This window comes from Gorilla gorilla, chromosome 1 (genome assembly GCF_029281585.2).
Source record: "Gorilla gorilla gorilla isolate KB3781 chromosome 1, NHGRI_mGorGor1-v2.1_pri, whole genome shotgun sequence".
Classification (NCBI taxonomy): Eukaryota; Metazoa; Chordata; class Mammalia; order Primates; family Hominidae; genus Gorilla; species Gorilla gorilla.
In genome coordinates this window covers 41,047,619-41,191,797 of record NC_073224.2, presented here as the reverse complement: position 1 = coordinate 41,191,797, position 144,179 = coordinate 41,047,619, and the positions used below count along the sequence as shown (strand labels likewise).

At 38.4% G+C, this 144,179-nt stretch overlaps 2 protein-coding genes and 1 long non-coding RNA gene across 5 annotated transcripts; 2 read left to right on the top strand and 1 right to left on the bottom strand.

Annotated features, from left to right (window-relative positions):
• Positions 1–27,089: 27,089 nt before the first annotated feature.
• On the bottom strand, positions 27,090–113,692 carry LOC115933756 (centrosomal protein of 170 kDa-like). Its single transcript, XM_063708604.1, is given in 17 exon segments — positions 27,090–27,483; positions 29,002–29,053; positions 30,058–30,151; positions 36,866–36,954; positions 41,069–41,239; positions 43,438–43,585; positions 57,474–57,708; positions 65,587–67,419; positions 70,927–71,053; positions 74,006–74,155; positions 87,112–87,405; positions 87,592–87,755; positions 92,350–92,826; positions 100,807–100,941; positions 102,265–102,427; positions 102,524–102,582; positions 113,620–113,692. Coding segments are annotated over 16 exon segments (4,449 nt in total). The 5' UTR covers positions 102,551–102,582; positions 113,620–113,692; the 3' UTR covers positions 27,090–27,193.
• LOC115933758 (uncharacterized) lies at positions 64,723–100,955 on the top strand. Of its 3 annotated transcripts, XR_008677320.2 has the most exons (8): positions 64,723–64,809; positions 64,917–64,984; positions 65,533–65,969; positions 69,589–69,712; positions 81,046–81,244; positions 88,353–88,538; positions 99,064–99,147; positions 100,840–100,917. It is a non-coding gene; the product is annotated as an uncharacterized lncRNA (long non-coding RNA). The 3 variants fall into 3 exon arrangements; XR_008677322.2 differs by lacking the exon at positions 99,064–99,147 and having other exon boundaries at positions 100,840–100,955; XR_010134700.1 differs by lacking the exons at positions 88,353–88,538; positions 99,064–99,147 and adding an exon at positions 86,615–86,696 and having other exon boundaries at positions 100,840–100,948.
• Positions 113,693–120,846: 7,154 nt separating the features above from the next.
• Positions 120,847–123,661, top strand: LOC115936007 (STE20/SPS1-related proline-alanine-rich protein kinase-like). The gene is given in 3 exon segments (XM_055379007.2): positions 120,847–121,432; positions 121,435–121,968; positions 121,971–123,661. Coding segments are annotated over 3 exon segments (1,557 nt in total). The 5' UTR covers positions 120,847–120,963; the 3' UTR covers positions 122,525–123,661.
• Positions 123,662–144,179: the final 20,518 nt, after the last annotated feature.

Below are 144,179 nucleotides of genomic sequence, written 5' to 3'. Positions count from 1 at the left end.
ACAACTTCCAAGGTCATAAAAAGCAAAGAAAGACTAAGGAACTGTCATAGGCCAGAGGGAACTGAAGAGACATGATGCCTACATGTAACGTGGCATCCTGGATTGGATCCTGGAACAAAAGAGGTTACAGGCCAGGCGCGGTGGCTCATGCCTGTAATCCCAGCAATTTGGGAGGCCGAGGCGTGCGGATCACGAGGTCAGGAGATTGAGACCATCCTGGCTAACATGGTGAAACCCCGTCTCTACTAAAAATACAAAAAAAAATTAGTCAGGTGTGGTGGCAGGCACCTGTAGTCCCACCTACTCAGGAGGCTGAGGCATGAGAATGGCATGAACCCGGGAGGCGGAGCTTGCAGTGACCCGAGATCGCGCCACTGCCCTCCAGCTTGGGCGACAGAGTGAGACTCTGTCTCAAAACAAACAAACAAACAAACAAAGAGGTTACAAATAGGAAAGCTGGTAAAATCTAAATAAAGTCTATAGTTCAGTTAATAACAATGGACCAATGTCGGTTTCTTAATTTTGACAGCTGTATCACCACGGTAATACAGGATGTTAATAACAGAGAAAACTGGATGAGGGAGTATATGGGAATTCTCTATACCATCTTCGCACCATTTCTATACATTGTAAGCTATTCTGAAATAATAAAAAGTTGACTTTGAAAAAATTGATCAGTAACAGGAGAGAGAAAAGAATACATGCCCTCATCCAGCTGTTGGGAAAGACAGAAACTTGCTTCATTCATTCATCTATCTGTGCATTTATTTAATAACTTCCATGTGCTAGGTACTGTTATGGCACTGTAAAAACAGCACTGAATAGGCCGGGCGTGGTGACTCACGCCTGTTACCCCGGCACTATGGGAGGCCGAGGAGGGCAGATTACCTGAGGTCAGGAGTTCGAGACCAGCCTGGCCGACATAGGGAAACCCCGTCTCTGCTAAATATACAAAAAATTAGCCAGGCAAGGTGGTGGGCACCTGTAATCCCAGCTACTCAGAAGGCTGACGCAGGAGAATTGCTTGAACCCAGGAGGTGGAGGTTGCAGTGAGCCGAGAGTGCGCCACTGCACTCCAGCCTGGGAGACAGCACTGAATAAAACACAATTTTTACTCTCTTGGAGTTCTAATTATTATTATATTCACCTTGCTGTTCTATTAAAGATTGCTAATGATCACCTAGGCACTGATACCTATAACTCCTGTCTTAAAATACTTCATCCTGCCCCGTTCTCTTCTTTAATTTCTGCCTTGGAAATATTTCTAATGCATAATATATAGAGCATAATACATGCTAGTCAATGTGCTAAGGTTTTATTGCATTAAATTATTATTATTATTATTTTTAGAAAATTTGCTCTGTCACCCAGATTGGAATGCAATGGTGCAATCATAGCTCACTGCAGCCTCGAACTCCTGGGCTCAAGTGATCATCTCACCTCAGCCTCCCAACTAACTGGGACTACACGTGTGCACCACCAAGCCCGGCTAATTTTTTCTTAATTTTATTTTGAGACAGGATCTCACTATGTTGCCCAGGCTAGTCTTGAACTCTTGGCCTCCTGAATCAAACATAATGAAACATTATTCAGCCTTAAAAAGAATGAGAATTTGATACCTCATAGGTGAACACTGAAGACACTATGCTAAGTGAAATAGGCCAGTCACAAAAGGACAAAGATTGGATGATTCCACTGTTGTGATGGACCAAGAGTAGTCACATTTACAGGGAGAGAAAGTAGAATAAAGGTTACTGGGGGACTAGGGAATTATTTTTTATTTTTCAGCATATCCATACTTTTTTTTTTTTTGAGACAGAGTCTTGCTCTGTTGCCCAGGCTGGGGTGCAGTGGTGCAATCTTAGCTCACTGCAACCTCTGCCTCCTAGGTTCAAGCAATTCTCCTACCTCAGCCTCCCAAGTAGCTGGGACTACAGGTGTGCGCTACCATGCCTAATTTTTGTATTTTTAGTAGAGATGGGGTTTCACCATATTGGCCAGGCTGGTCTTGACCTCCTGGCCTCAAATGATCTGCCAGCCTTGGCCTCCAAAAGTGCTGGGATTACAGGCATGAACCACCACACCCGGCCCATATCCACACTTTGGAATACTGCTCAGCAATAAAAAAAAAAAAAAAGGAATAAAATTTACTCAAAAGCATAGATGAGCTCAAAAACATTATTGCTAAGTGAAAGAAGTCACAATCAAAAGACTCAGACTATATAATTCCATTTGTATGAACTTCGAGAAAGGCAAAAGTATAGAGACAGAAGATCAGTGGTTGCCCTTGGCTGGGGCTTGCGAAAGATTGATTGCAAAGAATTATAATGAAACTTTATAAGGAGAAGGAGCTATTCTGTATTTTGATTGCAGTAGAAGTTACATGACTGCACACAAATATCAGAAGTTATCTAACTGGGCCAGGCAGTGGCCCATGCCTGTAATTGCAGTACTTTGGGAGGCCGAGGTGGGTGGGTAGCTTGAGGACAGGAGTTCAAGACCAACCTGGCCAATATGGCAAAACCCTGTCTCTACTAAAAATACAAAAAAAAAAAATTAGCTGGGTGTGGTGGCGCAGCATGTAATCCTGGCTACTTGGGAGGCTGAGGCGCAAGAACTGCTTGAACCCGGGAGGCAGAGGTTGCAGTGAGCTGTGATCGCACCACTGCACTCCAGCCTGGGCCACAGAGCAAGACTGTGTAAAAATAATTATTTTAGGGCATCGAACTGTATACCTGAAATTAGCAAATTTTATTGTATGTAAATTGTATCTCAATAAAGCTATTTTAAAATTATAAAACTTGGCTGGGCACGGTGGCTCACACCTGTAATCCCAGCACTTTGGGAGGAGAGGCAGGTCGATCACCTGAGGTCAGGAGTTTGAGACCAGTCTGGCCAACATGGTGAAATCCCTTCTGTACTAAAAAATACAAAAATTAGCTGGGCATGGTGGCGCTCACCTGTAATCCCAGCTACTTGGGAGGCTGAGGCAGGAGAATGGCTTGAACCTGGGAGGCGGAGGTTGCAGTGAGCCGAGATTGCGCCACTGCACTCCAGCCTGGGCAACAGAGCAAGACTCTGCCTCAAAAAAAAAAAAATTATAAAACTTAAAAAATAATGTTAATGATAACAGAAGTTTGAGAATCAGAGATAAATTGTGTAATGATTTTTAAAAAAGGGGCCTAATTTTTTTACGGTTCAGTTTCTAGAACAAGAGTTATTCACCTGTAAGTCATTTGATGAATAGAGAGATAATTTTTTAGCACTCTTTCCAATTACTAGCATGTGTTTTCTTTGTCCCAAATCATGTTTAACACATCATTTATACTAAAAATACTAATTAAAACAATTATGGCATACTTCTAATAATGTTAAAAATGAGTAATAATACTTATCCTAAAAGGGTAAATTTATAATACTACAGTTTCAAGTTTCAGAAAGCAGAGAGGGAAGGATATTTCAAGACTGGAATATTCCTGCCATTCCTTAAATCACATTCCTCAGGATCTATTCATTTAACAAATATTTATTAAAGACTTGCTACACTCCAAACTCTTTCTATATGCTTCTGATCCATCAATGAGCAGAAAACACAGATATGCATCAATTAGGTTAGTTCGCAAAATCTCAGCAGCTTCTAGCACAATAGTTCATTTCTGACCCATGAGACCTGACAATTACTGGTTAACTACAGCTCTGCGACAGATTGTCATCTTTCTAGGACCCAGCCTGATGGAGTAGCCATTATCTGCAACTCTGAATAAACACATTGTAGTTCAGTCACATTTTGGAATACTATTCAGCAATGAAAAGGAACAAGGTGTCATAAACTCAAAAATGGGTGAACTCAAAAATACTACTGCTAAGTGAAAGAAGTCAGATGCAAAAGGCATTATGGCAGGATAAAGAACATGGTAAGCCACATGCTGGCTCCTGTAACTTCTGCCTACAAGTAACAATGCTTTTGCTTCTATGTCAGCAATCAGACCCAGTCACGTAGCCATGTCCAAGGCCAATGGGATGGGGAAAGAATAATCCTCCTGAGAGGGTCAGAGTATGTATTTGAATAATAGCACAGTTTACCAGTTACCTGTATATAGTAACATAGAAGGAAATAAGGGTTGTAGAAAAAAAGAATCGGGCGTGCAGGATTGGAATGCAATGACACGGAGCAGGATGTGGTGTTAAACAGTTCTCAGTTCTTCAAACCCTGAGAAGACTTGAAGGAGGTGAGGGAGTTGGCTAAGCAAAATACGAGGAAAGAGCATTTGAAGAAGATGGAACATCTAGAGCAAAGACCTTGGAGTAAGCGTGCCTGAGATGCCGGAGGAGTGGTAAGGAAGCCGGGGTGGCTGGAGTAGATTAGAAGCACGTAGTAGCTACTCCTCCTACTGGAGGTCATCACAGCAATGGGGTGGGACAAAGAAAGAGGACTTTGTCATCATTGTAAGAACTTTAGTTTTTACACTGAATGAAATGAGCTAGTACAGGGTTCTGAGCAGAGACTTATTATCTAAGTCACCTGTTAAAAGATCACTCTGGGACAGGCGCAGTGGCTCACGCCTGTAAGTAATCCCAGCACTTCAGGAGGCCGAGGCAGGCAGATCACAAGGTCAAGAGATAGAGACCATCCTGGCCAACATGGTGAAAACCCGTCTGTACTAAAACTACAGAAATTAGCTGAGTGCGGTGGCGTGCACCTGTAGTCTCAGCTACTCAGGAGACTGAGGCAGGAGAATCGCTTGAACCTGGGGGGTGGAGGTTGCAGTGAGTAAAGTTTGTGCCACTGCACTCCAGCCTGGCGACAGGTGAGACTCCATCTCAAAAACAAAGCAAAACAAAGCAAAACAAAACAAAACAAAACAAAACAAAAACACCTTGGGCTGTGTGCGGTGGCTCACACCTGTAATCCCAACATTTTGGGAGGCCAAGGTGGGCAGATGCCTTGAGTCCAGGAGTTTGAGACCAGCCTAGCAACATGGCAAAACCCTGCCTCTACAAAAAATACAAAATAAATAGCTGGGCATGCTGGTGCCTGCCTGTGGTTCCAGCTACTCCAGAGGCTGAGGTGGGAGGATTGTTTGAGACCGGGGAGGTGGAAGTTGCAGTGAGTAGAGATGGTGCCACTGCACTCCAGCCTGGGTGACAGAGGGAGACCCTGTCTAAAAAAAAAAAGATAACTCTGGCTATTATATTGGGGGCAAAGGGAAGAAGCAGGGAGACCAATTAGGAGGCCATTGCAAGAATCCATGCAAATGTCAACGGTGATTCAGACCAGGGTGACAGCTGTGAGGGTGGTGAGACGTGGCCAAATTCTGGATATTTTTAAAGGTCAAGTTCATGGCATTTCATGACAAATCGAATGTGGGTGTGAGAGAAAAATAGAGACAACGATGACTGTAAGGATTTTGTTTGTTCATTTATTTGCTTACTTGGGTAACTGAAAAAACAAAGTTGGCTTAAGGACCTGAAGACGTTTTTCAAAGAAGACACCAAAATATCCCACAAGTACATGAAAAGATGCGGAACATCGTGAACCATCAAGGAAATGCAAATCAATACCACAATGAGACAGCACCTTATACATGTCATGATGGCTACTATAGAAGACAAGCCATGACAAGGGTTGGTAAGGATGTGGAGAAAAGTGAACACTTCTAAGCTGTTAGTGGAAACATAAACTAGTACCCCATTATGGAAAACAATGTGGAGCTTCCTCCAAAAATTGCAAATAGAACTACCATGAGATCCACCAATCCCACTTCTGATATATATCCACAGGAAACAACATCAGTATCTCAAAGAAATATCTGCACTCCCGTGTCCATGGCAGCACTATTCACAATAGCCAAGGTGTAGAATCAACCTGTCTGTCAACAGATGAATACAGAAAATGGAGTATATATACACAACAGAATAATATTCAGCCTTAAAAGAAGAAAATCCTATCATTTGACACAACATAAATGAACCCAGAGCACAGTATGTTCAGTGAAATAAAGAGTCAGAGAAAGAAATACTGGGTGACCTCACTCATTTGGAATCTAAAAAAGTCAAACTTAGAAGCAGAGATTAGAGGTGTGGTTGCCAGGGGCTGGGGAGTGAGAGAAATGGAGAGAGGTTGGTCAAATGGTACAAACTTTCAGATAGAAGATAAGTTCTGGAAATCTACTGTACAGCATGGTGTCTATGGTTACTGATTATTATATACTTGAGATTTGCTAAGAGAGAGCAGATCTTAAATGTTCTCACCACACACAGACACACAAAGAAGGTAATTGTACACCAAAAAGTGTCTGAGACAGGCCTTGATCAATTTAGAGGTTCATGTTGCCAAGGTTGAGGATGCACTGGGAAAAAGAAACACAAGTGACCATACAATCTGTGGCCCATGTGTTTTCCAAAGAGGGTTTTGAAGACTTCAATATTTAAAGGGGAAAGAGCAGCAGGAGGGGAAAAAGGAAAGAAAAGAGTGGGTAGGTAGCCAGATAAGTGGTTATATTCTTGTGAAACTTTCATTAGTGCTTACTGAATTCACATGTTACATGTGAGAGGAGGGTATAGAGGAACAGTCAATTACGCATTCTTGTCATGCTCAGTAAATCTGCATTTTACATAAGATAAAAATAGAGTAGAGAAAGAAGTCAAATATGCATTCGTTTTGGGGTGGGCAGAGGGACGATTTCTAGTCTTGTCTTTGCTCCACACCCGTGAAGATAAGCTGTTAGTTATCTTACATTGTCAGGGTGATCTGGTTTGGCTGTGTCCCCATCCTAATCTCATCTTGAATTCCCACATGTTGTGGGAGGGACCTGGTGGAAGGTGATTGAAACATGGGGGCAAGACTTTCCCATGCTAGTCTCTTGACAGTGAATAAGTCTCACGAGATCTGATGGTTTTAAAAAGAGGATTTCCCCTGCACAAATTTTCTCTTTGCCTGCTGCCATCCATGTAAGATGTGACTTGTTCCTCCTTGCCTTCACCATGATTGTGAGGCTTCCCCAGCCACGTGGAACTGTAAGTCCAATTAAACCACTTTCTTTTGTAAATTGCCAAGTCTCGGGTGTGTCTTTATCAGCAGCATGAAAATGAACTAATACACAGGGTGAGGGAAGCCACCTGGAGAGGTATGTGGCCTTCTATCCTGCAGCTATGAGTCTAGGAACAAAAGGAAAGCAGGTTTTGTTTTTTGTTGTCATTGTTGTTTTTTGCATGACTCAGCTCCCAAACTTAACTTTTCCCTTTGCCATAGGGGGTTTGAGGTCCTAGAGATTTTATTTTCCTTTCACATAACCACAGAAGGCAAGGGACATCTTAATTCACTTGATTATGGTAATCATTTCACAATATATAAACTTATCAAATCATCATATTGTACCCCTAAAATTTATATAATTGTATTTGTCAGTTATAGCTCAATAAAGCTGGGGGAGAATAGATTTATCAAGAACACATAAAAAAAAAAGAATGGCATTGCTGTAACTGAGGTGGGGAAGGCTGCAGGTAGACTGGGCTTGGTGTAAGATGGGAGATCAGGGGTTGAATTTAAAACATAGTAAGCCTGAAACATCTATGGGATACACAGGCAGATTCCCAGTGCACCCTGGATGAAGTCAGTCTCAACTTGGGTTCTCCCGTGTCACAGAATGTCCCCTGGAGCCAGAGTCAACAGATCCAGGTGGTAATGCCGGCCTTACCACCAAGAAGCTCTGACTGTGGGGAGGTCACTAGTACACTCCATCTCTCCTCATCTGTGTGGTGGGTCAGTAAAACATGCCAACAGAGTTATTCTGAGCATTCTGTGACATAAGTATATGGCAGCGCTTTGCCAGTTAAAACATAGGATAGAAAATGGCCTGGCTGCTGCTGCTGCAGTTCACGGTAATGGTCTCATCCTCTTGGTCAGCCGGCTGCTTTGGGATGAAACACAACAAAAAGTGGATCAGATTTTCCTAGAGTCTCATGATCCCAGGTATCCAGAAACACAATTTGGAAACACTGAAGTTATTTTTCTTCCTTTGATGTGCTAGTTTTTCATTCTAGCCTACTCTGCTCTGGGCAAATCCCTGTAGAATTCCTTGAGCAACTCCTTTTGCTGACTCAGATAAAATTGGACAGTATGTAATGTCCTGTGACCCTTGCCTGGAAGCGATCCCAGCTGGCTGCCAGGGGTGAGTCCGAGACCCTTAGGACCAGGCTGACCCTGAGGCCTGGAGACTGCCGAGCTCCCTGTTCAATGTCTGGAGAGCAGCGGGCGCAGCTGGTAGCCGGACCCTGCGTGGTTTGGAGCAGCGGGACACTCACTTTGAGACAGACAAACCTGGAAGTGAGCAACCACTTTCCACTTCACTATGTGGCGCATGATGGGTGTTCAGCAACAAATATCAGCCTCCTGTCTTCTCCTGGCCCCGCTCCTGGCTTAGGTGAGTGTTTCTGCCAACCGTCTCTGATTTTGGAGTCACGGGAATAGAGCACGGAGCAGCACGTGATTCCCTTCCAGATGTCAGTCTCAACACACCCCAAATGCCTTTTCATTTCTCTCACAAAACATTATGACTCTGTCATGTGTGGATTGCCTGGGTTTTTTTTTTTCAAGCAATTCAGCAGGATTACATAGAGCCTCTTGGTGAGGGGATGCCCATACATTTCCTATTGAAGCATAAAATAATTCTGCCCACTGTTTTATTTAAAAACCACCTAACTCAAGGCTCCAGGGATTTCCTTTCCTCCTGGTAGCCTGGGGTTTGGTGAACTCATCAGGCTCCCCGCACTTTGGGGTGTGTTCTTCCTCGGTTTCCCCAGATGTGCAGCCAACAGTTGTAACTAGACAGGTGCAGACATGGCCTGTATATTGATATTGACGTTTCTAGCAGGTTATCGCAGGTGTTTGTAAGACAGCCTTAGTTATAAGCTTCTCATTATGATCTTAGAGTCTAAGATAAAAAATATTTTCGTGTATTTTTTTGCTTTCTCCAAATCCAGTGAGGGTGAATCATGGCTACTTAGAGAATCCAAAGTTGAAAATCGAGATAAACAATGCAGTTTAGGCCAGGCATGGTGGCTCACGCCTGTAATCCCAGCGCTTTGGGAGGCCGAGGAGGGTGGATCACCTGAGGTCAGGAGTTTGAGACCAGCATGGGCAACATGGCGAGACCCAGTTTCTACCAAAACTATGAACAATTAGCTGGGTGTGGTGGTGCACGCCTGTAATCTCAGCTACTTGGGAGGCTGAGGTGAGAGAATCACCTAAGTGAGCCCAGGGAAGTCAAGACTGCAGTGAGCCATGTTCACACCACGGCACTCCTGTCTGGGTGATGGGAGTGAGACCCTGTCTCAAAAAAAAAAAAAAAAAAAATGCAGTTTAGGCAACATTTTGTCCCAATGAAGCCCTTGCATCATCATTATCCTTATAACACACACTTTTTTTTTTTTTTGAGACGGAGTCTTACTCTGTCACCTAGGCTGGAGTGCAGTGGCGAAATCTCAGCTCACTGCAAGCTCCGCCTCCTGGGTTCACGCCATTCTCCTGCCTCAGCCTCCCGAGTAGCTGGGACTACAGGCGCCAGCCACCACACCCAGCTAATTTTTTGTATTTTTAGTAGAGACGGGGTTTCACCATTCACAAGATGGTCTCAATCTCCTGACTTCGTGATCCGCCCGCATCGGCCTCCCAAAGTGCTGGGATTACAGGCGTGAGCTACCGCGCCTGGCCAACACACACTTATAACATAAAATGTAAAAGGGGAAAAATGCCTTCTTTTTGCTTATTTTATTAAGGATGTAATAACCCTAACGGCCTTTCATGAAGAGCATTTTCTCCAAATGCATTGCATTGGGACACTCCCGAGGGACTCTGGAATGGATTTACTGCTTTCTCTGAAAACCAGGACATGGCCTATTTCATACAATATTGTTTGATTCAAACACATAATAATAAAAAATAATAATTTTCAGTGCTAAAAGTCAGCAACCCTGATGTACGGTTTTGCCCCCTGAGTGACGGGAACAACACACGGATTTGTGTTCTCCTGTGTGACTGAAGAAGGGCAGAGCAGTAGGTTTTCATTTCACACAACCCAGGAGATTGCCATTTTCTCAGGATCACCTGATGGCACAAAACTTAGGCCCTGGCTCATACCCTTCGTCCATCTCTTACTCTAGCTATTGCTAGAGCAAGCAGCTTCGAGCAGATGAAACCTCCTAGCACCTCCCCTCTGCTGCAGCACATCTCTTGCATTTTGACACCACAGCATGGAACACCTGCAGCAATCGGCCCGGCACTCACACAAGCATCATCCCAACGCACAAGAGAATTCATGCCCCAAGAACACCCCTTGAAGAATCGGAGCTGGAAATTGATGAATAAAGGTTCCCTCCCTCTTTCAGGCGCACATGCCGTCCATTCTGAAGTCACTCCGTGGCTCATTAGGAGCCCCTGCGCAGTCATGCCCCAGCTGCCTCCAGGAGTGAACAAGCTGAGATTGCACTCCCATTTGCCTTCCTTCCTTCCCTGTGTCACTCTTCCCAATCCCTCTATCTTGTTTTCTGGGAACACTTTCCCAAATTAGAAAATTCTGGAGGCCAATTAAGGCAATAAGCCAGGGAAATATGTTATGTAACCGTGTGATGAACTCACAAGAGATACTTGGGGACTTGGAGAAGTCCATTCCCTGTATCTAGGCGAGACCACAGCTAAGTCATTGACCAAAGGAACTTTGTATTAAAACAAACAAACAAACAAACAAAAAACTTAGAAAAATGGAATTCCAAAATCACCATTAGTAATTCTATTAGGTATTCAGATATTCATTGACTATAAATGTTCCTGAATGCAAAGCAGGAAATACAGAGGTCTGAATGTGGGATGTAAGAACTCGTGTATGTAATTGCATGAGCCAAAGAATAAGCTTAATGGATCTGGGTTCTGTGATTTTGCTCTTTTCAGAAGTGCTAGCTCAGTTTCAGAAAAGAAGTTCAGTGTCATTTTTTTCTTTTTACATTTATCTCCATCAAGTTTATGACAAGTTGATCCAATGATTTACTCTCCTTGATCAGAAATACCAGAAATTCACTCTCAATTTCAGTCCTTTTACTGATTGGCCTTCTTTAAACATAATGAAGGGGAAAAGGAAATATATCTTAAAACAGTTTTTAAAAATGTGAAACAATTCAGGCATACAAAAAACACAGAAAATGATAAATTGTGTGGTATACCACCAAGATAAAACAGCTGTTAATATTTTATCTTATTTGCTTCAAACCCATCTTTTCAGTAAACATGCTATTTACTTAATAAACAAAATATTGCAGTCCAGCTACTGCCTCACCCAGTGTGCATCACCCTCTCTTTTCCTCCATCCCTGGACATAACTCTATGCAAAAATTAGTATGTATCGGCTGGGCACAGTGGCTCACATCTGTAATCCCAGCACTTTAGGAGGTCAAGGCAGGTGGATCACTTGAGGTCGGGAGATCGAGACCAGCATGGCCAACATGGTGAAACTCCATCTCTACTAAAACTAAAAAATTAGCTGGGCATGGTGGTGGGTGCGTCTAATCCCAGCTACTCGAGATGCTAAGGCAGGAGAATCGTTTGAACATGGGAGGCAGAGGTTGCAGTGAGCCGAGATTGTGCCACTGCACTCCAGCCTGGGCAACAGGGCAAGACTCCATCTCAAAAAAAAAAAAAAATTAGTGTATATCATCCCCACATCTGCTTTCATACTTCTTCTACATAAATATACATCCATAAACAACATATATTAGTCCTCTGCATTCTAGTTTTTGTTGCTGTTAAGAAGTCTAGTTGAAGTTCTTGGTAAATAACCTTTCAATCACCTGACTTAATATTGTAAACAGAGAAGCAGATTTTTATTAATGTCTCATCAAAAGGAAGTTTTTCACCAGGAATATGCTTGTGAATGCAACATAAACATTTATAAATGTACCATTCATCAGTTTTCTTTCCTGATGGGAATAGTGAAAGAAAATAGAATTCATCAGAACTCCTGTGCCTCTTTGGTACAAACTTATAGCAATACGATAAATAGCAAGTACACCTATGTGTGAAGTCTTACCATAAAAAACAAACTTGATCAACTGTGCCGGAGGAAAGACTGAGTATCTTTCTCTTCTCTCCATGGAAAATGATATTACAAAATTGTCATCACATGTTGGGGCCAGCAAAGAGAATATAGCCAGATGATACAGGAAATGACATTTCTCAAAAGAAGACATACAAATGGCCAATAGGTATATAAAAAAAAAAGTTCAACATCACTAATCAAAGAAATGCAAAGTAAAACCACAATAATATATCACCACATACCTGTTAGAATGGCTATTATCAAAAAGACGAAAGACAGCAAGTGTTGGAGAGGATGTGGAGATGATTTATATTTATAAGTTTGTATAGTTATTTATATTTCAACACTATTGCTGGAAATATAAATGACTACAGCCCTTATGCAAAACAGTATGGGGATACTTCGAAAAATTCAAAATAGAACTGCCATGCTACAATAATCCCACTACTGGGTATCTATCCAAAGGAAATGAAATCAGTACGTTGAAGAGATATCTGCACTCCCATGTTCATTGCAGCACTATTCACAATAGCCAAGATATGGAAGCATCCTAAGTGTCCAGCAGCAGATGAGTGGATAAAGACAATGTGGGATGTACGGCATATATACACAGTGGAATGCTATTCATCCTTAAAAAAAGGAAATTCCGTCATTTGTGACAATATGGATGAACCTGGAGGATATTATGCTAAGTCAGATAAGCCAAGCACAAAAAGACAAATACCGCATGATCTCATTTATGTGTTGTAACCAAACCCAGGTTCAGGTACTCACCAAAAGTCAAACATGAGATACAAGAGTTGGTGGGACAGGCCGGGTGTGGTGACTCATGCCTGTAATCCCAGCACTTTGGGAGGCTGAGGCAGGTGGATCACTTGAGGTCAGGAGTTCAAGACCAGCCTGACCAACATGATGAAACCCCGTCTCTACTAAAAATACAAAATTAGTCAGGCGTGGTTGCACGTGCCTGTAATCCCAGACGGTTGGGAGGCTGAGGCAGAAGAATTGCTTGAACCTGGGAGGTGGAGGTTGCAGCAAGCCAAGAGATCAGATCTTGCCATTGCACTCCAGCCTGGGCAACAACAAGAGCTAAACTCCATCTCGAAAAAAAAAAAGCGTTGGTGGGACAAAAGCCAGGTTTGTTCAGAGAGCCAGTAAACCAAGAGGATAATAGCATCCTAAAGTGCCACCTTAAGTCAGGATAAATTTCAGTCTCTTTTTCTGTTAAGAGCAGAAGGAAGAGGAGGGGCATGTGATCAATAGGTGACTGTTGACCACAGACATCTAGGACCCAGTAAGGGTCCTAGAAGGTGGGGAAAGTCTTAGCTTTTGGTCAGGTCACAATGCTCCTATAAATCTTTTTATTTTTTATTGTTAATAGGATCTTGGTCTGTCACTCAGGCTGGAATGCAGGGGCATGATCATGGCTCACTGCAGCCTCAAGTTCCTGGGCTCAAGCAATCCTCCTGCCTCAGTCCCAGTGGCCGGGACTATAGGTACACGCCACCATGTGTGGCTAATTTTTCCATTTTTTTGTAAATATGGGGTCTCACTATGTTGCCCAGACTGGTCTTGAACTCCTGGACTCAAGTGATCCTCCCACCCAAAGTGCTGGGAGTATAGGTGTGAGCCACTGTGCCCCACTCCTATAAATCTTTAACAAAATGTAGTTTACATACTTCTCCTTTAATCTCAGAGGGCTGTTTTTGTGTTTTATCTCGTGCTCTAAAATTATCCTAGCCTATATGCTGGAGTGGGTGAAGGCCCCTTAAACAATAATGGAGTTAGTTATGTTCTTTTGCTGTTTCACTGTTATACAATGTGAAATCTAAAAATGTCGATTGCATGGAAACAGAGAGTAGAGTGGTGGTTACCAGGGGCTGGGTGGCTGGGGAGATGTTGGTTAACGGATGCAAAATTTCAGTGAAATAGAAGAAATAAGTTCAAGAGGTCTATTGTAAAACATGGTGACTCTGGTTCATAACAATATATTGAGCTGGGTGTGGTGGCTCACACCTGTAATCCCAGCACTTTGGGAGGCTGATGCGGGCAGATCACCTGAGGTCAGGAGTTCGAGACCAACCTGTCCAACATGGCAAAACTGGGTCTCTACTGAAAAAAAAAAATGCGAAAATTATTCAGGCATGATGGCGCGTGTCTGTAATCCCAGTTACTTGGGAGGCCGAGGCAAGAGAATCGCTTGAACTTGGGAAGTGGAGGTTGTATTGAGCAGAGATCAGGCCATTACACTCCAGACTGGGTGACAGAGTAAGACTGCGTCTCAAAAAAAAAAGAAAAAAGCCAACATAATTGTATTCTTAAAAATTGCTAAGAGTAGATTTTAAATGTTTGAACTACAAAAACATGAAAAGTATGTGAGGTAAGGCATATGTTAATTAGCTCAATTTAATAACCATTCTACAATATACACATATTTCAAAACAACATGTTGCCAACAATATACAGAATTTTAATTTGTCAATTGAAAATAAATTTTTTTAAATCCAGGAAAAATTGTAGAGGTTTATTTTTCCTGGATTTGGTGATGTTGTGGCTTTTCTCCCCCCAGCTTCTTGAAACTTTTGGTTTGTTGTGACTTCTAGTCTCTTTCTAAATATTCACTTTACTGCCAAATTTTGTATTCATACTTTTGTATTCTTTCTCTTTTAAATGGCTTCCTAAATGGTATACATCATCAGGCCCTCAAAATGTGCTCCACCTGCTTTGAACCACAAAACCCCTGGGGATCCTAATCCAAACAGCTTCCACCCTCCCCAGCACTCTCTCGCTTGCTGTGCGGGCTTTCTGCAAATGCTCCAGGCACACAAAGGAAGGAAGCCAAATGCTCCAAGCTGCTCGGTGTCTGACTCCTGGAGCCGCAGCTCCCATGACTTTGTAAAGGGCATGCACCCTGCAGGGCATGTGCCCCAAGCACCAGGGGTTCCTCCTACTCTCTTGGCTTTTGAAAATGAGGCAGCAGGAAGTGATGGAGAGTGCTGTGGTCATCAAATGTGGATGAAGTTAAAATTTGTTAACCAAATGCAAACACTTCGGGGAGTGAAAGTGGGGCACTATTCATTTTTTTTTTTTAAGTCAGGCTCTCACTCTTGCCTCAGCTGGAATGTAATGATGTGATCAGGGCTCATTGCAGACTGGACCTCCCAGCTCAGGTGATTCTCCCACTTCAGCCTCCTAAGTAGCTGGGACTACAAGTGTGTAACAACATACCCAGCTAATTTTTTTGTATTTTTTGTAGACACGGGTTTTCACCATGTTGCCCAGGCTAGTCTCAAACTCCTAGACTCAAGTGATCTGGATGCCTAGACCCCCCCCCCGCCCCCCCGCAAAATGTTGGTGTTAGTGGTGTGAGCCACCTTGCCTGGCCTTCATTTGCAAGATTGTCCCAAAGGAAGTGACCTTGGCTGAAACCCTGGCTCTGCTTCCTCTGGCCATGGGGCGAGAAGTAAATAACCAAATCTGCCTGGGCTTGTTTCCTCACCCCAAAAAATGGCAGTAAGAGCTGCCTCACAAGCCAGGTACGGTGGTGCACATCTGTAATCCCAGCAATTTGGGAGGCCAAGGCATGAGGATTGCTTGAGCTCCAGAGTTTGAGACCAGCCTGGGCAACATAGTGAGACCCCACCTCTACAAAAATCAAATTAGATGGGCATGGTGTTTCATGCCTGTAGTCCCAGCTACTTGGAAGCTGAGGTGAGAGGATTATTTGAGCCCAGGAAGGTGGAGGCTACAGTGAGCTATGATCACCCCACTGCACTCCAGCCTGGGTGGCAGAGCCAGATCCTGTCTCTGAAGAAAAAGAAAAAAAGAAAAAAGAAAAAGAACTACATCAGTATTTTGTTAAAGGTTAAGGTTAGATTACCTAGATATAGGCTCTCTTTCTCTCCACATATATCTGTATATCTATCCACACACACATATATATTTAGAGCTATGTATATATACACAGAGAGAGGTATAGCTATAGATAGATCTATATAAATATATATAAACAGCTATCTCTCTTTACATATGGATATATATATTTATGTATCAATCCACAATACATAAACTTAGATATGCACAAAATATCACATTTTCTCTAAACCAGCTTAATTTTTATTTCAAACTCCCCTTCACAGCAGACTGGGAAGATGCTTGAATTCAATCTTTTTGAGGTATCCCACTGCCCCCTCCAAGATATGCTACAAACTCCCACACGGCGTCAAGCTCTGCACAGGAGTTACCTTGGAGAGCCTGTTGTCCCAGGAGCCTGACCCGTGAGTCCTAGGGGTCCCTGCTGCTTCCATGTGGACACCAAGTCAAGGGGCCTCTTTCCCAGGCTGCCCACAGCCCCAGCTGCCCAGGCACACTCTGCTGCAGCTTTTCCTCGGGACGTTGTCTCCCCAGTGGCTCTGCGGTGACCTCTCTGGGGACCTAGGATCCTCATTTTTTAGTGTGGAAGTAATCCTTTCTTCACATCCAGCTAAGACATTCTAACAAAGCATGAGAATCTGCTTCCTTTTCATTTCTCTTAAAAAAATCATATACATTCTAGGCTGGGCACGGTGGCTCATGCCTGTAATCCCAGCACTTTGGGAGGCTAAGGCAGGCAGATCACGAGGTCAGGAGATCGAGACCATGCTGGCCAACATGGTGAAACTCCGTGTCTACTAAAATACAAAAAATTAGCCAGGTGTGGTGGTGCACGCCTGTAGTCCCAGCTACTTGGGAGACTGAGACAAGGGAATTGCTTGAACCCTGGAGGCAGAGGTTGCAGTGAGCCGAGACCACACCACTGCACTCCAGTCTGGCAACAGAGTGAGACTCCATCTCAAAAAAAGTCATATACATTCTATTAACCGCGTTGGTCCTGAAAATCTCAAAACCAGAGTGAACTGCAGTGGGTTTTGCTTTCTACCCTGCCACATCTCTCCTCGCAGTGCATGAGCAATTGGGTTGGCCAAAGGGAGAAATATGGGGAAAACAAACTTTCACAATACTGCACTGGCCACATGGCACCTGCCATAACGAAGGGGTTCGGTAAGTGCTTGGCCCTTTTCCTGGAAATGATACCATAATCACCAGGATATACTGATCCAGCCTGAATCACTGGCAGCCTTTACGTGGGCAGAAGTGAAATGAGCAAAACATTATGGTGAAGCAATAGGACTGAACATTTCTGGGAGAAGCAGCTGAAAGAAGAATAACTTCTAGACAAAAGAGTGAACACCTGGGGAGTCACCCATTAAGCAGAACAGGAAGAGAGGCAGAATTACTGACAAAGAGCTAACAAAACATTTTTTCCAGAAATCTGGGGGAAGACAGCGAAGAGAACAATAGCTGAAGTCCACAGAATAGCCACTAATACAGCAAGAAGATACCTTAGAGCTCAACTACTCAACATCGCCTCCACCCCATTTTACAAATACTGAGGCTACAGCTGAAAGCACTTGCACAAAACCAATAACACATTAAGTTTAGCTGCAAGATTCCTAACTCCACCAATTAGCTTTTTACTATAATTACAATATGTTGTCTTTTTATGACTGAAAATAAAGAGGATTGAAGAAGTCAGTTGGACCAGGGTTCAGATTTTCACTCTCTCACTTACTTTGTAACCTAGAGTCTCTTATTTGGCTCTAGCCTCTACTTCTTCTATAACATAGGACTAAGAATTCTTGTGTAAGATTCTGGGTTGTTGTGAAGATTAAATGAGGTACTGAAGGACCCAATAGAGTGTCAGCACATTGTAGCTGTTTGTTTGAGTGGAGATAGTAATACTCTTTCCAGTTCTTCCAGTATGATTCATTTTGATAAACTAAAACTCTTCATGAGAAATATCCCATTTGCTTTTTTTAAAAAAAAAACACATATATCCAAGATTTTATTTAACTCATTAATTAATGAGGGAACCAATAGCATGTTAAAACCAATACAAAGGAAAATCTAGAGGACATGCAGGCAAGAAGGAATGCAAATAAATGTAAAACTGGCCACTTTCATGGCACCATAACTGGTTGCGTCTTCACCTGACATGTATCCATTCTCACAGTGTTATAAAGAAATACCTGAGACTGGGTAATTTTTAAGAAAAGATGCTTAATTGACTCACAGTTCTGCATGGCTGGGGAAACCTCAGGAAACTTACAACCATGGCAGAAGGCACCTCTTCACAGGGTGACAGGAGAGCGAGAATGAGTGCAAGCAGGGGGAATTGCCAGACTCTTATAAAACCATCTGATCTCGTGAGACTCACCCACTACCACGACACAGCTTAGGGGAACTGCCCCCATGATCCGGTGACCTCGACCTGGTCCTGCCCTTGACAGGTGGGGGTAATGGGGATTACAAGTCAAAGTGAGATTTGGGTGGGGACACAGAGCTAAACCATATCAAGATGCATCATTCATTATTTTCTTTTTTTGTTAACAGTTTTATTGAGAGATAATTCACATACCTGTTATAAATATATATGCAATAATTTACCTGTTGTAATTGTACAATTCAGTGGTTTTTTTTGTTTTATTGAGATGGAGTCTCGCTCTGTCGCCCAGGCTGGAGTGCAGTGGCGCAATCTCGGTTCACTGCAACCTCTGCCTCCTGGGTTCAAGGGATTCTCCTGCCTCAGCCTCCTGAGTAGCTGGGATTATAGGCCAGTGCCACCACGCCTGGCTAATTTTTGTATTTTTAGTAGAGACGGAGTTTCACCATATTGGTCAGGCTGGTCTTAAACTCCTGACCTTGTGATCTGCCTGCCTTGGCCTCCCATAGTGCTGGGATTACAGGCGTGAGCCACCGCGCCTGGCCAATTCAATGGTTTTTAATGTATTTACACAGCAGTGCAACCATCACCACAATCAATTTTGAATCTTTTCATGATGCCAAAAGAAAACTCTGTGCCTTTTAACCGTAACTCTTAACCTCCCACTTCTACCCCCACGCCCAGCCATAGTCAGCCCCTAGTCTATTTCCTGCTTCTACAGATTTTCTCTCATGGACATTACATATAAATGGAATCATACAATCTGTGGTCTTTTGTGGCTGGCTTCTTTCACTTGACATACTGTTTTCAGGGTTCGTTCTTCTTGGATCATGTATCAGTGCTTCATTTCTTTTTATATTTGAGGAATATTCCACTGTGTAGCTCATTTTAAAATACTGACTGTGCATTTAGTGTGCTTTCATGAGAAGCAAAATATGGAGACCTCTGAGATCTAATAGGTTAGAGCTTTCAGTTTCTCTCCAGGAGAGCAGATTCCTGATACAAATATCAGTTTCTGCATCCAAGCCATGAGGTTCAGTAGTTTTGTCTTCTGGCTCTTTGTTTGAAATTTATATTTGCTTTCATACAGCTTAGCACAACCTGGCTAAAAGTAAATCCCACTCAGGCCATTGGCCAGTTTTCCATGGTGGCAAGCACAGTGGACTCTTCTGGAACTGCATGTCTGGAAAAACAACATAAAACAAAGGAGTCTCTAGAGAACATCAGCCAAATATTATAATTTGATACGGTGACCTGAGATCTGATCTGGGGGCATGTACTTAGAAATATCAAAAGAAAGTAGGCAGCTTCACCTCCTCTTACCCTCTCAGCTGTTCTCAGAAAGCTGTGGATGAGTTAAGTTTGCCTCCCCACCTTCCCACTCACCCGTCGTCTGCCCTTTTACCTGCTAGCACTTGGTGTCCTTCAGGGCTGTTGCCACTCCTTCCAATGAGGGAACATCTGACCAAACTACTGAATTACTAAGAAATTGCTGATTCTGCAGGAACTTTATATTTCCAGAGAGGAGGCCAAGGAAAGGGCCATATGATTTGTAGACAGAATCTCTAATAGTGGGGGCTCCCTGAAGCCTTTTCCTTCAAACTACGTACATAATCTTCTTTTTCTTTTTTTTTTTTTGGAGACAGAGACTCACTGTATTGCCCAGCCCAGGCTGGAGTCCAGTGGCATGATTTCGGCTCACCACAACCGCTGCCTCCAGGTTCAAGTGATTCTCCTGCCTCAGGCTCCTGAGTAGCTGGAATTACAGGCACCCACAATCACGCCCTGCTAATTTTTGTATTTTTAGTAGACATGGGGTTTTACCATGTTGGCCAGGCTGGTCTCGAACTCCAGACCTCAAGTGATCCACCCGCCTCAGCCTCCCAAAGTGCTGGGATTACAGGTGTGAGCCACTGTGCCCAGCCCCAAGTGCATAATCTTAGTTCAGACAGAACTGAGATCAGAATTCTGCTTGCTCCTTTTATTTAATTTATTTATTTATTTATTTATTTATTTATTTATTTATTTATTTATTTGAGACAGTCTCGCTCTGTCGCCCAGGCTGGAGTGCAGTGGCACAATCTCAGCTCACTGCAAGCTCTGCCTCCCAGGTTCACGCCATTCTCCTGCCTCAGCCTCCCGAGTAGCTGGGACCACATGTGCCAGCCACCACGCCTGGCTACTTTCTTGTATTTTTAGTAGAGACGGGGTTTCACCGTGTTAGCCGGGATGGTCTCCATCTCCTGACCTCGTGATCCACCCGTCTTGGCCTCCCAAAGTGCTGGGATTACAGGCGTGAGCCACCATGCTCGGCCTGCTTGCTCCTTTTAATCCATCTACCCATCCACCCATCCATCCATCCATCCATCCATCCATCCATCCATCCATCCATCCAATAAACATTTATTCAATACCAGTTTGGTCAGTCTTTAAGCCTAGCGCTAGGTAGAAGGGAGCAATTTGGGCTGAAAACTTTTTCACAAATTGTGTTAAAATTATGTATTTGCCTCTTGTGGTAGGGTTTGAACTTCCTCTTCCTTAAGGACAAGGACTATATTCGTTCCTGTGAATATATAGATGATGATTACCTAATATGCTTGATCATAGAGATACTTAAATAAATGACCACATGTATGTTCAGCAGTCAGCCTAGTGCTCATCTGTTGGTGGTGTGGATGAGGAACCAGGGATCTCTCCAAGTGGTAATAGTAGACTACAGAATCCAAGCTGACCACAGTCCGTTAGCACACTTTATTACACCTGCTGGAGCTAAATGAAAAGGAATACAGTTCAATGATGGCCCTTCACAATGACCATTGCTTGCTTTTGTCCTATGAAAGTCAACTTCTTCCCTCTGAAAGCTGCTTGATTCCTAAATTGACCCTGGAGAGGAAAGCAGTAGCTTTGGAAAAGTCACAGTGACACTTCCTAGTAATAGGATGCTTTGGAGAGCTAAGAATCAGTACAGCAATGCAGGAGAAAGAGGTGACATGTTCCCCAAAAAGCAGTTTGAGGAAGTAATTATGTGCATCAAAGTTATAGAGAACTATCCATGCCATTTTAACATGGATCAACTTTATTGAGAAATAGTTTACATATGATAAAAAGAATCATTTTAAATGTACCTGGTGAGTTTCATGACATGTACTCACTCCTGTGAATAACTGCCGCCATGCCCAAAAACCTCGCTTGTGATTTTTTTGTAGGCAATTTCCTCTCACCTCCCACCCTACTAGCACTGATCTGTTCTCAGTCACTATCAGTGTTTTGTCCTTTCTAGAATTTCACATAAATTGACTCATAAAGCATGCCCTTTTTTGGGTCGGTTGCTTTAGCTCAGCATGTTTTTGAAATCAGCCCATGTTACTGTGTGTGTCAGTAGCATGTTCGTTTCTATTGCTGAACGGAATCTCATTTTATGAATGTTTCACTATTTGTGATACATCCTATTTGTGATCCACTCACTTGTTGGTGAACATTGGAATGTTCCCAGTTACCAGCTGTAACAAATATGGCTTCTATAAGCATTGTGTACAGGTGTTTTTGTGGACATACGATTTTATTTCACTTGGGTAAAATACCTAGGAGTGGAATGGCTGGGTTGTGTGGTAGGTGTACATTAATAAGGAATTTCTAGTTTTCCAAAGTGGTTGTACCATTTTTTCTTTGTGCCTTTTTGAAAATGCTGTGCATATTATGAAGTCTTATAGGGCAATTAAAAATTTAGGGTAAACTGATTTTTTTTCTCTCTCTCGAAGGGAAGACTCTGGGCTATTACCATAGACAGACTGGTAACAGGAAGCAGACGTGGCAAAGTTCACAGATCCTCCATATGCTGGACATGATGGTCTTTGCCAAACAGCTGAAAGTCTTGGCTGTGAAATGCTGCTTTTCATCACCGAGTAGACACTATGGAAAAGCAAGTGAGAAGCCAGAGCTCCAGAGACTTGGGTGCAAACATTACCACGGAAATAGCACAGAGACTTTGTGTGTTTATTTCGTTTCAAATTTGATGGAAATTTTTCTCATTCAAGAAAAATCCAACTGTCACTACCCTTGCTTATTATTGCAAATTGGCATAGGAGCCCCCTACACTTTTTATTGTTTTATCTCTAAGTGTCAGGTTAAGACCATGCTGCTTTCTGCCTTGCTATGCTCCAGCCACTGTTTGTCCTGAGAAATTTCCATGGCCATGCTCTGTTAGTCCAAGGGGTGGTTTTTTACTCCATTTTATTTGGCCTTGCTCAGAGACAAGTGTTGTAACAAATACCTTGGGAGGCAGCTCACTGGTCACGTAGCTCTGATGTGGAGTCACCAGAGTTTCTATTGGCAGCCCTGGGTTTCACCTCTTTAAAACAAGTGGAGAGTACAGTCAGCTCATAAACCGATGTGGTTCTTCATAGCATTCTTCCTGAAGCACCCAACATCCAGCTTTCAAGGAGACAGTTCATTATCTCTTTCAAAGAATCTGTTTCACATAACAAAGACATTCTTAGCATTTGGTCATTTCTTGTCATCAGTAGAGAAGCTTACTAGGAGAAATGTCAGGATCCCCAGCTCTAGAAGTTCTACTCAAAAGCAGAGGAAGGGCCTGGTGACCTCTTTGGGTCTGTGGTCACGAGACAAAGCTGTAAAGGGTGAATACAAGTTACTTGGTTTGTCTAGGCTCTACCAGTTGTTTGCTGGGTGACAGCCCGTGGAGAATGGTTATAAATGGTTTGGATTTCCAAGTCAAATACGTGTTGATCAAATCCCAACTGGGCCACTGCCTCAGTTCCTTCATCTCTAATGTAGGAGTAACAGCTTATTAATGAGGTGTGAGCATTAAAAGGGACAGTGCAGGTAAAGCATTTATTATACTGCCTAGAAAAAACAGCTCCTCACTCCTTGTTATATTTGTTTCAATTACTCTAAATATGACGTTGTTGAACTAGTGTTGAGCATTTCTAGAGCTAATGTACTATGCTTCAAAATTTAAATAATTTTTCATCCTTCAGTTCAAGGTTAGACCTCACAGTAGCAGTAGTAAGTTATAGTGGTCATAATAACTCTAAAATATTTTAATTAACAAAATCTACAAAATGTTTGTTGTACATTGCAGGATGTACAAGAGTTAAAGACAATTAAATATTCAACAAGAATCTGTTCCAGGTGGCGAGGTGTTAGAGACAGAATGTGGCTGACGGGGAACTTTTCCTTATGGTCAAGATTCAGGAAAAGCAGCAACAAATGTAATAGTGAAATAGCAAAAGAACGAACATAACCAATTCCATTTCCATTTAAGAGGCTTTGAGCCATTTCTGTACGTAGGCTAGGATGCTTTCAGAGCACTGGGGTAAAACACAAAAACAGCAACCATGTAGTTTTTGAAACTGACTGTGATGAAAGCATGTAAGCAACTGTGTCGTGTTGAAGACTTACAGGAAGAAGCAGGCTTGACTACTGTCACATGAGAGACCATGACTCAAAGACAAAGGCACTTCATAAACCTCCCCCAAACCCTTGCTGGCAGCCAGATGCCTGTGGTTGTTGGCTCCCTGCCTGTCCCCCTTACCTAAACACAGAAGACAAAAAAAAAAAAAAAGGCTGCATTTGTCTCCTACGTGTAGAGATCCCATTCTACCTCACCTTAAAGTGAATTGTTTACAAAGCCATCTCCCAATAGACTGTTTCTTGAAAGTAAGTACGTACATCTCAATTGATGCTGATTCAATTAAATACATTTTTATTTTGGTTTCTAAGAACTTTCTGTATTATGCAAACACAAAGGGGTTATGCAAACACAATGAAAGGAAGATTTGAAATGACAAAGAATCAGAAAAAGCTTTTTGAAGGAGAACATTTCATAAAGTCATAGACAACTTAGACTAAAAGGGACTTGGATAATAACACTAATGTCCTAATTTTGCAGATGAGAGGACGGAACACACTGATAGCTAGGAGGGAGTGGGTCTGGATCTCAAACTTCCAAGTTTGGTTTCCTTTCCAAGTTAGAATCCTTTCAGGCAGAGATGTGGCAAGCAAATCCAAGGAGAGATGAAGGAGACAAAATGGCACAGATGTTTCAAAGCAAAGGGACTATCCAGGAAATGAAGATTACTTTAGTTACCAGGGAAGAAACGTGTATATGTCATGGGGGAAGGGAAGAGAAAATGCACGTATGTGGCACAGCCGTATGTGGCACAGCCCTATGTGGTGCGGTCAAGTGAAGGAAGCTTTATGAAGAGGTTGGTGGGACCTTGAAGCAGGAAGGAAGGGGAGGAAGAGCAGGGTACAGAAGGATGAAAAGCTCATGGTGGTCAAGAAACTTGTAAATGGTGGTGGTAAATACTATAATGGGACACATAGATACGCACGTAAGAAAAGGGCCAGAACCCACAAAGTCTCAAAAGGTTAAGCTGTGAAACTTATAATTTTGAATAATAATAATGAGACACTCAAGATTCTTGAGCTTGATAGGATAAAAAAAAGTATAAATTGACAGTTATTGAATTTAAGATGACAAAAGTATTTTAAATTTCTATTTATTCCCCAAATACATCACTGTCATAAAGCTTTCTGATGATCTAAAGCTGGTTAAAAATAAAGACCTTGTACATGCACATTACTTTAGGACATGAAGCTAAGTGAATTATATTGATCAGAATCTGCTAAGAAAATTTTTTTCTTTAAATAGTCAAACTAATAAGAGATTTCACAGTAACCACATATTAATAGAACTGGAGGATTCTTTCTTTTGCTAAGCCTTGGGAAATGGTTTATAATCATTTGATAAGTTGATGAAGTATTAGCAAGCAAGATGGTAAAAGAAATAAAATATACAATCATTGTATAAAGTTACAGAAACACTTTATTTAAAAATGGAGTTGTAAATGCATAACAAAATAACATAAGTAATAAATGTAACAAAAATAAGGAGGATAGTGTATTCATACAAAATAAAAATAACATAGTAAAAGGCCAAATGTTTATAATTGAACCAAACTGTGTAAACACTTAAACAAGAATGTAAGCAGAGTAGATTCTAGTATTTTCCTAAACTCCTTACCTTCTACTTCCATGTGGATATATTCAGTACCCAAATATTAAATAAAAGAGGGAGCAATGCTGATTATTTTGTCCAACTTTTTCTTCAAATGGATTGACCCTGTTTTAATGTTTCATTTATTCCTTCAAAGCATTTGTATCTTTCCATTTATGTTCTTTAAAACCTTTTTTCAGTCTTCCTTTATTAGACAGAATGGGGAATTTAGCTTTACAAGGAGAATAGTTCATTTACCTTTTTTTTTAATTTAAAGAAAAATAGGAGATCCATTATAGTTTTGTTTTTACATCTCTATAAAGTTTTTTGCATCTTTATTAATTGATCCAACAATACAGGATTTAAAAAATCCTGTAAAGTCTTGAAGTGTATAGAGTTACTTTGTTTCTTAAAACAAATATAGCACAGGATTATTGTGGAAATATTAAAGACCATTTCATAAAAGTTGCAGTTTAATCTTTATAGACTGATGGGGTCAAGGGGGAAAATCCAGGTCTACTAATAATATTTAACTGAATTAAGATACACCCCAATTATAGTGTTCTGGAAACACAAAGGTAATTACTTTTCTTTTTAAAATTATCCAAATGTGAACTTACTGGAAAGAGAAAAAACAAGTTTAAAGAAGAAATTTTTCATAGGCTTCTTGTTTAGTAGCACAGGCCAAAGGCCTTTGTCATCGTCTTGCAGGGTCCTTATAAATGTGTAAGACAGACAGGATTTACTATTGAGTCCTACAGGGAAACACACAGAAGCAATTCATTGCTTGGGAGTGAAACTATCAACTAATCTTATGACTACTGGTTCTCCAAGTCCCCTAATGAAGAAAATTTTAACCTCGTGGTCATTTCAAGGGAATTTTTTTTTCAACTGTCACATATAAACTTGGTAACACAGGACCAATATACATGTTCTGAGTTTTAAAAATATACTCCACCTAAACTGTCTGTCTAGTTTAATCTTTCTAGTTATCATTTAACCTAAAATGAGAGACCAAATCTTATTTCCATTAAAAAAAATGAAAAAAAGTGCCAAATTGATCTTTTTGAAAGTGGAGTAAAACACTGTGGGGTTAAAACAAATACAGTATTATCAATCTCCTATGTACAAAAAAGACGGTTAGTCCTTATTGATATATAGATATGTCCACCTACCACTCCCAGCAAATCTTAGTGCAAACATAATAGTTCATTTCCGTAAACCCCAAGACAATTTACGTATCAACAAAGTTATATAAATCACATCTATGTTGGAAAATTTTAGGACACAGAGTGACTGTTGTGAAAGGTCTGCTTTACTGTGGAGAGTACTTATGTCATTGTGTCCAGTGGTAATGAGTACTAATATAAATCCTATTATTAAGAAGCAAATAGAATGGTTTAACAAATCTGTACAGATGAAGAAGTCCATTTCAGGGAGCAGCTTGGCACAGGAGACATAGGGGTTCAGAAATGTTGGCTATTTAGTTTGCTTGTAGGTCACAGCATGGCTTAAAAAAAAGAAAAAAGATCTATGAAGGGAAAGGGTGTAATCATTAAATTCAATTTGAAAATCATAAAACCACAAAAGGCGACACTGCCACAATCTGCTTTTTCCTATTTGTGCATCAAGTGGTTATCTAAGTAGTTTGAAAGGATTGATATACGACATTATACGTCAAAAATAAATAAATAAAATTAAGAAGACACGGATTCCAAGATTGTAGCTGACCAAGCTGTCTTGTTTTGCGTACGTCAACACTATGCTGCTTCCAATATTCCTAGTCATTCCACAGGTAATGATTTTTCAACAATCAAGAGAAAGTCATTCATGTACTGTAACATCTTCCTCTTCCCCATCGGGGTTGACTCTATTGAAATGTATACTGAAATCAGCCTCAGATTCAGCATTCTCAAATTCAGCTGCGGCTGAAACAGCAGCAGGATGAAGAGCCCTAGCTTCTGGTTGGCCAAGTGTTGGTGTCTGACCCGGGCTGTGGTGGTTATTCACAGGGCTAGACTTCTGTTTTGGTGGAGATGGCAACATAGCACTGGGAAATCCCATGTTGTTCAGAGCCTCCAAAGTTCCATCAGGATCAATCATAGCATTGATTGCTAAAGGGCGGGAAAAGGAAATAATTCTAGATGCAGTTACATTCACATATAAACACTGTTCATGATTTGGATAATATTTAAACTATCAGTGCGTATGTGATCTTAAATGTGGCTAATCTTCCAATATTATATTTAAAACTCCATTCTTAGTTATTCTGTAGCTGTACTGTAAATTACCCAGCCCTGAATACTTTCTCTGGGTCCTTTGATGTGGCACTTACGGGCATTTCAGAGACTTGTAAGTCTGGTATTTGAAGACGTGGAATTCAAGAAAAATCTTGTTGAAATTTGTCTTCATTATTGTGAGAGGATAGAGAAAATACTGAATATGATTTTTAATAAACATCTAAACCCTATTTATCACTCAGATAACTGAGGTATTAGCTGCTAAGTCAGGGTTCAGAGTAACCTCAAGGCTGGAGAGGCCAGAAGAACATCAGCATACTTTGAATGCTACCATAGAATACGGTCATTTAGCCTGGCCAGAGTGCTAGGGTATCAGCTGTATATACCACTGAGATACAGGGGTTCCCTCAGAGCCTACAGACTAATATCACAGGGCAGCTTGCAAAGCCAAACAGACTTGCTACCTGTATGGAAGGGGTCAGTTAAAGGTCAGCTTTCAGTCCAAAAGATCTTTGGGTTCACATGGAAAGTTCTCAGGCGGTGATTTTCAATTTGGCGTTGGGCAGAGTAGGGAGTTGGGAGAAGGAAGTAACATACATGTAAGAATCATGTAGAAGGGACTTGTAAAAGTATACCCCCAGTCTACCAGCTAACAAGCACTGTGTTAGCAAGCCACTTTTACTCATGGGGTGTACCATAACCCTTAGGTGTGTTGGGGCTAAATAAAGATGAAAAATCATTCTGATAGGATCCACATAAGTACCTATGATTATTCAACAGATAAAGACTCAGTAGAATTAGCAGTTGACTATGGAACCTGCCTGTTGTACCACTGGGGACTTCTGGGTCAAGACATACATAGGCATTAATGCGCAGCCCAGCTCTGGCAAGTTTAGAGGGCAGCCTCTTTCACCTTCTTCTCTCCTTTCTCTTCTGGTCTCTATGGCCAATATGTACTCATTTCTTGTCAACCAAACAACTATTATTTCTATTAGAATGTAAGTTTGTTTCAGGTTACACCACCAACATAATTTAAGAACTGTCAAATCACACAAATAATGCTAATTAACACAACTTTATTATATACTTTTCACATATTATTTATATGTAATACATAAAAAATTTCAATTAGTTTATGACATCTAGCCTATTGTCAAACCTATGAACTAAAATATGCCCAACATATATCTTTATTATATTTAAAATTTTTATACTAGGTTTAAAAAAATTCCTTTTTATGAATAATGTGAATGTTTGAACTCTGTATTTTATGTATGTCATTACATTTAATCAAATAACATCCTAACAATAAGAATATTTTAAGAAATACCACTCAGAAGGCACTTATTCTAAATTATTAGCTCTTTATACTTAATTCAGTAGTAAATTTACCTTGTAGCTGCTTTTCTACTCTTTTCAGTTCCTGTAAAATAGAAGAAATCTCCTGCAGGGAAAGCAGTAACAAAAATTAGCCTACTTTTAGCTAAATGTTATCACTTTACAAGCAATGAATTTCACTCTCACTTTATTTGGCAATAAATATCTAGCAAACAAGATTCAAATTAAAATATTTAAACTAAAATGAAATAGAATAACTTTTTCAATGAGATGATTGTAGCAGATGAAAAGTTTAAAGTCATTTACTACTATTTAAGCAAAGACTTTTTTTTTTTTGAGACCAAGTCTCACTCTGTTGCCCAGACTGGAGTGCAATGGCGCAATCTTGGCTCACTGTAACCTCCTCCTCCCAGGTTCAAGTAATTCTCTTGCCTCAGCCCCCAAAGGAGTTGGGATGATAGGCGCCTGCCATAATGCCTGGCTAATTTTGTATTTTTAGTAAAGACAGAGTTTCGCCATATTGGCCAGGCTGGTCTTCAACTCCTGACCTCAAGTGATCCACCCTCCTTGGCCTCACAAAGTGCTGGGATTATAGGCGTGAGCCACAGTACCCGGCCGCAAAGATTTTTAAAATTCTTATTAATCAACCTTGCAATGACTATGTAAAAATGCCTTCAAATTATCTTTGTAAAAACATATAAACTGCAACCTCAATATTATAATTATATTCTGAGCAATGAAAATCTGTACAAATTCTTTTAAAAAGAAGATAAGCATTATATTAAGTAAACGGAAACGACTTATGTCAACTTAATATTTTCATGTTAGATTTGGTTCTCTTTAAAAATTTCATGTTTCTAATGTTTAATTATTACAAGAACAATCTATACTAGTAAGAAACACAAAAGGCTCCTCCTTCATACCCTCTGCAACTTTGAAACAATCAACATTTTAAACCTGTGAGTCAGTAGAAGAAATAAAATTTCCCAAAATTTTGCATTTATATCTTCTTTTGAAAAAGCAAATCAACGAACAGCTCAAAAATAAGGGTCTTTTCCTTAAAATAAAACTCTATTAAAATGTTTTAATCTTCAAGAAAAATTACTATACCGTGCTCGAGGTTTTCACAATAGGGACTTCACTTTCGGCTCTTAATTTGCTTTCTATGTCATCCCAATTCCGATCTTTGTCTTTAAATAATATTCTATAAATCAAAAAACATAAGCATATAACTTTTTATATTTTAAAAACCTATTACTTTTTTGTTAATAATACCAAAGCAATGTATCTTTTCAAAGGTACACAAAGAAAAAAAACCAACCATTGCATAAACTGAGAATTAAAATACTAAGCCAACAGTACCAATTAATTCATGTGTAAGAGCTCCAATTGAATGCTTATTAATACATGCATAAATTCTTTACTGGTTATCTTATTCTTTATTGAAAACAAAATATAAAACAAATGTAATGATGTTATGACCTCAAAACTTTAATAGTTATAATTTACAATACAGTAATGCCCTCTTATCCACGGTTTCTCTTTCCACGGTTTTAGTTAGTGGCAGTCAAGCATGGTCCAAAACCATTACAGTATTTTGGGAGAGGGAGAGAGAGAGAGAGAGAGAGAGAGAGAGAGAGAAAGACCACATTCACATAACTGTTTTTTACAGTATATTGTTACAAATGTTCTATTTTATTATTAGTTACTATTGTTAATCTCTTACTGTGCCTAATTTATAAATTAAACTTTATCATAGGCATGTATGTGTAGGAAAATACACAGTATATTAGGTTTTAGAACTATCTGTGGTGTCAGGCATCCAGTGGGTATCTGGGAACAACATGTATCACCTGGGTATAAGGAGAAAAGACTGTGTAACTGTCACTTATAAAGAAAATGCAATTTTATTCAGACAGAATATATGCAGTATAGGAATAAGTGAGATGAAAATAGGTTGAATTAGGTATAAACAATTGTGTCTGTTAAGACCTCTTTATATAGGAATAAGCACCTTATCGATCAAGAAAAGTGTGTATATTATTTTAAAGACCAAAAATTGGGAGTACTTACTGTGCTTTTCTTTAACAATTGTTAATTCGTGTTAGTATACTTGCACATAATAACCTATTAGGAATTAGGATGCTATCCTTTTGATAAAAACAATTGCCAATAAAGATAATTATCGTATCATTACCCTCACATCAAATAACTTATAAAATAAAGGACCACAAAATTTTGACGTGTCTTTCAAATGTGGGACACTTTTCTAACACTTTAGAGTCTATCAGACATGATTCAGCAGTCTTAGAAAGATGTAAATACTAGCTACTTTTTTGGTTTCTTTTAAAATTTTTTCAGTAAGTCTGGAAATCTAGTTTAAACAACACTATATAACCTCATGTAAATGTATTACTACTGCAAGCTGATCAGCATTTAAGTAGTAAACTAAGTTAATATTTGTGCTGATATTTCTTCAAAGATCAACATGCCAGACTTACCTTATTTAAAAACATGAAACTCATTAACATCACATCAAGTCTGGAACATTTGCTTAAGGTGACAACGGGTCTAGAATCTGGTATAAGAATATTCTTATGGCCTACTTATTAAATTTTCTAAACTCAAAAAAATGAACACCCTTGCCAGCCATCTTTTCTAAATTATTATGTTCTTGTAAAAGAGTCCTTGCAGCATTAGGACTGATGGAAAATAAGGAAATAATGACTATTTCATGGACCAACTTAGAACTGTAATGGACTTATACAATAGAGAAAGACTCTGTTTAGCCACACAGTGCTAAAAATTCAGTGAATTTTTCCAGAGGATGGCTACTGAGTATAGTGTTTGTGGATCTAAAACTGTTAGACCATAGACATTTCACCTTTGGTGAAAATGGGTTTTTCACGGGTTGCCCCTGAAAAAAAAATGCCCCCCTGAAGAAATAAATGGTTTATTTTAAAATACAGTTTGTTGGCCAGGCACAATGGCTCATGTCTGTAATCCTAGCACTTTCGGAAGCCAAGGTGGGTGGATCACTTGATGCCAGGAGATCGAGACCAGCCTGGGCAACATGGCGAGACCTCGTCTCTATAAAAAATACAAAAAAATTAGCCAGGTGTGGTGCAGATGCCTGTAGTCCTAGCTACTAAGAAGGCTGAGGTGGGAGGTTTGCTTGTGCCCAGGGAGGTCGAGGCTGCACTGAGTGAGGCTGCACTCCAGCCCATCTCAAAAACAAAAAACAAAAACAAAAAACAAAAAACAAAAAAACAAAAAAACAAAAATCAAAAAACAATTTGTAATATATAATAGAACAGATCTAAGAAGTCAAACTTGTCATTTTGGCATTATGAAATAAACTTTACTATAATATTTACTATAATATTTAATATTTAAATACTAGAGAATCAGAAAATCAGACCAAGAAATTAGTTTAGACCAGGCTATAATGATCAGAACTTGTTTTTGTTTGAAGGTCCTTATCAATTTTAGGCTGAAAAAATCATAGCTTTCAAAGTGATATTCAGATTATATTATAGATTCAAAATAAGCTGAACTTCAGCATGAAAATACATAAAATTCCAAAGCTTATTTCATTCAATAATTTAAGAATTAAGTTAAAATACTTTTGATAAAGCCATTGGTTTTAGGCAAACAAACAGAAGTCTCAGGCTCCTATTCTATGAGCCATAACCAATTCCCTAGTACTAGCCCTTAAAACATGCGAACGCGGAGTTGTGAATTGAGAGTCTACCAATGCAAGGCCGTGCTACACAACCTAAGGGGGTCATTTTCACATGGAATGCAATGAGAATGCTGTACAACAGGAGTTCCTGTATAAATATTTAAAAATTGATTCCACAGACAGTGTTCATACAATGTAAGTATGCATGCCTCTAGGATGAACCCCAGTAGACATTTGAGGTTATAACTCCTGACACTGAGGTTATAACTCCTGACACAAAGTTTAAAGACCAGTTGATTCTCAAACTACCCTGGCACTTTCCATGCAGAAGGCCCAGGTCTCTACCCCTTAGGTTTGGTTATCACAACTCAGACCTACCTTTGAATAGTATCTTCTTCCCAAAGCCGTCCCTAAACCTCCTAGGTGAAAGTGATCCTTCCTTTGTCTTTATATCTCTAACTGAGCACTAATCTATTATACGCTATCTTGTACGATAGTTGATTGTATATGTGCCTCACCTTGCCAACTACACTGGAAACTCTTTAATAATAGAAATGGTTTTATCGTCATTACCTTCCATAAAGCCTGCCATAGTGCTTTATGCATAGTAAAACTCAACACTCGAACTGAAGGCAATTCAAATACATTAAACATTCTGTATTTATGTATAACTTTATTGAGGCATTTTTATGCATCCTTTTTTAAACTTTATAAATTCTGTCACTTTCTGAGACAATACAGTTTATCAATCCATCAGCAATGTCTTCTTTGTTCTCAATTTTAGTTCAATGTCAAAGCTACAAAAAATATTTTTCTTTGGGGGAGACTACAGAATGTAGGAAAGCTGCTCCGTGGTGAGGAAGAGAATGGTACACGGCAGGTAATCTGTGAACATCTGCTGAATAAATGAATGAGTGGTTAAGAATCCAGTTATCAAGGACGGACCTGTATTTCAGTAGGTAGGATGAAAAAACATTGTGTACTTGTTTACAGGTAAGGAGACTCCAGGGTTTTCCAGGTGCAAGCCACATGACCATACAAGACTCTCACGATATTTTTACAGATAGCACTGGTGTATCAAGAAGACCCATATTGGATATATTAGCTTCCTATGGTTTTTAATGATAAAATCCAAACTCCTTAACAAATTCTGCCAAAACAGATTCATCCTCATCTCTCCAGTGTCATCTCTCACCATACTCTGGCCCTTTCACTTCACATAGCTTTTGAGTAACTCCTCTCCTCATCATTCAGGACTTAAATTGCATGGCAATTTCTCTAAGAGCCCGTCTCTGAATTTCCCAAGTGCCCTTGCTATGGGCTTCCGTAGTAACCATCCTATATTTCCCTTAACACACTGAACTATAATTACCTGTTTACCTGCCTTCTACACTCAAATGTGAGGACATCAAAAACAGTGCTAGACAAATAACATACAGTCAAAAATCATTCAATGAATGAATGAGTCTGGAGACTTTATTCCCATATAAGATGATCTTAACCAATGTTTATTTCATTTATTTATTTCTTTGGTTAATAATCCTTCCATAATGCCCCAGCTTTAGAAAATAATTTTAGTGGAACTAAAATAAAAATGATAACAATTATATATTACATTTAACTACAATGAATGCTTGAGCCAAATCATGATATTAATAAGCAGCTGTGTGATTGAGGCCTATAGATTTGTTTAATCATGTGTACAAACTAGTAAGTTAAGCTTAAAATTTTTTTCCCTACAAATTTCAGTTAGGCTTTACCCCAGGGAATGGTGGACTTCATTTGTCTCTGGCCATAGGATATATTAGCAAATCATAGGTGAATGGGTTGCACGGTGAAGGGGATTCTCTTACTTGTGAAAGAAGTAAACCTGGGAATGATGGAGTCACTAGGGGAAAACATGTACTATATCTCACGTAAGACCATAATAGGGTGCTAATTACTTCATCACTGGGTGTGAGTAAAACAGTGGACTCATTTATAAGCCCTATCAGGATTTATAAAATGTGGTATTTATAAACAGCATGCAACTAATTTAATTTCTCTAAAATCAATTATAAGCCTTAAAATTTTTTAGTTAATAAGGTTCCAATTTATACCTGAAATTAATATTGTTATTATACTTTTTATCTCATCAGTGTAACCAGTGATTTTAATAATAGGAAAAAGTTGATGCAGGTTATTGGGTTTCAAGTGGAAACAGAAAATGTGAGTAGTAAAATACAGGTAATATTCACGTGAAATAATGAAATTAAGTCAAATCATGTGTAGATAGCAGAAATAGCTAACTTAATACAAGCTGATTGGTTTACATGATATAGAATGTAAATTTCATGAGAACAGGGGTCTTTGTTTTGTCAATGTCTAATTATAAAGTACCTAGAATGTACCTAATACTTATTTGCTAACAAGTAAATATTAAAATATTATTCTGTAGAAAATTAAGTCTATTTAAAATTCATAAGAATATATGGGAATTGATAAAGGTAAATTCTCTTTAAAAAACAATGGACAGGTACGTAATGGCAGTCATTAAAAACACCTTCAACATTATTTATATGTACAAGGTACTCTTTACGAAAAGCCAAACGTTTTAAATATTCTATTGCTGTTTTTTGAGATAGGGTCTTGCTCTGTCGCCCAGGCTGTGGTGCAGTGCCATGATCATGGCTCACTGTAACTCTGAACTCATGAGCTCCAGTGATCCTCCCATTTCAGCCTCTCAAATAGCTGGGACTATAGGCATGTGCTACCATGCCCAGCCAATTTTTTTTTTTTTTTTTTTTTAATCTCGCCTTGTGGCTCAGGCTGGTCTTCAAGTCCTAGGCTCAAATGATCCACCTGCCTTGGCCTCCCAAAGTGCTAGGATTACCAGGCATGAGCCACTGCACTCAGACTCAGCTATTTTTTCACTAAGGCAGCATGCCTCACATGCCAATCAAATATGGAGGGGTCTGTCAATACATTTCACTCATACTCTTTGGGGAAAGTAAAGATTTAATTAAGAGAAAAGATCAAGGTACAAAAGTAGATAAAATATGATCATGTTTGTATAAACCTTTGAGAAATGAACCCAGAGTGGGGAAACACACCCACTAATAGATATAATATATATTTTTCTGGAATATTTATATTTTTTAACCATGTTCATGTATTACTTTTGCTAAAAAGCTACACATTTTAAAATAAATGGAAAAATGGGACAAGACGGTGCAGAATACATTACTTTTAACATAAGGAATTTTAAATTAATATTCTTTTGGGAGGCAATAAAGTGATGAGAAAGTCTGGTACACCTTTAAGAAATTATTATTTATTTATTTATTTGAGACAGAGTCTCGCTCTGTTGCCCAGGCTGGAGTGCAGTGGTGCGATCTCGGCTCACTGGAAGCTCTGCCTCCCGGGTTCATGCCATTCTCCTGCCTCAGCCTCCCGAGTAACTGGGACTACAGGCGCCCACCACCACGCCAGGCTAATTTTTTTGAATTTTAATAGAGACAGGGGTTCACCATGTTAGCCAGGATGGTCTTGATCTCCTGACCTCATGATCCGCCCACCTCGGCCTCCCAAAGTGCTGGGATTACAGGCGTGAGCCACCATGCCTGGCCACCTTTAAGAAATTTTTAAGATACAGGCTCAAGATAAAAAGAAAGCTCTTTCTGTTTCCTAACATGCCAAGTAAAATTTACCTATATAGGCCAACTTTCTACATTTCCTTCTGAATTTCTAGAAGATGATGTGAACTTCGTTTACAGTAACTTAAAACAGATTGTTTTAAGTTAAATAGACTGTTTTTAAGAATACTTTTTTTTAAATGGTGCTTTTGAAATTGTTTTTGAAAAAATTTAATGGCTTCTTGGTACTCATCAAATGCTGATAAAATATATTATTTCAATATATAAGCAATATAGAATTATATTTGTGTGGAATATTACAATTCACAAACCATGTTCAAATACTGTTTCATTACAGTTTAAATTTTAATTATAGGAATCAGAAATAAGCAATAGCAGCATGGATTTCTGAAGTACTGTTGAATAAAATCTTTAAGTCTATTTATGTTTTGAATTAGTAATAAATTTAAAGTTATAAAGTAGTACTGGATAGATATTTACTTTGGGACAAATTTTTCCAAAGGTAAACATATTCATTCTGATGATACATTTTTAACCTTGAGAAAAAGCAAAAAGCAAAGTGAGGTGATATTAAAGTTAAAGCTATATGTACATGTACCTGATCTTTCCAGCTGTCTTATCTATAGATTGTCTTATCTTCTTAGAGAACTGAAAGACGGATGACAGCAGCAGATTATCTCCCATGACCTGAAACAGCCAAAAAAAAAGTAGATATTAAAATATTACCCCTGTATTGTATAACTACTGAGATCACTAGTCACAGGTCACTATAGTTAGGGGCAGTTAGTATTTATGCTTATTTTAATTATGAACCAGTGAATAATATAATTAATATGTAACTAAAATGAGAAAGTGAAAGAAACACTATTAACAAAGGAGTTCTTATTATTAAATAACTTGTCAAAGTTTCTGTATTATTTTGGTCATATCAGTTTCCAAACACAATCCATTTTATCCTCAGTTTATCTTCAATTACTATTGTGATCCTGTCTCTCTTACTTCCAACTGAATTATAAAAGAGAAGATACAAATAACTTAGAGTACTAAATTTATTATTTATTCTTTCACCAAGTAATGTGAATACAGAAATCAAGAAGAGTACAATCCTTGTTCTCCAGCAAAGAGTCTAGTGGGAAAGATACATTTTGAAAAATTTACGCAAAATAGTAAGTTTTTATACTGGGTGTTGGTATTACTCCAGTTGAGATGCATGGGCAAAACCAGGGGTCACCAATCTCTGTAAAGAGCCAGAGGGTGAAGGTTTTAGTCTTTGAGGCACACAGGGTCTAAGTAATGTGAATACAGAAATCAAGAAGAGTACAATCCTTGTTCTCCAGCAAAGAGTCTAGTGGGAAACATACATTTTGAAAAATTTACAGAAAATATGAAGTTTTTGTACTGAGTGTTGGTATTACCCCAGTTGAGATGCATGGGCAAAACCAGGGGTCACCAACCTCTGTAAAGAGCCAGAGGGTGAAGGTTTTAGTCTTTGAGGGACATAGGGTCTCTGCCACCATTCCTCAACTCTGCCTTTGCAGAGTGAAAGCAGCCATAAATAATGAGCAAATTATGCATGTGGACATAGCCGTGTTGTAACAAAACTTTTACAAAACAAGTGACAGGTTGGATTTGGCCTATGGGCTGAAGTTTGCCAAGCCCTAGGCCAAATCATGAAAGGCAAAGCTAATGAAGCATGGTAGAAAAAGGACAAAACTTGAGTCTAGCCATGGGTTTCAAAATGAACTCCTTATATTGTCAGTACTATATCCAGAGCCTGAAAGAAAACAGAAAATAAGGCCCTAGAAGGCAAAAAGGTTTAAAGACCACTGGGAGAGATGACGGTAATATACAGGGAATACGATTACATGTTTTATCATAAAGCCTAAGGCCTACAAAACAAGAGACGTTCACATAAATTTTGGGATTCAGTGCTGCAAGAATTCTAATGAGGCCGGGCGCAGTGGCTCACGCCTGTAATCCCAACACTTTGGGAGGCTGGGGTGGGTGGATCACGAGGTCAGGAGATCGAGACCATCCTGGCCAACATGGTGAAACCCCATCTCTACTAAAAATACAAAAATTAGCGGGGCGTGCTGGTGCATGCCTGTAGTCCCAGCTACTCGGGAGGCTAAGGCAGGGGAATTGCTTGAACCTGGGAGGCAGAGGTTGCAGTGGGCGGAGATAGCACCACTGCCCTCCAGCCTGGTGACAAAGCGAGACTCCCTCTCAAAATTAAAAAAAAAAAAAAAAAAAAAAGAATTCTAATGAAAGAGAGTTCATTGATGAGTGGCATAAATAAGGAAGTGATCATGGAAAAACGTGAACTAACTTCAGAATGACAAGGATTTGAATTTAGTGGGTAATAAAAGTTTATTTAGGTTGTGAAAAATAACATTGTCAAGGAAAGGATAAATAAGCAAAATGGTTTTTGTGGGCCTTAAGACAACAATCAAATAAGGATGGAAGACATATACAAATTAGGAAGGCATGAGAAAGGGCAGGAGAGTCTAAGGAAACATTGCAACACAGAATAGGATATTTCTCTTTTCTTTGCTCATGAAGTTTAGTTTGTTGTCACAAAGTATTAAATAAGTTCCTGATATCAACCTTGAGATAACTATCAATCTAGATGTTTCCATTCTCTTTAAAAACATACACTTCTTCCACATAGTTTTATTATGTTTGGAGAAATTTGTCTTCCTAGACACCAGGACAGAATGATTATGAGTAAGTTTAGAGAATAGGCTCTTTTCCTGATACCAAGAACAAATCAACTATTAGGCCAGGACAGATCAAGTATGCTGTAAAACGTTTTAGTATACTTCAGTTGTAACTTTTGGGCTAGTTGCATACTTTTCTACCAGGTAGATCTTTTTCTACTCAGTACCATGAGAAACATACATATTCTTACATAATAATCTCAAGATCTTATTCCTAAATCCAGGGATCCACAAATATTAATCTATGATCAATCTCTTCTGGTCAACTGTTTCTTTCTACATTATTCCTCTACCCAGCCCTTAAGCCTATACCACCTCTGTGTGTTGTTCATAAATCACCTCTTTCCACAGTAGTATGTGAAATAACCATTCTTTTATGAAGAAACTCCTTTATATCTTTGAGTTTTTTATTACTCTATTATTGTTCAATTTGGGAATATACCAGTTTATACATTCACTTTTCAGCTGATGTAAACAGTTTCCAAGTTTTTGATACTGTCAACAATGTTACTATAAATGTAACTTCTACTGTCAATGGGAAAGGGTTTTTCTTGTACATATACTAGCAAGAAAATTGCCAGATCATGTGATGTCTTTATTTTCAACTTTAGGAGATAGTGTCAAACTGTTTTCCAGAGCCGTGGCACCAACTTAACCTCCACCAACCACACATAAGAAAGCCTATTTATCTACCTTTTCTCCAATACTTAACATTTTAAGACTTTAACATGTCAACAATTGAATGATTATAATCTCACCGTAGTCTTGACATGCATTTCTCTGAATGCTCGTTAAGTTAAACTTCTCTTCATGTTTTGTAAGCCTTAAGTATTTTCTTTTTCTTTTTCTTTTTTTTTTGAGACAGAGTCTCACTCTGTCACCCAGGCTGGAGTGCAGTGGTGTGGGTTCAGCTCACTGCAACCTCTGCCTCCCGGGTTCAAGTGATTCTCCTGCCTCAGCCTCCTGAGTAGCTGAGATTACAGGCACATGCCGCCACGCCCGACTAATTTTCTTATTTGTAGTAGAGACGGAGTTTCACCATGTTGGCCAGGCTGGTCTGAAACTCCTGACCTCAGGTGATCTGCCCGCCTCGGTATTTTCTCTTTGGTGAAATGTTGTTCATGCCTTTGCAGATTTTTCTATTGTGTTTTTTAATTGATTGGAGGGAGTTCTTTATATATACTGTATACTAATCCTTCATAGGCTGTATGTTTTGCAAAAGTTTGTAATTTGTATTTCTACCTTATTTTTTAATAAAGAAAAAGTCCTTAATTTTAATATACTCAAATGTCTCAATTTTCTAAGGCCAAAAGTTTGTGTTTCTCTTAAGAAATCACTCCCTAGTACAATATTGAAAGATATTTGTATTTTTTAAGTAAAAGTTTTACAGTTTTTCATGCATTATTTAAGAACTAAATTCATTTAGAGAATGAATTTAAGAACTAAATTCATTTAGAGAATGAATTTAAGAACTAAATTCATTTAGAGAATGAATTTAAGAACTAAATTCATTTAGAGAATGAATTTAAGAACTAAATTCATTTAGAGAATGAATTTAAGAACTAAATTCATTTAGAGAATGAATTTAAGAACTAAATTCATTTAGAGAATGAATTTAAGAACTAAATTCATATTCATAAACTTAAATGAGAAAAAGCAATTACAATATTATTTTCACTAACCTCTAAGTGACATAATTATTTGTATATGATGTGATGTCATGGTGAAATTTCATTGCATTTATTAAGGAGAATCACTTTCTTCCCAGCCCTACTTACTGAATGGTTCCTCCTTTTCTCACTTACGGAACATGCTTCATGTTCTAAATTCATTTGGAGAATGAATTTAAGAACTAAATTCATATTCATGAACTTAAATGAGAAAAAACAATTACAGTATTATTTTCGCTAACCTCTAAGTGACATAATTATTTGCATATGATGTGATGTCATGGTGAAATTTCATTGCATTCATTAAGGAGAATCATTTTTTCCCCAGCCCTACTCACTGAACGGTTCCTCCTTTTCTTACTTATGGAACATGCTGCTTCTGCCACATGTTAAAATTTATAGTTTACTTACTTCATCCCTGCTCCAGGTTCTCCGCCTTGTAATTGTTAAGTGATCGGGAGGCTCTGCTGCTTGAGGTCTTGGATCACCAGATCGACTGTTGTTTCCTTCTGGTGTTTTGGAATGAACTAATGGAGGAATCTTTCGGAAGTTGAGGCTTTCATCAAAAACACGATCAACCAACTAATGGGACGAAAGCAAACCTTTATGAGAACACAGTAATTAGAAAAAGTACCAATATTGGCATTACAATTTTTATAATTAGACAGAAGTTATTCCATTCTCAAGTAGTAACAGAGGCATAACATCTTCAATAAACCAATTACTCTTTCTTTTTATAAGCACTTCAAATGTATTTCCTTTATAAAATCGAGATTCATCTACATAGGTTTTATTTTCAAAATCCAAAATATATAACTATGTTAAATTCATTCCATGGATAAGATCTTCTCCAAATGGAAAACAGATGGTAAACAGAAAAAAAGCTGAGCCATGTAGATGGACAATGAGTTCATTTTACTCACATTGCCTTACCAGTGTAAAATAATGTTTCTTTTTCTTTTAGTTTCCTATCTTGTTTTTTCCTCCCCAAATCCAGGTGTCAAATTTCTTCACAAGATACATAAATTGCAAATTCCAATTAAGTTTACAAAAGGAAAATATTTTTTAATCCACAAAATAAATATTTTGATCTTAGTCAAATGAACTTTTAACAATGCTATAGAAGTTACACATTCTAATAGAAATGATATACTGCCATCTACAGTGCAAATCACAGACATACAATACTAAGTAACTCAAGTTTACTGAAGAGGGAATCAACCTAGTACAATATTCTGAAATAAAAAGAAAATGAAGTTTATTCAATGAAATGTTTAAGTAATTTTACTGGGTCTGAGTGAATGTATAATCATGTTAGGTAAAATTTAGTTAGAAAGCTGAGAAAATAATATCTTCATCATTTTAAATGTACTAGAAGAATTGTGTATGTCTTGCCACCAGGACGATCCTTAAGGTTTTCATCAATAAGGATGATTTCATTTACAGTTACATTTGATCAATGTGGTAACAAAACTCTACACAGATTGATGAAGTATCATTTATTAAGTTAAACAACACACTGAAGGAAAACAAACAAAAAAGTGACCATTAAAGAATCAGATTAAAGAATGTGACAAAAAGCAAATGAAGAAAATATTATTAGCATAGTTTACCACAATTAAATTTGTCAAAAAGGCTAGCCATTTTTGCCTACTATTTAGGATTATCTTGTAAAATTGAAGAAGCAGAATAATCAATACCAGGGGCTGGCAAACTTTTATTTATAAAGAGACAGATAATAAAACCTCAGGCTTTGCAGCCATACAATCTCTGTCTCAACTACTCAGTTCTGCCCCTGTAGCAAAGAAACAGCCATAGATGATAGTTAAACAAATAAGTGTGGCTGTGTTCTAATAAAACTTTATTTATGAATACCAAAATTTGAATTTCATGTAATTTTCATGTTGCGAATTAGTATTCTTTAGACGTTTTTTCCTGCCATTCAAAAATGTAAAAACCATTCCTAGTTCTTTGGTCTGTATTAAAACTGGCAGCAAGGCCAGTTTGCCAACCTCCAAACACAGAAGTTCATTCTTTTAAATGCCAATCCTTTGCTTATATTTCTGCCCCAAGTCAAAGCAGCCAACATGGCCAAAGACTACCATTAATTTTGTATTATATGTTAAAGGCGCTGTCTGGAGCAATGTTATGCAAATGGTGCTTCCTGGAGTTATACTATAAGAGGCCCTGATATTGGATGGGTAATAGTCTATACATGGTAACTTGCATTCCAGACTTTATAAAAATGTTCTGAATATGTATTTGTATGTGTGTATATTACATATATATTTCAATTTTTCAAAATATCTTTATGTGTATGTGTTTGTATTTATCAACAGAATTATTAAAGCAGTGAAACTGTAGGATTTTTCTCTTTGTTATCAGAGTATCTTCTAGTTAACTAGTGATAAAAATACTTTTAATTGGAGCATTTTCATAGTCAAACTTTATAGAAACTTTATACCATCATTTATCAAATTTTGGGTTGCTTTTCAAAATACCATTTATATTCATGTTTCAAGTGAAGCTATGGACCAAGAATTAGCAGGCAAAATGCTGTTTATAAAGAATTTTCCAGCTTCGTGTTAATAGTAGACCAAATGTTAGCCTTCACTAGTTTTGTTACAAAAACATAAACTGTTAAAGCAAAGTTGGAAAATGCAGAGCTTCATGCAAACAGGGAGGGTGGACATAACTAAAATAAACTAAGCAAAAAGCTAAAAGCAAAAGAAATAAAGAAAAGAAAGAACCTTATGCATTTCTCCATGAAGATCTCCTACCTCTTCTCTAGTGTCTATGGCAGAGCCAGGGGTAGTGGCAGCAGTGCTTACTGTGGTACTAGGGGCAGTGCCTGATGAAGTCACTGAATCTATCTCTCCTGCTACATCGTTGATCTCCTGAGCAATGAGAGCAAGATCTTGGCTGATCCTGGTAATAATTTTAGAAAAGAAGTTTAATCCCTTTTAAATAAACAGCTCTAGAAACAATCATTTATGAGATAATCAGTCATGTAAGTTGTATATCTAATTAAATATTTGTACCCCAAATTAACTATTAACTATTTTGATAATCAGTCCTAAACCTTAATTCCAAAATTAAGATTAATGAAACTAAACTCCAAATAACCTACAAGATATCACCTTGACAAATGTACTTTAAATGCCCTTGAGTAGAGCTATGCCCTTAACACACACTGTGTTAATGACTAGCATTAATACATCACAGGGGTTCTTAAACTTGGGGAATAATGGATAGAATTCAAGGAGTTCATGAACTTAAATGAGAAAAAACAATTACAATGTATTCACTAACCTCTAAGTGACGCTTAGCATTTCTTTCAATTATAAATACAGGCAACAAACCACAGTGGTATTAGCAATACTGGTGATTTTTGTCATCAACAGAGACCACATTACAGTTGCTACGGGTATATTTAAACATCATTTATGGTCATCACTGCTTCAAAACTACTGAAGTCATTAAACACACAATAATAACATTTTATTTAATGTTAATAAAGAACCATAAATTACTCTTACTTTCAAATATTTTGATAACTGAATTTCAATATAATTGGATTTCTTTGTAATTCTTTTATGTTTACACCTGAGAAGGGCCCTACAAGCTTCACAAAATGGCCAAAGGGGTCTACAGTACCAAGAAATTAAGAACCCTGCACTCTTTCGTAGAGCACTTTACACTATGCACAGCACTTTCTAGTACATGTTATGTCACTTGAGGCCCACAAAGTTCTTTTGAGGTAGGATTTATCTGACTTTATCACAATCTCAGAGAACCTGAATGGCTTGCTCATGATCACACCTTTAGATGTAGCTAAGGCAGGACTGGATCCAAGCTTTAGTACTCATTTCCATAAAGCCATTTGCATTTTTACCTACATGGACTGAAGAACTAAATAACTGTTACCTGTGATAATCAAAGGTGAAAATAGAGATTTTTCTTTTAGAGTTTTTTTTTTAAGAGGGAGAAACTTACAAAACCTACCACTGATATTCTTGTTTTTTGAGAAACATTTCATTTCAATAAGACATTAACGTTTTCCAAGCTGCATCCACTGCCCATAAACTCAATGTGGCTATTTCCACAGGGAAGGTTTTGGAATGACAGAATATTATTAAAAGTATATATGAAAGTTTCTGCAACTTCAAAATCCAAAGGAAATACAAAGTAACTTAAAAAGAAAAAAAAAAAAAGAGCCTAGGAGGTCTGGTTATATTGCGCAGGCTGGTCTCGAACTCCTGAGTTCAAGCAGTCCTCCGACCTCAGCCTCCCAAATAGCTAAGATTACAGACACATGCCTGGCTTAAAGTAACATTTTTTAACTTATGCAAAATGTGACTTTGAAAGACTTTCAAGCACATTAGTAATTACATAAAAATTTAGATTTAAAAAGGGAACTAAGTTGAAGTTTATGGACCAACAGAACCAATTTATGGTCAATATATAAACTTTGTAAGAAACGTCAGTTAATTCCTCATTTATTTATCAACACAAAGAGGCAGGAAAAACACCAACAAATATTTACTGACTGCTTATGATGTGCCAGGCACTGGGCTAAGTCCTAAAGACTACAGCAATGAAGAAGCAGACAGGGTCCTTGTCCCCATGAAGCTTAGAATACACAGAAGGCACCATTATAATATGATGAGTACATTATAAAGCAGCTTCATAGTCCTCAACTCATTTAATTCCCACAACCACTCTGTAAGAGAAGTATTAATCATCTTGTTCTACAGATGAGGAAAATGAGGCACAGGAGAAGACATGCGACCATTTTTTTGGCCAAGGTCACACATAGTTAAGTGCCATAACTAGATCTTTTCACTATGTCATGCTACATCTCACATGATTGCTCCATATATAATTTTTTAAAACATATTAACTGTTGATGTGATTCTTTTGAAAATGTGTTTAAAGTGTTCCCTTAGATAATATAGCAAATCCTTGCAATTCCCCAAAATAAATGAACTAGAATAAGAAACAGAATAACCAAGCTTAATGAGATAAAATACAGATAAGCATCATTGTATCTAAAACTCTATTTTTCATTAAGGATTTTTTATGCAGACGATCTGTACAATGAAGTTTCTAATATTTGTGGAAAACAGTATAAATTAATTAGAAAAAACGTGGACAACAGCAATCTCCACATGTGATATAGTAAAATTTGTATTAAAATGAGCAATTCTTAACGTATATACAACATATATTGTTGATTTGAAAACCTAATAGATATTTTCACATTTAATTCCATTTTATTACAAAATATGGATAAGAAAATAGCGCTGAAGGAACAAAACAGAAGCTAAGGGTTCAGTTCTCTAACATTAGTCCTAGTCTTTATGTTTTCCCGAGCGTCAGAACCACTGACTCAATTTCAACAATTCTGTAGAAATAAGTATGCATTATTTAAGAAAAACTGGTGAGATAACATGAGAAATGTACTTTAAGTCATAAAGTTTATAATTTTCCTATGTAAATTATCTCAGTCATAACACTTTTTTTTCACTGAAGGGTTGTATACTGGAAAAAATAATTGTACACTTGGGTATATTGGAAGATTAAAGGATATATTAAAAATTAGAGTTCTAGTGATGTGTATGCCCAATTAAATACACAATCTTTGCAAGATTATATATTATTACAACTATAGTAGAAACAAACTATCAGACTTCATTGATTTAAACTGCCAACAAAATATTGTTTTAAATTAGCTATTTAAAAATTTGCCTTATTATTATTTTTTGAGGTGGACTCTCACTCTGTTGCCAGGTTGGAGTGCAGTGGTGCAATCTCAGCTCACTGCAACCTCTGCCTCCTGGATTCAAGTGATTCTCCTGCCTCAGACTACTGAGTAGCCAGGATTACAGGCGTGCACCACCACGCCCGGCTAATTTTGGTATTTTTAGTAGCGATAAGGTTTCATCATGTTGGCCAGGATGGTCTCGATCTCTTGACCTTGTGATCCGCCCGCCTTGGTCTCCCAAAGAGCTGGGATTACAGGCGTGAGCCACTATGCCCAGCCAAAAATTTGCCCTATTTTTTAATAGCACATTCGTTTTCAAACGTTTTTACATGTAAAACTTTCCAGAGGATACACACATGAACCTCTGGAATTAAGTTTCCTTTGATATTACTGGAAAAAAGCAACGGTGGTGGGCTATTAATGAAGTATACTAGCTTTAGAATCCTAAAACCAAAGCTTATGACCGCAAGTCAAACATTTAACATTGGCTAAGAGATCATAACTGTAATGACTCAGCTTTCAAGAAATAATTTAGTCTAGTTTGTAAATGACCAGAAGTGTTAAAATGTAAAATGAGTTTAAGGAGAGACGTTTAAGGGTCATTCCAGAAAAGCTCATGGTTTCCACACTATCTAGAAGAGTTTAGTAAGCAAAAAAAGTTTTGTAAGAGGAAAGAGGGGATATCAAATGAAAGGTACTCAGGAAAACTGGAAAAAGAAAATATAAGGAAAAAGAAGTCTAATGTCAATTATTCTAAGTGAAGTAATTCAGGAATGGAAAATCAAACACCACACGTTCTCACTTGTAAGTGGGAGCTAAGCTGTGAGGATGCAAAGGTGTAAGAATGATATGAATTAGCTTTTAATCCTTGTATAAATTATGAACTCGTTTGGAACACAGGCTCTGTGTTTTAGGTTTATTTGCCTCCCCAATGGTGACAAATATGGTCAGCGATTCATAAAAAAGTATGATTTATAATAGGATGCACCAGGGAGACTTTTAATCTGAACAGAGGTCATGGTAATGAGATTCGGGAAGAAGAACGCAGAAGAGATTAGCGACCCCTCTCTTTCCCAATTCCTTCTAATGGTATAAAAGCCAGTCAGCCAAATAATGAAGAGCCATATTATTTTTAAAGAATCAAGGATCCTGTATCAGGCCCCAAAATTGCAAAGACAGGTATAAAGTAAAAATCCATAAGCATGAGGCTAAAAAATTTTTTTATTTCCATAGGTAAAAATAAATTTCGTTTCATTATTTGGTTTAGCTTGTATTTTTCCTTCTAAGTGATTACTCACTCATGCTCTCCCCTGCATCTCAAATAGAACAAGTATAGTGGTTTAAGGTTTACAAGGCATGTGAAGAAAAAAAAAAAAACCCCGAGATATTAGCAAATTAACCTCACTTCATTTAAAATTCTCATTGCTTATACAATGCAGGAAAAAGTACACTTGTAAGAGACCCTATACTAGCACACAGAGGCAGTAAGAAGTCAAGTTAAAAAGTACACGAATGCAGGCACCAACTGGACTTATATAACAGGACATATAAGGTTTTTACTTTGTGCATAAGCAAAAAGTTCTGGATGTTCCCTAACCAGTAAAGACCAATTGTGAATCCCCCCTAACCATTAAAGACCAATTGTGAATCCCCCCTAACCAGTAAAGACCAATTGTGAATCCCCCCTAACCAGTAAAGACCAATTGTGAATCCCCCCTAACCAGTAAAGACCAATTGTGAATCCCCCCTAACCAGTAAAGACCAATTGTGAATCCCCCCTAACCAGTAAAGACCAATTGTGAATCCCCTATCTAGAGGCACTCCAGATGGAATGCTCAGTATCATTGGCTACGAAGCATGAATGCTTAGCAAGGTCAAATACATACTTGGAAATGCTATCTCCAAATAAAAGACAGTATTCTTATTACTACACTGCCTACAAATAAAAATACAGTATTTTTATTAGTATATAAAAAAGTACCCAGATGTGGCTTTAATGTGATAAGGCTATAATTTTAAAAAATGTACATGCCTTGTAAGTACTTGTAACTACATTTTCCCCTGAAGCCTTTTCCTGGTTTTGGCCCATTATTCAAGATTATTTTTCTCAGCTGTTAAAAGCAATGAACATAACCACATTTATGCTATTCTGCCACTTAACTGGATATCTTCTTTCTTTTTTATTAGACAGCACATAATTTTAATACAGCCTTTGGCTTGTTGTGAAGCCACATCTCATCTTCAGTTCTTCTTGACATGCCTTTCATACATATGTGTTACCACTGTAAACAGCTCAAGCAGATCTTAAGAAATTCACTTAAGGTTTCCTAGAAATGTGGTTCACATGAGTTCTGTATCTTAAACCATGACTTTCAAAATGAGGTAAAATATTGTATAATGAAATCAACATATGCAGGTGTGAATATAAACAAGCAATACTGACTTCCATATATGGATCCTTGAAATGTTTCATTACTGGATGATTGTATCTTACACAGTGAATAATGCTATTATGATAAAACAGAAACACAATTTCTCACATCCTAATTTTTTTTCCCAAAAAAATTAACTGTAGCTAGGTAAAAATGGGGCTAAGACAAGGAATTTCTACGTAAAAATTTTTAGAGTTTGACTTAAAAATTTTCAATTTGGAATCTTAAGCATTTAAACTATTCAGGGCCTACTGATAATGAGCTAGGTATCTTTTAAAAAACAAAAGAGGCTGGGCACAGTGGCTCACGCCTGTAATCTCAGCACTTTGGGAGGCTGAGGCAGGTGGATCACTTGAGGTCAGGAGTTCAAGAATAGTCTGGCCAACATGGTGAAACCCTGTCTCTACTTTTACAAAAAATTAGCCAGGCACGGTGGCATGCGCCTGTAGTGCCAGCTACTCGGGAGGCTGAGGCAGGAGAATCCTTTGAACTTGGGAGGTGGAGGTTGCAGTGAGCCGAGATCATGCCACTATACTCCAGCCTGGGCAACAGAATGTGAGACTCTGTCTCAAAAAAAAAAAAAAAAAAAAAAATCCAACAAAACAACAACAACAAAAAACAAAGGAGACATAGACAAACTCGGGAAGACTCCAGGCATCATTTATTCAACAAAATTTATTTGGTATCAGTATCAGCTGGGTGCGGTGGCTCATGCCTGTAATCCTAGCACTTTGGGAGGCTGAGGTGGGCGGATCACCTGAGCTCAGGAGTTTGAGACCAGCCTGGCCAACATGGTGAAACCCCATCTCTACTAAAAATACAAAAAAAATTAGCAAGGCGTGGTGGCGTACACCCGTAATCCCAGCTACTCAGGACGCTGAGGCACAAGAATTGCTTGAACCTGGGAGGCAGAGGTTGCAGTGAGCTGAGATCGCACCACTACACTTCAGCCTGGGTGACAGAGTGAGACTCTGTCTCAAAATAAAATAACATAATTTAAAAATTTTATTTAGTATTTACAAAGCAATAGTTATGAATGATTCCATGATCTCACAGTACAATAAAGAATAAAAAGTCCAGGCAAGAGGCTTAAAGTTTAATTCATGTATTGATTAACTCATATATTTGACTTACATACCAACTATAAAGAAGGTTCACAAAAAAAAGTTTCCTAATGATAAGGAAAGATCTTTCTCTTCCATCAGTGGAAACTGTCAGTTAATTTGTTAGATGTTAGTGGCATTTTGATTCAATAATAGAAGACCTTAATGAAAAAAATTTGGCAAACCCCATTCTTTATGCAACAAAAGTATGGAGAACTGGGAAAGAGTTACACTGAGCCACAAAAGATTTAGGATGGGATAATAATGAGTTGAAATTGGAGGTTTCTTTTGGGCAGCAAGAGCAATTTAATGAGTGGCCTGATTAGAAAAGCAGTTTGAATAAAGTACATGGAGTCTACTTCTAGCCATCAAAAGAGATAGAGATTTAATTTTTTTAAAGGCACCTCCCATTATTGGGAATGAAATGTTTATCGCTACAGATAAGTTACATTTGGTAAAATGTAGAAAGATTCTAGTCTCGAAACTAGACTTATGAATATGCTTCAAATAAGCAGAGGAAGTCACAAATAAAGATGTAATTAAGAGGATAACTTTAAAGGTTTTAGCAAACCCATGCTATCTCCACCAGAGACAAAATCGGCAAGTTAAAAGAAGATGGTCTGACATCATCTGACAGCAAAGTATTTACTCAATAAACAAGACCTGAGATAGCCAGAGTATTTTTAGAGACTTAGGTACAGACTATGAGGAAGGAAAAATGAAGTTCTAGGAAATGTGGAAAACTACAGAGAAACTGAAGAATCACTGTCATCTGAACCTGTGGGCAGGTGGTTTATTTCCCTACTCTTGCTGTTTGGATCTGACCTAGCCCAACAAAATAACAGGGCCTAGACTTGAGATATTATCAATCCACAAATGATGTCTTCAAACTGACTTGGCAGATATGCCTTATTCCTTGATTAGGGTAGTTTTTATATCCATAATATTTTCTCCAAAACAAAAAACATTTTGGTATTATCAAAGCTCACCTCCAATCACAACCCAAAATGTAGTATATCCTTCAATTATATTGTAATTGAAGACTTGTTAGCTAAATTGCAATACACAGAAAAGCATTATATTACCTTACAGACAATAAGAAAACCCACACCATTGAATTCTGACAACTAAATTAAATTGGTTCCTACCAACAAAACAATAAAAGCACAAAGCTTTTAATAATGTAGTAAAATTACAAGTAATTTGGTTTTTTACTGTTAAGATTATCACTCATTCATAACTTTAACTGTACATATTTTAGGCTTTGAAAAACATAAACCACAGTTCTATTTTAAAATGTTTTCAAATATATTTGATCAGTATTCTTTTTACTTGAATTTCACTAATAAAATTATGTGTAAAAGACTTAGTAATAATAAAAGCTTTTTGTCTTACAATGCCAAGTGAGTTTCATTTGGGGCCAACAAATCAGGGAATGGGACTGATAGGTGTTCCGTGATACATCTATTTTTTAGACAGAATCTCGCTCTGTCACCCTGGCTGGAGTGCAGTGGCGCGATCTCGGCTCACTGCAACCTCCGCTTCCCGAGTTTCAACGATTCTCCTGCCTCAGCCACCCGAGTAGCTGTGATTACAGGTGCATGCCATCACACCTGGCTAATTTTTGTATTTTTAGTAGAGACGGGGTTTCACCATGTTGCCCAGGCTGGTCTCCAACTCCTGACCTCAGGTGATCCGCCTGCCTTGGCCTCCCAAGTGCTGGGATTACAGGCGTGAGCCACCCCGCCCAGCTGACACGGATATTTAACGATCACTTTAATATTAAAAAAACAAACTACTTATATACCACTGTTTTTACTAGGGGGACAAAAAATGTTTTAATAAATAAGTTTGGATGGAAATTTGAACAAAGCATTGGCTGGGATTCTTAAGCACAAATGAGGTAAGCCCAGCATTTTATAAACTGTAGAATGTAATGCTGATTCTGAAATTCCAATTATATCTGGATTCTCATAAATTTAAACGTGTGAGATCTACACAAAATTAAAAGCTCCAAATAAAGTTCTAACTATAATCATAAACCACTGTTTTCTCTGTATCCCTCTTAAATATAACATTTATTGACTACTGACTATATGTCAAGCACTACGTTAAGTATGTGCATCAACTTGTCAACTCTCTCAGGTTGGCACCATTACGTCCATTTTACAGATGAGATCACTAGAACACATTTAATTAACTCATCCTAGGTCACACAGACCTTGTGGTCGAGTTGGGTTTGAATCTCAGACCAAGAATATGGTCTGAGTCCAGAGTCCATATTCTTCACCATTCAGCTACACCACATCCCTGTCACTGAGGTTATCTCCGAGTTCAGCCGCATTTGCAGCTCCCTCACCATTCCCTGGTGATACCATCTACTACAATAGCTCCAAGTATTTACTCTTTATGAATGACTCTACAACAGTGAGTCTAGCCCTCACGGCTTCCTGTTTCACAGCCGCAGTTCAACTGTCTGCTAGCTTTTTTCACAGGGCTATCCTTTAGGCATGTTGGTGTCAGTATGACCAAAATACAACCTATCTTCTTTTCCCATGCCTTTTGTGTTCCCTACTCCCACCAATCTCCCATCTGATCAACCATGGAACCATTTTAAATTCTGTCTTACTATTCTGGCAATCATCAAAAGCTAGGCCTCTTGTGCCATACAGCCAAGTTGTGAATGCAAAGGAAAAGTTCTTGAAGTAAATTAAAAGTGCTACTCTGGTGAACACAGGAATGATAAGAAAGCAAAACAGCCTAATGCTGATATGGACAAGGTCTGAGTGGTCTGGATAGAAGATCAAACCAGCCACAACATTCCCTTAAGCCAGACTAATCCAGAGCAAAATCTGAACTCTCTTCAATTCTGTGAACGCTGACAGAGGTGAGGAAACTGCAGAAGAAAAGTTTGCAGAGGTTGGTTCATGAGGCTTAAGGAACGAAACCATCCCCCTAACATGAAAGTGCACAGAGAAGCAGCAAGTGCTGATATAGAAGCTGTAGCAAGTTATCCAGAAGATCTAGCTAAGATAATTGATTAAGGTGGTTATAAGAACAACTGATTTTCAATGTTGATAAAACAACCTTTTATTGGAAGAAGATGCCATCTAGGACTTTCATAGCCAGAGAGAAGGCAATGCCCAGCTTCAAAGCTTCAAAGGACAGGCTGACTCTGTTAGGGGTTAATGTAGCTGGTGACTTTATGTTGGAAGCCAATGCTCATTTTCCATTCCAAAAGTCATAGGGCCCTTAAGAATTATGCTAAATCTACTCTGCTTGTGCTCTACAAATGGAACAATAAAGCCTGGATTATGGCATATTTACAGTGTGGTTTACTAAATATTTTAAGACCACTGTAGAGACGTACTGCTCAGAAAAACATGATTATTTGCAAAATATTACTGCTCATGGACAATGTACCTGGTTACCTAAGAGCTCTGATGGAGATGTACATGGTGATTAATGTTGCTTTCATACCTGCTAACTTCCATTCTGCAGCCCATGGATCAAGGAGCCATTTTGACTTTTTTTTTTTTTTTTTTTGAGACGGAGTCTCGCTCTGTCGCCCAGGCTGGAGTGCAGTGGCGCCATCTCGGGTCACTGCAAGCTCCGCCTCCTGGGTTCACGCCATTCTCTTGCCTCAGCCTCCAGAGCAGCTGAGACTACAGACGCCCGCCACCACGCCCGGCTAATTTTTTGTATTTTTAGTAGAGATGGGGTTTCACCGTGTTAGCCAAGATCGTCTCAATCTCCTGACCTCGTGATCCACCCACCTCAACCTCCCAAAGTGCTGGGATTCCAGACGTGAGCCACCGCGCCCAGCCATTTTTTTTTTTTTTTTTTTTTTTTGAGATAGAGTCTTGCTCTGTCGCCCAGGCTGGAGTGCAGTGGCACAATCTCGGCTCACTGCAACCTCTGCCTTCCGGATTCAAACAATTCTCCTGCCTCGGCCTCCCGAGTAGCTGGGACTACAGGCACGTACCACCATGCCCAGCTAATTTTTTCTATTTCTAGTAGAGATGGGGTTTCACCGTGTTAGCCAGGATGGTCTCTATCTCCTGACCTCGTGATCTGCCTGCCTCGGCCTCCCAAAGTGCTGGGATTACAGGCGTGAGCCACCATGCCTGGCCCATTTTGTCTTCTAAGCAGAAAATGTATTCCTTTATTTAAGAAATACATTTTGCAAGACATAGCTGTCATAGGTAATGATTCCTCTAATAGATCTGGACAAAGTAAACTGAAAATCTTTTGGAAAGGATTCACCATTCTACATGCCATTAAGGACATCTGTGATTCATGGAGAGGTAAAAATATCAAGATTAACAGGAGTTTGGAAGAAACTGATTCCAACCCTCATGGATGACTTTGAAGTTCAAGACTTCAGTGGAGGAAGTCACTGCAGATATGGTGGAAACAGAAACAGAACTAGAAAGACTAGAGTTAGAAGTGGAGCCTGAATATGGGACTGGATTGCTGCAATCTCATGATAAAACATTAACAGATGAGAAGTTGCTTCTTATGGATGGGAAAAGAAAGTGGTATCTTGCAATAGAATCTACTGGTGAAGCTGTTTTGAGCACTGTTGAGATGACAACAAAGGATTCAGAATATTACATAAACTCAAGTCGATAAGCCAGCGGCAGGGTCTGGGAGGACTGACTGCAGTTTTGAAAGAAGTTCTACTCTGGGTAAAATGCTATCAAACAGCATCACATTGCTCCAAGGAAATCTTTCATGAAAGGAAGAGTCAATCAACGTGGCAGACTTCACTGTTGTCTTCTTTTAATTAAGAAATTGCCACAGTCATCCCAGCCTTCAGCAACCACTGCCCTTGAATAAGTCCGCAGTCATCAGCAGGGATGTAAGACCCTATGCCAACAAAAAGATGATGACTTACTGAAGGCTCAGATGATCACTACTGTTTTTTAGCAATAAAATATTTACTTGTTTAGGTATATATTTTTTAAGAAGCAGTGTTACTGCACACAGTATAGTGCGAACATAATTTTTACATGCGCTAGGAAAAAAAAATTGTGTGACTTGCTTTGAGATATTTGCCTTACTATAGCGGTCTGAAACCAAACCTGTACTATCTTCGAGGTGTTACTGTAGATAACCTTCCAGTATAATTTTTAGGTTGAATGTATTTCATTTGGTCATCTGTAAAGCTGGTATTGTAGCTCTGTTTACCCTAATATTCATAAAAACCTGCATCATGTCTTACATTCCTACTCGATGGAAGTCAATATCTGTTTTCATAACAGAGAAACTGAGGCAGGAGCTACGAAAGCATATGCATCAGGGATACCTGAAAGAAACCTTCCCTCATCAAAGTGAAGACCAAATATGCCATATCTCGCTTATACACTTCATATTCTAAATGGAGCTTGCTTTTGTGCTTTAAATTTAAATGCAGGTAAACAGTTACTATGTGCAGATTAACAAAGTGCTGATCAATGAAATAAATTCTAAACAGAAAGAGTATGCTAAAGCATAAAACATTTTTGTAATAAATTAAAAATCACTATTATATTTTTCAAATAAAAGTGTCTTTATCTATTACTCTTCAAATATTGCTCTCAGCACAGGAGTCTTTTAGGTGACAGTAGTTCATTTAAATAAATAAAATTATTTCTCATATTCTACTTAGTTTGTGATTCATAGCCATTTGAAAATACATTTTCTCACCCTAAGCAAACTTATCACTGCTCTATAGAAACATTAAATATCCACATTTCCTTCCATATTTTGTGTCTTTCCTTCCTTACACCAACCACCCTCCTTTTTTCTCCACATAAAACAAACAAAAAAAACACTTCTCTGGCTTTGAGACATATAGCTGGAAAGTATAACTTGAAAAATTAAAATCCCAAAGGCAAGTTTTATTAGCATAGTGCTACTGACAAACTGGAGGGATAAGGCATGAACATCACTGTAGGTTAAATAGCCTGTTCTTAAAGTCCTGCCATAGATAATAAAATGTACACATTGATAATAGTAACACTATGCACATAGCAAAATGGAACCAAGTGAAAATACAGTGTATAGCCCTTATTCCCTCTTCTCTTTGTATTACAACTGTTTTTTTATTTGTGGGTAGGGAAGTGTATTTGGCTCAGAAGAAGGTTTTTAGTCTTTCTAGTTTGGGGTAGAGGGAGCTTGAGAGAGGAGGCCTCCTGCCAGGAGGCATCTAGACATACAGGCACCACTGGATCTTGTGTAGCTGGACATCTTTTTCAAGGGAAGGGGAAAAATGATGAGACAAGAGTAAGACCTGTTGTTGCTAGCAGCGCCTGGAAGTACAAAAAATGTGTCAAGATGCTCTCACTACAAGCATTTTGTTGGCCCATAATGATCCATGGATCCCAAAGCACATATATGCCTTTCCTCTAACTAGAACAACTGGCTTAAAATGCTTCAGTAATTACTCTCCTAAAAAGCTATTTGTATGATAAAGCAAAAATGTTTTAAGCAGCACAATGAGATTAGAAAGGCATGTTCTCTCCAAGAATAAAAGCAATGACAAGTGAATAATCTTTAAAAATAAAAAACTAAACATTACATCAAACCAATGAGCCAGAAAAAACACAATTCACAGAAGTCAATGAAATAAAGAACAAAAAAGATGAACATTAACATAGAGTAAACGTTTCTTGTTTTTTAAAAGCATCTATGAAATATTATGTATAAACTCTTTAATAATGTCCTCAAGTATACAACTTGAAGATTAAGGTCTTAAAGACAGAAGTAAGCTTAGTATGTATACAGAGAAAATGTTTAGGTAACATATGGTATACTGCAGTAAAATCTAACATCTCACAAACTTTAAACAAAAAATCCTTATATTTTAACTACTAAAATATCTGCTTGAGTATAATCTCTCTTCAAAGTTCAGCCATAGTAAGTTATTAATTTCCATAAGTTATTAATTAAAAATCATATCTTCAGCATAAATTTTTTGTACATAATCTAAAGGTTACTATAAACAGATTTAATCTTCAAAATAGTCATATTTTGTTTTACTTACTAAAGGGTTGAACTGCCCATACTTAATGAGTTCATAAAGTATGAGTGAAAATCTGCTTACCCTAATTCTCTCCAGAGAGCAGTAGCCACATCTCTAACAGGTATACTATTACATCTTTGGAAGTTTAAAGGGAAGTAATCCATAAATTGCCTGCAGTTCTTAATTATGTAGATCTGATACTGCCTACCTTTCAAAGTTACACTTACTTATCACCATCTTTAAAAGAAATTCTTAAAAAGGGAGGAGGGGGGAGAGAGAAAAGGTCAAAATAAATTAATTCTACAATATGTTAGTGGTACAGGCATAGAAAAAAAAGAAAAAAGCTGAATAGAGAGTAATACTACTGACTAAACGGAGTTCACAGTTATCTGTGGATTTCAGTTCTTAGACTATTAGTAAAAATCAAGTACAAGCTAAACTTTGTTACCAAGTTGTAATGTTCATAGAAATTTTCAATTCTTAAAGATAAGTCCTGAAAACCAACCTGGCTATCTCTTCTCGATGAGCAGTCCAATCTCGGATGTAGTCTTCCTGCTCTTTAATCCGGTGTTTGAATGAAGAACTAGTAGGCATTGCTGATCCAGCGCTCTGCAAGCGAGTGGTTTTCAGGGCTGGAGAAGTACATAGACGGGTATGTTTAGGGGAATTACGGTCTGATCCAAATTCATCTTCTGAGGTGGAAGCATAACCAGTAGGAAAGCGCCTCCATCTTGAATTTACTAAATTAGTTTAATTATTAAAAAAAGAATTATTATGTTATCATTTAAAGGAGGTAAAATAAAAGTCATGACTTCAAAACACCATGAGAGCGCACACACAGCACAATTTTCAATAACTGATGTACACATACCTCACAAAAACCATAAGTCTACTACTCCTTAGAGATAGAAACATTACACTTCGGTGAACTAAAAACAATGAAGAATCAAAAACAATCGAAAGACCATGTTTTCCATAGTGTGGTGAGTAAACATTCAGATGAAAAATTTCACTAATGATAAACAACTAAGCAAGTTCTATCCATCGATGTTTAACTGGAGTACTTTTCAATTGCAAATATTTCTTATTTGAGTGAAAATATGAATTTTTCAAAAAAAAAGACAGTAACAACATCAACGACAACAAAAATAAAAACAAGGGAAAAGATTTCCTCATGCCACATGGACTTTCAACATGGAGATGGTAAAAACTCTCTTTTCCCAACATACAGATGTGCATAATTCCGGCTGTGGAAATTATGCCTTTATGGCAGAAAAAAAAACATTACCTCTGTCATTCAACATCCTGTTACGCTATGGTTGGAAAAAATCTTTTTACGTGGTAAAAAAAACACAACAAAGCATCTTCAGTACAACTCTCTGCTGCTTTGACACTGAAAGCATATGGTGAAAACAGACAATGGCATAAAATCTACAAAAAGCAAAACTGTACAAGCTTTTGTCACAACCATTGACATTGAAGGCACAGGAGATACTGTGAAGAGTCACATTAAAGAAAGTGGCAATCACTTTCTTATTTACAGTTAGTAAAGACATTAAAAAAATGGTATTGCTCACACATTTAAAAAATCAGAAGACAAGGCAGACACTTTACTACTGTTAATATGAGAATCAAACATACAAATAATTTGTGAAGCATAAATAGAGGTAAAAAAGAGAGATAATGGCTAATTCCTGGTAAACTTAACAAGGGCAGGAACCGTGTCTGTTTAATCCAATAATGTATACCTAGCACTTAGCTGAGTGTCGGCTAGCAAATGTTTAACAAATATTTTTGAAAAAAATGTAAGAATTCCCGGATGTAAACATTTACTTTTCCGAAACCTAGTGAAAAGCATTAAATGTTATTGGTGTTTAAAGTGATAAAACCTTAGCATCTTCTTCCTTTTTAATAGAAACTGACCCTAAGCTGCACAGAATCCAGAAATTCCTCCACTCTAATTTTATGCCTTTTATGTCTTTTCCTCCAAAAACTACATTTTCAGCTGGGGATCTCTAAGGCTGAGGTTGCTCTCAGATAAAACTGGCATATATTGCCACGAGAACTGGCTTAAGAAACAGAGAACTCTACAATGAGGAATATGCCATAAATTAGAGCCTATCGATTCGTCCTTATTCACACCCCTATTTGCAGATCCTGATGTTTGGAACTAGATTCATTCATAGGTATGACAGAATGAACATATGCAGAAAGTTCATGGCTCTCTGTAAAAGTGTATGCAAATGCATATACTAGGTAATTAGTCATAGACCTTTTTTGAGGAGCTTAAATATAATTTCTGATTTTAACACTGTAAGATAATTTATTAACATAGATAATACTTTTACCATGGTGATAATGTACTCATTTCTAGATATAAAAACTTCTGTGAGTTGAAGTGATCCTGAGACTTGAAACCAATTTTAGGAAAAGTTTAGAACAAGAGTAAAGAGGTTTAGAAAAAACTTAAGAAATACAGCAGGCAAAATCAGAAATAGTGTAAACAAATTTGTACTTTTCAAAAAAACATTTCATTAAATGCTAAATGTGTGTTTATTGTGCTATCTTACAATAGTGTTCATAAATAAGAAAAAAATCATTTGTTACATCAAATGTCCTGATTTTTGATTAGGCAACTATGGTCACTATACATATGATTGGAAACTAGAGAGAAAAGAAAAGCAATTAACAAAGAGCTTTAATAACTGCAGAACATATGAAAACGTAAGTATGATAAAACTAAGACAGTTAATTTTGAGGTAACTTAGAAAGAATGGCATCGATGGCTGATATATTTCGTGGCAGACTACATGAAAGCAGAATGAGAAACTGAGTACCAAGTGCTATTAATATACGTTAAATGTCAGGTGATCACATATAAGTAGAGCCATGCTAGAATCAACTTTTAATAGTCTGAGCTTAGGATCAAAATGCAATTACACTTTGAGGAAAAAAGTATGAGAAAAACTTCCTTTTCACAAACTTTCCATCTCTTTTCATAGGCTGGTCTACCTAGAAGTCAGTAAGCATAGTAAAGCTACTAATAATATCTTTTAAAAGCAATCAGGGGCCAGGCGCAGTGGCTAACTAACGCCTGTAATCCCAGCACTTTGGGAGGCTGAGGTGGGCGGATCACAAGGTCAAGAGATCGGGACCCTCCTGGCCAACATGGTGAAACCCCACTCTACTAAAAATACAAAAATTAGCCAGGCGTGGTAGTGCGTGCCTGTAATCCCAGCTACTCGGGAGGCTAAGGCAGGAGAATCACGTGAACCCTGGAGTCGGAGGGTGCAGTGAGCTGAGATCGCACCACTACACTGTGGCCTGATGACAGAGCCAGACTCCGTCTCAAAAACAAAAACAAAACAAAAAGAAAAAAATCAAATGAATACAGCATATTTTAAAAAGTAAAAGGTAACATCTTTAGGTACGCTCTTTAAAATTGAGGAGGAAACTGGATAATCAGCATACAGCAGAGAAATAAAAATGTGATTAAAAATCATTAAGTAATTAAGAGCTCCCTTTGCCAGTGGAAAACATATCACACATGGGATGCTATGAAGAAAAGCTCCAGTTAACTCTGGACACAGTCTGTGTAACGACAAAGAGCAGAGCTGAGACTGAGTGAAATGATGGCTACTGGTGGAGAAGGGACTGGGAAAGGGAGTTCAATGCTAGGCCCTCTAACCTGTTATTTCTCAAAGAATTTATTTCAAAACTTTTTGCTTTCTTAACATTTGCTTCCAAACTATAGCAGCTACCTAACCTTCTTTTTCTAAAGAAAATTCCCTATCACCTGCTAATTAACACCAAATAAACTTCAAGTTAAAATATTTTAAATTTTCCCCCATCTACTTATTTCATAAAATGTTAGAAGAATGGCCTTTGACATGAGTCTAAATTCTTCCATTTAAAGAGAAGAAACAGGCCCAGAGAGGTCTTACCTTGCTAAAATCAAAGTATAAGCCAGGTCTATGGATTCCCAGAGTTCAAAACGAATTCTCTGATATTCCAAGTGTTGTATACATTCTACAATTTTGTTCCCAGTAAGGTTTTGTGTGTGTGTGTGTGTGTGTGTGTGTGTGTGTGTGTGTTTCTTTTTTGAGATGGAGTCTCCCTCTGTCACCCAGGCTGGAGGGCAATGGCGCCATCTTGGCTCACTGCAACCTCCACCTCCCAGGTTCAAGCAATTCTCCTGCCTCAGCCTCCAGAGTAGCTGGAATTACAGGCACCTGCCACCATGTCCTGCTAATTTTTGTATTTTTAGTAGAGACGGAGTTTCACCATGTTGGCCAGGCTGATCTCGAACTCCTGACCTCAGGTAAACCATCTGCCTCAGCCTCCCAAAGTCCTAGGATTATAGGCATGAGCTGCCATGCCCGGCCAAGTTGTTTTAAAAAGACATCCTAAATTTCTCAAGTAATGATAGTTTTTCTGATTTCTACCTGTGTTGAAGAAAAATTTTATTTCTTTCTCTTGAATTTTATTCACCTTAAGTAACAATTTATAAAAATAAATTTGATTTTCTTAATATATTATTAGGCTCATTTGATGGGTTGATATTACTAAGGCATTTGAAGGTGTTTGAAATGCCTATCTCTAAGAGACTTATTCGTTAGTAAAGGCCTAGACAGCATATATATTAAAATGAAAGTTCCAAGATGGGCTTGATTAAGCTTGTAGCTAGAGCTACAGCATTCATTACAAAATTTATTTTTTAATTATAAAATAGGCAACATTCCCTCTTGTGTTGTAGTACTAAACTACTATATTCACTACAAAAATATACTATCATTTATGATGTCTAGAGACTTAAAAAGGAAAAAAAGAGTTGTTAGTATCATATTTCTGTAAATGTTCCAATTTCTTTGTTGGCATTAAAACATACAACTATAGATTTTGCAAACACGCTTCAGAAAACACACATTGCATCTTCACACAATATCAGAATATTTTAGTGGAAAATTACCACAAACATGTTTTGAATGTATATTTATGAGCATTCAGCAATAAGATCAGTTAGGGAGAAAAACTGCTGACAATGCTCTGTTTTGTCCTTTGACCTGGAGAAAGAGTTAATTCAAGCCATGCATGTCTAACATTTAATCTCTACTGCCTATAAATTTTGAAGATTAGAATTAAAAAGGGACTGCAAACAGTCTAAAAAAATTCTAAGGATATTAACATAATGTTTTTATTTTCTAAAATGTGTACTTAAAACATAATGAAAACCAAGTGCTTTATTTTGATAATTCAAGGTCTTTAAATTTAAATATATCTTGCCAAAATAAATCTGGATATTTCAGTTACAACTTGATATCAAGAATCACTGAAGGAGACTGGGCGCAGTGGCTCACGCCTGTAATGCCAGCACTCTGGGAGGCTGACACGAGAGGACAGACCAGCCTGCCCAATATGGTGAAGCCTCTCCTCTACTAAAAATACAAAAATTAGGTGGGCATGGTGGCACATGCCTGTAATCCCAGCTACTTGGGAGGCTGAGGCAGGAGAATCACTTGAATCCAGGAGGCAGAGGTTGCAGTAAGCCGAGATTGTGCCATTACACTCCAGCCTGGGCAACAAGAGCAAGATTCCGTCTCAAAAAAAAAAAAAAAAAAAAAAAAAAGCATTGAAAGAATGTTTTGGGGAAAAAAAACTAGTTGAACTCCTAGAAGCAAATTGCAAATTACATCAGAGAAACATACAGAACTCTTCTCTTCATATTGCTAAATCTGAGATTTCCAATCTTCTATTTTTATCACATACATTTCTTTAAAAAAAACTTTTTTTTAATGGAGACAGGGTCTCACTTCTCCGAGGCTAGAATGCAGTAGTGTGATCACAGCTCACTGCACCTTGAACTCCTGGGCTCAAGTAATCCTCCAACTTTGGCCTCCCCTAAAATACTGGGATTACAGGCATGAAACACTGTGCTGGCCTAAAAATATTTTAGAGACATCATCTAAAATATGGAATTGGAAACATTACGGAATTATTTTTACATATCTAATTGGGACAATATCACAAGTGCTAGGTTCAGATTATTTCCAAGGTCTTTAAAGTTTATACTGTGCACAGCAACACTGATCGGCATGATTTAACATTCTTTTAAATCATGTTTCAAAAGTTAAAATTTTTCTTTTCTTTTTCCATTCAAAATATTATAATTATCTTAAACAGAAATATTATAATATCAAAGGCACCTAAATCAGCAAAATCAAACAGGTAGGTTTGTTTGTTTGCTTGTTTGACCACCTTTTCCATACAGCTATTATAGTATGTTCTCACTGAAGGAAAGATCCTGGCCACTGTCCTAGAGAAGATCTAATACTATAAGTGGGTATCTTGAAAGAATCTGAATATACAATCCTAGATTACAATGTGGCTTTACACTCATAAGGTGGAATAGAGAATATAAACTGGGTAAAACATCAGAACTGCAAAGATTTTAGTAAACAATACCAAAACCTTTATATTGTATATTGACCTTGCATATACTCCTGATAATAATCCAGTAGATTCTAGCTGTCTTCTGGAAACTTGCATACAAGTAAACACTGAAACTATTTCTTAGAGCTAGAATAGATACGGTAGAAAAACAACAGGCTGGGGATTAAAAGTCTTTGATTCTTATTCTGCCCCTGCCACTGCCATGTGCCCAGGGCAGGTTATTTCCTCTCTTGGCCTTGGTTCCCTTAAGGGAATAACCCTTCTAACTTTTAAGTTCCATGATTCTAATTATTTAATATACTGCTAGTAAGTATGAAAAGACTAAAATCATTTACATCAATGTGTCCTAGGGAATTTCATACACGATTCAAGGTTATTTTTGGACACAGAAAACTGAATATTTATCAAGTTCTGTATTCAAAGAAGCAGAAAATGAAATCTGTCTTTATATATAGCATCTTACAGTTGTTTCTTAGACTTGTTGAAGTAATCATATTTAGCTTGCATCTCAAGCCTTATCCTAAATATCGAGGAATAAAACCACATCATGTGTTAAGAGGTACTCCAAGCTACCTGGTAACATAGAAATTATGTAAAGACAGGAAAATACATACATATATTAATGGAGATGAGGTGATAAAACAAGGAGTACAGCAGAAGAAATTTCATCAGGAAATGCAGCACAGATGAAATGTGAATTGAAGAAGTACAGCCATAACCAAAAACAGAATGAAAATAAACCAAAATGTAGTAGTTAGTTTTAAAATATTTGGCAATAAATTTGTGAACCACCAACCAAAGCTTCAAGTGTGGAAATGAGGACTGGGGTAATAAGGAAAATGTTGTCTATTTTTTTTGGAATCATGATTATATGTTATCTGGCTTCACCCTACGTCCATTTCTACCATAGACAGTGACCATCATTACCAAACCCACTGACCAGCAAAGAGATACAGGTGAATGGAGTGGAGGAAAGCAGCAGTGAAAAGTGGAAGAAAAGTGAAAAAAGTATCATATGCAAAGTACTGTTCCTTTAGGGTCTTGTAGGATATGGTGTGGTAGATGTAAACCAATCAAAAATAAAAAGATGAAATTTCATAGCAACTTCCCCTCCACTCTTAACTCAAGACTTACGGCTTACTTAGATGTCTGCCTACTGAAAATAATCACACATCTTCAAGTCTGTTGTAACAGCTGGCCTCCCACACTGGCCTTTGCAGCCACGCCCACATATGAGGCTCATTATGAAGTAATGAGAACATGCATATAGGACACAAACAAATATCCACCTCATCACTCTTTGGTCACACATGTATCTCAATGGCTTCAGCTCTGAATACAAAGCACATAAGCAAACAAATATAACAGCATCAGTTAAATTCTGGCGGAAAGTAAGTAGTTTTTGTAGTTATTATATTCAATTACACCTAATTACTAGAGTTAAATGATATAACAGCACTTTGTGAGATAATGCTCATAACCAGTTAAATTTCTACAGCCCAGTTTGGCCAATATATGCTGAGTGATTCCCCATGAATCCATCTTCTTCCACTGAAATAAATTAAGGTTACTTTTCACCTGCTCCAACTATAAACAGATTTAACTTTAAAAAGCATAGGTAAAGTATGTGAGACATTTCAAAATGGGTAGGGGAAAAAAAGAACAAAACATTGATTATTTCATTTAACTCTGAAAGGAGTAATAAAGCATATACTGCTTTTCTTCAAGTTCTTAAGGGCTTTGAATTATGTGAGGATATTTAAAGGTTAAACACATGCTTTTAGAAGCACAATGTTAATTCCTATACTTTAAACCAGATAATTCCAGATAATTTAATTTTGACACACACATCCAAATATATCACCAACTGGAAAATTAAAACTCCTAAATCAGCTCAATGAATTCCTAATTTTGAAATCACTATTTTGCGCCAGGACTCTAATTGGAAGTATATATAACTTCTGATTTTCCATTTACTATGCTAAATAAAACTGTTTTATAGAACCCCCACCCCCACCCCCGCCACTGCCCCGTATATCATAACTTTTGTTTTGAATGAGTATCTTGGGAAGACAACTAGAACCTTACCTTTTTTTTTTTTTTTTAAAAAAAAGGAGCCCCCAAATATACAACATGCTAATGCTATTAGAAATCTGGATCCAATTTACCTGAAGCAGAGCCATGAGCTGAGGTCATACTTTTGACCTTGGAATCTGAGAGTCGAGAGATACTGTTAGCTCTAATTCTAGGAGAAAATTTATCTGATGGTACTAGTCTGGCTCCACTTCTAATGATGGCTTCTGCGGTCCTCGAAGAGGCACTACTTCTAGAAATTGTTGCTTCAGAGTCACTACGAGCTGACAGTGAGCCAAGTCGTGTTCTACGAGGCTGAGCCAACAAATCAATCCGAGAGATGTTACACCTTCCTGTGGGAGGTTTTGATGTAGAACTTGTTGTGGATACTTCAGAAGCAACAGATGCTTTGTCAGCATCGGCAAGTTCACTGTCTGAAGCTTCACCACGTCATACTCTGCGCAAGAGGGAAGTCCTGGTAGGTTGTGGCCTTGGAAGGGTGGTTGATTTACTAGATGAACCAGATACCACCGGAGAAGTCTTAGATTTCATTACTTTACTTCCTTCCAGTTTGGAATGTACATGCTCATCAGCTGAGGTAAGTGGAGTCCGTCCATGAGGTTTACAAGAGTAAGTTTCTTGATCAGATGACATAATATCAGAGATGGCAGAATGAGGTACACTAGAGGTTTGGTCATCATGTGTTAAGTCTACTGAAGGCTGTCTTATTCCCCCACTGGACTGAACAAATTTACGACCATCTGCTCTTGAACCCACATCTGTGGAACGACTTTTTGTTTTCTTTTCCATTTTTTCCCTAGCACCTGAAGATGATGATTTTGTAACATCTTTGGAAAGAGAACCTGTGGAACACCTATCTTTATAGAGGCTAGTGAAACTCTTTTGCTTTTGGGTTGACTTTCTTTCAGTTTCTCCAGTAACCAGACTGATTGTACTAGCTGTATCTACATCAGATTCCGGTGAAATAGAATTGTCTCTCTTGTAACTGGGAGTATCTGGTCCTTCATCAGTTTTATTATCTTCACGTAGTTTAGCTTCTAGAAAAGCCATTACTGCTTCTGTGTCTTTTAGAATAAGGGTTGTGTCCATACTAGAATCAGGATCCAAAGACTCACTTCTTTCTCGTATTCTACTTGCAGATGTTAATGCTAAAGAAGAAGGAGTAGAGGAAGTCTGTTTATTTATATGGGGAATAAGTTCTATGGGTATGTTTGGGCTGGGTTTTTCTATAGTGAAGCTCCCTTGTCGCACTAATGACTTGGAGGATTCCTTCTTGTCTCCTCCCTTTGGAGTCTGACTTTTCAGAATTTCCTCAGCTTTTCTTCTCTTGCTCTCACTTTGTGCCACTCTGTCTCCTTTGCTTGTAGAATGTCCTGAATTTTTTTCTGGAGGTTGTGATTCTTGTTTAAAAGTTTCCTCCCTACATTTATCTGTCTGACCTGAAACATTTTTGGAAGACAATTTAGTAGGTGTCCACTGAGCCTCCTCCCTTTGTTCTTGTTGTTGAAGTTTTGCTAATGTTTGCTTTACCAAAGAAGTTTCCTTATCAGTTTCACTTTTCTCCTTTCCAGGAGCAGAGCTGCCTAAGTGAAGTAGGGTTTTATTATCTCCACCAGTTTTGAGAGTCTCTCCATTTACTGCCCTGTTCATTTTACTCAAGGATCTGTCAGCATCTTGTTTATCTTTCTGGTATACCTGTGTAGGTGTTTCTTTCTCCTGAAGTTCTGTGTCTTGTTTTTCTCCTATCTCTGACCTCTGTGTTACAACCTTTGCTCTGTGGCTCTCAAGAGACTTTTCTTCATTTGGAAGCTGGGGAAGAGTTCGTCTCCTTCTCTTTCCCTGGCTAGCCAAGGAAGTTGCAGAGCTAGTACTTCTCACTGTCATGCCAGACTCACTGATCTCTGTCTCTATAAAATAAAAACTGCAAAGAAGGAATTGATTAAGACAAAAAAATAAAAATAAAAGGAGCATCATACAGTTGTCTGTCAGTATCCATGAAGACTGGTTCCAGGCCCCTTATTCCCCCAGGATACCAAATCCCAAGGATGCTTGAGTACCTTATATAAAGTGGTATAATATTTGTATATAACCTACTCACACCCTCCCATATACTTTAAATCATGTCTAGATTACTTATAATACCTAATACAATGTAAAAGCTATGTAAATAGTTGTTATACTGTATTGCTTAGTGAATAAGTACAAAAAAATAAAGACTATACACGTTCAGTGGGGACACAATCATTTCTTTTTCCCTCTCAAATATTTTCAATCCTCAGTCGAATTCACAGATGCAAAACCCACTAATGCAAAACCTATGGATAAAGAGGGCCAGCTATATTACATTACATTTTGAGATGTAAGTTAAAAATGACTTAAGTATACAAAACAAACGAGCCAGCATTGTGACTAAGTAGTTTAAGTACAATTTCAAGCTGCACAAATAAGCAATTCCTAGAGAAGTCAGGAAGGCCAATTGTATGCGATGAAAATTAGAGTCATCTGATCATTTTTCTCCTTTCATATATTTAATTTTCTATTTATGAATTGACAAAAATTATATATATTTGTGGTGTATAACATGATGTTTTGATATATGTATACCATTATGGAATGGCTAAGTCAAGCTAATTAATATATCCATTACCTCACGTACTTATCTTTTTTGTGGTGAGAACATTTAAGATCTACTTTCAGCTATTTCAAATACACAAGGCATTGTTATTAACTATAGTCATAATGGTATAAAAGGGTCATCTGATCTTAAACCTAAATATATTGCTCTTCCTTCCTCTTAATGTGTTTTATAGAAGGGAAGTTCACTGTGTTCATTCTCACTTTTGTAACTTTCCATCCTTGAGGTTTGCTCAAAAAACCAGAATCTATTGTAGATTTATACAGAGAATGTCAAATAAACATTGTTTATTTTCTATATTTTCAACTACATAGTAGAGAAGAACAACATATCTAGTTTTTAAAAAGTATTATCTACTTGAAAGAATGACAATTTTGGATTTCCTAAGTAAAGTGAAAAATGCAGAACTTTTAACATTTTAAAAAAATCTATAGCTGATTAAAAGAATTTTAAAAATTGTAAGTATGTAACAGCAGACTTTTCATAGTTAGGACATAGCAAAACTTTATAAATTGAGGAATTTTTAAATTATAGTCTTCTGGTTATTAATGCCACATGTGGACATACAAAATCCCTTTCTTTTTTTTCAAGTAGAAGCCAATGAGAAAATATATATTTTGATTTTTCCACATGAGAGAATTTGAGAATATTTAAGGATTTTCCTGACTATTAAAAATGGAATGTATTTCTGAGAAAAGGGAAACATCTTTTCAGGGAAATATAAATTAACATATAAAGCTTCCTAATCTTTTAGGGATAAATGTAGAAAAGATACTAGATATAGCTTCTGTGGGTCTTTTTTTTCTCTTTATAATCCTAAAAGTTTAGTATTTAAATATCATATCAATACAATGGATGTGATGGAGGAAAATCCATACTGAACTGATAGATTTAACTTTAATTTAGTCATTAATCATGTTATATCTTGTTTTGTTTCTTCTTTCATATATCTTATCTCCTTAGTGCTAACTGAAGCATCTAGAATGTAATGGCTACTTTACCCTTTTGTATTTTTCCAGTATTTCTCATACTGCCCCCTCCTCATATACATTCAATATGTTTAACAAAAACATTTTATTATTTAAGTGGATTTATCAGCTTATGTAAATAAATTCATTTAAATATGATGACATAGAAATGAGATCATGAAAGCTAAGTGGTCTATTATTTTTTATAACAAGGGTAGAACTTTGCTTTTCACAGATAATACTTAATAATTTTATAACAGATTCTTTGGTAAATTTATCTAGCCTTCTGTCTGGTTTCTTTGTTTCCTAAACACAGTTTATATGAACCAAATGACTCTGTTCCCTCAAAAGAATTTTTGGTAATACTATCAATAACTTCTAGATTCTAATATAAATAAATGATGTAGCTTTTCTAGTACACTGCTATGTAGCTTCCTCAAATACTTCTAATACTTACAAAATTCTTAAAACAGATTTTTGGGGTGCCGCAAGCCTGAGACAAAACAAATTTCCATTTTCAACCAGAATGAAATTAAGAAAACAGATAAAAGCCACATACAAAATCTCATTGAGGGTCTTTTTGCTTTTTAACTATAAGTGAGTATTTATTTTTCAACTTGGATAAGTTTTTAAATTTTTTATTGTAAGTTGACAATTTATATTTGTATATGTTTATGGTGTATAAAATGTTGACCATAAATACAATGTGAAATAATTAAATCAAGCTACTTAGCATATTCATCACCTCAAAGAGTTAACACTTTTTGTGATGAGAACATCTAAAATGTACAATACTATATTATTAACTATATTCACCATGCTGTGCAGTAGACCTCAGGAAAAAAAAAGCTTCTTCCACCTGTCTAACTGAGATTTTGTACCTTTTGACCATCATCTCCTCATCCTCCTTTCAGGGTCTTATTGTTAATTAGAAAACTAATGAACAAAAAGTAATAATGAAATCCTTGAAGGTACACAACTTCTTTTTGTTTAAAAAGCCTTTATATTTCTGTTCACAGAAATATAAAAGGTAATAAAAATCATACTACATAGATTTGTAAGATTATTAATTTCTTTTTCACTAAATGTACCACATGAAGTAGGCACTCAATAAATATCTGTTGTATTTATCAATGAAATCATTTGGACCTGTCTTCAGCTTATTTTTAAATTTTAACTTATATATATAATATATATGTGCTTCATCTTTCTATGTAATATATACACACACCTATATATGCTTCATCTAAAAATTATTTCCTTATCTTCAGTTAAGATTATACTTGAATAATAGCTGTATCATTAGTCAAAATCATATCTTAAGATATCAGCATATCAGAAAGAGTAGGAAGAATTTTCATTTAAAAGTAAAGACAAAATTTAAAAACCATTCTTATTTTCAACAGCAGAAATTTACAACTAAAATGAAAAGTGCCTCGGAATGAAACATTAAATCCAAGCTGGTGTCTGTCCACCTGTCCTTAGGAAGTCTCAACTTACGAAGTCCACAAAATTTCTCAAAAAAGAGTTTTATCACTTTGAATTTGTCCCCTGCTTAAAATCCCTCAAAATATACCATATCTAATAAAAATCAGCCTTTTACTTATGAAATAAATTCATTTATCAGCATGAGAATATGTGAATATGTTTATTTAGGTTTAACTTACTTCTTACTATATAGATTTGGCTTGTTTTTTATAATAACAACTGATATATGATTCACAAAAAAGCAGAGAAGAGTAAGAGAAAGAGAGAGAAATGGAGAAAGAGAAGAAAAAAGGGATAAAGAATGAAAGAGAGAAAGAGAATACCATTCTCTAAAGGAAGAGGTGCAGAAAATTCCATTATCCTTTCTTCTTGATCATGCCTTGTATGATTGGCAGCCAAACTAGCCCACTGTGAAACCCAACGTTTGCTTCCAGATGAAGATGTGCCTTCCTAAAGGAGAAAAATAAGAAAACAAAATCATGCAGCCTGGTCATATCTGAGTCTCATGAAAGACTATTTCATTTAGTCACATTAACTTGTCATACAAACCCATAATTAAACCTCACCTTGCTATATTATCATTGATTACATTTTCTCTTATATAAAATAAAAATTCTCTAGAAAATAAAGATCTTCTCTGAAAAAAACTATGTTACTAAAAATGACACCTCTCAATGAAAATCCAAGACAAGCCAAGGCTTCATATGAAAACTGTAATGACAACTAGGGAGTGGAAAGCTACGACGGAAACTTTATTACCAACTAGTCACAACGAATATTTTATTAAGAGTGTCAGATTTGGGCCGGGTGTGATGGTTGATGCCTGTAATCCCAGTTCTTTGGGAGGCCGAGGCAGGTGGATAACAAGGTCAGGAGTTCGAGACCACCCTGGCCAACATGGTGAAACCCTGTCTCTACTAAAAATACAAAAATTAGCTGGGCATGGTGGCATATGACTGTAATCCCAGCTACTCGGGAGGCTGAGGCAGGAGAATTGCTTGAACCCAGGAGGTGGAGGTTGCAGTGAGCTGAGATCGTGCCACTGCACTCCAGTCTGGCAACAGAGTGAGACTTCGTCTCAAAAAGAAAAAAAAAAGTGCCAGATTTAATACATTAATAATGATTTAATACATTAATAATGACAAGCTAAACACTGAAGAAGTGAAGACTTCAAATAGATAAATCACTATAAGATTTCAAGAATAGTAGGTAAGAATAGTAAGTATAGGCTAGGTGTGGTTGCTCACGCCTGTAATCCCAGCATTTTGGGAGACCAAGGCGGGTGGATCACCTGAGGTCAGGAGTTCGAGACCAGCCTGGCCAACATGGCGAAACCTCGTCTCTACTAAAAACACAAAAATTAGCCGGGCGTGGTGGCATGCACCTGTAGTCCCAGCTACTTGTGAGGCTGAGGCAGGGGAATCACGTGAACCGGGGAGGCAGAGGTTGCAGTGAGCCAAGACGGCACCACTGCACTCCAGCCTGGGTGACAGAGGGAGACTCTGTCTCAAAAAAAAAAGAATAGTAAGTATAGAGAATGACACACATACAGTGAAGCCTGCTGCATCCTTAATCCCATCCAAGGTTTTCTGTTACCTGCCCACATTTCTGAGTAGTGAAGGTGGTACCAGAGCCATGTGGACCATGCTAAGAATACCAACAGTATGAGTGTCACTGACACACGCGTATGTAAAACCATTCTGTGAAGAGTGTTCTAAATGTCCTGTTAGGTAATGTTAGGTAATTCCTACAAAGGAACCTACCAGGGCTATAGCTTTTGCTTGGCAGGGGTTGAAGGAATAGAGAAGAAAGAAGAGAGTCTGTTTAAATTCACATTTACCAAAACCATTCCTGGGTTACTCAGAATGGCAACATATTGCCTCAAATAACTATCACCTGCTTTCAATAAGTAAATTAAGTATCTCATAAAACAGAAACCAGAATAAAAATTCTCCCAATCGCAGGGAAATAATGAGCACTAAAATACAGTAATTGCTTTGACAGTTTTCAGGAAATAGGCCATATAAAGAAATAATTTTAACATTAATAAACAAACAAACATATAGGTCTATTTACCTGTATGTAAGAAACAAATCTTATTTATACTTCCTACAAATGTAACATTTTATTTATATTTTCTTTATTCATACCTTGATTTTCTTCTTTTATATTTTGTTTTCTTCTTTTATTTTCTATTTTCTATTAATTTATATTTGTATATTACAAATTAGCTCATTTCCTGAGAGACAATATAGCATGAGTCAGAGAACGAAAGCTTCCATTGAAGGTTAGCTCTTATTATCTGAATAAATAATAATTAATACTTATGCCTTAGATACTTTTTTACATTTCTTTTTGACACATCAATGTGGTATGAAATTCTAATATCATTTTTGATAAAGGTAAAAAACATTTGTTAAGTGCATAAATCTCAGGTAAGTACTATGCTGGATGCTTTATATACTTCGTTAAATTCTCTGTAAATAGATTTTATCAAAAATGCCATTTGTGTAGATGACAAAACAGAAGATAAGTGAAGTGACTGATTCAAAAGCTTTGAGCTAAAAGTGGCAGCTCTGGGTCAGATCTTTCTAGCTCTACTATGCCTACTGACTCTGTAATTATCTTAACCAAGCAATCCTTAATTAATTTCATATTATTCTAATTATATCCTGGGCTGTACTGTATTTGCAGTTACTGAGTTATATAAACTGTATCTATCAGGCAGTGCCCTCGTACATGTTTCCTGGTATGATAATACAGGAGACATATACTTCTAAGAAAGTATAAGCAGGATATGTTTCTTGTTTTATCTCATAATGCCAATCAGAACCATGAGCATATAGCTCATTAACTGCTTACTGAAACCTAATATTTTCCTCATTGACAAATGAATATTTCTAAAACCTAATAAAAATTAAAGTTGAATTACTGCAAAATTGCTTTAGGCTTTCATTAGAAAATAAATTTATAAAAATTTAGTTTTTAGAAGCATTTTACAAGGAGATACATTAATTGCTTAAAATAATGTAATTTACAAATGATAAGAATTCAGGCTGAGTGTGGTGACTCACGCCTGTAATCCTCGCACCTTGGGAGGCTGAGGCGGGTGGATCACTTGAGGTCAGGAGTTCGAGACCAGCCTGACCAACATGGTGAAACCCTGTCTCTACTAAAAATATGAAATTAGCCGGGCATGGTGGTGCACGCCTGTAATCACAGCTACTTGGGACGCTGAAGCAGGAGAATCACTTGAACTCAGACGGCAGAGGCTGCAGTGAGCCGAGATCCTGCCATTGCACTCCAGCCTGGGCAACAGAGTGAAACTCTGTCTCACACAAGAAAAAAAAAAAAGAATTTATACTTTATTCATTCAAATAGGTACACAGAAGAGATGTATACCTCTGAGTGGTGAAATCCAGATGCAGTCAGTGGTTTTCTTTCTTCCATTACTGCTGCAGCAGAACTGAGAGCCCAATCTTTTATTAGATCTTTATGTTTTTCGTTGATAACAGGCCTATTATAATCCTGATTGTCATCTACTCCAAACACCTAGAGGGAAAAATTATTTTATAAATAAAAATGAAAAGTCTGAACACAAGATTAATACGTGAATAGTACAATTAACTTCAGAGGCAAATAAAAATATTCCAAATTAATTTTAATAGTTAATTTCAAAACTAAGGAAAACTTCTTGAATGACAGTAACAGCTAATTGTGATAGCTAGAAACGAAAGCAGGCAGTCACAGCTTATGTGAAAGTAATTATCCTTTTTTTTTTTTGAGACAGAGTTTCACTCTTGTTGCCCAGGCTGGAGTACAGTGGCGTGATCTCGGCTCACCGCAACTTCCGCCTCCCGGGTTCAAGCGATTTTCCTGTCTCAGCTTCCTGAGTGGCTGGGATTACAGGCATGCGCCACCATGCCCGGCTAATTTCGTATTTGTAGTAGAGACAGGGTTTTTCCATGTTGGTCAGGCTGGTCTCAAACTCCCGACCTCAGGTGATCCGCCCGCCTCGGCCTCCCAAACTGCAGGGATTACAGGCATGAGCCAACATGCCTAGCCGAAAGTAACTATCCTTTTTTTAACATTTAGCAAATGTCCTGTTCGATTAAAAAAAAAATATTCAAGACATATTTTATTTGTTAAAAGATGTAATAGGTCAGGCGTGGTGGCACACACCTGTAATCCCAGCACTTTGGGAGGCCGAGGCGAGCAGATCACTTGAGGTCAGGAGTTCCGGACCAGCCTGGCCAACATGGTGAAACCCCGTTTCCACTAAAAATACAAAAATTAGCTGGGCGTGGTGCCACGCGCCTATAGTCCCAGCTACTTGGGAGGCTGAGGCAAGAAAATAGCTTGAACCCAGGAGGCGGAGGTTACAGTGAGCTGAGATCACGCCACTGCATTCCAGCCTGGGCAAAAAAGTGAGACCCTGTTTCAAAAAAAAAAAAAAGATTTAATAATGTTGTTAAACACTACAACAATGCAAAGAGTTAGAAAAAAGTATCTCTTCAGTTTCTTTTCAGCTTCTTTGCTCTATTATTTTTGTGACACTTGTTGAAAAACCATAAACATGGGGCTGATTTTATCTGTTCCTTCCCTAGCAAATGTTTACCATTTACATATCTGAGTTACATTTACGCATAAAATTTTCTAAGGTGCCATTTTATTGTATAATTGTATAGTAGATAGCGTAATTCTCAAACTGTATTTGCCTAACAATCCCTTAAAGACCTTTGTTTGAAATGCAGATTCCAGGCCTATTTAAGATTAATTGTTTCAAAAAGCAAGTTGTCAATGTCCAGCACTTCTGAAAAGTTCTAAATACAAAGACAAACAATGGCGTGCTTTTCTTTTATGGGCAGGACCTGAGTCTTACTCATTTCCTGGCACATAAATAGGCCCTGGATGTCACAGAATAGATTGGAAAAATTTTAGGCATATAAATATTAACATTCTATTCTGCTATTAAATCTCCACTGTGTTCCCAATTTTTATTCTTTATAGTTATTGTTTGTGGCTCTGATTATTACAATCTAGAAAAATATCATGCATTTGAATGAGCAATTTGCAGACAGGATCTTTAGGATATAAACAGAGAGCCTTCATTTTCTATAAGGAGAAGCTACCTCAGGCTAAACTATTTTCTAGACATAAAGTTTTAATGGTCTTATAGTACAGCTATCTGATAAGCTCTAAAGTTCATATTTAGTGAAACAGATATCAGACTTTCTCATTCACTAAAACTTGAAAATTTTACCACTAGATGGCCTTATTACTTAATATTTAATTCTAACATAACCATAATTGTCAAGAATTATGATTTAATATTCTCTTGAACTCCTCAATATTTAAATTATCTTTGCTTTAAGAGCAAATTATGTATTGTTTATTTTAAATCAAATACGAATTTTAATACATGGAAGCACAATGTACAGAAGGGAAAAAACAAAAACTGCTTCGTTTTGCTTAACATTAGCGTTAAGTTTAACAGCAGTGAAAAAACCAGAGTATAACCTGTGTCCTCTACCTTTAACCCCCACTTGTAAAGAAAGCAAATTATAGCTATTCAAGTTATTTGTGTCCGTCTTTAAAAAAGTTAATCACTCCTAACTCAAGTCACTGAACTCCAATTTTACTGAAGTTTATTTACTTATTTTATAATTACTAACAAAAATCTAACTCAGGTTTGAAAGTTAAAATAACCACATGAGTACTTGCATTTTTGCATCTCTTTGACATGTAATTTAGAAATTACCTTGAGTGATTTTCTGATGAATATTTCATTCTAATCCACACTAAAAAGTTGATTTCCTCAAACATCTAAGCACCAGCAGTTTCAAATAAAATATCATGAACCTCTCTAAATCACTTCTGACACCACTTTGAAATGACAAGAAAAAACACACGAACTAATCCTGTGAGGAAGGGGAGCTGAAGCAGGACAGAAAATACTTGGATGACGTTCGACAGAGTCCTTTTAAAGCAGTAGAGACAGCTATACATACCTTATTAAGTAACAATTATCTCTTCTCCAAACAAGTGGTAGGGCCTGACCTACTACAGTGTGGGGAAAGAAGCCTTCAAATTTCACATCTGTTTTGATAGCATTTTGAAAAATTAATGATAGCAATGACTACCAGCCCAGATTGAAATCCATATCTATGCGTTTCTGCCTCTAAGTAGAAACACATCCACCTGTGACAACTTTTATGTGAAAACAAATATATAAAGTTTATACTGTCTATATACTTAAAGTTAGTGTACTTTTCACACTTATAAAAGGTACCTACAATCTGAAAAAAGAGCTGATAATTGTACAGAACTTGAGAGCTCCTCAAAACCAAGACCAAGTATGCTAGGTTCTCTCACCTTTCATTTTAGATTCTATTCCCAGGTGATTTCACCTAGGAACATGCAAGGCTTCACTTCATTTACCAACTATATAGACTGTTGCTTACTGTCATCCCACCTGCTGGAAGGCTCAATGGTATTTCTTTTTTTTTTTTTTTGAGACGGAGTCTCGCTCTGTCGCCCAGGCCGGAGTGCAGTGGCGCGATCTCGGCTCACTGTAAGCTCCGCCTCCCGGGTTCACGCCATTCTCCTGCTTCAGCCTCCCGAGTAGCTGGGACTACAGGCGCCCACCACCACGCCCAGCTAATTTTTTGTATTTTTAGTGAGACAGGATTTCACCGTGTTAGCCAGGATGGTCTTGATCTCCTGACGTCATGATCTGCCCGCCTCAGCCTCCCAAAGTGCTGAGATTACAGGCGTGAGCCACAACGCCCGGCCTCAAAGGTATTTCCAACATAGTATCTCAGCTCTAGGCTCATGATTCTCTTCTCTGGTCTGGTCTCAATCCAAATCCCAAACATGAGATAGTACAAAATCTAGGTCTTTCATTCAGCTAGGAACTTCTGTAGGCTAGAAGTCCACAGTGGGGAAGGAGATGAGACACCTAATTTTTATGTTTGCACCCCAAGTTTGCCAGTTTCTAATTCTTCCAGAGTAGGATCAAAGGAAGGCGGAATAGGACCGGAGTAGAAAACTTCTTTGTGAACTTGCACTTGCATGGAGAGCTGTCTGGGCCTGGCAGATGTTTAAAGACAACTCATTCGTATTGGGCGTAGGAAGTGGCTTTCACATATTCTCTCCTACAGTTCCCCCGATCCGAGTAGATACATCTCTATTTGTGGAGTGAGCCACAACCCCTCTGCCATGGCCTTTAGGTCTGGGATAAGAAGGCAGTACATCCCTCTCTATCCCACTCCAACAATCATGAAACAATCTTTTCTTCTGAATACATTTGTATATTTGGCATTTCACTTTGGGATTTCAAATCCAAAGCTCAGTGGCTACAGTCAACAATTTTAACAACCTGTTACTGAGGAATGGCACTTACTCTCCACAGGCTACTTGGCTAGCCACTGCAGGGGATTACAAAATCTGTATGACAGTCTTTGCTTTTGAGGAGGTTACGTCTGATAAAGGAGCTTATAAAAAGAAGAGGCTGTCACCTGAAAGAACCATGCAGGAATATTCTGTAATTAAAACCAAATATCCATAAGAACCAAACTATATTTTTAGATTTTAGTTTTAAGTTTAAAGAGACTAAACATTCTCCAGATAACAAACTCGTACAATACAAACCCAACCTATGAAAAGTTTGACTGATTTTTTTCACTAGCATATTATGATCATAGTCATTATTATTGAAAAGCTCAGTCTGTGCAAAGATGCACAGTGTCCAATTCTGAAATCAGAATGGTGAGGATGGGGGATACAGGGTCAACTTTCATGGGGATAAATATCCTACCTATTGAATATTTGCAGAGAGGTCAAAATTTACATTTAGTAACATCACATACAGGAAGCTTGCTGATTGTGACAGAAAATAGAGACCATTGTGAAAGAAGAGAAGCGCCGTGGGGTAAGATGTAGGCATAAAACTATAGTAATACAATGTAGAGAAAAATGATAATTCAATAGCAATAGTGCTAATTTATTAGTTTAAAAAATATCCAAATCAGTAGGAATTCAGAATTCATATTCCCACAGAAATGAAAAATATAATGGCAGATTAAACATCTAACTTCTACAGTCTTATTTTAAAGTAACAACTGAAAAATAGTATTGCATTAGTATATCAATCACATCAAGGTGTCCAAGTAAAAATGTACTCAAGTTTCAACCTCAGATAACCAGAACATCTTTCTCCTCAATGAGCAAAGACTTCTTGGGTAAGGAGAGCAGGGTCTCTGTTGGATCAAATCAATAGTAGAGGTTCCCATGGCCCATGAAAATAATTTGACACTTTAAGAATTAAGAATTATGCAGAATTCTAGCCACTAGTGTCAAGGAACTAAATCAGGGTGATTTAAGAGGGGAATTTATTTTTGTAATTGTCTATGAAAATCTAATTTTACTTTTAAAAAGAAAAATCCCTTAAAATTCAATGGAATAAGTTATTCTGAATATTTAACACTGTGATTTTTATCACATATTTGTAATCAACTTTTAAATTTAAAATTCAGACAAAATTATTAGAAGAGCACAGAAAGGGAGTCAGAAGAGACATTTTATAATTTATCCTGGTCCACAAATAAATATATGTACATGCACATTCACAGCAGTGTTACAACAGCCAAAGGAAGAAACAACACAATTATCCATCTGTGGATGAATGGATGAATAAAATGTGGTTTATGCACGCAATAAGATATTTATTCAGCCATAAAAAGGAATGGGCAGGGAGTGGTGGCTCATACCTGTAATTCCAGCACTTTGGGAGGCCGAGGCGGGTGGATCACCTGAGGTCAGGAGTTTAAGACCAGCCTGGCCAACATGGCAAAACCCCGTCTCTACTAAAAATACAAAAATTAACCAGGCGTGGTGGCAAGTGCTTGTAGTCCCAGCTACTAGCGAGGCTGAGACAGGAGAATCGCATAATGTGAGCCGAGATCACGCCACTGCACTCCAGCCTGGGCAACAGAGAGAGACTCTGCCTCAAAATAAAAAAAAAAAAAAAGGAATGAAGTACTGATACAGGTTACAACACATGTGAACCTTGAAAACATTATTCCAAGTGAAAGTAGCCGGTCACAAAAGACCACATATAGTATGATTCCATTTATACAAAATGTCTAGAATAAGCAAATCCATAGAGACAAAAAGTAGATTAATGGCTGCCAGGAGGCTGGGAGAGGAAGGAATGGGAAATGACTGCTTAATGATTATGAGATTTTGTTTTGCAGTGATGAAAATGCCCTGAAATTAAGATAGTGCTGATGGTTGTACAACCTTGTGAATGTACTAAAAGCCACTGAATTGTATACTTTAAATGGCTAAAATAGTCAATTTTATACTATATGAATTTTACCTCATATTTTCTTTAAATGGGACCCTATCTTCTTCTTTTTTTTTTTTTTTTTTTTGAGATGGGTCTTGCTCTGTCACCCAGGCTGGAGTGCAGTGGCACGATCTTGGCTCACTGCAACCTCCGCCTCCCGGGTTCAAGCGATTCTCCTGCCTCAGCCTCCCAAGTAGCTGGGATTGCAGGCGCATGCCCCATGCCCTGCTGTTTTTTTTGTATTTTTAGTAGAGAGGGGGTTTCACCGTGTTAGCCCGGATGGTGTCAATCTCCTGACCTCGTGATCACCTGCCTTGGCCTCCCAAAGTGCTGGGATTACAGGCGTGAGCCACTGCGCTCAGCCTCTGTCTTCTTCCTTTGCTCCCCTGTCTGGGTGAAAACATGTTCTTAAATCTTTGTCTTCCCTCTTAACCTATCTTGTGTCCTTGATTCTCCCCATTACTTAGAAGTCTTACATCCATAATCTCTTCCCTCCCATCACTTCCTACATCTTTCTTGATGTGCTCTTTCTTTCATATCTTCAAATTATACTTAGATCTCATCTAATTCCTCTAAAATTTAAATGTCCAATTTCTCTCCTTTTTATGGTTCATTCCCTGGTCATGCATCCCCTCTTACAGTCCCTATAAGCTGGAAGTTCAGCAATAATCATATTCCCCTTTCCTTGCCAAGCAGATTTTCCAGCTGGAAGCTGTCAGGTAGGTATCGCTAGGAACTCAGAGGTAAGTCTAGTCTATTTATCACAGCATCTCCCTGAAATTTATACATTTCTTCTTCTTCTGAGACTATCTATCTTTGCAGCTTTCATACTTAATATTACAAGGCTAAGTTTATAATATATACAAGGTTTTAAACTATATGTTTTAACAAGTTATTTTGGAATCAAGATATAAACTAGTTTCAGCATATAAAAATGCAGAAAAATTTCTTTGGGGGGGCGTGGTTGGATTTAATTAATCTATAAATTCATTGAAATAAGTTAGCCAATATACAATGAATCATATACAAATGCTAACAAATGAAAAAGCAGGTCACAAATTTTTCTTTCTCATTCATTCACATTCAAAAGATATTTATTGAGTGTCTATTACATGCCAGACACTGTTCTAGACACAAGGGATACGATGTGAACAAGACGAATAACATCATCTTAGAGTGGACAAACAGAAAATAAACCAGATGGAAGTGAGTTCTATAAAGAAAACACAACATGGCAATCTGATGGAGAGATATAAGAAGTGAATGATGCAGCTACTTTAAATAGACTGGTGAGTAAAAGCCACTTCAAAGTGAATTATGAGATGGGTATAGAGTTTCCATTTTTCAAGACAAAAAGTTACAGAGATGGATGGTGGTGATGGTTGTGCAACATTTTAAACATATTTAATAACACTAAACTCTACACTTAAAAATTGCTAAGACGATAAATTTTCTTATATATATTTTCCACAATACAAAGATGGAAGGAATAAATAAAATGAATTATGAGAAGCTAGGCATGCCAAAAAGACAAGGAAGAGCTTATTAGATTGAGGGCACAATTTCCTCAAAGAGGAAAATAAATAGAATTTCATACAATAAGAGAGAAAGGAAAATGAGGACAAACCTATTATGTCAGGCGTCTGGCTGAATAAAAGGTGAGGGGTCCCTCGTGAAGCTTTGGAAATTAACATAGCAGGAGAGGGTTTCTTATACCCAGGAAGGAGGCAGCAGAGGTTAAGAAGGGTTGAGGAGAACTAATCAGAGAAACCAAAAGTAAGCTCTCCTGGTAGAAATTAAAAAGAAAAAATTCTCAATATAGAAAAAATTGCTCAGTCAAAAATAAAAATGCTGACTCTGTTGTCAAAGTCTTCTCCTATTGTCCAAGGCTCTTACTTGATCTCCTACTCCTTGAGTTCCCATGCACATCTAATTTTCTATCTGAGTGGACTTTGGACATCCTGCCTTCCTCTGAGTTCTATGTAGCACTGTCTACATAGATTTTGATTCCGGTTTATCTTCGTTTCCCTGGCTCTTACTTGGATCTCATCTTAAATCTTGCTGTGACTTTCAGGGTTTGGAATATTTTTACAGGGTCCAGATCCTCAGCACTGACTTTCTTGAGCTGTTTGACTCACTGCTGTAAATGTTCTTCCTCCCATGTTTCTAGTTTTGTTATAGGTCTCCTGGCTCTAGATTCTTCCCTACCAACTGTTGCTTATAGAACCAGCAGTGACCAGGCCCTATGAGGGAAGAAAAGACGCTAATAAGAGGCTTTGTAGGGGAGCTATATTGACACAATGAACAAGAATCAAAACTCAGGACAAGAAAAGTATCTGGCAGAGTTGGTCTATGGTATGAAATTTATGAGGAGAAATATTTCTTTTAAGAGGATAGTTCCTCAAGCCCTCCACAATGATCATTTTTTCTTGTTCCTTTAATGTTTAGCTTTCTGTTCTTACCACAAGTTTCTCCTATTTAGCTTAAAAGGTTAGGAAGTAACCCTGACAAGGTCTTCCTCTTGCCTCAGTGGTTATCTCTTTTGATGGAAGAGTGGAGAGAAGAAACTGGTACTGTGATGGGAAGGTAGTTATCGGAGAGGCCAAGGGAGAGAGGGTTGGGAGAGATAATTACTACTGTGAGAGATAAATGCCTTTAATCTAGGCAGTCAACAGCACTTTCTTATAGTGTATTTCCATGTAAACTTAGATGTAAAACTTAAGAGGTCTTTATCAATATCAGGTATTTGTGTTAACATTTTAAAGGTGAATTTGAGGACATGCATAAAATAAGGTGATCTATTGAGAGAGACAGCCCCAAAATACAAACCCAAATGCTGTAATCTCATAACTTGGCGACAGAAAAAGAGGGTAGGTAGTTCACTATCTTTTAACTACTACCAGCACAGAAAAATAAGGATACAGCAGTTTAGCTTGGTCATCTCTTTAAAGAAATCCTATTTTAATGCTATGCAACTCTTCCCAAGGTAAGATGCAAATACATGGTTTGCGCATCTTCTTTAGCCCAAGAATTACAATGTATTTTGGAGAAAAACTGAAAAGGCATTCTGTGCTCATCATAGTTAACATCAGTGTGTCATGTGATACTGTTGCTTACTGACTTCTCTTTGCTCTGCTTTTGATTCCAAGATGCTATATATTCCTTTGGTTTTCTCTTATTCCTGTTTCATATTTTTCAGTTTCCTTTGTTCGCCTTCTCCTTTGTCCATCAGTTTTGGTGTTGCTGAGATTTTCGTACTTTATTTGCTCTCACCCTATACATTTTCTCTGATTAATCTCATCTCTTATTTTGTATTCAGTTACTGCTATGGTATGGATGTGGTTTGTCCCTGACAAAACTCATATAGAAGTTTAATTGCCAGTGTGACAGTGTTGGGAGGTGAGGCCTAACGGGAGGTGTTTGGGTCAAAAAGACAGATCTCTCATGAATATATTAATGCTATCTTGTGAGTTCTTGTTCTTATGGGAATGGATTTGTTCCCTTCACAGTAGACTGTTATAAGGTGAGGCAGCCCCTCTTGTTTTGCCTTTTTGCATATGTCCACTTCCCCTCTGACTTTCTCTACCATGTTTTGACCCAGCATGTAGCCCTTAACATAAGCCAGCCATATGTGGAGCTATGCTCTAGAATTTCCCAGCCTGCAGAATTGTGAGCTAAATAAACCTCTTTTCTTGATAAGCTACCCAGTCTCAGATATAGCAACACAAAACGTACTAAGACAGCTGCCCTCTATTGTCTAATAATTCCCAGATCTGTATTTTTAGCCCAGGCCTCTTACCTAAGATCTAGTCATTAACTAATTGACTACTGGACATGACAGCAGCTTTTAGATTGCCTTCTGTGCTTCTGGCATTTCCAATATTCAATCCATACTTCACACTTCTGACAGTGACTCGACCATGTCATTGCCCTACTTAAATGTTTTCAATGATTCCCCACTGCCTTTGGCATTAAAGTCCTCAGTATGATATATAATGAACTTCAATATCGAGTCCAATCTCATCTCTTCAAAAGTAACTGTGGTCCTCTGAACAAGTCATGTGTGCTGCCGTGCTTTCGAATAGGCTGTTCCATATTTCTGGAAAACTCTACCTAGCATGCCTGTTATGGGATTAATTACGTATGTTTCACGACTAGCTCAGCTGGCAATATTTATTGAGGACATTTTATATGCTGGCACTAGGTTCCTACAGTCATGGAGTTTACATTTGTTTGTGTCTCTTTCCAATGGGAGTGGGGAGGCAAATGAATAAACAGTGAACTGGTGAAGCAGTAATAAAGCTTATGATTAAAATGAAACAAGTTGATGACAGTGACTACTTTTTTTCTTTTAACTGAATGATTAAAGACTTCTCTGAGGAAGGAATGTCCTCTGAAGACCTCAGATCTCCTCTTGGAAGCTATTGGTAGCTTTCCTCCAACAGCTTTATTTTTAAAGTCTTGGTTTTCGTCTGTGTATATCTATTCCAGTACACAGCCATTTCTTGAGAGGAAGAGCTCAGTCTTTTCATTGTGAATCACCTTCTCACAGATACAAAGCCTGGCACATAGTTAATGTTGAATTAAAGTTGCTAAATAAATGAATCAATGAAATAGAACACATCTCAAATGATGACGTGAAAAGAAGAGTTAGACCACATGAACGTTTCCAGGACCAAAGAACATTTAAATTCAGACAAACAACAGCTGATGGCCCCAACTTCAATCCCACACACTCAAACCTCAAAATGGAGAAACTGGATGACAACACTCATCCAGGCAACTTGATATGATGCCTGTATCTACTCCTATCCTCCCCAAAGTGCTTTTTCTGCCTTCCTTCTGGCTGTTGTTGGTCTTTATTTTCTTCATACCCACAGCTTACTTCATCTTACTCAGACATGATTCCTGCTTTTATGCTTTTGTTTTCCCAGAGCCTGACTTTAATTAGCCCGAATTTGGCTTTAAGCTTTATGTGGATTCAAGCTAATGGAATCTTAGCTCTTTTTCTTTGGTAGTCACAAGATAATGTAGTGAGCTTTGTTCTTCCCAGCAATATGGTCTCAGCTTCATTTTCTGGTTTATACAAACTAAGAATGACTTTGAACTATGTACACAGTCACACACTACCATTACTCCTTTAAATGACTCCTGCTTTAAAGTCTTGGGTTTCTCTATCCACAGTGTGACCATATAATTTGCTGTCAAAATGGACTCTGAGAATAAAAAATGATGCTTATGATAATTGCAGGCAACAGGTGTAAAACAGGTTTTGTGGCCACCCTCTCTATCCAGCAGTTTCCTGAAGAGTTTCATCTGCTACAATGACTTCTTTCTTGGCTTTCTGCTGTCCTGGCCAAGCTAGCCCCTCACACTGTCACTTCCACTGTGGTTTTATATTTAACCCTTTCAGTGCTAAAAGAACATTCTGGGATTTGTCAGTGCTTTATGTAGAGATTCAAATGTGGAAACTCCTAATAACAGTAACAATAAAGCAACACTTATAAAGCAATATAATAAGATAGGTATTGTGATAAGCCTTTTACATGTTTTATTGAATTCTTTTTATAATCTAGTGATATCGCCTCTGTTTCAGAGATAAAAGAAACTGAGGCTTAAAGAGGTAACTTTACCCAAGGGCACACACTAGCACATGCAAAGTTTATATTTAATCCCAGATCTGTCTGCTTACAAGTGTCCATGTTCTTAAATTGCACTCTCTCTCTCTCTCTCTCTATATATATACATATAAAATCCTTCACTGCAAAATAATCTTTTAATGGGAAAACATCAGCCATTATGATCAGTCATTGAGAAACATCAGATGTTTCTTAAACACTATACTTTTCATATTAACAACTATAATATTGCTCACCTATTTCCCAGACAATGGGTCTCTAAAAGTTTGGAGTTGAGTAGCTCAGTGGTAAACTTTAAGCATGTACTCCACAATAAATGCATGTTTAGAAATTATACGTACTGTCTTACAGTGTAGAAATAGATTTTATACACTATAGAACACAATCCAAAATAAAAATTAAAAATATGAAAATAAAAGTAAACATTAAATTCTAATATTTTTCCTGCATCCCAAAGGGTTATCTTATCTTGCCCTCCTCCCTGAAGAGGCCATTCCAGAAACTCATCATCTAAATAAGTGCATCTCAAATGTTAATGTGCACATTAGTCAACTGGAGATCTCATTTCTAATGTAGATTTTGACTTGGTATATATAGGATGGGCCTGAGAAGCTGCATTTCTAACAAGCTTCCAAGTAATATTTATGCTGCTAACCCATGGAGTGGATTTGAGTAACAAGAATTCAAACAAAAGATTAACGTTTAGCCAAATGGATACTGCTATTTTGCAAGAGGTAATATTAGGTTGGTGCAAAAGTCACTGTGGTTTTTGCCATTACTTTCAACGGCAACCTTGATAGCTGATTCTAAAGTCAACCTTTCATGACCATTGGCAAAACTGAGAAAAATTACTTGTTAAACCATGCAACAATCCTTACACACGCTAACCAATAATATCAAAGAATACACTTGAAATGTAGGTAACTATCAAGACTGGTCATATACGTGGTTAAACTAGTAAACTAAATCATAAACAACTGATTTTGTTTCCATATACTTCTCTTCTACCACCAACGACAGCAGTGAATAGAAATTAAGAAAAAATACAGACAAAGAACAAAGCTAAAATAAGTATTTTCATCTTCCAACATGAAATCAGCAGGTAGGAAATCTGTGGTTAACTATTATTGGCTAATATCTACATTTATGTTTAACAGAGTTATAGCAATGTTTGTTGGTTGTTTCTTTTTATTTTTTAAGTAAATGCAAAGCAAGAATGTCCAAAGCATACTATTTTTAAAACCTATCTTTAATTTACACAAATTTAAAAGGTCCAAACCTTTTAAATTTTATGTACTTTAAACTTTATGTATGAAACTCAGCTAAATTCAGAATATCAGCAAATAAAATCACAAAGCATGTTGGTCTTACTGTTAGTCTTGCAGTTCCCTAACAAAACCCTAAAATTCACATACCACTGACTGCATGACAACATCTCATGCTGACTCTCCAATAATTTCCACCAGTCAAATACACCACACAACAACTAAGATCACACTCAAATTTCAATTATTTACCTTGTCAATCATTTTTCTTGCTTCCACTTCCTCACTGTTGGGATTCTCTGACTCAATGGTATAAGTACCCTTGTCACTTTGGTCATCATCATTATCCTTTTCAGAAGTAGCAGAAGTTGCTTGATTTTTTAACATTTTATCCATCTCCTGGCTTGGTCTGTGCCCAAGACTCCCTGAACTTCTTAATAATGCAGTTTGTAGGAAGGGTATTGACACCAATGGCTCCTTTGATTTCTGTTTTAACAATTTCCCATGTGGAACACCATGCCCCCCTCTGTGATGCGCAGAGCTAGTCTGTAAAGACAAAGAAACCACTTTGGCATCTGCTGTTGGAGACTTTGCTTTCTCAAGTTTTGTATGTGGTGTTGAATATGTAGTTTCCTGACACAAGATTCCCACACTTTGAGTAAAAGAATATGACCTTCTTTTTCTGGGATTGTCTTCATCAAAGAATGCAATCATAAAAGCAGTTTGACTTACAACAGCTTGGTCTTGACGCTTTTCAGTAGCCTGGACCTTCTGTAGCTTTTTGTGTTCTGAATGGTGGCGTCTTAAGTGTTCCTCAAGAGTTGCACGTTTGCTACAGCGCCTGTGAGCCCCAGCGTTCTCTGAATCACTTTGCGTACCATCATCATGTTTATTTCCTGGATACAAAAAGAAAACACACAATAGAGAAGGAAAAAGTCCCATGTAGAAATTTAGAAGCATATACAAAAGTGCTATTTGTTTTGCTCCCCTCCTCCTTTTCAATCCAAAGTCATATGTTCTCTTCAGTAACAGGCTCAGCAAACTTGCTCAATTGCAATGGTTACATTCAGATTTTATCAACTAACAAAGAGGTCCTTTATAAACAACTGAATAGGATCGCCTTTCTCCAAATTTTAACTTTATAATGTTTCATCAATGTCTTAATAGATAATCGATGCTCTATCTCTGCGATATTTGTATTCCTAACATCAATAAACATTAATTCTGCCTTCAAATTATACACCGTATTTAGCAATAAAAAATTTGACTCTAGCATTAGAGATGAAAAAAGACAAGAAAAAGGATAATGTCACTGAAATGCTTACTGTTACACAGGAAATGAGAACACAAGTATTGTAAAAATGTGATGAATCTTAAGCTTCACTGATGTTCAGTACTTTCAGAAGCTCAGCATATTTTTCCTTTTTATTAAAAAGATTCAAATTTGTAGTCCCCATTAATTATTGCAAAATTTTTTCCACATATCTTTCCAGCTATGAGAATTTTTGAAAACTGCATCTGCACTCGAAACTCTAGTGGCTTCAGAGTTAAAGAAAGCATGCTGAGAGGTCTATCAATGCAAAGGGTCATCTGTGAAATCTCCACCTAGATCTAAGGACCACTGGGCAAACAGCATGGTGCTAAATATAACCAGCTATTTTCCCCATGAAGCATATCAGGTTAGAATATATTTGAATTTTGAAAGATCACCTCTTTAACAAAGGTTTTTCTATTTTAGAGCAAGTAAAAGTCACTAGTTACCCTTAATGGTTCTGTTAGGTTTTGGATGTGATGACACAAAAATTATTTTTTTCCTGATTTAAAATTCTCATTACCTAAATAATAAGTATATGATAAAAATAATCAAATGATATTGTATTATTATAGCATGAAATTATTAGAAAGTCAAGTTATTCTGTGCATGTTTTAAATGGAATCACAAATCAGAGCTTAAATTAGTTTTAAGCTTCTTTAGCTATAAATGAATTTAGTCAACAAGGTACATTCTAATGCTTCCAGGACTAAATCTGATTTTTAAATTTACCCGGGCTACAAATTTTAATGTGAACACCCACTGAATAATATGATACCAAACAAAATAATGATCAGACATGAAAGACTTGGGGGTGGGAGAAGCAAATGACCTATGTCTAGGGAAGTTGAGTGTTAATGTTTATAGGTTGTTCCTAATGAATTTAGAGATTACTAACTGGTCCCAATGATTTAACACGGAAACACGAGTTATAAAAATGTGGTGCATAAAAGGAATGAGAAGACACAGAAGAGAGAACTGCAGAACACACAGAAAAGGGTCATGTCTTGGAAAAGTAATAGGCAAGGGAAACAAAGGGAGTAAGATCAAAATGAAGGTGATTTGGAGATCACGTCTATCAAAGTAATAGTGATTAATACTATAAAAATCATATATGACAACAAATCTGAAGATCTTTCTTCAAATTGTTGACTACTCAAAATGCAATCTGAAAAGAAAAAATGGGATTAATTAATGAAATCCCTGCCTCAGGTAATTAAGCTAGGAATAACAGATAGCAGATGAAAGGCAAGCCCAAACAATCTCACTAGTTCAAATATAGACTTCATTAAAAACACTAGATTTTATAACCTATTTCATTGTTGTATTGGCTCTATTGAAAAGGAATCCAGTTTCTAAAAGCTGAAAATAACTAAATTCCAATATTTGCTGTACCATAAGAATAACAGATCACGCACATACAGAAAGATTTTAATGAAAATACCATCTTCACAGAATTTAATTGATTCCAATAGATAAAATTTGGCACTTAGTGGTGTCAGACCCTTTCAAATATCTTTCCTATAACTTGTAGTTCAAAACTTTTCTTATAAATTAGTCATTTTCTTTTTTGGAAAATTACCATTCTCTCTTGTATTCTGTCAGGGTTATACAAGTCAACATCTCATCACAGCTGCAATTTTCTGTTTCTACTCATTAAAAAAGTCACTAGGAAACAGTCCTCACCAAGTTCTTTTCTTTCCTTTGCTTATCATTAACCATGCCTAAATACGTTGAAGTCCTTTTAATATTTTTAGGGTAGGTTAGCTGTAACAAGTCAGTGGTGTGGCCTAAAACAGTGGCAAGTCTCCTAAAGGGTTAAAGTGTATGGGCTTTATTTTCCTCACTGTCGCAAAGCACCTGCATTTTACTCTTGTAGGAGCAAAGTTTTTTGTTTTAGTTTTGTTTTGCCTACTTTCAATTCTTTGATCTAAACAGTTGCTGAAAACCTAATTTTTGTAAAATTTTTATTATTTGCTATAATTATATTTATTTAGAGTCTGGCTATGTACTTTTTATATCCTAAATCATGGAAAATTGTTATCTAATGATGGAAGCTCTGACTTTTGGAGAAAGTCACATGTCATTTATACACAGGTCCAGAAAAGTAAAATGAGTCTATCTTGGATCAAAAAATGAGTTATATTCACAAAAACATTATCTTCAATGGCTTGTAAAATGGTCTGAAGGCAAATCCAAAAGAAGAGTTCTCACACTGGCACCATACTGGAATGTATGTCTACCTTTAAATCAACTTTGAAGGACAACAGTAATATGATTACATAATTTCTAGTAAGGGCTTAAAAGATCTAATCATTAAAATACAGATATAGTATACATGTGGACATTAATCCCTCTATTTGGAATTAGGCCCACAAATGGGCTTGTGAGGACAGAATGTTTTAAAATAATGGCTTAAAAATAATAGTCGATACAGGACAGGCGCGGTGGCTCACGCCTGTAACCCCAGCACTTTGGGAGGCTAAGGTGGGCGGATCACGAGGTCAGGAGATCGAGACCATCCTGGCTAACACGGTGAGACCCCGTCTCTATTAAAAATAAAAAAAATTAGCCGGGTGTGGTGGTGGGCGCCTGTAGTCCCAGCTACTCGGGAGGCTGAGGCAGGAGAATGGCGTGAACCCAGGAGGCGGAGCTTGCAGTGAGCCGAGATCGTGCCACTGCGCTCCAGCCTGGCCCACAGAGTGAGACTCCGTCTCAAAAAAAAAAAAAAAAAAATAGTAATAATAATAATAGTCAATACAGAAAATAGTTATAATGACTAAGTTATAAATGGGTTTAATAAAGGTATTTTTAAAATGATTACCTTTTAAAAGGATATTTTACCTCAGTTTTTGTATATTAAGAGTGGTTTTAAAAAGTCTAAGTTATTTCTAAATTCTCAAGGTTCAGCTACCTCTTATACTGTACTAGGATATCAATATTATTTATCCAATTCATATAAACAGCCTATGTATTTGTGAGTGTTAACCTATAGAAACAAAATGTCTCAATTACGTATTGTCTAGAAGTAAAAGGTCACAATCATGTCTCAAAAATACATATGCCAGGTAACTGCTTATAACTATAATTAAATATTGTGATAGGCTCCAACAAATAATTAGGTAATCACATCATCTCACTGTCCGGAAATGTCTTAGAAGCAAATCAGAAATAAGTATACAAATACTATTTCTTCATTACTTGATCAGAATGCCAGGACATAAGGTACAGATTAAATCAGGGACAGTCTTGTCATTGACAGAGAAGTCACCCATTGTTCATTCAAATTAGTACCTATCACATGCTCAAGTACTAGATGAAGTGTTAGGAGTACAAAAACTCCTAATATAGTAACAGAATGGTCACATAAACATGTAATCACAATTTGTTCAAAATCGTTTTCCTTATAGATAGCTTATTAAATAAAAGATAGGGTAACATAAATCTATACTCAATTCTAAAATAAATTTAATTGGCAAAACCAATGAGAAAAAACTGATCAGCTGATACATCAGTGTACAAACATACAAATTTTACTAATTTTGGCTAAGTTCTACACAAATAAAGTATATATAACTATTTAAAAAAGGAACATTCAACTCTAATTTTCATAAGTCCTAATATTAAAAAAATTTTAAACTGGATTAATAGATCCTACCAAATATTTCCAAACCAAAAATCTTTGTTTTATGAGTAACCACTGAGAATACTTTGAAGCGCTCCATCAATGATGTGACTGCATTACCAAAGCAGAACTTTTGGCTCAGACTAAATGGCTTAAAATTTCTTTCGGAATCTAGATATTGATCTCAATAGAGAACAGAATTGAATATATCTTTTCCTTAAATCAAGAAAATGATGGAACTCATCTTCTAGGGAACTCTACTGGTGAACTTAATAAATCTTATATTTCTAGAAGAAAAAGAAACATGTTTTATAGCATAAATATAAGCTCATAAAACCAATCTGGTTTTGTCAAGAAAATGAGGGAAGACTATTTTGAATGAGGAAATTGGACATGGGCAGTGTGGCTTCCTGTTTAGTTTTAAGACTAAATACAACCTTTGAAAAAAGCAGAATGTTTTCTACCATGTAAGTATCTACTAGTAGTCTAGTAAATGAAGACCAGATTTTCTTTATCATAAAGTAGGAAGTTCTGAATGATCAAATCACTTTACCTTTCAACCTTTTCAAGTACACTGGAACATCACTTTTAATGCTTTTAGAATCCTCTTCTGTTCTTCCCCATAGCATTTGAGGAGGGTTGTTTTGTGCTAGCCAGTCAGCAACTTTGTTTTCGGGTGCCATCATTCCTGTTTGAATCCCCAGCAAATCTTGAGTTCCAGGAGAAGACTTCTTGGACTTGTGGCGCTGATCAGAAGTAAACTTTGTCACATGGTCTCTAATAGTTACCTTCCCTGGGGTGCTGTCATCAAATTCAATGGTAAATGAAGCATGCCCTGCACCTGTTATATGGGAACTTGGTGTGTCTTTTGTTGGGATTTCATGAATAGTGCTTTCTGTTATTTGTGATGGTTGCTGGAATTCTTTTGTAGGGATTTCAAAATAACTTGGTTCCCTACAGAAAGGAAAAAGTACTTCTTCATTTGCAGCTGCAGATTATTCCTCAACTTGCTTGGCATCTATGCTGCACCCTAATGAGAAAAATAAGAGAAAATTCAAAATATTTGATTGCTTCTGGCACTTGAGGGAGTCTGGTAATGGCCATGTGTACTACTCCGTGAGAACCAGAAGGCAGATCACAGTCTGGATGAAAACCAATGGCATTTCTATCACAGAACAAATGTCACAGAGAAGAAAGAATCTTGATTATAAACATGCTATTTGATTACCAATAGGGGATGGAAGATAAGCAGCAGCAATGGCAAATGAGAGCAAAGCAGTTAAGAAATGGATCTTGCACGGCTAGGTCCATATTTTTTCCAACTTGGATCTAGAATTCATCAAGGTCCAAAAGAATTAAAATAAAATGTAGATGGAGATGCATGTTCAATGTATATATAAAAAGTGACAGAAAAACCATGAACTCCCTTCTCAAGTTACCAAGATGAGATATCTGAAATATATATGAGCATATGTAGTGCTCCAAAGGAGAATAGGTGCTCAAATGAGAATACAAACGTGAAGTAAATATGCAAGTGATCTTCTGGAAGTAATGATTCCACTTACAATTCTTCACCATTACATTCAGAAACATTACTTTCAGAATGACAAAAATATTGCTGAAGTGCGATCCTTGCAAGAAGATACAAACATTTTATAAAGAATAAAACATGTGGTTTGCAATCCAAGCAGCAGTGTGAACGAAATAAGGTTAAAATAGGAAATTCAGTTTCCAGACAATAACTCTGGAAGTTTACATTTCCATACAGCAGAATATGCAAAAGTGTCAAAATTCGTTGGAGGAAAGCTGAATTGTAAACCTCAGATTAACATGAGTTGGCAGAAGGAGCAAGCAACTCTGGAACACTATCACTGTTCTTCTGTTGCCTCAAAATCTAATACAAAAGTATAAAAACAGATGCATTTATGAATAAAATACATAAATGAAAATGACAACTAAAATATTTTCGGTATCCAAATGCAAAATAAAAAAATTAAAAATGCTATTGTCCTGTTGTTGAAGAAGCAAAGCATGTCCATTATCAAAATGAAGAGCGAGTTGAAATGAGACATATTTCCCTAAAGCTCAAAAATAAATTCTGCTTTTAAACAGATTAATAGAAAAATCACTTACAGACAATTTATTAGGAAAACAAGGCAATACAGGGAGACTAGGTTGTTTCCAAACATTTTCTAATTAAGTGAAGCGTTTGGTCTTTTGAAACATCTTTTCAAAAATTAAATTTTAGTGGGATCTGTCAGGTACTATAATTGGTTTCTTGACAGCAGTCTGAATATGAAATAATATAAAACCTGACTGCTTTTAGGTTACAGAAGAATGATATAGTAACATCTCTCTTTCATAATCAAATGTGTGGGATAGGGCACGGAAGACAACAAGCTCCATTTCCACAATAAATATAATAATAATAAATTGTCAAAAAAATCTAAACACAAGGCAAAGAGAACATATAATATGAAAGAATATATTGTAATTTTCACTGTGAAAAATTATCCCTTTTAAAATCTACTCAGCTTTCCTATCACTGAACATGAAAGAAAAGTATTGGAAAAACTCTACATTATCAGAGAAATAATCATACATTTATATGACATGACCTAAGTTTAAAAAAAGTTTGATTAAAGAGTTAATTTGTCTTTTTCTTAAAAATAAAATGTTCACTGGACTTTTGAGTGTTTACTCTGAAGTCATGTTAGTTAAAATTTCCATTAGAATAAAATGTATTAACTGCTTCTCATATATTAATAGTTCATTAATGTTATTTTTCTATTTTTTCAGACATTGATTTTTTTTACTATGTACAATGTACTGTACTTGATCAAGTCCATACAGTACAACTGGTTCATAAACCTGTCCTCTCTCCCTCCCCCCATATAGATATATACATATAGTTTGTTTTTGCTTTACTCATCCTTCAGGTGACAGAACAACGTCAAGATGGTAGTTTCTAATACCACTACACAGAGAGCCAAATAAAACTGATCCACTATACAGAGAGCTAAATAAAACTGATGTGGCTCAGCTATGAAGCAACACAAAAAAGCTGGCCAGGGATATAGCACTTATCAACCACTTGTTGTTCATGATGCAAAGGAATATTATCTCAATTTTCCTCCCTTGCAAAAAAAGTTCACAGTTAATACTGACATGTTTTAACATGTTTCATGCATTAAAACAGCTGAGATCAACAACTGCACTGTACTGTTTTGAAGGTCACCATTCCCACGTTAGTACTACTTCAAACTCACATTCACTCAAAGCTAGAAACTTGAGACTTATACAAGTTAATAACTAATTCATCTAGAAATCAAGTACCTAACCATGTCAAGTAGCACAATAGAGTGGAAAGGCAGCAGACTATGATCTGATGATCATAACCAGGCAGCCTGATTTCATGCAAAGCCCAGACAAGATCTGAAATCAGATAAATCTTATCCCTAATCAGTCTGTAGTCCTCATTTTCCTCATCGTGAAGTGAGAAAACAGAATCTTCCCATAAGATTGTTGTGAAGATTTAGTGAGATGAGTATTAAGTGAGATCATGTAAGTTACCCAGAACAAAGCAGGTACACAAATAAATGCTTCTCCCTCAACCTTCAAAAACAGCTGAGAATCAGGAAGACAAAAAGTTAATACCAAAACCCAACTCTAAAAAACCCAAGACAGATATGACAATGCCTATCCTTGAATATTCATAAACATTACTAACAGTTAAGATCTTCACCGAGAGGTTTTTACTATTTACTCAGATCACATGTAGCAAACCTTGGGCAGGGTACAAAAGTGAGGATTAAGGACAGACAAATTGCACCAAGTGGTAGAGAGAAGATGAAAAACAAGAGCAGACAAATGGCCCCAAAAACATGGTAGTCCAGTACCATTCAGTATATAGGGCAAACAGTCTTATATACTACAGTCTCCTGAGGACATTATTGTAGGGCAGTATCAGTATTATTATATTACTAATATATTTGATTATTGATTATATCAATATTGCTATTGCTATTGATATATATAATAATACTGATATTGATGATTGATGATTCTGAGTCATAAGAAAAAGTTTTAAATTATACTGAACCTTCTCTGCTTAAGGTGGTAATATGGGTAATTAATTTAATAGAAACTTAGGAAATGGTTAAACTTTAAAAAAACTATCAACTGTAAAAGTAAAGTTCAATCATCTGGAAAATCCATTATGTGGAAGGATTCATTTCCCTAAAGATGATAAAAACAGATGAAGTGTGGTCCAACTACACTTGAGAAGTACCTAATAGAAAACTATAAGGGGTCTCCTAATCAACATAGAAAAATAAAACACCTTTCCTCCCTCAGAACACTAACAGAACATATTCTGGAATTTAGAAATTTAACATTCATCTATCTTCAAAACTCATTTTGTTATACCAAATGAAACTAAATAATATAGTAAATACTTGTTTAGACTAATATTATGTTATTAATCTCAATTACTAGATTTTAAAAAATTATTTAATGGCTGATTATGCCATAATTAATTCCATATATCTAAATCAGAAAAGCAATTGGTGATAATCTGCTTATGTTCTTAAGGTATTTTATGACTGCGTTACCTTAACACAATACGTTATAAGGGATACTTATACTTCATTCAGAATAAATGTTCTTTTCATTCTTCTGTACTAAATTCAATGAAATATTAAACTTATTTGAGATGACAAGGACTATAACAGCTCATTCTGCTAAAGACATCCATCTAACCTAGTCTGTTCAAGCATGTCAAATTAAGAAGACTGGGAAGCTCCTTTTGCTTAAAAGGAGCTACGACTTGAAAATTTCCAAATTTAGTTTCGCTGGATTAAAAATCAACATGAGAGAGCCAAAAATCTACGATTCCCAGTTGCACATGCCATTTCAAAATGTGTGCAACAGTTAAAGGCCTTTAATTATAACCTAAATTAATTGTTGAGACCAAGTTAGGAGGTAGAAAAGCATAGCTGTAAATAAATTGAGGACAAACTTTCTGTCTTAATATGATTAAAAATAGTCACACAATTTCTGGAGAATGAAATTGCTCTAAAGTAAGTATTTGCTTAAACCAGGGCTTTTTAAGCTGTATGGCAAGTCTTCGGGAGTTTCTGGATATATATGAACGTTCCACAGAGAGGAACGTTAAAAATTACTAGGTAGCAAACACTCTATTATCCTTTCTGGAATGCAACTCTAAAAATTAATAACGAAGAATCAAATCACTTTTTGCTTTCACTAAGAGTATGCTACAGGATAAATTATTAAACTAATCACGTATATTCCATAATTTGAAACTTAAAAAAAAGTTTAAGTTTTTAAAAATACCTTAATTTCAAAATGACCACATTAAAGAACACTTGATATACATTTCAAATCTGATTCTACAATTTCTGCTGGCTTCATAAATTATTTCAAGACAGTAAACTATTTTCCTCATCCTATATTTTAAAAAGCTGCAAATGATAAATCTGAAACAGTAATATCCTCATACTAACATAAGAAAGCAAGTGAGAGGCCGGGCGCGGTGGCTCACGCCTGTAATCCCAGCACTTTGGGAGGCCGAGGTGGGCGGATCACGAGGTCAGGAGATCGAGACCACGGTGAAACCCCATCTCTACTAAAAATACAAAAAATTAGCCGGGCGCAGTGGCGGGCGCCTGTAGTCCCAGCTACTCGGGAGGCTGAGGCAGGAGAATGGCGTAAACCCGGGAGGCGGAGCTTGCAGTGAGCCGAGATTGCACCACTGCACTCCAGCCTGGGCGACAGAGCGAGACTCCGTCTCAAAAAAAAAAAAAAAAGAAAGCAAGTGAGAGTCTCTTAAGGCTATTACTAATCAGCTGTATCTGACAGGGCACTTTAAGGAATTTGACACAGGACATAAATCACTGAATTATTACTCAAAAAGAACCCCACGATCATGAGACGGCTTTTGGTCATCTAGCAGAAAGAGCACACAAGCTGAGAATTCAGTTACATTCATATAGATGAAAGTATTGCTGGATGCTTCACATTTGAAATTTATTTTATTATGCTGAGCTAGGAGGGATCAATTTTTATGGCTATTTGATTTTGGAGTATTTGTTTAAATCTTTGTACCCTATAAAGTATATCCTTTTAGAGTGATTGTGTTTACAAGAGTAATGATGGCTGAAATATTAAAACTTCTTATGGTTAAGAGCGTGGACTCAGGAGTCAGGCAATCTAAGTTCAAATTCCAGCTCCATTATTTGTAGTTGGGTGACTTTGACAAGTAAATTAATTTCAGTATGCCTCAGTTTCTTTATCTACAAAATCACAGTAACTACACCTTTAGGTATTGCTGTGATGATTAAATAAATGCATACAAAGCACTTAGAAGAATGTTGGATAAAGTAAACACTACTGAAGTGTTAGCTATTACTGTAAATCATGGTTGTGCCTTCTGTACAAAAATTACATATACACTTCATTGTATGTTAGAAGTTACGCGCTTCAGATTTCAAAAGCTGTTTTGTGCGTGACAGGGGAGGGCTAAAATTTTAATGGCAAGATAAAAATTACTATCATACTGATTTTCAGAGTTTGGTGATAATTATATTCAGCTATGTTTTCTTAATCACCTAATTGGTAAATCTTTCCCCCTCTCAGTACTAGGTGGCTCTAGGGCACAGTGATAGTATATTATGCAGTACTTGAATAAGACATGTATAGTTTAGCTGTGGGGAGGAGGCACACACACAACATAATGAATGAAACTGTAACGTACTGACGATAAATATACAGACATCATTTAGAATGTATCTCTTTATCATTTAATGTATGTGTGTATTTATGTCTGTGGGAAAAGAGCAGGCAGGAATTAGCATAATTTATGGGGGATGCATTGGGAGAGACCACTCAAACAACTGGTAATGGGACGTGAGGCTGACCATGGAAACTGGGACAAAATTAGAAAACTCTGACATGAACAACTTAGTTTAAAATCTATTTGGCAGGCAAAAGACAGTCATTGTAGTTTCTTGAACAAAGAAAATAAAGATCAATTTAGATGTGTTATACAAAATAAACTGCAGGAGGGTTGAAACCAGGAGGTTGGTAGCCCAGTCATGACTCAGGACGGGGGGCAGCGTGGGGAAAGGCAACAGACCTAAGGATTAGACAAACAAGGTGAAGGGAAGGGAACACCCAAAATTTACAAATAAAGCAGACATCCTTGGTTTTCTTTCAATATCCTTTCCCTGTTCTTTCCTCCTCAAAGGACTCCAAAAATCTCTGGCATCCACTCTTTCCTGACATAGATCATGTGGCTTAGGGGAAAACTAACACCACACATAGCTTCAAGGTGAGCAAGACTGGTTTAAGGATAATCTAACTTGCCTTGCCAGGGATTGGTTCAGAAATAAGCAGGTGACCCTCTCCTGAACCTGTGAGAGGCCAATGAGATGAGAGATGTTAAGAACTTTTGGCAAAGTTCTTCCAAATTCTGGAAGGTCTTCCGGAAGTAACGTTTTCGCTTTCCTGTTGGATGTGATCAAAGTAGCATGTACCCCTTCCTGCTACTGGCAGGCAGCCTATGAGAGTGAGGGTAAACTCCTCAGTCTGCAACCACTATGAAGAGCAAGACTGAGAGATGGAGAGAAGCTAGCTAGCTGATGACGACATTGTTGAGATGCTGAAGTAAACAACCCTCATGGGGTTCAGTTATGTGAGCCAGTAAATTTCTTCCCTGTTTAGTCTCAGGCAGCATTTGTTATTTACATCTGAAAGCGTGCTAAGTAATACTGTTTCTGTGCATGGGCATGAAGAAAACTGCTGGTGACAGAAACAATAAAGCTGGGATGGGAATTTATTTGCAAAGTTGACAAGTTCAGCCTTGGGCACTGTAAGATGAAGTTGATAATGCTCGCTTTTCTAGACTTGTATCCGTTAGAGCATACCTAAAGAACCAATGTTCTTATTCTCCAGCTAAGAAAAATGTCCTATTTATCTTGTAGAATTAGGGTGAAAAGTAGAAAAGTGAGAAGAGTTCTCATGGAATTCATCCTTGGTTCAGAGCCAGACTTAGTCTTCCATACTGAGCCCAGGTGCCTGTACTTAATTCCTCCAGTTCTGGATCCTTGTCTGCTGTTATCTCAAAAACTGACTGCTCCATCTTTCTGTCCTCATGTCTTTGCAAGGTCCTTATGTGGCAACTGACACCTCCATTCATTTCCTGGAAGTCTTGATTTTCTGGTTTATGGACTGAACCACTCCATTAACAACATCAGAAATATCAAAAATATGTTCCTTGACTATTAATCTGAGAATCTGACCCAGAACTATTTTTTCATTCTGGCTGCCAAACTCAACTAATCTTGTTGCTGCCATTTCTCATTACAATGAGCACACTGAGGTTTTGAAGAATTTGTAATTTCATATCACATTTCTGAACAAAGTGGGAATTGTTCATTTAAAAATATGATTAAGCCGGACATGAGATGGTGTGTGCCATAATCTCAGCTCCTCGGGAGGCTGAAGTGGGAAGATGGCTTGAGTCCAGGAGTTCAAGACTAGCCTGGGCGACACAGTGTGATCCCATCTCAAAGAATAAATTAACTAATTTATTTTAAAAATATGATTATATTCTGGGGATCTAATAAAAACACAAAATTAGTGCCTACTATTTTGGTCTAATTGATATATTTTAATAATTATTTTTATATACTTAAAATGCCTAGTTATATCATTAATCTACTTTCCAAATCTTAACATCTCCTTTAAACTGTAGAAAATATTTTAAATAGAAGTGCTTTATAAAGATATTAAAATTAATACTTTACTTATAATCACACATAATTTTAAATTTTACATTAAAATAAGGCCATTAAAACATTCATCAATTTTTAAAAATCAAAGTATAGAATACTAGATCATTTCTTTTCATGATAGACAGCTGTTTGCTTAGATTACAGATACTTCCCAAAATATCCATTTAATGTCACAGTGACTGAGATTTTTTTACCTGATGTTCCAGCTTCATGATTTTTTTCTTCAGGTTTGCCATTTGTCTTGAAAGCTCTTTTTTCATCCACCTCATCATCCCCCCACCATGACGGCTGCCCATGTAATGGAGTACCACGCGGCATAGCAGAAATATCTGGAAAGAGGTGGGAAAAATCTGTCTAAAGCAGATGAAACAGAAAAGAATACACTTTCGCAGAATGCTAGAACTGCCTGCTTGATTAATTAAATTAAAAAGCAAAGTATAGTCTTGACAGCTAAAATGTACTCTATACTGAATTAACTCGGTATTTGTGGAAGATCTTATACAATGTTGGACATGACTAAATAAATAAGATTTCCACTGGGTGGTATCTAAGTAACACAACGTGCTACATATCTCAATAGCTTTTTGTTAAGGTGTTATGAGTTGTTTGCTATATAACTGAACTGCTTGTAACAAATGGCATTTTACTTGAATTTAGACAGAAAGTGACCTCAGAAGAACAAGTTTGTTGAAACTAGACAATAATCAACTAGGGAAGAACAAAACCAGTCTGATCAGAAATGGCTCATTAAGGCTAAATGTAAAAGACAAAGCTAAAGTAAATTTTCACATGAGTAGCTATTTTCCAATTTTTTTCAAGCCCAAGGACACAAAAACTAGTTCTTAACAGAACTAACATATTTTTGTTTGAGCAAATGTAGTAATGCCTATTCATTTAAAAACTTGTTTCTGTTTGAATGGGATTATCTATGTAAGGCATTTTATAACGTGCCTAAAATTGTAAATTATTATATGGTGATATAGCCACATTTGATTTAAAAAATTTTTCTTTTAATTTGTTTTCATTGTTATGCTGCAGAAGAAAATGCAGACAAACATGAAATAATAAAAATATTATAAGGTAAACTACACAGTTAACCCTCTGAATCTGTAGGTTCTGCATCCATGGGTTCAATTAGCTGCAGATGAAAAATGTTTTGGGGGAAAAAATTCCACTACATTCCAAAATGCAAGACTTAAATTTGCCTTATGCCAAGTACTATAAAACAAATGAGGTGAGGTGTATGCATTGTATTAGGTATTATAAGTGATCTAGAGATGATTTAAAGTATACAGGAGGATGTGTTCAAGTTGTGTGCAAATACTATGCCATTTTACATAAGGAACTTGAGCATCGTGAATTCTGGTACTCATGGGAGTCCTGAAACCAGTCCCCCATGGATACTGAAGGATGACCATATTTACTTCTCTTAAACATTTAAACATATTAAGCACACCTATATACAACTGCTGTATATAATTATGTGTTTTATAATGTTTCCTAATGAAAGCACTGGTAGCATTAAAACACACTCTGAAATTATCACTATTATAAATTATTTTTATATGGACATGGCCAACTTTCTGAGAACAAAGCATACAGTGTCTTCAAGATCAAGTATAAAGATGGTCTTTCGAGAGAGGCCAGCTTACCCATGGCTTTTTCCTCGGATTTCAGTGCTTCAGTAGTTTTGTGCTGCACTTCAGTAGCAGCGTCTGCTACCTTTGAATCTATGCTTTTGGCACTTGCAGATTTGGATAATTCTGATTCTGAAGATTTTTGGGACAACTGAAGCTGAATGGTAAACTTCTCATGCTATACAACATTTAAAAATGGAAGTGAAACATCAAGAAGTAAAATCAACCATAGTGAATAGTAGATTTGCAAAAGACGTTAAGTAAAAACTGTTACCTTAAGAGCTTCTTCAGGGACCCTCATTTCTCCTTGTACTACAGTGAAAAGATTTGTATGTAAATAGGGCTAAGGAAGAATATAACCTCAAATTTCTGGTAATTGAGCTAAAAATCATCATCAAATGTAATTTAGAAATTGTTCTATTTCAACAGGTAATTACAGCAGAATTATTATATTTCCCCTGAAGAGTTAAATATTAAAATATGGTCACCAATGTAAACATTTTCATTTTAAAATACTAAAAATCTTAAGATCCAGCAAGTTTTCTAATTTTAAGTAATGGTGGCCCTCAAGAAGCAAACAACTGGGTAATTTATCAGAGCACAGAGACATTTTCAATTTTCACTAACAATAATATGAGATAACTACAAAGAAAAAGTACATGCATCAAATTATATTGAGAGCTAATCACAAAAATGTAAGGAAATATCTCATCAATGATTAACCAACAGCAATTCCTAAAAGAATTTGATTATTCAAACTTCATAAGCATTGATAAAAATGAAGTTCATTTTGCAAGTGCAAAAGAAATGCTATAATTAGGGTCCTTACAGCAACCACAACCATGACTGTTCCCCATGAATTGCAATCAAGGTCGTATTACATTATCAAACAATGGATTCTATACCAAGATGAGATTAGAACCAAGTGCTAGATATAATGAATGCCTTCATTATTAAGCCAAAAAGAACAATGCCTCTGTATATTAAAAAGATCTATTCACTAAAGAGTAGAGGTCACATTTCCCACCATTACTTAACTCTGTAATGAAAGGACTTTTATAACCATGTACTAAATTCTATTCCTTACCAGTTCAGAGCACTCATGACTTCAAGGGTAGAAAGCTGTAACTATCATGACTACTTGGGGGAAAAAGATGACTTCCCAAGCATAAGGGAAGTAGGAAACTTGTGAGTATTTATTCTAGGTTTCTACTTGTTAAAATAATAAAAATTCAGAATTGTAAATATAAAGAGTTTTGGGAAATATTCTGTTCAATTCCATTAATCCTTCCTGTTTCATAAATAAAGAACCTGGGTAATGGACGGACAGAAACCAAAACAAGAGTCTAGTCAACTGAATCCCAGGCCAGGGCTCTCCTATTAATCTACATTGCTTTTTCCTATAGCTTTGAAATACTAAAATTTTCCTTTTTGTCACATGCATACACTGGTATATATCTGCTGGTACATATGGAAATACACATCTCATAACTAAGTATATTTAATAAAAGATAATGTCTAAATTGAAAACATATGGAATCAATCTAAATGCCCAACAACTGATAAGTGGATTAAGAAAATGTGGTATATATACACCATGGAATACTACTCAGCCATAAAAAAGAATGAAATAGTGTCTTTTGCAGCAACTTGTATGGAACTGAAGGCTATTACTCTAAGTAAAGTAACACAGGAATCAAAAACCCAAATACCACACGTCCTCACTTCCAAGTGGTACCTAAGCTATGGGTACACAAAGGCATACAGAGTGGTATAATGAACATTAGATAATCAGAAGTGGGGAAGCCGGAAGGCGGGGTGAGGGATGAAAAACTACCTATTGAGGTACACTGTATACTACTCAGATGGTGGGTACACTAAAATCCCAGACTTCACCCTTGCACAATTCATCCATGTATCCAAAAAATCACGTGTACCCCTAAAGCTATTGAAATTTCTTTAAAAAGACAAAAAATGTGATTAAGCTATTATAAGAAAAACCTAGAATTTGATAAGTATACATACATTTGCATATTTATATAATATGAATTATATAAACACATATATATAATATAGAAAAACACTGGCACGTCTACTGCAGATATTATTGAAGTTTTTCATTCTTTTCTGAAAATTGCTTTTTATCTGATGTGGTTACAGATGTGAGTTCCCTGAAGCAATATTATGGTAAAAACTTTGCTTTAAATATAATAATAATACTGTCTAGTAACTTTGTTTGATCCGCAAAAAACTCATAAACAGCTAGAGAAAATTCATAGCATTCCTACTTTTTCTATGAAAAAAGGCATTAAAAATGGACAGTCATTACCATTTTTTCCATGGAAAACACAAGTGATTTCAGCCTGTTGTGAGGGTTTTCGGGTGCTTCAAGCTTACCTCCTGGGAGTGCCTGAAGGCAACTTCCCAGGGCTCATCTGGGATATCCTCTTTAAACCTAGACACTCTTCAGGTCATGGAGAGCTTGAGAGGAGCCATCCTTCTCAGGTTCAAACATTTTACCTTCCAAAAATGTTTCTGTGTGTGGAAACGAAGAAGACCTCAAGAAGCCTCTTGTTTGGGTCATTAATTCATCTGGGAACTCTGGTGTAACTGTGAGATCTGGAGACTGCTCTAGCCCCAGCTTTTCCCTCCAAGGCTACCATCTTCTTAGTGGTGCAGGCCTATGTAGCTATTTTTAACTTGCTAATCAAGAAAAATGACAAACTGAGGTAGAATAATGTATGATATCAGTAAGTTATAAAAAGTTTGAATTCTTGCTTATTAAAAAATCATAATTTGACAGGTTATTTCTCCACTTCTTTATATAAAACTATGATTGCTATTCTAAGCCATCCCCCTGTACTGACCTAAGTCAATTTATTCAAGAAATGTTTGTCTAAAAGTAGGACTGTGGAAACTCCCCTGAATACTAGTAATGTGTTCTTAGATACGGTTCCTCACACTCTTTTATTTTAATGACAAAATAAAAAACAGAGCAAAACTTTAAACAGCATTAGTTATTCCAAGGAGTATGACCTAAAATATGAAGTGTCAGATATCACTGTAAACATATCTTTCAAAAATCATGTCAGATAAATAGGAATACTTGAATAAAATTATTTTATACAAGGAAAGATCAGAAAAACATTTTTCAAAATTAATATATTTCATACATGTGATTTTAAAAAATATATAATAAGGCTATCCCTAGAAATTCTTAAGGTTACCCAAAAATGTTTCCTTTTCATTAAAAATATGGAAATTTTCCCTCATTTAACAATAATTGATAATAAAACATACAATTATGATAAATTAGAGTCCACAGAGTATTAGTAAGGTAGGTCCTAGGAGACAATAAGGGTTTAAAAGAAATTTAACAGCAGGAAACTTTCTAAGGGGAAAATTTTATCTATCTGCTTAATTTTGCCTATACCTTCAAAAAAAGGTATCATTTTATTTTAGGAGATGACTATCTTTCCAACTTGTAGAAGATCCTGTTCTTTAAAAACATAGTTTTCAAACAACTGATTTAAACTTCTCTATCACTTCATTTTTTCATCCAAAAAGCTCATTTCCATTAATTTTTAAAATTTAGTTCTTTTAAGCTTTGAGAAATGTCCTCTACTTTTGAAATTTGAAAAATATTAATATGCTCATGTTTTGTTATGGATATCAACCACATAAATAAGGAAAAATCTTAACTTCTCTGAATGAAAGTTCTTAATTTTTGCTTACATTTAACTTCCCCTTGATCATTCAGCAGCCGTTATCTTGACAGCCTACCAAACAGTGGTATATATAGTGCTGGAAGTACAGGTTAATTATAGTTTTAGATGCTATGACATGATGTATTGGAGTTTTCTTTAACCTGGTTTCTAATATGACTAACCCAATCATTTTGTGGGCCATTATGCAGGAATATACAACTTCTTTGGGAAAATATATAAATCACAATTTTAAAATAGAAGGTACTGGGTTCTTACTTATGATGACTTACATGATTAAAATGATTGGGGGTGGATCTTGCGATTCAAGATATTTAAGTAATGTGTAAATAATTTCTCACAAAATGTGGAAACCATACTATACTCTGCTTTTCCTCCCTAGCACATTAGTGGTTTCTCCTTAGTCTCTTTTACTGGTTCCTAATCTCACCCATCTCTTAATATTGGAATGTACCAGGTGTCAGTCCTTGAACCTCTTATCAATCTATATTCATTCCCTTAATGATCTCATTCAGTCTTATGGTTTTAAATATTATTTATATAATAAAAATCCCCACATTCATATCTTTAGCTTCTACTTCACCCCTGGATTCAACTTTACATTCAACATGCCCCAAATCAACTTCTCAATCTTCTGGATAAGATGGAGTAAAAAGAATTGGATTTATTCTCCTACATTAAACAACTAAAAGATGGGTAAAACACATGATACAATGTTTTACAAGACAATTGGCATCAGGCAACAAAAGACAATGATCTCCCAGAGAAGGGCAACAAAGCAAGAGTCCAATCACTGCCCCAACTCACTGCCCTGTGAAAGTTTCTAGGTCACACTGCAAGGAAGAATAATCCAGACAGAGCCTGGCAGACTCCCTGAGTTGTGATGGAAATGAAGTCAAGAGTCCAAGCAAATCAACATTACTGGAATTCACAGGACTGAGTACTGAAGACAAGCCTGCACAGAAAGAGAATTCCAGAGATTTTCAGTCTCTGGAAAATATTAGAGATAATAGTACCCAGTGCCCACACATAGGGCCAGGAATAGTACCTACTCTCAACAGCTGGACTGTAAAACCTCATGCATGATTCATGAGTCACTGGGTAGGGCACAAGTCAGCAAACTTTTTCTGTAAAGGGCCAGATAGTAAATCTTTCAGGTTTCTCAGGCCACATGATCTCTGCTTCAGCTACTCAACTCTGCAGTGGTAGAGCAAAAGTGGCCACAGAAATATGTTAATAGATGGGCATAGCGATGTTCCAACAAAACAGCCTGAGGACAAGATTTGGTCAATGAGTTTACTGACCCCCCATAGTAGAATATACAGAAAGGTCTTGCCTCAGTAGTTGGGAGTAATTAGCCCAGAACAATCTTAGAAGCCTAATAAATCTTAAAGGAAAGACTCAAAGTGATAAAACTGTTTCCAAGTAACTTGTATTCCAGAAGAATGCTCAAAAATACTTATATAAATACTAAAATATGCATATAACACTCAGCAAAGTAAAACTCACAATGCCCACCATCTAATAAAAAATTACTATGAGTGTAAAAATTAATCAATGGAAATCAACCCAGAAGAGATGAACAAATTTTAAAATAAATAATGGAGATTTTTTCCAAATTGGATTGAAACTATAAAGCCACAGGATTTTAGAAGGTCAACAAACCCCAAGGGAGTAACAAAATAACAACAAACAAAAAGAAAGAAGAAGAAAGAAGGAAGAAAAAAGAAAGGAGAAAGAAGGAAGAAAAAAGAAAGAAGAAAGCTACACCAAGACACATCATAATCAAACAGTTCAAAGCCAGGGACAAAGGAAAATAATGTGAGAATACACTGGAGCAACATCTTTAAAGTGCTAAAAATAAGAAAAAGCCAATTTCGAATTCTATACCCAGCAACAGTACCTTTTTTTTTTTCTTTTTTGAGATGGAGTCTCTCTTTTGCCCAGGCTGGAGTGCAGTGGTACGATCTTGGCTCATTGCAACCTCTGCCTTCTGGATTCAAGAGATTCTCCTGCCTCAGCATCCGGAGTAGCTGGGATTACAGGTGTGTGCCACCACGCCCAGCTAACTTTTGTATTTTTAGTAGAGACAGGGTTTCCCCATGTTTGCCAGGCTGATCTCAAACTCCCAACTTCATGATCCGCTTGCCTCAGCCTCCCAAAGTGCTGGGATTATAGGCGTGGGCCACCGTGCCTGGCCAATATTATCTTTCAATAACTAAGATGAAATACTTTTCTAGACATATAAAAGCTGACAGAATTCATCACCAGCAAAGCCATAGTACAAGAAATGTTGAAGGAAGTCCATCAGGTAGAAACAAACTGACATTATGTGAAAATATGGATCTGTACAAAGGGATGAAGAATACCAGAAATGGAAGGTTCATGGGTTTTAGACATAAGTACAATGGGTATAAAAATATGTATTTTAAAATATGTATTTTAAGATTTTAAAAATTATTTAAACCTCTTTAAATGACAATTGACTTTTTACTAATAACAATGTAGTATGGGGTTTGTGACACACATAAAAATAAAATATATGACATCATAGCACAAAGGTCAAGACGAAAGTATACTGTTGTAATGTTCTTGTACAATATGTAAAGTGGTATAATGTTACTTGAAGATAAAACTTGAAATTAAAGACAAATTATAAGTCCTAAGGGTACCACTAAAACAGCAACAAAAAATTATGGCAAATAAGCCAACAAAGGAGATAAAATGAAATAATAAAAACTATTCAGATAACTCAAATGAAATCAGAAACGGGGAAAAAGAAAACATAAAACTAATGGGTCAGACAGGACACAAATTTCAAGATGATAGATTTAAAACTAACCACATCAATTATCACATTAAATGTGAATGGCCTACATCACCAAATAAAAGTAAAAATTATTGTATCAGATAAAAAAGTAAGAACAACTGTGTGCTGCCTACTTTACATGTAAAGACAAACAGGGTAAAAATTAAAAATATAAATAGACAAAAGAAAGCTGGAACAACTATAATATTAAGACAAATGATTTCAGAGCAAAGAATCTTATTATGGATAAAGCAGGTCATTGCATAATGATAGAGGGGGATAATTCATCAAGATAGCATAATAATCCAGGTTGTCTATGCAACTAATAAAAGAGCTGCAAATGACAAAGCAAAAAGTTCTGCAAGGAGGAGGGGGCGAACACATAATTATAGCCTGAGACGTCAATACCCCTTTCTTAATAATTGAAAGAGTAAGAAGACAATAAATCAGTAAAATACAGCAGACCTGAACACCCACCAAGCCAACCTGGCCTAACTAACATTTATAGAACATTCCAACCCCCAAATAGCAGAACGCATATCCTTTTTAGGTACATATGGAACATTTACCAAGATAGAACATATTCTGGGCCACAGAACAAGTCTCAATAAATTCAAAAGGATTTGAGACATACAAAGTATGTTCTCTGAGCAAAATGGAATTAGAAATCAGTAACAGAAATATATCTGGAAAACTCCCCAAATATTTGGAAACTAAACAAACTTATAATCTGTGACTCAAAGAAGAAAATAAAAAAGGAAATTAGAAACATTAAAGTAGTAATTGGGGGAAAATTTATAGCTCTAAACACCAGTATTAGAAAAGAAAGGTCTCAACTGAGTGACCTCAGCTCCTACCTAGAAAAAAGTTTAGAATAAAGGTAACAGAAATCAAATAGAAAACAGAAAAATGTGAAAACTTGGTTAAGCCTAAAGCTAGTATTTTGAGATGATTCTTCCCATTTTCTCCATAAAACTTGCTCTACCTACAGAATTCTCTATCAGTTATTAAAAGGATGCCTTCCTTTTTCATATTGCTCAGGCCTAAATTCTGGTTCATCCTTGACTCTTTCTCTTACTCTACACCCAGTCTAATCAGAAAATTTTATTGGCTACATCTTCAAAATATACACGGAATCCTTTCATTTCTACTTCCAGATATATCACCCTGGTCCAAACCTCCTTTACCGTTCACCTGAACTACTGCAATTGCCTCCTAACTGGTCTCTCTTTTCATACCCCTGCCCACTCCACCCTTAGTTTTCTTTGAACAAGAGTAGCCAGAGGATCTTTTTAGATGTATGTCATTTATCACTCCTCTGATTTAAAAAAAACAAAAACAAAAACACCTCCAAAGACTACCCATTTCACTCAGAATAATAGTCAAAATCCTTATAATGTCCTACGAGAACTGATATATTCTGACTCCTAATATACTCATGTTCTTTGCTGGCTCCAACCACACTGGCTTTTAAATGCTATTCCTCCAGTATGTCAAACATGTCTCTGCTTCAAGTCCTTTGTACTATACCCTCATCTGTCTGCAGGACAATATCTCCATATATCCATATGGCTAACTTCTTTACTTTCTCCACATCTTTGCCCCAGTGCTGGCTTCTCATTGAGGTCTTTGTGAATATTCTTTTTAAAACTCTAACTTCCCACTTACCAACACTAGCTCTCTGCCTCCCACTTTCACTTTTTTCCATAGAACTTACCATCCTCTAATACCCTCACTTCTAGTGTGTGCTGTCAGTCCCTTCAACCCCATTAAAGTGTAGGCTACAGGAGAACAGTGATTATGATCTATTTTATTCACAGTTATATTTCCCAAACCACTGGGACTATGCCTGGCACATAGGAGACATTTAATAAATAATTAGGAAATGAATAAACTTTTCCTTATCAGCCTCATTTTTGGCTACCTGAAGATTTATTACCACTTTTTGAAGTTTTTCTTGATTACTGCAGCATTTTAGTACTCCTTATGAGTTTAGAGTCATTTTAAAAGCTTGTATATTTCACTGAGTATGTGCTTTTCCAAATCACTTATTTCTCCAGTTACAGAAAAGACTTATGTTGCCTAATTCTAGTCTCAATCCATGTTAAATTGCTCCTTCTATTGATGTAGCATTTTATTTTATTTCATTTATTTATTTATTTTAGACGGAGTCTTGCTCTGTCACCCAGGCTGGAGTGCAGTGGCACGATCTTGGCTCACTGCAACCTCCGCCTCCCAGGTTCAACCAATTCTCCCTGCCTCAGCCTCCTGAGTAGCTGGGATTACAGGCACCTGCCACCATGCCCGGCTAGTTTTTGTATTTTTTGGTAGAGATGAGATTTCGCCATGTTGGCCAGGCTGGTCTTGAACTCCTGACCTCAACTGATCTGCCCACTTTGGCCTCCCAAAAGTGCTGGGATTACAGGTGTGAGCCACTGCGCCCAGCCTGCTGTAGCTTTTTAATTAAAATAGTTTTCCTCTCCAAAGTATAGCAGTTTATAGACTGCCTATTAAGATTAATTTTAATTAGAATAAAGTACAAAAATGTCTTCAATCTAGTATAGCTAAATACAGAAACAAGTAAATATATAAAATCTGCTTTTAAAATTACGTATATAATATAATTTCTGCCACTATAACAGATGGTTTTTTTTTTTTTTTTTGAGACGGAGTCTGGCTCTGTTGCCCAGGCTGGAGTACAGTGGCACGATCTCGGCTCACTGCAAGCTCCGCCTCCCGGGTTCACACCATTCTGCTACTGAGGTAGGAGGTAGGAGCCTCCTGAGTTGCTGGGAGTACAGGCACCCGCCACCATGCCCGGCTAATTTTTTTGTATTTTTAGTAGAGATGGGGTTTCACTGTGTTAGCCAGGATGGTCTCAATCTCCTGACCTCATGATCCGCCTGCCTCAGCCTCCCCACGTGCTGGGATTACAGGCATGAGCCACCGTGCCTGGCTAACAGATGCTATTTTAAAATAATAAAATTATATGAGCCTCCTCTGGGCATCCAGACAGTAGTTACGGCTCAACACCAAGTGCACAACTCTGAGAAAGTCTTTGGGACAAAACATCTGTCCCAACAATTTTAGACAGACATATTATGAGCTGGTACGTAAGAGAAAAATGTCTGTTTGCTGTTAAGAAAATAGTGTACTATGTGTAAAAGCATGAGGTTTTTTTCTCAATAGTTTCTTCTTGATATAAAATTCAAAGTTAACTTGACAGAGTTTTACTAAAACTTAAATTTCCTAGTATTTTCTCATGATTTGAAACAGTTGATGCCAAATGGATTAAAGGAGGTATCTAAATTCAAAATATACTTGTATTTGTTCTTGATGAAACTTAGGCTGGTAGAAAATGACACCCATTCATTAAGGCTTTAATGCTAATTCTTAATTATTTTGCGTGAAGCATTTTTTTAAAGACTTAAAATATATACAAGTATTACTATTTAATGGTTTGGCTTTTTGTATATTCCTTTGGCTCTACAAGTGTGAACATTATAAAGTATGCTACAAAACTTTAATTTTAGATTTAAAATTTAAAAAATTGTAATATTATTTTTCATAATTTTTTTTTTTTTGAGATGGAGTCTCTCTCTGTTGCCAGGCTACAGTGCAGTAGTGTGATCTTGGCTCACTGCAACCTCTGCCTCCTGGGTTCAAGCAATTCTCCTGCCTCAGCCTCTGGAGTAGCTGGGATTACAGGTGCTTGCCACCATGACTGGTTATTTCAAAAATTTTTTTTGTATTTTTAGTAGAGACAGGGTTTCACCACGTTGGTCAGGCTGGTCTCGAACTCCTGACCTCGTGACCCGCCCGCCTCGGCCTCCCGAAGTGCTGGGATTACAGGTGTGAGCCACAGCACCTGGACTATTTCTCGTAAATGTCAAGGAACAATTTTATAGTGTTAATACATTTACTTTAAGCATCTACTCTATTTAGCTGAGACTATGCTTTTTCTGCTACGGTGACAAAAGTCCATCCAAATTGCTATGCTTAATACATTCTTTATTACCAAAGTCCCAATAAAAGTAGTAATTCAAAAAAACTAAAACTCGAAAAAAAAAAAAACAACCTTCAGCATAATGTGGAATAGCTGTATTTTAATTAAATGTACATAAATCCTTTTTACAAAGCTTCTTGCCTACTATGAATGGAAATGTCTTTCTTCTTCTGCAATCATGCTCCTTCCCTTCACTAGAGATTCTTCACGCTGCCCCATGCAGTTTAATACAGTCATGTCCTTGTTCAATTATTAGATTCCTAATTTTAAACATAAGAATTTTAAATACACACTAAATGCATAATGTGGATTAATCAGAGAGCATAGGTCTTAGAAGACACAGGATATTGAAAAGTTTGAATTTAATAGGCAATATAGCTGTGATGCATAAAACAGTTAAGGGGAGGGATGGAAGGAAAAGTAGGTTTAAATTCTTACATTCATCCCAGGAGGCTGATTCATGCATCATGTTCCACCTGAAAGCAATCCCTAGGCTGGACTAAAATTAAACATTCCCCTGTCCTCTCCCCAGTTACATTCTTTGATGCTCAAATTATATATGCAATAGCACTTCAGTGAGACTGATGCTGAAACTACATAAATAGAGAGAGAGAGGAAAAAAAAAGCTGAGTCCACCAACTTTTCCATGATTACTTTTAGGAACAGGCATAATAACTAAAAATATATATGTATTTTAGTATAGGAATGCACCCAATAAATAGAAATTCTGGCATATCTATATTGTGAATTGTGTTTTAAAAATGTTAACTTACACCCGAGTAAACATATTTGAATAAATTTAATAAGTACATAAAACCATTTAAGGATATCATATCCAAATCTCAGCTTATCTTCAAGTTTCAAGGTGATATAAGTTTGTTCCGGAATCCTTACATCATTCACAAAAGTCTACAAAGAAACAAAAAAAGATGTTAGGTTACGTATGAGGTATTAATTCTTACATTTCAGATAAGCAAATTCTCAAATCTGAGAGTTAAAAGCACATATCATACGGTGGCTAATACAGCCTGAGTATCATAAGATGTGCCATGCAGCCTGTAGGCTGATAAATGATTTTATACTAAGCCTTTTATCTCTCTTACTGGTAACACACAAAGAACCTTACCCCTGCTAAGGAAATTCTGCATATTATAAGTCATATATAAATATTTGGATTGAGCTTTACCAATAAGCTTGCAAATAAAGTTGAGGCTAAAACTTAAAGAATTTACATGCATTCATCCAATCATTTATTAGAATCATTTAGCTGCCAACTGTTGGTGAGTACTCACCAAATGCCAGGCTGGATGCTAGGTGCTGGAGATGGTGTGGTGGACACAGTGTGGTCCCTGCCTTTGGTCCTGCTCTTGTATGTTTCTGTGCATAAAGTCTCCCACTTTCAGAGGAGGCAATGGGATTCTTCAGCTTCTGGCTGCTGTCTGAGGTTTAGACTCATCAAGGTGAGGAATGTATTTGTTGCCAGGCTGGAGTGGGGAGCTTCTCCTGAGGGTTGTGGCCCAATTGGAAAGCCAGCCACAAATCATGCTCAGATTGATAGTGCTCTTAAAAATAAATTATCTCCTGGTCTTATGCCACTGATGGTCTTGTCAAGAAGGACATTAATCCTATTCTCCCTTTAATCACATGCCAGGGTTGCGTACAAGCCAACTGAGACAAAAAAGGTACCTATACAGCTGGACATAGCAAACTGTTTAAATGACAGCCCTGGCTCAAACAACTTTTCCAGGATGTGAGTGTGTGTGTGTGTGTGTGTGTGTGTGTGTGTGTGTGTGTGAGAGAGAGAGAGAGAGAGAGAGAGAGAGAGAGAGAGAGAGAGATTGAGATTCTCACTGGCATTTGCAGATACATTTCCAACTCAGTACTAAGGGTAACGAATAGGCCTGGCCTGTTGGCCCAAGACTAACAGTAAGGACATGGCATTTAGCTGAGCTTAATTCCCCTGCTTGGTTTCTGGCTATTCAAAGATAGCTCCAGTGTCCAGACTGCAGCAGTCTTTGCTCCTCTGTTAAATACAATTGTGCCAATTGCCAAGGACACTAAGATATTCTTGATTCTTAAAGACACCAAGCAAGTGTGAAGAGGATGATGAAATACAAATTAGCTTCATCTGGGATATTGCTCTTTAGGCCGGCCTTCCTATTAGTTAGTTGGGAGAATGCAGATTGCCTTGTGGTTTGAGACCTATTATTCAGTCCAGCTGGTGCCCAAATCAGGAGATTCTTTGGGACTAAACAAATGAGACTTGCTCACTCTTATCTTGACCTCATGTTTATTCCTCAGCTCTTCCCTTGTCATGCAAAGTGGATCCTATTTTTCTAGGACTATATTCCAAACTGCATCTGCTTTAGAACCAAATAAGTCTCTCGCATTCCCCCTCCACTCCTTGCAATAGTTTTCCTTGCCTCTCTAATGTGCATATACCCTTCAATTACATGACTGGACTAGGAAAAATCTACGTAGCCTGAAGCCAATGACTCCAGATGATCATAAATAAACACCAGAAATGCTAAAGTCGTCCCTGCATTGGCCAAGAGCTCTTTATTTCTGCATGCTCAATGGAGCAGAGAAAAATGGATTAGAGCCTGGAAGAATGTGAGTGTAACTATTGTTCATTGATGATCAGCTACTGCTGTGTTTTCAATAAAAGAGTGGGTCTCCTCTCTCTGACCCTAATTTGATTCAAATATTTTTACCCTCTAGATCAACAATTTGAGTGAATGTCAGCTCCCATATCTGGGGAGAGAATTGGGGCCTGAGATAGATTAGGATATTCAGCTCTCAACTTACCCCAGCAAGTTCTGACAATACTGTACCATCAGACGTAAACCATTTTAAATTCCCACTTATTCTCTGCAGAACCTGACTCTCGAAGGTAAATTACAGGAATAAAGAGCCATCCGCTGGAGGTAGGAAGTGGGAGATTAATAACAAATAGAGAGCATAAAGACTAGTTAAATTTATTTATTTTTAATCTAAGTGTTCCTTTTATTATCAGATTTGGAGCTCAGGAGAATAAGGAGGTCAAAGAGGTAGAGAGAATACACGTGGCTGAGATTATATAATGCCATTCTAACAAAGTAATAAAAGTATCATAAACTCCCTGACATTTAATATCCTAAAGGACAGCTAGCAATCTCAAGGACTAATAGCTTAGGAAATTTCCTTTAGAGATAAAGAGTGTGTCCTCAATCAAAGGGCTGTGGACTCGGTCACTCATTCACATTTTATGATGACATAGGATGATTTGCTTACAAATTGAGAAAACAAACCATATCCGCAAGTTCCAGCTTCGAAGCAAAACTGGGAAAACAAATCTACCTATACTGGCCATTTTAAATGAAATAAAAGCTTTCTGATTAAGGTTTGCGGATTTCTTTCCTCATTTTCATCACAAAGAAAAGAGAAATGGAAAGGAGAGAAGAAAGGCAAAGCCCACTGCTCTTTGAAATACAGATCACGACGCCCACAGAACCATATTTTTCTTGGATATGTACATTTTTATACAACTAAGCATTCCTGGATTTGGGCTCTTTTAGGAAATGTATCCAACAACCTGATCACTAGCCAGAAACCATACAGTGAATGTTGAAGAAGCTGACCCACATATTTCCAAGGTAACTTTAAAATACATCTTTTTTAAAGATGATCAGTTCTTTTGGTGATTCACGTAGCTGGGCAATGGTCCAACTTCACTGTCTAATGTCTTTTTCCATGAACAGTTTCTCAGCAGTGGTCAGGTGAGTAGCATTGACCACTCAATGCTCCACTTTAGTTTAGGACATTGAAAGCCACAAGAGAATGTTACTACCGCCTCTACAACCAGAACAAGTAAAAAGGTCTTCAAGAGAATAACATTTTTCAGGTCCTCAGAGAGCTGAGATTATAAAGTAACATATTGAATTAAACTCATGCTACTCCAAAGAGAGAGGAACATACAACCTTTTCATTCCCAACTTGTAGGCCAAAAGCGGACATAATCTCCAAAGGGCAAAGAACCTGACAGGCTTCATCAGCATTTCAAAACTTCCTATCAAGCTAAACCAATTTAAGAATGCCTGTTAGATGGCCAGGAACAATAGTTTATGCCTGTAATACCAGTATTTGGAAGGCGGAGGTAGGAGAATCACTGGAGGCCAGGAGTTCAAGAACAGCCTGGGCAAGATAGCAGACCTGTCTCTACAAAAAAAAAAAAAAATTAGCCAGGTGTGGTGATGTATGCCTATAGTCCTAGCTACTCAGAAGGCTGAGGCAGGAGGATCCCTTGAGTCTAGGAGTTTGAGGTTACAGTGAACTATGATTGTGCCACTGCACTCCAGCCTTGGTGACAGAGAGAGACTTTGTCTCTAAAATAAAAATTTTAAAACCCTATAAGTCACTTAACGATTATTCACAAATAATAATAATGACTAGTGTTTAGCATGTTATATGCTCAACTTCATATACCTTCTAACTCTTGAATCAAATACTGCCATTGAAAAATTTTTTAATAGATAAATAACCCAAGGCTTAGCAGAAGTGAAATAATTTGCTCAGAAACTATTTTACAAAGCTTTTAGCCCAGACCAGGCTACTCTTCCACTGCTGTTCGTGATCGGAATGAAAATCAGGAGGTGCTTACATTGCTAAAATTTTCTGAATATCTGAGGCAGATTTTCTTTTAAGTCCCAAGGAATCGTTGTGACATTCCCAGGGAAATGCGAAAACCTGAAGTTTTAAAACATATGCATACTTGCAATTTAACTGCCCCAAATCATCTGAATTGATTATGAAACCAGCCCAATATCCCCATAGGACTGAAGTTTGTGGGTTAAAAAAAAAATAAACATAGAAATAGACCCCTCTGGTCTTAAAACTTGAGAAACTTACATTTGTCTTATCTGAGTTCCTTTCTTAGGAAACCCACCATCAGGCCTCCCAGATAGTATCAAAGAACTGAAACTTATTAGATCACTGCATCTGGACAATGAGATGCCAGACCCCTCCCTAATTCCTGTTCACCTACACATAGTTCCCGTTGACCAAATCCTCTTCCTTACCCCTCTCTAATTCTGTTCTTCTACATGCAGTTAAATTCCTTCACTGCTGTATAAACCCCTAATTTTAGTCAGTTGCAGAGATGGATTTGAAACTGATTTCCCATCTTTTTGGCTGCAGCAATCAATTAAAGTATTTTCCTTGGCAATATTCATTGTCTCCGTGATTGGCTTTCTTCATTATTATTTTAATCTATTCATTTATTTATTTTGAGGCTGGGCTATGAGACTGGCTGATTTTTGTATTTTTGGTAGAGACAGGGTTTCACCATATTGCTCAGGCTGGTCTTGAACTCCCGGGCTCAAGCAATTCACCTGTCTCAGCCACCCAGAGTGCTGGGATTAAAGGTGTGAGCCACTGCGCTTGGCCCCAGTGATTGGCTTTCTGTGCAAAGAGCAATAGGACCTAGATCGAACCCCTGACATTTTGCTAACAGTTATTTAAATTCTCAAAGGAATTGTGCAGGGAAATTAAAGATATGCAAAGACTAAATGTTGCTTGAAATAAATATTTAGATGCCTAAGCCCCTCACTGCATAATCACTCTTGACTTTTTTTTCCTTAGGTGGTATATATATGAAATTATTATAAAATATATTATAAAAATTAGAATTTAAAATGTAAATATTCATTCCATGCATGCTTTGTTCAGGAATGTTACAATGATTTAAAACTAGACTAATCTACATCATCAATAGTATTTAACACGCTACTTATAGAGGCTTAATATTTAGAATTCAACCCAATTTCAACATGGTAGACTGAGGTGGTATCACTTGCCCTTCTCATTTAAACAAGCTGTAAGAAAGGCTGTTCAAAGGGGAAAACATACTTCCTAACATAGATAAAAGAGTATTCTGTGTCTCAGCCAGCCACAGTGGTGGCTCATGCCTGTAATCCCAGCACTTTGGGAGGCTGAGGCATGGATCACCTGAGGTCAGGAGTTCGAGAACAGCCTGACTAATGTGGTGAAACCCTGTCTCTACTAAAAATGCAAAAATTAGCCAGGCATGGTGGCATGCCCCTGTAAACCCAGCTACTCAGGAGGCTGAAGTGGCAGAATTTCTTGAACCCAGGAGACTGAGGCGGCAGTGAACTGAGATCACATCACTACACTCCAGCCTGGGCAACGGTGCAAGACCCTGTCTCAAAAAAAAAAAAAAAAAAAGTATTCTGTGTCTCTTTGAAACTCTTTGTGGCTACATGTTTCCATTAGTTTCATAACAGTTTCCCATTCTTCGCTGAGAAGCACGGGCTCAGAGTGTGACCACACCAGACCAATCTGGCTCAGCTTTCATGTCACAATGTTGTAGTTGTTTTTCAGTTGTCATAAAGCACAGACTGAAGGTCACATAAGCTGAGCATGCCCAGATGAACCAATTGTGCAACCACAGGGGGAAACCTAAGAGCTCAGACTGAGGGGAAGGGACTGAATTAAGAAGTGGATACAACATGGTAGGATCCAGGGTCTACTTAGATCAAGCTCTGGCATCACCCCACGGCAGGATCCAGACAGATCCTACCTCCCAGCATCATCTCAAATCTCATTGCAAGATCCAATCAGATCACATCTCATCACCTTATGCTTATAAACCCAACCCAAACCCCAGCGCAGGGAGACAGATTTGAGTATTTCCTCCTGTCTGCTTGCCAGGCGACTCACAATAAAGCTTTTCTTTTCTCAAAAGCTGGTCCAATGGTATTAGCCTCTCTGCACCTTGGACAGTGAGCTCATGATTACTCAGTAATGAGAGGACTTAACTAAGAGTTAGAATATGAGCCATCCCTGCCATGAACTACCTAGAAAGATGATGTTGATGGCAATGACGATGATGATGGATAATTGTGAAATAGTCACTAAGTGGCTGGGACGGTGGCTCACGCCTGTAATCCCAGCACTTTAGGAGGCCGAGGCAGGGAGATCACTTGAGGCCAGGAGTTTGAGACCAGCCTAGGAAACATGGTGGAACCCTGTCTCTACTAAAAATACAAAAATTATCTGGGCGTGGTGGGTGGTGGCACCTGTAGTCCCAGCTATTTGGGAGGCTGAGGCACGAGAATTGCTTGAACCCAACGGGCAGAGGTTGCAGTGAGCTGAGATCGCACCACCACACTCCAGCCTGGGCGACAGAGTGAGACTCTGTCTCAAAGAAATAAATAATAAAAGTAAATAAATAAATAAATATATTCACTAAGTGTTTTATGTTAGATTATCTGGTTTAAAAGTCACAACAGCTTTCTAAGGAGGGTATTATTATTGTTGTTATTCCAACTTTATAGATGAGGAAACAGCAAAAAGATCTGAAGTCCCTTGCCCAGGACCACATAGCTAGAGAGTATTAATACCTGGAGGCAAATCCAATAATCTGATTCCAAAGCCATGTCCTTTTCTCCATTGTGCCTCTGCGCCACTAGAGCTTACCATGTTATATAAAGTCTCTTGGACTCCTAGTCATAACTTGTTAAACGAGACCTTTAGTCTACTGGCTTAAGATTCTGGATTCTCACAAATTCCACCCATGGAAATAAAGTGTGTGGATGCATAAAATGCACTGGAATACCCCTCACTTCTCCACAATGTCAATGTATTAATTAGCAAGTGCTTATTGCACGGTGGCAGCCTTTAGCTGGATGCTAAGGAATGCTCCTACTTCGGGTTTTTAGCATCTGCTTAGAAATACTCATTTTACTGGGCCAGGCACGGTGGCTCATGCCTGTAATCCCAGCACTTCGGAAGGTCAAGGTGGGCAGATCACTTGAGGTCAGGAGTTTGAGACCAGCCTGGCCAACATGGTGAAGCCCTGTCTCTACTGAAAATACAAAAATTAGCCAGGCATGGTGGCGCATGCTTGTAATCCCAGCTACTCAGGAAGCTGAGGTGGGAGAACCGCTTGAATCCAGTATGTGGAGGTTGCAGTGACCCAAGACTGTATAGCTGCACTCCAGCCTGGGCAAAAGAGCAAGACTCTGTCTTAAAAAATAATAATAGGCGGGGACGGCGGCGGCGGCGGGCGGGGAGGGCGTGCGCCGGCCGAGAGGTGTCGTTGGCGAGGCAAAGGAAGTTTCAAGTGGAAGGTCGTCCGTCGGCCGGCGCGTCCTCCTGCTCTCCTCCGCAGCATCATGGCGGAGCCGAGCGGCTCGCCCGTGCACGTCCAGCTTCCCCAGCAGGCGGCCCCGGCCCCGGCCCCAGCCCCGGCGGCACAGGCTGTCGGCTGGCCCATCTGCAGGGACGCGTACGAGCTGCAGGAGGTTATCGGCAGTGGAGCTACTGCTGTGGTTCAGGCAGCTGTATGCAAACCCAGGCAAGAACGTGTAGCAATAAAACGGATCAACTTGGAAAAATGCCAGACCAGTATGGATGAACTATTAAAAGAAATTCAAGCCATGAGTCAGTGCAGCCATCCCAACGTAGTGACCTATTACACCTCTTTTGTGGTCAAAGATGAACTTTGGCTGGTCATGAAATTACTAAGTGGAGGTTCAATGTTGGATATCATAAAATACATTGTCAACCGAGGAGAACACAAGAATGGAGTTCTGGAAGAGGCAATAATAGCAACAATTCTTAAAGAGGTTTTGGAAGGCTTAGACTACACAGAAACGGTCAGATTCACAGGGATTTGAAAGCTGGTAATATTCTTCTGGGTGAGGATGGTTCAGTACAAATAGCAGATTTTGGGGTAAGTGCGTTCCTAGCAACAGGGGGTGATGTTACCCGAAATAAAGTAAGAAAAACATTCGTTGGCACCCCATGTTGGATGGCTCCTGAAGTCATGGAACAGGTGAGAGGCTGTGACTTCAAGGCTGACATGTGGAGTTTTGGAATAACTGCCATTGAATTAGCAACAGGAGCAGCGCCTTATCACAAATATCCTCCCAGGAAAGTGTTAATGTTGACTTTGCAAAATGACCCACCCACTTTGGAAACAGGGGTAGAGGATAAAGAAATGATGAAAAAGTACGGCAAGTCCTTTCGAAAATTACTTTCACTGTGTCTTCAGAAAGATCCTTCCAAAAGGCCCACAGCAGCAGAACTTTTAAAATGCAAATTCTTCCAGAAAGCCAAGAACAGAGAGTACCTGATTGAGAAGCTGCTTACAAGAACACCAGACATAGCCCAAAGAGCCAAAAGGTAAGAAGAGTTCCTGGGTCAAGCGATCACCTTCGTAAAACCGAAGACGGGGACTGGGAGTGGAGTGACGACGAGATGGATGAGAAGAGCGAAGAAGGGAAAGCAGCTTTTTCTCAGGAAAAGTCACGAAGAGTAAAAGAAGAAAATCCAGAAATTGCAGTGAATGCCAGCACCATCCCCGAACAAATACAGTCCCTCTCTGTGCACGACTCTCAGGGCCCACCCAATGCTAATGAAGACTACAGAGAAACTTCTTCTTGTGCCGTGAATCTCGTTTTGAGATTACGAAACTCCAGAGAGGAACTTAATGACATACGATTCAAGTTTACTCCAGGAAGAGATACAGCAGATGGTGTATCTCAGGAGCTCTTCTCTGCTGGCTTGGTGGATGGTCATGATGTAGTTATAGTGGCTGCTAATTTACAGAAGATTGTAGATGATCCCAAAGCTTTAAAAACATTGACATTTAAGTTGGCTTCTGGCTGTGATGGGTCGGAGATTCCTGATGAAGTGAAGCTGATTGGGTTTGCTCAGTTGAGTGTCAGCTGATGTATGTCCCTTGATGTCACCCTGATCTGTCATGTCCCACCCCCACCCCTACTCCCTTCAACCCTCCCTCTTTCTGCCCATTTCCTCCCACCCCCTCACTCCCATTTCCTAGCAAAATCAGAAGATTGTGAAGAGGCCGGCTTCAACAAAATGGGATAAAAAAATAATTTTTTAAAACCTACAACACTCCGAGTTCTGCTTTATTCTCTAGCAATCCACAGTACAAGAACAAGCAAATGCCACAGCTGCACAACTGTTGCTAATTTTTCCAAAAGCTATTTAATATTCTTAGCAATCAATTTGGATATCCTTTAAGTGAAAAGAATCTGAAATACACTCAGGTGGTCTTATTTATTGGCAACAAAAGGAATTTTCTATCCAGAAGCCTATTTCTCCTTTCATTGTTGTTATTTCTGTTATAATACTTTAATTGTACATCTGACAATACTGCCTCTTTTATGTTGTATTTAGAAATTAATATACTTATAAAATTAAGATTTATTAGCCAAACTTGAATTCTAGTTTTAAAACTGACTGAATTTTATTTTTCGTATATTTATGCATTACACACCTTAGCTATAAGAAAAAAAGGGTTTTGATTATATGCTTCTTGCAGTTAATCTCGTTATTTAAACAAAAAGTTTTGGGTCTATCTTTGGAGTATTTGTAACTTCTAAATTTTGAAATGACTGAATTGGGAATTTGGATGCTTATTCTTTTAGTCTGTTTGCCTAAAAACCAATTTACAATCTGACTGTCTCTTGGGAGAGGGAGGTGCCTTGCAAACTTTCACATTAAGAATGTGCCTGAGGCTACTTTACTCTGGAATAGTCTCAGATCTAAAATTTCCTCTATATAAGGTGGCATATGTTAAGTTTTGCTTCATTGGACCGTTTAGAATGCTATGTAAAATGTTGCCATTCTGTTAGGTTGCTAACTATATACCCATCTCTGATTTGGCTCTCCTTAAGTGATAGGATTTGTTATTCTAAAGGTGATAAACTTGAAAATATCAGAATCTGAGTTTTACTTGAAATTTTGCAGAATACCCAGGTGGAGTGAAAATTGGAAGGGTTTTGTGCAATGACTAAAAGGTAAAACGCTGTTAAGGTTCAAGAATAAATACTTTCAACCCAAGTAGCCCTCTGCTTGACTGTATATTACGGAACTAGTAAACCTTAGGATTTTGAAAATTGGAGTCTAATCTTTCAGGGAGGTGGGCTCCCAGGATGGTACCATTGCTCTTTCCTAGCTAACCCTAGATATGGCAGCTCTTTAATGTACTTTAAAAAGCAAATATATATTACTAAGGAAAAAAAGTTATTTATAATTGCCTTGTCATAATTGTTAAGGTGTTCTAGAGCCATTTGCATACAATTTAATGTAATTTCATTCCATTCTATTGTTTACACAACGATTACTCGAAGATGACTGCAAAGGTAAAAGGAAAATAAAAGTATTGCACAACGAAAATAATAATAATAATAAAAAGAAATACTCATTCTACTATTATTCTATAAATTAGAAGTTACTTAGAGATACTTTTTGAAGCAAGTTCTTGTCATCAAAACAATACTCAGGCTCTCGACCTTAGCGCCATTTTCTTGGAAACCTCTGCGCCATGAGAGCCAAGTGGAGGAAGAAGCGAATGCGCAGGCTGAAGCGCCAAAGAAGAAAGATGAGGCAGAGGTCCAAGTAAACCGCTAGCTTGTTGCACCGTGGAGGCCACAGGAGCAGAAACGTGGAACACCAGACGCTGGGGATGCTGGTACAAGTTGTGGGACTGCATGCTACTGCCTAGAGCTTGTCTCAATGGATCTAGAACTTCATCGCCCTCTGATCGCCGATCACCTCTGAGACCCAACTTGCTCATAAACAAAACTGCCCATGTCGGTCCTCTGCCCTGGACCTGTGACATTCTGGACTATTTCTGTGTTTATTTGTGGCCGAGTGTAACAACCATATAATAAATCACCTCTTCCGCTGTTTTAGCTGAAAAAAAAAAAAATACTCAGACACTCAGATCTTCAATGTCAGAATTTTTAAAACATGACCATGTTCTTTTACAAAAATTCATGCTCAGTTATCAACTGACGTCTGATCTCAATTCGTACAGCCAACTACCCTAAACTGCCTCACTTTGGATTATTTTTAAGCAAACCCCAGATATTAAATCATTTCATGTGTAAATAACTCAGCGTGTGTTAACAACTCAAGGAAAAAATTCCACAGAACCAGAATCTCATTATTATACTTTTAAAAAAGTATTAATTTGTTACTATCAAATATTCAGTTAGCATTCCAATTTCTCTGATTGTGTCCTAACTTTTTTTTATACTTTGAGTATCATGTTGTTCTTTGTCATAATTAAAGGTTATCATTTCCCAAAGTGTCTTCCTTGAGATGTTAAGTGATGTTATGCAATTTTTACAAAACATCTTGTGGGCCAATAAATTTAGAGGACACTGAAGTAAAACACAGTTAAACAGATTTCTCACTGTAGGACTTTTTTTTTTTTTTTTTTTTTGAGACAGAGTCTCGCTCTGTCTCCCAGGCTGGAGTGCAGGGCCGCGATCTCGGCTCACTGCAAGCTCCGCCTCCTGGGTTCACGCCATTCTCCTGCCTCAGCCTCCCGAGTAGCTGGGACTACAGGCGCCCACCACCGCGCCCGGCTAATTTTTTGTATTTTTAGTAGAGACGGGGTTTCACCGTGTTAGCCAGGATGGTCTTGATCTGCTGACCTCATGATCCGCCCGCCTAGGCCTCCCAAAATGCTGGGATTACAGGCGTGAGCCACCGCGCCCGGCCTCTCACTATAGGACTTTCTTAAGCCTTCGATATATTAGTGTGCATTGAGACCTTCAGCAGAGGCACTTGGTATGCAGCTTTTCCCAAATCAGTTTGAACATAAATTTTTTTTCTGAAACATACCTTAGAAAATATTGCCATGGGCAAAGATTTTTGTCTCAGTTTTCTTTTCCTTGTGTGAAATTTAATGGAGTTCATTTTGTCCTCCTAGAAATCTCAATGGAGACCAGTTTCACCTGTACACAGCCTAAATTCTGTTAATGAAGGGATTGTTTCAGAACAGTGGTTACAGGGTTAGCATGTGAGTAGAGCAATGGCCACCATATTTTCTGCAAATAAAAGTTTAATATATGTTGGATTGATACATGGTTTGAATACATGACTTAGCAAAAATGCACAATATTTAAATCAGCACTATTCTTAGAATTTAGCACGTGTGATCAGGCTTTTGGATAAAATGAAGCTGTTCTTTACCAGGGAAAACAGCCCATTCTTGCTATGCGACAACTTGCGTAGTGACTATGCTTTCCAAAAACTGATAGAACATATTGTATGAAATAGGATTTCTGTATCACAAGGGGCTAGAAGTAAGCGATCTGAGAAATATAGATTTAATTCCAAAAGTAAGAAATGTCTAGGACATTTTATCGGTTTATAGACATAAGAAGGCAAAACATTTGCAATTAGGTGTCTCTAAGAGGTTTGAGATGTGCTATCTTTGAATGAGAAATGGCCGCATAGACTTATCTAGTTCAAGCACTGGATTTTCAGTTTCTCTTGAGGTACATGTTCTATGTCTAGTGCTCACTCCATAATCCTAAAACCAATACTATAGAGAAAAAGTGGCTCAATTTATGTTTCAAAATGAAAGCAGCTATACTGGCAGAGGATAATGATTTCCCATCTCCTATGAGGGACAGGGAGACAATGGAAGGCTGAAATAATATTATATTAGGATTACACTGAGTTGGCCCAGGTGACCCTAACTTTTCTGTAATATCCCCAGGATCATACCCTCCGCCAGGGCTAGTCTTTGAAATGCCCCTATCTTTTAATCTACAACAGTCACCATCCCCTATGTAATGAGAATGACGCATATCTGCCCAGGACCTTTCCAAAGCCTGTATCTTTTAGGACAGTCATGAGTGCAGTAGCCCAGGGGTTGTGTGTTGTTTCAGGATTTTACTTAGCTAACTTGCTTTCGCTTGGGCAGAAACAGCAATCAAATTAAAATGAGTGATGCTAATTGGGAGGCTGGTTGATTTCTATTTTCTTTTGCATCAACTGCTCTGAGAGCAAAGTTAGAAAAGTTTGTTTTCGCTGGCAGGCATCGGGAACATGACTGCAATTACCACCCTCTCGTTTTCCAAGCTAAGGCTATAAAGAGTGAAGAATGACAATGTCTTCTTCAACTGCAGCCGCATTTTTTGAATTGCTGGTCTGTGCAAAATTTCTGTATTGCCTCTAGTTAAGGACCAGGCACCTGTATTGAGGCATTAGCACCAGGCTTGGCTACGGAGGTACAGAGTCAGGCCCTAGACCTTCAGGGGTTTGTAGTCTAACTGGGGAGAGATGGCTAAATTATCAATCATGGAGCGTGTGGTCTCCTTTCTTTCCAACTTTTTATTATGAAAAATGTCAACAGTCAGAAAAGCTAAAGGAATATACTGAGCACCCACATACTCACCCCTTCGATTAAAAAACTAACAGCTGCGATTACTTGCTTTATCGCTGTGTGTGTGTGTGTGATATTTTTGAACAACTTGAAAGTAAGTTGCAGAGATCATGACACTTAAAACCCCTAAATAATTTGGCCACATCTCTTAAAAATCAGAACATTCTCCTATCTAACCAGAGTACTGCTATTATATCTAAGAAAATTTTAACTCCCTAATACCATTAATATCCCATAAATATTCAAATATTCTAACTTGTCCCCAAAACATCTTTTGGTGCTGTTTTGTTCTAACCAGAATGCAATTAAGGTTTACACATTGGATTTGGTTGTCATGTTTCTTTAGTATCTTTTTTTTCTCTTTTTTCGAGACAAGAGTCTCGCTCCGTTGCCCAGGCTGGAGTGCAGAGGCACAATCTCGGCTCACTGCAAACTTTGCCTCCCGAGTTCAAGCGATTCTCCTGCCTCAGCCTCCAGAGTAGCTGGGATTACAGGCACCTACCACCACTCCTGGCTAATTTTTGCATTTTTAGTAGAGACAGGGTTCTGTCATGGTAGCCAGGCTGGTCTCGAACTCCTGACCTCAGGTGATCCACCTGCCTCAGCCCCTCAAACTGCTGGGATTACAGGCGTGAGCCATTGCACCCGGCCTCTTCAGTATCTTTTAATCTAAAACAGTCACCACCACTCCTCTTCCGTCAGGACACCGGCACCCTGACTTTTTGAAGCGCTCAGGCCAGTCATAGAATGTCCTACTTTATAGATTTGCTTCATTGCCCCCTCATGGTGTCCGTTAATGTTTTTCTCTGTCAATGTTTCCTATAAACCAAAACCAGAAATTATGTCAAAAGTCTTGATTAACTTGAGTAAACATGCTTGACAAGAAAACTTAAGTACAAATATGAGACAGTGCAGCAGTTTTAGAAAACAATCTGGAAGCTCTTCAAAATATGAAGCATGGAGTTCCCGCCTGATCCGGCAGTTCTGCTCTGAGGTGTACACCCAAAAAAAATGAAAACATGTCCAAACAAAAACTTGTAACAAGTGTTCATAGCAACGTTATTGATAATAGCCAAAAACTGGAAAACAACTCAACTGTCCATTAAATAATAGATTTTTTTAATGTGGCAAATTCACTGGTGTGGTGACTCACACCTGTAATCCCAGCACTTTGGGAGGCCAAGGTGGGTGGATCACTTGAGGTCAGGAATTTGAGACCAGCCTGGCCAACATGCTGAAACCCTGTCTCTACTAAAAATACAAAAATTAGCTGGGCATGGTGGCACACACCTGTAATCCCAGCTACTCAGGAGGCTGAGGCATGAGAATCGTTTAACCCAAGAGGCAAAGGTTGCAGTGAACCAAGATCACACCACTGCACTCCAGCCTAGGTGACAGAGTTAAGACTCTGTCTCAAAAAAAAAAAACCAAACAAACAAAAAAAGATAAAATGTGGCATATTCATACAGTGGAATATTATACAAGGAATAAAGTGCTGATATCTTGAGGAACCTTGAAAACATCCTGGGTGAAAGAAGCCAGTGACAAAAGACCACATATTAATAATATATGATTCCACTTAAATAAAATGTTCATAATAAGAAAATACACAGAAAAGAAAGTAGATTTGTGGTTGCCTAGGGCTGGGGGTGGTAGGGGGATAGAGAAATGACTGCTCATGGCTATGGGGCTTCTTTTGGGGGTGATGAAAATGTTCTAAAATTAGATTCTGGTGGTGATACAACTCTGTGAATATAAAAAGCCTTTGAATTGTATCTTTAAATGGGTGGATTGTGTGATGTATGAATTATACCTAAACAAATCTGTCAGAAGAAAAAGAAAATGTTCATAGATGCTGCAGTGCATTTTGTATTGTGTCACATCAAGAGGCTCCCAAGTTCACACCATCCCCTGTTTAATGATGCTCAACCTCTTAGTCGAGATGGTGACCTCAGGTCTCTCCAAATGAAAGGTTTGCTTTCCATTTGTACAGAGCAAGCAATCTGTGGGGTGACAGATTGAAACACACAAGCAGCCTGCTCCTAGCATCTTCCCACCTCATGTTTTAGCAGACACTGCTAAGTCTGGTAAGACACTGCTAAGACTGACAAGTCTTACCGGAATCAATCATTTCACTGGGATTACAGAACGGCCAACAGTTCGTCTTACAGATTCAAAAGCTCAGATGGTTTGACAGACTTTCCAGAGTCACTAGACAAGATGGTAGCAGAACAGGGACTACAGCCCAGGGCTCCCTTTTCTAGCCCACTCCTGGTGCCATTGCCTTAGATTGTAATTCACCTGTGTATAAAGAGAGCTTCTGCTGCACTGAGGGGCAGGAAAGTGCTGAATAAGGAGTATTTCAAGGATCTGGCCGCAAAACTATTGCCTCACAACCTGGAGGAAATCCAGAAAGACTTCCTGGATGAGGTTGGGCTGTTGCTGTAGGCCTTGAAGGTTAATTAGGAAAACACAGGAGGAATCCATCTGTAGCAGAAGCAAAGAATCCCGGCAGGAACAGCCTCAGCATAGGGGAGAAACACTGTCAGTGAGCAGGGGAGTTAGAATTAGTTATAACCTAGCACTAAAGGGCATGAGCCCTTGAGCCAAATTGTCAGGATTTGAGCACCAGCTCTGCCACTTTCTACCATAACCTCTCAGTGCCTTGATTCCTTGCTTATGAAAAGGGGATCATAGTAATACTAACCTCATGGGGTTTTTATGATAATTAAATGAGTTTGAGAACAGTTCCTAGCAACAGTAAGTTATCAAAAATATTGGTTACCTTTACATTGCACAAAATGTTTGGATGGCAATTTGCAAAGAATAGGAGTGCTATAGAAGTTAATGACAGCCAGCTGCCTTTCCCTCTGGAAACATGGCATTGCCCCTGCTCAGTAAGCACCCCTTAGGCACTGCTACTGCAAGAGGCAAAGTGGGTTTTAGGGAAATAAGTCAGGATTGAAACCAGGATATCTGGGTTGCAATCTCACATCTGCCACCTACCACTGAGTGATGTAGAGTGAGTCCCCTGTCTTCTCTGAGCCTGTCTCTACAGTGTGAAATGGAGAGGTTGGACTAGTACATGTTCAATGACCTTTCTGCCTCTGACCTCTGACGTGTGATTCTAAGAGTCTTCAGTGGGTATTTCAGCTCCTGCATCCTGCTCAGGGCCGCTAGGTTATGTAGAGTTGGCTCCTAGAAGTCTAAGGCATTACTTCTCTGACGTCAGAGTTGGTACATCTCAGAGCATCCAAGGTTACCCAAGGTTACTTCCATTTATCCATTTATCCATTTATCAAAAGGAGTAGATTCTTCCCTCTGTTGCACAGAAGATTGGTTCTAGAATCCCCACATATTCCACATTGACCATACTCAAGTCCTATACTCAGCCCTGTGTACAGAAAAAGTTGGCCCTCTGTGTACATGGGTTTCTTGTCCAGGAATACTGTATTTTTGATCCAAGTTTGGTTGAAAAAAAAATCCACTTATAAGTGGACCCATGAAGTTCAAACCCGTGTTGTTCAAGAGTCAACTGTAGTTTTAAAAGACTCACCTGAATTAATCAATCCTACAGTGAGTATGTAATTTTTTTTTTTTTTTTTTGAGAGGGAGTCTCACTCTGTTGCCCAGGCTGGAGTGCAATGGTGTGATCTCAGCTCACTGCAAGCTCTGCCTCCTGGGTTCACTCCATTCTCCTGCCTCAGCCTCCAGAGTAGCTGGGACTATAGGCGCCCGCCACCACGCCCAGCTAATTTTTTGTATTTTTAGTAGAGACGGGGTTTCAGCGTGTTAGCCAGAATGGTCTCCTCCTGACCTCGTGATCCGCCCGCCTCGGCCTCCCAAAGTGCTGGGGTTACAGGCGTGAGCCACCGCGCCCGGCCGTGAGAATGTAATTTTTTATAGTTACTCTTATTGTGAGTCGTAAGTAGCTCATTGTGTCAATGTCATAAAAGTTATGTTTCTTTCATTGTTTTCTACTTTTTAGTCTATCTGAAACTTATAAATAAGCATGTTGGCTAGAAAACAGAATTCGTGGGGAAAAATGTAAATCTTTGTTTGCACAAAGGTTTCTTTGATGCTCATAAGTACACAGCATGAAGCACATCTAAATGTGTATGTTATATTTATGATTGAGAAATATCAGGTGAAAAACATAATTCTGGTATGTCCTCAACTCCACATTCCATATATAATATTTTCCTTCTTTGCGTTTTGAGACATAGTAGGCAATCAGCAAAGATAACTGATTGATATTATACCCTATAGTGGAGAAAGAGGGCTGAAAACATCTCCAAGCTGACCCGTCCGCCCCTCCCCTCCCCTCCCCTCCCTTCCCCTCAAGACAGGATCTTGTTCTGCCACCCTGGATGAAGTACAGTGGCACAATCATAGCTCACTGCAGCTATGATCTCCCAGGCTCAAGTGATCCTCCCACCCCAGCCTCCCAAGTAGCTGGGACTACAGGTACATGCCACCATGTCTGGCTTTTATTTTTTTGTAGAGATGGGGTCTCCCTGTGTTCTCCAGGTGGTTTCGAACTCCTGGGCTTAAGCGATCTTCCCGCCTTCACCTCCCAAAGTGCTGAGATTACATGCATGAGCCACTGCACCTAACCTCATTGTTTTCTTTATTCCTGGGTTTCCAGTGCCTAGAACAGTGCCTGGTACAAAAGAGTTACTAGAATAATATTGGATGCTGTCGTGGCTTTAAAACGCATCCACAGGTCAGGTGCAGTCACTCAGACTGAGAGATTCAAGACAGAGTGGGGAAGAAACTGTGGTGCATTTTGTGATCTAGTCCCTGAAATTGTATGACTTCACTTCTGCTTCATGCTAAATCACTAAATCCAGCCTACACTTAAAGGGAGAGTAATTACATTCTACTTCTTGAAAGGAAAAATGTCAAGGAATTTGTGTGTGTGTGTGTGTGTGTGTGTGTTTCTTTCTTTCTTTTTTTTTTTTTTTGAGACAGAGTCTCGCTCTGTTGCCCAGGCTGGAGTGCAGTGGTGCAATCTTGGCTCACTACAGCCTCTGCCTCCTGGGTTCAAGTAATTACCCTGCCTCAGCCTCCCAAGTAGCTGGGGTTACAGGTGCCCACCACCATGTCTGGATAATTATTGTATTTTTAGTAGAGATGGGGTTTCACGATATATATAGGCCGAGCATGGTGGCTCACGCCTGTAATCTCAGCATTTTGGGAGGCCGAGGCAGGTGGATTACAAGGTCAGGAGATTGAGACTATCCTGGCCAACATGGTGAAATCCCATCTCTACTAAAAATACAAAAATTAGCTGGGTGTGGTGGCGCATGCCCGTAACTCCAGCTACTTGGGAGGCTACGGCACGAGAATCACTCGAACCAGGGAATTGGAGGTTGCAGTGAGCCGAGATAGCGCCACTTGCCACTGCACTCTAGCCTGGTAACAGAGCAAGACTCTGTCTCAAAAAAAAAAAATACACACACACACACACACACACACACAAATTCCTTGACACTTTTCCTTTCAAGAAATAGAACTTAATTACTCTCCCTTTAAGTGTAGGCTGGATTTAGTGATTCACTTCTAATGAAAAAAACAAAGCAGAAGTGTCTGGGCATGGTGGCCCACACCAGTAATCCCAGTTTGGGGAGGCCAAGGCAGGAGGATGGCTTAAGGCCAGAAATTCTAAACCAGCCTAGGCAATGTAGCAAGACCTCATCTGTACAAAAACAAAAATGTAAAAAGTATTAAAAATTAGCATGAAGCAGAAGTGGAGGCATATAATTTCAGGGACTAGATCACAAAATGCACCACAGTTTCTTCCTCACTCTCTCTTGAATCTCTCAGTCTAAGTGGAAGTAGCTGACGTATTGTGAGCAGCCCTATGGCAAGGCCCACATAATGAGGAACTGAGGCCTCCAGCCAACAGCCATGTACATGAACCCTTGTGGAGCAAATCCTCCAGCCACAGGCAAGCCTTGAGATGATGGCATTCCCAGCCAACATCTTGACTGCAGCCTAATGGAAGACCCTGAGCCAGAAACACCCAGCTAAGCCATTCTCACATTCCTGACCTTTAGAAACTTTACAAGAAGATGAATGATTGATGTTGTAAGCCGCTAAGTTTTGAAGTGATTTGTTATGCTGCAATAGTAACTAATACAGATGCATAAATGAATAGAAAATCTGTTGCACATTTATGTACCCGAAGAGTGTCAATATCCAAACATCTTTTTTTTCTTTTAAGTTCTCCAATTTATTCCTTTTTTGGTTGTGTCAGTAAACATACAACTCCATGGGTAATTTTGTGGTAGAGCTGTCAAAATAACCATAAAAATATAATGAAATATGATATGATCTGATTAAGATCAAGTAAGACGTGTGAGAAGTCTAGCAAACTGGAGGGAAAACGCTGAAAAGTCAAACTGGCATGAGACAAAATTCTGTCTTGTCTTCTCCACACTCATGCATAAGCTGGGAGTCCTCTTTTCCTCCTCTTTATAGGGAATAAAGTTGCTTCCCCTGCTCCTTCCTTTTTGCTTATAAACAAAAAAAGCAAGCTGTAGATTTTTAGCAGCAGCAACCTGCTCTAAAGTAAGCCATGTTATCTAGGAGAAACAGGAACATTTCAATCAGGGCTAAGATGATTTCTTTAAGGATAAAGAGCCCAATATATCTCAAATGGAATTTTCCAGGAAAGGAACATGTTGTGAGTCTAGCTCCCAAGTTAGTCCACTGGCTAATACACTGAGAAGCCAGGGTTACTGGTTGTATCTTTCCAAACCAGCATGGTTAGTTTGGTTGGTTTCAACATGGCATAAATAAATCCAAACTTCTGAGTTTAGTAATCACAGTATTAGAGGTGACACTGACTGCTTCAACAACAACAAAATTAACCCCAAAATGTAGAATGGCTCTCAACACAATAGAAGCTTATTTCTCATTAACATAAAGCCCAGAACACACATTCGTGATCAGTAGGAGGCGCTCATCCAAGCCAGGCACTCAGACCCTTCCATCTTGTGACAGACATATGGCTTCCTATCTGCTGTCTTTGTCCACATGGACACAGAGAAGGCACACAAAGAATTGCAAGGTAGAGAGTCTGTGGGCCAGGCTGTGAAGTCGCAGGCATCACTTCTGCTCAGATTTTCTTGTCTAAGCCTCAGTCACTTGGGCTCCTGACCACAAAGATCACTGGTAAGCGCAGGAAGAAGGGGAGACAGACGCTCGAACAGTTAGCCCGTCTCTGCCACAGTAAATGGCACCACTTACTCCTGCACAGCCATAGATAACCTCCTCAGCCATCTCCCCTCCGGAGCCCATTCCATTCTTACCTGCATCCCTAACCCAAGACAGATTGAACCCCTTTCCTCTCTGCTCCAGGGAACCTTGCACCCATCTTATCTCCATCATATTAATTATTGCTCAATTGCCATCATTTACGGGCCTGTCATTCCACTACTGTGTTAGCATCTGGAGAGCAGAGAGCATGTCTTTTCCTCTGTATATCATGGTGTCTGGCAAAGAGTAGACACTCATTTGACAGATTGAAGGATGAATAAAGTGTTACTCAAAACAAGTCCAGGTAAAATAATATGGAGAATTGTGCATTAAGACTACTTTTTGATAGAACACAAGGTTGGGCCCAAAGGCTCATGCCTGTAATCCCAGCACTTTGGGAGGCCAAGGAGAGAGGATCACTTGAGCCTGGGAGTTCAAGACTGGCCTAGGCAACATAGTGAGACCCTGTTTCTACAAAAGAAAAAAGAATTAGCCAGGCATGGTGGCAAGTACCTATGGTACCAGCTACTTGGGAGACTGAGCTGAGAAGATCACTTGAGCCCAGGAGTTTGATGTTACAGTGAGTTATGATCATGCCACTGCACTCACCCTAGGTGACAGAGCAAGAGCTTGTTTCAACACAATGTGAAAAGGAAATATAAGAAATAGCAGATTTGGGAGGCCGAGGCGGGTGGATCACGAGGTCAGGAGATCGAGACCATCCTGGTTAACACGGTGAAACCCCGTCTCTACTAAAAATACTAAAAATTAGCCGGGCGTGGTGGCAGGCGCCTGTAGTCCCAGCTACTCGGGAGGCTGAGGCAGGAGAATGGCGTGAACCCAGGAGGCGGAGCTTGCAGTGAGCCGAGATCGCGCCACTGCACTCCAGTCTGGGCGACAGAGCGAGACTCCGTCTCAAAAAAAAAAAAAAAAAAAAAAAAAGAAATAGCAGAGCCATGCCATATTCAAAAACAAAGGGCAGCTCTTGTGGTTCCATCTCCTATCTGTGAAGTGCCAAGACAAAAGCAAGAATTCTAGTATTTATGACAGTCTGGTCATGGGCCATGCGAACTCTCACTTCAACACTCATGTTTTTAGGGTATCTAAGATGTACTGCCAGGGACCATAACAGGGTGAAAGTTGGACCTGGGCCGGGCACGGTGGCTCAGGCCTATAATCCCTGCACTTTGGGAGCCCAAGGCGGGTAGATCACGAGGTCAGGAGATCGAGACCATCCTGGCTAACACGATGAAACCCCATCTCTACTAAAAATACAAAAACAAAATTAGCTGGGCATGGTGGTGGGGTGGCGGGCACCTGTAGTCCCAGCTACTCGGGAGGCTGAGGCAGGAGAATGGCGTGAACCTGGGAGGTGGAGCTTGCAGTGAGCTGAGATCATGCCACTGCACTCCAGCCTGGGCAACAGAGCGAGACTCTGTCTCAAAAAATAAAAAAAGAAAGAAAGTTGGACCTGTAGGGGAAATGACAGGAAGGCAGACTTGGTCATAACTGAAGAAAGGAAAGGACATAGAGCAGACATCAGATGCTCTGAAGTTCTAGCGTTGGCCCTGCCCTTGGCTAGTGGTACATCCTTGGACAAATCATTTAATCTTTCCATGCCTCAGATTTCTTGCCAGGGAACGAATGAAGTTGGATTAATTGGCCTTCCATATCTAGAATCCTAAGACTCCTTGAACTAGAGCTTGCCAACAAGCTTAGGAGGCTAGTAGCTCCCCATCACTGAAAGTATTTGAGCAAAGATGAGATGATCCTAATAACCATGACAGCCTCCTTTATTCTGTGCTTACTATGTTTCTGGAAGTGTGCTAAGCATTTCTTTTTTTGCATGCTTCCTCTTAAGAATACTATGGAGTAGGTACTAATATCATCCACATTTTACAGGTAAGGAAACTGTTTACAGAAGTTAAGTCACTTCCTGAAAGTCATTCTGCTGCCCAATGGTGGTGCCAGGATTTGAGCCCTGACTAGTGTCTTGCTCTGTGTGTCTGTGTGTTGCATTTCTGTGCTTGGAAAAGTCTGACTGGATGGCTTCATAAGGACACTTCCCTTTTTTTTTTCTTTTTTTTTTTGAGGTGGAGTCTCACTCTGTCACCCAGGCTGGAGTGCAGTGGTGCAATCTCAGTTCACTGCAACCTCCACCTCCTGGGTTCAAGCCATCCTCCTGCCTAAGCCTCCTAGGTAGCTGGGACAACAGGCACATGCCACCATGCCCAGCTAATTTTTGTATTTTAAGTAGAGTGGGAGTTTCTCCATGTTGCCCACGCTGGTCTCGAACTCCTGACCTCAGATGATCTGCCTGCCTCGGCATCCCAAATTGCTGGAATTACAGGCATGAGCCACCGCACCTGGCTGGGACACTACTTACTTATGGAAACTATACATTAAGAAATTGAGTGACTGGGCTGGGTTCAGTGGCTCACGCCTATAATCCTAGCACTTTGGGAGGCCAAGGCAGGCGGCTCACGAGGTCAGGAGATCGAGACCTTCCTGGCTAACACAGTGAAACTAAAAATACAAAAATTAGCTGGGCATGGTGGTGGGCACCTGTAGTTCCAGCTACTCAGGAGGCTGAGGCAGGAGAATGGTATGAACCTGGGAGGTGGAGCTTGCAGTGAGCCGAGATCACACCACTGCACTCCAGCCTGGGCGACAGAGCGAAACTCCGTCTCAAAAAAAAAAAAAAACAAAGAAATTGAGTGACTGGCCTGGAAGGAGAAAGGGGAAACTCCTGAGCAAAAAAGCCCTTCCTATTTTTACAATCTTAGCATTTATAATTGCATGCTGATCATCAGGCATGGCTCGTATGGGCCTAAGAATGTTTTCTGAGCTGGGAGGACGAAAGTAAATCAAAGTGTTCTGCCCAGCAACAGCATGTGGGACACCAAGGCTCAACTGAGCTGAGCAAATAGAATGCTTGAAATGGCTTTATTTCAGTAGGGGTTTGTTTAGTAGTAGTTGTTTTTTAATTTTGCTTCAGTCTAGTTTTTTGAGTTGAAGTCTCACTCTGTTGCCCAGGCTGGAGTGTAGTGGTGGCACTATCACAGCTCACTGCAGCCTCGATCTCATAGGCTCAAGGGATCCTCCTGCCTCAGCCTCTCATGTAAGTGGGACCTGACTAGCTGGCCAGCCATATCCCACTAATATTTAGTTAGTTAGTTAGTTAGTTAGTTAGTTAGTTAGTTAGTTAGTTAGTTAGGAAGAGAGAGGTCTCCCCATGTTGGCCAGGCTGGTCTCAAACTCCTGAGCTCAAGTGATCCTCTCACCTCACCCTCACAAAGTGCTGGGATTACAGGCTGGAGCCACAGCAACTGGCCTTGTTTAGTTTCAGTGAATAAAATTGCCTTTTGAGGGAGCTACAGAGGCAATATAGCAGCTTGGAATCCAGGAAGCTTCCTTGGTCTTGTGTTTCTAAGGGTCCCAGGCATATTATAAGCAACTGCTCCTGATGGAGGTGCTAGTGTATGAAGAGCTAGGTTCTGGAGCTAGACCGCCTGGACTTCTGTCTTGATCATGTGCTTTTGGGAACATGACCTATCCCGTCAGTGCCTCACCCTCTTCACATGCAAAGTAGAAACAATGACAGCAGCTGCCTCGTTGGGGTTACTATGATGATGTATGTCATGACTTAAAACACATAAGGTGCCGACAGCAGTGGCTGGTACGTAATGGATACTTAACAGAGCCATTCCTTTCAGGGTCAATGGGGTGATGGCTATTTTATTTTTTTCTTTTTTTTCAATTTGAGACCAAGGACTCAAGAAAAAAAATTCAGGCCAGACATAGTGGCTCACGCCTCTAATCCCAGCACTTTGGAAGGCTGAGGTGGGTGGATCTCTGGAGGTCAGAAGTTCAAAACCAGCCTGGCCAACATGGAGAAACCCCATCTCTACTAAAAATACAAAAATTAGCCGGGCGTGGTGGCACATGCCTGTAATACCAGCTACTTGGGAAACTGAGGTGGGAGGATCACTTGAACTCAGGAGGCGGAGGTTGCAGTGAGCTGGGATCATGCCTCTGTACTCCTGCACTCCAGCCTGGGGGAAAGAACAAGACTGTCTAAAAAAAAAAAAAAATCATCCTGAAGTCATAAAGCGAAAGAGTAACAAAGGTGGGCAGGCAGGAACTACTCAGCAGTGTAGAATGGGCCCTAGAAGCAAGGATTATTCCAGAGTCATCTGAACTTAGACTCACAGGCATCACCTACAGGCCAGTCCTGCCCCAGCTCAAGCCCTGATACTAGGGGGGCCAGGCTGGGTGGGGGCAGGTAGGGGTTGGCCCTTGCAAAACAGCCTCTATCCTGTGCAACAGTTTATAATTCAGCAGAGAGTGTTTTGTTTTTAAGAAATGTCCAACTGGGTATATGGCATTGCTGTTAAAACTGTTTTTATTACCTTATGGAACTACAAGAAAGCCTACGGATGTATTAATACGTATAGGGTTGACAGGCCCATAACTATAAAGTAATGGCAGGCATTATCCATATATACTCATGGAAGTGGGAGTCCAGGGGCAGACACAGAACATTCCCAGAGGGAGCTGACCCACTTTATTATTTTTATGTAGGTTCAGATATTATTTCTCAGGTACAGCATAAAATGATGCTTTATTCCATCAACTATAACCCAGGCACACAGAGTCATTCCATTTCCCAAAGGAATACAAGCAAATAAACCTTTAGGCAGCAAACAGAAATGCATTTTCTCTCCTCTCCCTGCCTTCTTTTGAGGAACAGAATTAGCAGGTTTGCCTAGAGTGCACTCTTCTCTCTTGAACCACATCTTCAATCCCCAAAGGGAACACAGTGAGATCTTCCCCAAAGGTAGTTCAAAGTTGGGGGCCCTTTCATTTGCCAGGATCTAACCCAGCTACTCAGGAGGCTGAGGCAGGAGGATCACTTTAGGCCAGGATTTCGAGAGCAGCCTGGACAACATAGTGAGACCCTGTCTCTACAAAAAAATTTTAAAAATTAGCCGAATGTGGTGGGGCATGCCTGTAGTCCCAGCTACTCAGGAGGCTGAGGTGGGAGGATTGCTTGAGCCCAGGAGTTTGAGGTTATAGTGAGTAGTGATGGCATCCCTGCCCTCTATCCTGGACGACAGACCAAGAGTCCAGCCCTAAAAAAAAAAATTTAATTAAAAATTTTTAAATCTTTAAAAATTAAAAATCTTAAATTTTTCTTTAAGATTTATAAGAGGACTCAGTAAAGGCTGTGCTGGCAATAACATCAAACTACTGAATTCTTTGAGAACTCACTGGAGGTTATTATTTTGCATGACATAACTAAACATCTTAATGGTTGACTTAATTACTTAGATGTCAGTCTGTATGTTTTTGGTGTCGTAAGTACAAAGCTTAGAAATGTTACTTTTAGGTCCAGGGGCAGTGGCTAACGCCTGTAATCACAACACTTTGGGAGGCTCAGTCAGGCGGATCACCTGAGGTCAGGAGTTTGAAACCAGCCTGCTCAACATGGTGAAACCCCGTCTCTACTAAAAATACAAAAATTAGCCAGGCATGATGGCAGGCACCTGTAATCCCAGCTACTTGGGAGGCTGAGGCAGGAGAATCTCTTGAACCCAGGAGGCGGAGCTTGCAGCGAGCCGAGATTGTGCCATTGCACTCCAGACTGGGCGACAAGAGCGAAACTCCATCTCAAAAAAGAAAAAAGAAAAAAAAAATTACTTTTAAAACCAAGTACTAGCTCATCTCTAAGTAATACTATTTAAGTAGGCAAAAGCCCCTGGAGGTAGCCTGAACTTTTTATACTCTTAGCTGAGGGGACAGAACAGAAATGATATGACATTTACAGAAACCCCTATGTGGCCTGGCCTCATTGGAATTTTTTCTGTTAGTTAAATAAAGACCATTTGTTTCTATTGATTAAAAACAAAATTATTCATATGATGGGTTCAAGAAAACAAATTATTTCCTTAATGGACAGTGTAGGTCAGGACTAAAAGCAAACAAGGATCTTCTATCCCTCACACATCTCAACACTCAAGCAAAAACTCAAAGAAAACAATGATACTGACGGCCACGTCATGCACCGTGCTCACACAAGTATGCCAAGAGGCTTAATATGTGTTCCTTACCTGGACCCTTTTCACTGGATCAGAAACACGGATGTCTTAGTCTGATAGGCATCCTCTGCTAATGCATTTTAAATGATTGAATCAATAATTTGATGGGCCACTTTTTATAAGATGCTACGATACCCTATGAAGCACTATTAAAATATTCATTTTTCTGCACACCAGATGCGGCCCAATTGTTCATAACCAATATTGGTTCTCTGGCAAAAGGAGCAAAGGCAGCCCTCTAAGATATTCCTCACTGATATTCCATTTTTCAGTGGCTAGGGAGACATGAGTAGGAAGCAAATCTGGGTCCCTGCACCCACGATCTTGGTGCCATCAAAGTGCCGCTGCTGGCAGGTTCCTGGGCACCATCTGAGACCAACCCCACTGTGAGATTGAAGGAGGCTGATCAGAACAGTGGTGCTCCACCTCCTCCCTGACTTCCCAAGTCATCCTCTATTTATGTGGAATTATTCCCATAACTGGGGCCAGATGATCCCACCCTGGGAAGACTGGGGAAATTCCCAGAATGCTGACCTGAAAGTCCAATTTTCCCAATGTTTCTACTGTTCCCATGTCACAAGTCTTTGGGCAAAATCTCCCAGGCTTGAGAGATTTCAATCCAGCCTGGATCACCTCTCCACTTCCTCCATCCCAGAGTGAAATTAAAAATCCCATCTGCTGTCAAAGAGGAGTCCCTTCAGGCCCTAAGGTTTAGGAAGAGGAATCCCTATCTTGTCTTCTTCACTGTCATCCCGGCACATCAGTTACTTAAAACAACCCAATTTCAAGAACTGATAGACCTTCATTTCTGGACACACCAAAAACAAGCAAATTCCAGAGGATCAGCTTCAGGGTGGCAGAATGGAAGGAGTAAAAGCCAACCACGGGGCCAGGTGCAGTGGCTCACGCCTGTAATCCCAGCACTTTGGGAGGCTGAGGTGGGCAGGTCACCTGAGGTCAGGAGTTCAAAACCAGCCTGGTCAACATGGTGAAACCCCGTCTCTATTAAAAATACAAAATATTAGCCAGGCATGGTGGTGGGCGCTGGTAGTCCCAGCTACTCGGGAGGCTGAGGCAGGAGAATCACTTGAACCCAGGAGACGGAGATTGTGGTGAGCCAAGATTGCACCACTGCACTCCAGCCTGGGTGGCGAGTGAAACTCCATCTGAAATAACAACAACAACAAAAAGCCAGCCATGGGATCTGTGGCACAGCTCTCACTTCACCATTAGCTCAGCCAGGACTGGAAAGGCAGTGCCGACTGGAGAATCTTATCCTCTGTTCCTTAGCTGTTTAGATGTATAAAGCCTGAGGGCTTTGCACCTAATTAGGGTTTCAGAGCTTTGTTTTTCTCTCATCTAATTACATTTGCCCTGTGGGGAAGAGCCTCTGTCCAGGAGGCATTGCTCTCTGAAAATCTGTCTCAGCCCAACAACAGGTGCGAGAAGGCGAACAGCTCCTCTCCCCACCAATGTGGTGAGATGCCGAGCCAGGCCCTGGCTTCTTCTTGCTCCTCTCCTTTCATTATCTCTAACTCCAGTGTCAGCCCTCAAGCAGTCCCCTGCTTTGTCACCCCTGGCAAGGTGGGGAATGTTCTCTTAACCTGCAGCTTTCTCCTTCGGGAACAAAGCGCAGCCTCTTAGCAGCTAGCAATCAACTCCTGTGCTCGGGGCCTTCCAGCCAGACCTTCTGCAGTGCACCCTGGTAGGGGGTAAATTATCCTGAGCTTGGAAAATGTGACTGAAATCACCTCCGACAGAGGGAAATGGGTTTTCATAAAAGACGTTTCCTCACCTTCGGTTGCAACTCCATTCAACTGACCATTTCCCACCCTGGATCTCAAAAGAAATTTCTGCTTTGCTTCTGGGTATGAGCCCAGGTGATAATGAAAGGTACTTAGGAAGCCAGGCCTATTGAAGCAGCGTAGCCCTCAGAGGGGCATGGCTGACTTGGCTAAGAGTAGGACAGGGTGTGGGGTTGAGGAATCCATGGGGACTCAGGGCATCCTGTCGCAGACACAGGAGCTGACCCAGCCACAGGGTCACAGGACAGCCTGTGTCACCACAGTCTCTGTGTAGAGTCCAGAGTTCACAAATGAGATAAATGGACATTTGCTGACTGGGGTAACTCAGCATCTATTCACCCTATTTCTGGGAAAAGCCTCAATTTACATGTGGGAATGGACCACCCCCTTATTGTTATAGAAATTATTAAGAAATTATTTTAGGCAGATAGAGAGGAAAAGAGGTCCTTGGGAAGTTTTTGTTTCTTTTAAAGCATATCCAGAAACCTTTCTTATCTAACAGGAGAGCGCCAGCTCTAAGAGCCACTGGCAAGCTTTGATATGCAAACACAGGCCACTGGAAACTGAGTCCACCCAAACATGGAGATTCCAGGTTTCTTCCTTGCCCCAACAGGTGGCTGGCAACATGGCCGCCCCCACATATCCCCACGTGTGTAGAACATCATGGCGCCCTGCATTTGCATCTTAAAAGGCTAGAGTGTGAGGGCCAGTTTTTTCGCAGGCTATGTGAATGACATGCCTGGTCAAACCAATCCTCTGAGCCCTATGCAAGCCAGCACTGCCTCCTCCAGCCTCCTCATATAACTAGCTGATTACACCACACACACACACACGCGCCCTCCCCCCACATCCCTTCTCCGCACTGGGGTTTTCTCTCTGTTCAAATCCCCTCTCCCTCTGTCTCTGTACTGGGGAGCTGTTTTCTTCTTCCTTCCTTCTTTCTTGTATATTAAACTTTTCGCTCCTTAAAACCACTCCAGGTCTGTCCGTGTCATTTTATCCAAATGTGTGCTAGACGAAGAACCCTGGTGTTCCTCCAGTCATCTGAGCCATATCATTATCTCATTCTGTTTTTGATGGCACTAACCACCAGCATACCCTGCTCCATCAGAACACTCATCCTCCTGAGCTCTGTGAATGGCTCAGGATGCAAAAGTGAGAGAAAAATGTAGCCAAGTGAGGAGGCAGAGAGAAACTGCCTCCTGGTAACACAGTGTGTGCCCCTGGATCAAGCCATGCCTGAAGGCAGTTTATTCTGAACTTTTACAATAAGTGCTCTTTTTGTTTAAATAATTTTGGATTGGGTTTTTGTTCGCTTGTAAGCAAAAGCACACTATGATAAAAGGGGATACAAGACAAGTATCACAAATCCAGAAATGGGAAGGGCCCAACCCCAGAGCCCAGGCCAGTCAGGGAAGTGAAGAAACAGACAGCATCTGAGATGCCTATGCCCAGTATCCAGGGCCTAGGTCCATGGTCTTTGAGCCTTAAGATGCAGGAGATCCCTGTGGGGAACTTCACAACAGCGTAGATTCCAACTCATTCCCACAGCCAATTCTCATCCTTAAGTCTGGAAGGGGAACCAGAGGTTTGGTTTTTAACCAATATCCAGGCAATTTGGAAGCAGATAACACAGAGAATACTTTGAGAAACACTTCCCTACACTCTGATCTGGGAGTTAAAGGACAGGGTTCCAGTCTCTGTGGTGAGGCAGTGGCAGGAGCTCCGTGGGCGGGAAGAATATTAGGCCAGAGCTTAGAACAGGACTGCAGAAGCAAGCATGGAATGGAAGCACATCTGGTGATCTGTGACATACAACGAGCCTGCAGATCACAGGCAATGATTTTTGGAAACTCATCACACAGTAGTTTGAAGCAGCAGGAACGATTTGATCCAAAGTGCCATGAGAACACTTCCGAGTCTACAAATGCTTTCATAGGTCAATCTAAGCTGTTCCTCCCAACCAACCTGTCTGGCAATTAGAAATTAGGAAATTAAAA